The sequence below is a fragment of the Girardinichthys multiradiatus genome, chromosome 15 (assembly GCF_021462225.1).
Source record: "Girardinichthys multiradiatus isolate DD_20200921_A chromosome 15, DD_fGirMul_XY1, whole genome shotgun sequence".
In the NCBI taxonomy this organism is placed as follows: Eukaryota; Metazoa; Chordata; class Actinopteri; order Cyprinodontiformes; family Goodeidae; genus Girardinichthys; species Girardinichthys multiradiatus.
Window position 1 is genome coordinate 22,986,091 of NC_061808.1, and position 143,590 is coordinate 23,129,680.

Below are 143,590 nucleotides of genomic sequence, written 5' to 3' on the forward strand. Positions count from 1 at the left end.
ACTGAGCATACACACAAGAAATAATAAAGAGCACTGATCTAGGCGTACATTCTATGTTAAAAAGTAAAAAGTTAAAGGAAGCAGTAGCTCTTCTAGTGGCTTCACCAAGGAGAAAAACACTGTTAAACATATAAACAATAATATGTTACATAGTTGGTTGCAACAACTAATCCTGCATTGGCTTTGTCTGAGAGACAAGGTTAAAAACATAATATCAGAGTCAAGTGTATCATCTGTAGAAAGAGAAGATGAAGGTATTGGCAGCAATAGCTCAGCCGATGGGGCCGCTCCAGAACGAATGCTCTGTTTGGAACTCATGAAACAATCAGATCTCTGATGTATGATGGAGCTTAATTATTAAGGGTTTTATATGTGAGAAGGAGAATTTTAAATTCTATTATGAAATTAACAGGGAACTAATAAAGGGAATCATACAAACCTGTTATAAGGGGTTTATATGCCATGTTCCAACAAAAGATAATATCAAGATTCTTTAAATTATTAGTAGAGGCCAAGTTAATCCCATCCAGACTGACTACGTTGTTTGTTTTTTCTGAGACTCTGGTTCAAAGAAAACATTAAAAAATCAATAAAAATATACATTTTTATTGATTTGTTTTTTTAAATCTTCATATTATTCTTTTTCTAAATTGTGTCTCTTTGCATCTTTTAAAACTATGCTGATTAAACCCATTCTCAAGAAAAACCATGAATGCCTATTTCCTTGCTAGCTTTCGACGACGCTGTCTCACACCTCCAATTTTTAGCAACGTTTTGGAACATTGATTACTTATCTAAATGTTAAGAATTTCTTATAGAATTTTTGAATAATTGGGTTTCAGAGCACACACAGCACCGACATAGACCTTTAAAAATGATTCAGTAACATCAGTCTCAATATAAATAAAAGTTTAACATCTATGTTGGTTTTTCAACTTTACCACCTGGTTGGCCTCCAGGGTCTAGTACTTTCCTTGTTAGCATTGAACTATACAGATCAGAAGACAGTGTCAAATGGAATCAACATTTATGAAATGGGGTTTTTAATGAAAAGTTGTTTAAAAAGACTAAAATAACATGTTCTATGACTTCTGATTTTAAAAAAACATTTACCTATTGAAGACTGAACTATTTGTCACTAAACTTGTAGTACTATGGCTTTTTTAAACTGTGGAACACATACCACGGATGGCATTTGTGATACCCAGGAGAAATTCTGGTGTCAGTGGCATCAATTATTAGTCAAGTAAATAAAAATGTATTAACTGTGATGCTGCTTTAAGAAGGGGCAACAGCCAAAACATTACTTTTCCAAGTACATAGATTTTCATGTCATCAGAAACTTCTCAAAAGAAAATAATTTACAAACTTCCTGTACGAACTAAAGTGGATAACAACAAACCAAGAGCATGTGCTTGTGGCCATTTATGCTGCATTCCATTTACCTCTGACGTCGAAACGCGGGCCTGGGAATGGCATTAAACCCGATTTAACTGTGTTCCAGTTCCAAGAAGTAAAAGTCAATGGATTATTATTAATATGCTCAGTCACCAGGCTGACAAACATTAGCAATACATGCTATCTAGTGGATTTTTCTGCATTTTGTACATTGGTGGTACCAACATGTTGTTGAAATAGATAAACTTTTTTGCAATTGTCATTTTTACATGCAGGGCAGTCATATTGGATACAAGAGCAGGGGTTGTAAGTAAGTTGTAATTTCAAAAGTGGCATTTGCCAATGTGGTCCTTGTAATGAAAAGGTTTGAGAACCGCTAATATGCAGAGATCCTCAGAAGCTCTTTACTGACCTCTTGTGGTAATGCAATAAAAATACCACTATGTAACTCTTCAAGTAAGATTATAGGTATTCCAGGCAAAGCTATTAGCACTAATTCTCTATTGTTTCACTTTAGAAGCAAATTGGAGTTACAATTATAGAGCTGTTTTGATACTACTTGAAAATGAAACCATCCTGAACCAGCAGATAAAAAGCATATATTGGCAGGTCACTGAAAGCATTTGTAGATATATCATAAAATCAAACAATTATGGAGAAGTCTTTATTTAAACACAAACTGAACAGTTTAGATTAACAAAGTACAGCACATATTTTCACTCCACATAGTGATAACATCATACGAAAACACATCTTTGACTTATTAAAAGAAGAGCACATAAAAACCTTTTGTTTATATTGTTTCTTTGCTACATTTTGATTGTCCTTCAAAAGCAGTATCATAAAACAAACTCACAATGACAAGACACAAATACAATATTTGTTTTTCCTGTTTTTCTTCTTTTTTTGGTACTTAATGGTCAGACTTGTTTTTAAAAAACATTCGATTGGTGACAAACGTTGCTCATTATAAAAACATACGTTTTTTTAAGGGTTTTAAACTAAAGTAAATGTTTTTTTTTTCTTTGAGAGCCTGAGGTTAAGGTTCATATTTACACGTTGGAAAATTTACAGCAGCGGCTACAAATTTGTGATGAACAACTCCATGTAGGAGGACAGATTGATTAATCATTGTTTTAAAGGCTAAAATCTAGAGACAGGATTTGAAATTGTAATGAACTTTTTAAAGGTGTAACATCTTACCTGATTGTTTACACACACTGAACAGAACTGTAACTAAGCAGAGCTCAACTGAGCAATGAACAGTAAGCGCATGTGTTGCTAGCCATATACTTATTTTGGATTTCTGTTTTTGTTTGTCTTTAAAAGAATAGACTAGAAGAGATTTAAGTTAATACATTAGTAAAATAAGTTAGTAAAAAGTTTGTAAAAAGTAAAAGGTATTCTAGATAGTTGCTTTCTCTACACAGTCCTTCAAACTCATTGCAGACCCTGATTAGAATGCTTAAAGGTCCTTAAAATGAATTTGTCTCACACTGAATAATAATCATAATAATAATAATCTTAGTCAATTTATTCCGTCGGGAAAAATATCCCACATAAAAAAAGAATAGTTTTTACAATTAGATCAAATAGCCACCCTTGCTCTGATTACTGCTTTGCTCTCTTAGTATTCTCTCCATGGGCTTCATAAGGTGGTCTCCTGAAATGGTTTTCTAAAGAGTCTTGAAAGAACTTCCCAGAGGTGCACTGAGAGATGGCCAAAGGTTAATATTTCAGTCATCACAGCAAAGGGCGTTTTCTGTTTCTGTCTCAGTCAAGGGACCTGAATCTTATGATAAAACAGTTTTAGTAATCGAAAGTTATAAAAAATATTAATAGCAGCCGTGCCAATTATTGCGCTACCAATGACTGTGTCCACAAGAATCATTTCTTAATGTGTTTTTGCTGACTAAATAAATATATTCAAATTCAAGGTTGGATTTTTCTAAAACTTTCAGTATGAGATTTTACTACTATTACAAAAGATAAATGTATGTAAGGATAAAGAAATTGTATACATCTTTGCCTTAGGGATGCCAACAAATATATATGCTGTTGTGTTGTAAGTTGCATATCAGAGCAGTTTTTCCCCCTATGTAATCAACAAGTCTTACCTAAATCTCAGTTGCTATAACAGTTTATTATGAAGAACACTTTTTTGTCCAGAATTAGAGTTTGGAGTTGATGTATTTCTGTGGTTTATTTGCACAACCTTAAAATTTGGGATTTAGCTGTACTTTATGGCAACAAACTAATAGGAGCTCATCATTGACTTTAACAGAATCCAGCTTCTAGTGCAAGATCAAACGATTTAGAAGAGAAAAGAAGAGAAGAGAAGAGAAAAATTTTGGGGTTTATCCATCTTTCAGTCATATCCCAAGTAAAGCTTTAGTTTAAGGATGATGCAGGCGATGAGTTATTTTAACAGTTTTGGTTGTCTTTATGCCTTTATAGTTTGGACATAATCTAAGCAATGCTGTTTTCTAAATTGAGAAAATCTTGTGATTTATCTGTAAGAGATGAGACAGTTGTACTCTAAATAGTATCTTGTTGAGATAGGAACAATAACAGTTTGGGAACCCATGATTTATAGTAAATGAAGTCATTGACAGCAAGACTGAGCGACTATCAGCAATTTATAAATAATTATAAAGAAAGGTGAAATCATCTGTTGGGAGTCACCATTGAGCACCACAAATATCACTAACTCTAAGGATACAGAAAACAGACGTGGATTTAAAAAAAAGGATCGATGGTCGAGGCTTTTTTAATCACCCGTTTCCTCTCGGCTCTGGATGTACATTTCAAGGCTTGACAAAACCCAGTGAAAAATGGGGAAAACTTGCACAGAGTCTGCCCAGATATAAAACAGGAATGTTACTGCAGAGTCTAAACACAGGAGCAGAGCTGGAGGGAGCGCTTTAAACAAACATCAGTCAAACTCACTCAGGTTTGTCCCAGCTGGAGTCCTCAGAGCAGAGAGGAAACGAAGTGATTCGGGATTAGCAGACACCTTCTAAAGGTCTATCATATAAGTCCTAAATAAGCTGAAAAAAGTTTGGAAATCATCTAAATTGAACATAGACATGTACTACGGTGGGTTATCAATCCTGCCTTGGCTCCTTCACGTCCACTGGGTGGTGAGGTAGAGATGTATTTGAACGGCAGACCTGCTGTTCACTGGCCTGTGGTTGAGGTTGCACACTGATGACATATGCATCTGTTGAGTGTTGCTAGGTAAAGGGTTTTTTCTTCTTAAACCGGATGCTGCCCTGGGCCTGCTAATGTATTGGAATGTGTATATGTGGGGGTGTTTCTAGAGCTGTCTGCAATCTCTGTGTGTTTTTTCCACATGTGTGCGCACATCAAACTGCTAATATGTATGTACAAACACTTATTGTGTCTTGCAAAGAAATGTATAGCCCTTAACATTTTTCACATTTGGTCACATTACAACCCTAAACCTTAAAGTCTTTTTTGACTGACCAGCACAAAGTAGTGCAGAACTGTGACATGGGAGAAAAAGCAAACATGTCTTTTCCACATAGAAATTTGCATGATGTGGAATGCATTTCTATTGAACCCCCCTTTAATCTGATACCCTTAAAAATCCAGGGCAGCCAGTTGCCCTTCTGAGGTCACATACTTAGTAAATATTAATACAGTCAAGATAGGAAAACATTACAAAAACATAACAAATCAGCAATGTAGGTGTTGAGGGAAGTATAATCTGAAACCAGGAAGAATACAACTGCAAACCTACAGAGACATGGCTGTCTGTCTAAAGTGACAGGCAGAGCATGGACAGCAATAATAAGAGAAGCTGTTAAGAAGCCAATAGTAACCCTGGAGGAGCTGCAGGGATCTTAAGATCAGGTAGGAAATTCGGTTTACAGAACAACCTTTGGAGTGCAGCACACAAATCTGGAATAAAGGTTTTGACTTGAGTTATTGAACACATATGCAGGACACACTTTTCAGGGGTTGGTAACAATGTGACAAAATGTAGAAAAGTTCAAGGGCTATCAATGCTTTTCCATGGCACTGTGTAGTATGCATCCAATTCCCATTAAGCTTCTATGTGGGCTGAGGCCTTGTCTTTTAACAGGTCCAGACACAAGTGACAGCTCCAGCTCCCTGTAAAGAAACAGTGAGCAATCATCTTCCTTTTCTCCTTTCCATGTATAGCCTGAAGCCTGAAGCCTCTCTCAAACATAAAGCACACGAACTATATAGTTTGAGTCCACTGTTGTCTTTGGAAAAAAAACTGTAAAAGTGGCTCTCACCTTCAGGAGGTTGGGTCATTGGAGGTTTCAGACAGTACATGTGATATCCCCGATCACAGTCATCACAGAACAATAACTGGTCCTGAATGAAAAACACACACTCAATATCATTAAAGAAAAGACATTTTCAGATATGACATGACAAGGTTTTGCCTGACGTTACATACATCATTCTCGGAGGTGCCACACAGGCTGCAAGACTTGCACTCGATGCACTGCCACTGATATGTCCTCACCGCCTGCATCATGTTCTCTGTGAACTGCAAACACGTCGGGTGGCCTTTGGAGGGTCAGCAAGGTAAGAGGTAGGAAACAGCACAAAGGAGAGCCATGATTAGACTTTTTTGCAACATTACAAATGGAAATGTCAGTTTATTGATTTCGGATATCAGGTGACAGACCAATAAAAAGTAGTGCGTGATTGTGAAGAGTTACTTTAAATGCAAAACATTATTTTGGGCGGAAACCTAACACTGCGAATCACCCTTAAAAACCATCCCAACTGTAAAACGCGGTGAGGGCAGCATCATGCTGTGGGGCTACTCTTCTGCAGGGACAGAGAAGCTCTTCAGAGAGTAGGAGGGTGGAGCTAATGCAGGAGAATCCTGGGAGAAAACCTCCAAGAGGCTACAATGCAGAGACTAAGGTAGAGGAAAAATGTGTTACTGTAAACTATTGGGTACTTTTGCAATGTGTAGTATTTAACCATCTTCCTGCCACCTTCTAACCATCTACAACATACTAGATTTAAAACCGAATAGCTATATAGATACAAAGAATATTCTGGGGATTGATTTAAACTTGAACCCCACTGTTTATATATTGCGGGTAATACCAAGGGAAAAGAAGGACAAAGAGGGTACATTTTTACTGAGGATACTAGTGCTGACAGCAAAGAAATTTATAACTACCACATGGTTGAGACCACATTGTCCCGATATCGCAGAGAGAGATAAAATTGAAAAGGTCTTCATTATGGAAAAGATAACAGCTAAGATACAACTTAAGCTGGAGACTTTTGAATCTAACTGGAAACCAATAACTAGATTTGTTATGGAATCATGATGTCTCTTGATATGTAATAGAATTTTTATTTGGAGTCTATATTTTCCTCCTGTGCATATTATTGTCATTATTTTTTTTGCATTCATTTATTAAGTATCAGCTTATTCACATAGTTGGACCAACTTGGGGAATTGCATTTAATGATCTGTGCACCTTATGAGTTATTTTTTTGTATGTTTGTTTTTATTGTTATTAATATTATTTGTTCATTTGTAATTTCCAGAATACTTGCACCGGATATACACTACAGACCAAACGTTTGGACACACCTTCTCATTCAAAAAGTTGTCTTCATTTTCATGACTATGAATATTGTAGCTTCACACTGAAGGCATCAAAACTATAAATTAACACATGTGGAATTATATACTGAACAAAAAAGTGTGAAACAACTGAAAATATGTCTTATATTCTAGGTTCTTCAAAGTAGCCACTTTTTGCTTTGATTACTGCTCCGCACACTCTTGGCATTCTGTTGATGAGCTTCAAGAGGTAGTCACCTGAAATGGTTTTCACTTCACAGGTGTGCCCTGTCAGGTTTAATAAGTGGGATTTCAAGCCTTATAAATGGGGTTGGGACCATCAGTTGTGTTGTGCAGGAGGTGGCTACAGTACACAGCTGATAGTCCTACTGAATAGACTGTTAGAATTTTTATTATGACAAGAAAAAAGCAGCTACGTACAGAAAAATGAGTGGCCATCATTACTTTAAGAAATGAAGGTCAGTCAGTCCGAACAATTAGGAAAAATTTGAACGTGTCCCCAAATGCAGTTGCAGTTTGAGATCTTTGGTTCTAACCACCGTGTCTTTGTGCGGCGCAGAAGAGGTGAACAGATGGACTCTACATGCCTGGTTCCCACCGTGAAGCATGGAGGAGGAGGTGTGATGGTGTGGGGGTGCTTTGCTGGAGACACTGTTGGGGATTTATTCAATATTGAAGGCATACTGAACCAGCATGGCTACCACAGCATCTTGCAGCGGCATGCTATTCCATCCGGTTTGCATTTAGTTGGACCATCATTTATTTTTCAACAGGACAATGACCCCAAACACACCTCCAGGCTGTGTAAGGGCTATTTGACCAAGAAGGAGAGTGATGGGGTGCTGCGCCACATGACCTGGCCTCCACAGTCACTGGACCTGGACCCAATTGAGATGGTTTGGGGTGAGCTGGACCACAGAGTGAAGGCAAAAGGGCCAACAAGTACTAAGCATCTCTGGGAACTCCTTCAAGACTGTTGGAAATCCATTTCAGGTGACTACCTCTTGAAGCTCATCAACAGAATGCCAAGAGTGTGCGTAGCAGTAATCAAAGCAAAAGGTGGCTACTTTGAAGAACCTTGAATATAAGACGTATTTTCAGTTGTTTCACACTTTTTTGTTCAGTATATAATTCCACATGTGTTAATTCATAGTTTTGATGCCTTCAGTGTGAAGCTACAATATTCATAGTCATGAAAATAAAGAAAACTCTTTGAATGAGAAGGTGTGTCCAAACGTTTGGTCTGTAGTGTATATGGTATAACTATAAGATGTATTATGTGTACTCAGGCAAGCCTGGACTGTTATACATGTCGGTGTGTAAGAATGTTGGAAAATAAATAAAAAGTTCAAAACAATAAAAAAATAAAACCGAATAGCCACACATAAAAGGCAAAGTGGTGCATAATCCTAAAGTGACAAATTTAAAAAAACTGTGGCATCGATTTTTTTTCAAGCCCCTGGGTCAAAACTTTTAGAGAAGACCTTTACTCCACTTACAGCTGCAAGTCCTTTGGGGTATGTCTTTGCCAGCTTTGCATTTCTAGACAGTGAAATTCTTCATTGCAAAATAGCGCAATCTTAGTCAGATTGCACAGACAGCATCTGTGAACATGTTTTTTTTTATATATATATTTTCTTGCAGCACTAATGCTCTGTATTCTTTGGTAATTTTCTAAAAGTAAGCAGACAGAAAGCATGGTGGAGAGAGAGGGGAAGGACATGCAGCACAGATCGCCGGGGCTGGAACTCGAACCCGGGACAGCTGCGTCGAGGACTGAAGCCACCATACATGGGTCGCCCGATCTACCGCTACGCCGGGCCCTGTGAACATCAATTTTCAAGTCATGCCAAGAGTCCCAATGTGAATTTGGGTCTGAAATTTGTTTAGGCCATTTTAACACATGAATATGCTTTAATCTAAAACATTTCATTGTAGTTTAGCACCATCCATCTTCCAATCAACTCTGACCAGCTTCTCTGTACCTTCTAAATGTAACTTTTTTTTTTTTTTGTGCATGTAGGTCAAAAAGCGACATAGTTTTCATCTGACCAGAGCTCCTGCTTCTACAGGCTTGCTTTGTCTCCTACACAACTTGTGGCAAACTGTGAAATTTACTTTTATGGCTTTCTTTCAACAATGAGTTTCTTCTTGCCCCTTTTTCATAAGGCCAGAATTGTGAAGTGCATGAAGAATAGTTGCCCTATCCAGAGATTCTTCCACCTGAGTTGTGGATTTATGAACCTCCTCCAGAGTTACAAATGGCCTCCTGGTTCCCTTCATTTTTAAATTATGGACTGAATATTGCTCCATGAGCCATTCAAAGCTTGGGGTAGTCTTTTCTATCCTAGCCCTGCTTTGCACTTCTCCACCACTTTATCTCTGGCCTCTCTGCTGTGTTCTTTGATTGTCATTAATTCTGTTTGTTCACAAATGTTCTCTATTGAAGCTCTGAGGCCTATCAGTATCTATACCAAGAATAATTGGCATACATGTTGACTGTTTGCTAATTTGTTGACTTCTGGAGGCAACCGATTGCACTGGATTTTATTTAGAGCTATCAGAGTCAAGCAGACTCAATAAAAATCCACACCACATTTCTCATGTTTGTATGTAAAAAATAAAACTTTTCACATATAACATTTTGAAACAATTGACCATTTTCTTGCCCTTCATGATTTTGAGCTATTTGTATTGGTCTATCAGATAAAATCTCAATAAACTAAAAAGTTTTTTCGTTCAAACTTGACTAAATGTCAGTCAGTCAGTCATTTTCTACCGCTTATTCCATAGTGGGTCGCGGGGGAGCTGGTGCCTATCTCCAGCAGTCTATGGGCGAGAGGCGGGGTACACCCTGGACAGGTTGCCAGTCCATCGCAGGGCAAACTTGACTAAATGTTAAAATGTTAATGTGGTCTTAACACTTTTCCAAGACACTGTATGGAGATTTTTTATTTGTAAAAGCAGGAACATAGAGAGAGTGCAAGACGGAGTGGCAATGGCTCTTGACTCCCTTTCCTCTTTTGTTAGCTGAGCCGACAGTTCAGATTTATTCTACATTTAGTGATGACGATCATTGTATTATGTAAAGCACATAAATATTTGTTGAAACATTTATTCCAGGAACGCAAAATAATCTGGTCACTCATCAAGTTCAGTGGAGCATGGAGATAAGTCTTCCTTAATTTTAAAATTCTGTATTTGGACAGCTGTCACTGTTGGCTTCAGGGTCTGAGAAGCAAACATCTTCCAGTACTGCCTCCTGAAAACCATGAAATGTAGAAGCCTCACTGTCCAACCTGGAGTGTTTATCTTCTTCTCATCCTTCTTCTCTCCTCCTCTTCCATACTACCATGAAAGCATCAGGCACAATATCTCTCTGCTCTCCTGTTCGGACAAAGTCCATTCACTTAAATTCATATTTCTGTCTTCTTCCTGTAGGTGACCTAAGATATGTTTTGCAGGGATGAACAAAGAGGAGGCGGTAATGTGGAATAAAGAGATGCAGACGATTGTGGCCCCATAAAAACAGAATAAAACAAATAGTGATGACGTGTCATCAAAAAGTATTAATCCTTGCAGATGGTTGGGGCCAAAATTGAGAGGCATGCAGGATTGAACCAGGCTGCAGATATTATACCACGTTTAAAAATTGGGAATTAGTTTTTTTACTCTTCAGTCCCAGGTATTAAGGTCTTAAAGGCTAATTTAAATGTATGTTGATTGACACGCTCCCCCCAATCTGAATTGATTTATTTTTAAAACATTTTTTAAAAGTCTCTAGATTTGAGCTGACGTATGCCAAAAGACTTCCAGCTGTAGCAGCAGCTAAAGGTTGACTTAATGTGGTTAAATACAAATGCACAAACAACTACTACTAAATGACATCACTACTACTACTCGGGGAGTACTATTTGTATTGCCCTATCACAAAACAAAATCTACACAACATACACTGAAGTTTATGGTTTATGAAGTTAAGAAATGTAAAAAAAATAATAATAATACTTGAAGGGGTGTAGATACTTTCGCAAGTCACTCTGTTTAGGAGTGATGACCACTCTTTCAGGCAGAGTGTAAAGAAAAAACTATAAACATTAAAGATGGAGAATTACTTTTGAAATCATAATTTTAAAACAGCATTTTGAATTACCTGTGGTTATCTTTCTCAAATATTAAGATCTAATCTGAAACATTCATATGTGACAAAAAGCAAAAAAGTATAAGACATATGTGAGGAGGCAAATGCTTTTTCACATTCTTGTATCAGTGGTACTGATCAACTCATCTCAATTTTGGCACAAACTGTCAAAATTGTTTATGCCAAAAAGTCTTTAACAGTTCTGCCACCTTGTGCTGTGACGTTTTTTGAGTTCTTATTTTTTTTAAACATGTAACTCTTTTAGTGTTTACAGGACCAAAGAAATTAGAGCTGCAGACTCACCAGAACGCCCGCAGTCAGAGCAGGACACCAACTCCTCTGCCTGCCCTGTTTTCCTGTTAGAGTCCTGGTCTCCCAAGCAGAAGTCACAGTAGTCGTTGGGAATGATGGTGCCATCAGAGCCCTTCTGAGCTGTCAGTAGGAACGGGAAAACATCAGAAGAGGAATATATTGACAGTGATGTTCCATCCCTACTTTCATAAAAAGTATATTTATGAAGAATAGCTTGTAGAAACCTTGCAATGACCTCTGTAAAGTCAGAAATAGGAGCTGCATCTTACGTTTGTGGTTGTCTGAACTGTGAGGCGACGGTGGGGCCATCTCTGCGTCCTTCTCCTCTTCGCCTTCCTCCTCGGCCAGGTGAGTGTGTGTGTAATGGTAGCTAAGACCTGGACGGTTCTTGTAGCGCTTCCCACAAACTGCAGATGAAACATGATAAGTAAATGGCCAGTTTGAACTTCAACAAGGCTTTCTTGGCTTTGTGAAGGAACATGGAAAAATAAAAGAGCAGCAAAAACAGCAAAAATATGAAACCTAATAATAAAAACTACCATTAGACATACAGATAGATTAACTCCTAATAAATGACGGTTTTCTTAGCTGCACACCAATTATGTTTTATCAACAAATATGAACGTGCAAGCTTGAACTCATTAGGTTGTTTATGCTTTTGTTTTACCTGCACGTAGTTGTGCTGAACTCATTAATCAAATGTTAAAAATACTGATGTGGAATCATTTCCATGCCAAAAATATTAAATCTTGTGCTGTTGCCTTGAAGTTGTAAATTAGCACAGTGATCTTGAAGTAATTTCAATTATCACGCCATGCCACTCTGTGAACAAGCCCAAATCATCACCGTGCCTTACAGTCTTGTGTTTGTGCTGGAGCCAATTCTGTTTAAACTTCAGTTTGGCCAAAAGAAACTGATTCATTATTCATAAAGTTTGCAAAGCAATTATTAACTGCGCGTAGTGGCAAAACCTTCTCTGCAGATCACAGCGGCTTTAGAGAAACCGACAAAACATGCATCTGTCAGTGAAGTCATACCAGCACTTGAAACCAGTAGCGACAGAAGCTCATGGCAAAGTGTTAGTGTCATGCAGCGCTGGCACTGAATCCACAAAGGAAAGCCCAAGCATACAGCATTAAAAGCTTTCTCTCAGTCATTCCTGCTCACGTAGCAAAAAGGCTGATCACTACAATAGCCCATGGAGCTGTGAGTAAGAAAAGTTCAAATTTAGATACCTTCTTCTGCCTTTTTTGAGTTATGCTTTTGTTTGTACCTATCTGGAACAGAGAAGACACAGAAGCAAACCATGACGGAAAGACAGAATGAGACATAACATGGGAATGAGACCGATTTGCATGAGGTTCAGTCCACAAACAACCCAACTCCGGAGGGATTTCGTCCAGGTTCAAAAGTGGCATGCTGGTCAGATCTACATAAACATCAGAGTCCCTTTACATGCTTTTTTTAGGAGCAGACAAACAGAGGGATAACATTAAGAGATTTGAGAAAGCTACATCCATTCTTCGTCAACGTGTATTTTCTAACAGACTGAACATTTCAGTTCTTTTTCTTTATGGGAACTTCGGCAGGAAGAGCAGAATCCTAACAGCAGGGTGACAAGGCAAAGGATAAACTAAGGAGACATGTTTTGTGTCTCCTTACTGTCACAGATGTAAGGTTTATCCTGGTCTTCAGTATTAACAGATTCTGTCCTTCTGCGAGATGATCCTCTGCTCTGCAAGGAAACAACAAATATACATCATACATGTCCACCTGTGAAGATTACAGGTTAAAACAAGAATTAAATCAGTATAGTTCATGCTACTACTCTCTTTTATAGAAATATAATGTTCCTGTGAGAAATTTCCATGTACAGTATTTATGGGCATTAATAAAAAACACTGTTACCTTTATCCTTCATTTTATTTCTTCTACAGTTTAAATATTTATACTTAATGTCTCTACGCTTGGAGCACTTGAAACCAAAGTTAAATTCCTTGTGTTGCACACAATTGGCTAATAAAGCTGATTCTAATTCTAATATATTATTTCAGACATTTATTTATTTATTTCCACCTTAATTCCACATACTGTCAAAATCATATGTATGGGCTTCAATATATACATACACCCCCATTCAGGTTTTGTGCTTCAACCACACACCATCACACACACTTTTTGAGGCGGGATTATTGGGAATTGTTCTCATCAGATATGCAACCGTTTATTTGAATTGGTTTTTTCCCTGACATAGACCCAACACTAGGGTTGAGATCAGGCCTTTCAAGAAACGTAATGTTATCCTCCTTTTCATATTCCAAAACTAGTTTTGAACTTTTCCATGTCCTGTTGCAGCACTTTACTGTGTACAAGTTTCAACCATCTCACATAACCTGTCTGAGGAAACCAGCTAGGATGTATAAGAACAACCCAGGAACCACCAAAAGTGAATGCTATTATAAACCAGAAGATGCTGGACCACCAGTCTCTCTGTAGACAGTGACAAGAGTTTAATAATATTATGAACTGAGAGGGTGCCGACCAAGAAAGAGACCCCTGCTCTAAAAGTGATTGCATCCAAAGTTTTATGGTCAGGTGAGACAAAGATTTAGTTATTTGACCACGAAGACAGGAAGTTTGTGTGAACGAGTCAAACTGAAGCTTTCAAACCCATAGTGACTGTAAAGCATAGTGGTGGTAGCATCACGCTGAGGTTATTTTAAGCTGTCAGTGGTACTAAGGTAATGCACAATGAAGATGGAACAATGAAGATGGAGGGAAGGCCATCTCCAACATTTTCTACTTCATCTCAAATCAACAACTAGATGGCTGAAACTTGGACACAGTTGGGTGTTCCAATAGAGCAATGGCCCCAAACACATGAAACTGGTTTTGGGATGGATAAAGCAGGCAACGTTATGCTTCTGGAATGGCCTTGATCTAAACCCTATTGAAAATGTATGGACTGTGGTTAACAGATGAGTTTATTGCTCAGCTCTACCAGTTCTAATAAGGGGAGCAGTCAAATACCTTGCTCGAATAATGCCAGGTGCCTTATTCATGATTTAGAAAAACAAGTGGTTTATCTACAATAAGGGATATTTAATCAATGGGATTAAATATTTATTTTATTTTATTTTTGTTACCCACTTTGCCTCTATTCCTGTTCTTTTTCTTTGGTGTATCTGCTTCTAACTCTTCATCTTCATGGAAACTGTCCCCATTTTCCTCTGCCTCCAGAACTCTCTACAAAAAGCAAACATACACAGATTACCTTAAAGTGATGCAAGGCAGAAGAAATTTATAAAGAGGCCGAACAATAAAACAAAGAGATCTGGGTAGACTTAAAGACATCTTTGTTGACTTTTTTTCTTTTTTTTTTTTTTACATTTTTAATGTGTATGACAGATTTTGTTACACAAGAGAAGAAGTGTAACTAATTTAATGTTTTGGAACCAGTGGTTATAAGTCAAATACAGAAGCATCCTAAAGCTACAGTCATGAATTAACTGCAGAGGTGAGAAAGGAGGACATTCAGCTACATTTGAACGCTTGGTTGTTCAAAAGATACCTGTATTTCTAGAAGCGTCTCCTCGTCTTTACTGAGACTGTTTTTTTTCTCCAAAACGCTGTCCCCCCTCAGGAGAGCCTCCAAGGAGGTGGCCTCCCCTGGTGGCCCCTCACGCTTCGGGGCCAGTTCTGCTTCTGTGGAGGAAGGGTATGAATAGAATAACATAAAGAAAATATTTGTTTTCAGTATGTGTTTCCCAACAGCACAAACACTTTCTGTACCTGTTTGTGTTTCATGATGCCTTTTAACCCCTGAACACCATTTCAATTGTTCTTTCTATGTTAAAAAATAAACTCAGTTCTAGTTGCACTTTAAAGATAAGCTACAAGAGTCATCATCATCCTCATCACTCCTTATTTATTGTCTTTATTTATTTCGATGGAAGTGAATTTGTGAACGCTAAAATTCACTGTACCCCTCTTTGAACTTTAAAAGCACAATAAAAATAGGATGTAAGCAAGGATGTATCTTTAAAGTTCCAAAGCGAGCCTTTGTGTTCAGAGCACTACACCAACTAATCCCCAAACCTCTAGTGTTTTTGGATCCGATGGCTTCAGAGAGGAACTTGTGAGACATTTTCTTCATCTGATAACCCCCACCTTATCTCCATTCTCAGCACATACATGTCTAACCTTTATTGCTTTTTACCTGTGGGAACAAATATGTGGAGTCATCTGTCCAAAGCCGTGTTTTCCTTTATCTTAAATGCTTAACTTTGAACTGTAGTCTTAGTGGGGGCAAGGAAAGTCATTTTTATTCATTACTCATTTTTATATTGCGAGTGGTGGGCTACAGCTTTGACAGGATGCCAGTCCATAACAAATGATGGCAGTGTTTGAAAAACACTTGTTTATTTTTAGGGGCATATTCAAGAGAGGAGCACAAAACTCTGGGTCCTCTGTAAAGACCTTCTTGGTGGGTGCACATAATCACTTGATCAATAGATCTGACATTTAGTTTCCAATGTAAAAGCCAGAAATAATAAACATGTGTTAACTAAACCTGTGTATTGAGAAAATGCCTTATTGCTGGCATAAGAAGTCAAATGGCTGGACTTAACTCTCCTTTCATATGTGGAGAATAAATTGAATATCCTAACTGAGTACGTGAGGTAGCCTCACACCCTCAGTGCTGTCATCTGGACATGATGAGGGACCTGCTGCTGCTACTGTGTCTGAAACTGTGGGCCTTGTGGTTCATAATGTTAAGCTTTGCTAATACGGATCATCTACAAATTTACAGTGCTACAGAAAGGTTAAATATATGTCCGCGATGCAAAACGCCATTTCCTAGGTTATGCCTACAAAGGCCTGTGAGTATTGTCTCGTATTATGCCTGTCTGTTTTACAGTGAACCTCTACACTGTTGGGCACCTTTATAATGCTTGGCTTTATTTGAGTTTTTTTAGTAAGTAATTAAGCAATGATCATAAGGTAGCCTTTTTACATAAGGCATTCAATCTGATTCAAATGCACCAACACCAGGTCATTTAGTATTAAGACGGTTTCATATTCCTAATTCATTATAGCCTTAACGTTATAATTGTCACCTCATCTGTTTTATTTCACAAATTTTAACCTCTTGTAAAATGATGGTTTATCATTTAGTATTAATGTTATGGTTTGTAGCACAATGACATTGGCATCTTCGTGGTCTCAAGGTTACAAGGAATCCATTGATCCTAAATATGTCACGATGTGCTGTCTTCACTCTGAGACAACTGCTTCTGATGTTCCCTAATACTGTGCATTTTATTTCGGCTGTGTAAGCAGATGTATACCCTTACCTATTTTTCTCTCCCTCTTTTTTCTTTCTTTTCTTTTTTGGTAGCCTATTTTCCCTTCTTGTGGAAAAACTGGATTCTTTTCCTGTTTCCTTCAGCCCTGGCTATTGGATCACTCCATACATAACTTAGCTGACTCAACCAAATGCAGGTTTGGACAAAACCATTTGATGGCGGCCTCAGAGAACATCCATCTTTATTATTAATTTAGACGCTTAAACACGTCATTTAGCCAGAGTCGGTTTCATTCTGAACTTAAGTAGAATTTATAGAAAATACAACACAAAAAACTTTATTATTCCAGGTTTTACAAAGGTCTAGGACACATTAAGTCGACCATTAACTCCTCTGTCTGCAGAACTATTCAAGAATCAAATGAGAGGCTATCTGTTCACCAGTCAAGCTTGACTATAATTTGGTCCTCAACAGGACAATGATCACAGCAGCAAAACAAAAAACGCAATGGCCCAAAAACCGCATCACGGTGTTGCACTGGCCCAGTCAATGTCTAAACCTTAACCTGATTGAAATGCTGATTTGGGACCATAAAAGAGCTGGGCAGAAACAAATGTCTGCAAACCTTAAATTCCTCCCCAATTATGGAAGCAAGAAAATTGCTACTTCAAGCTCCTGTTGCTAAAGATGGTTCTTAACATGATTAAATCTTGGACAGTACTTTGTTTTTGTTGTGACTGTTTTGACATAAATAGAAACTTTATATTTCCTCTTCCCGTTTTAATTCAACGATAAAGGATAAAATTACCCCCAAACCATGAGCTATGATCTAAAAACAGAAATAGTCCCTGCATTTTTTTTATTCCAAAGGATGCCATGTAAATGTTTTTTAAAAGCAATTTTCATATGTTCAAATGATCAAACTTTAGCACAAAATTTAGCTTTCACTTAATCAGGCTTTGTCTCAGAAGATACTCTGGATCTGGATATTTTTCATTTGGAATCTCTCTTTATAAGGCAGAGATTGTTCAATCACCAAAGCTCCACTTAATAGTTCTGATGCTGGCTTAAAGTAAACCTCTTGTAGGAAGTCCTACAAATAGAGAGTTTTTTTATTTACCCTGAATACCCCGGTAGAGCGTCTCTCAATGTAGCAATGAGCCACTCTTACTAAAGGCAGAGACATCACAGATTAACCTGGGCTCAACTCAACATCTGCTTAGTTTCATACATACCACCAAACAGCCATGTGCATTTTAGATAGATACGCATTATACATTTTTGGACAATGTTGCGACATAATGCAGTTTTGTGCATTTTCTTGAGCCTTATACTAAAGAGGGCAAAATGATTCCAGTCTCCTTTACAGGAGCTCTGACATCCAAAACACAAACCAAAGGATGTACAAGAATGAGGGCTTAAAAATCACAGCTTTGCAACTGTTTCAAAGCAGATCCTCTGTGTGCCTGTGCACACAGAAAAGCCTTTGTTCAGAAGGCATATTAGTAGAAAAGCATTTGACAAAACGCTGGAGGAAGGGATTTGCATTCCTCTGTTGTGTTATCATATAACATTTAAGACAACCTACACAGCGATATCCTGTAAATGCTTTCCAGCTTTATCGTCAAACAACCCATGTTGCATTTTCAACTTTTGGTTTTATAGTTTGGCTGGTTGCTAAGTGGCAGCTCTAGGGGGTTTCTAGTTTTTTGCGTTTTTTTACACAAAGAAGGACTCCCTTTCCTGTGCATGAAGAACAATCATTCTTTGCAGAACGCTCTGGAGTATTATATTGCATCTAGAAGACATGGAAGAGGGAACAACAATACTAAAAAGCAGAAACAAAGAATCGTCTTTATTCCTCCTCTTATCGGGTTCCTTGGTATTCTACTGCTAAATCCCCCATTAGACAAAATGTTGTGTACATGCAGGGATGAGAACTGACCAAAAAAAAAACACATACTGCCTTCTGATAAGGCTAAGCTGCATTTTAATACCTCATGGACAAACAACTACAGAGGCCCAGTTTGGGCTCTCCTATGTTGCAGTGGGGGAGCAAGAGTGATGTGTGGGGGTGAATACGAGTGTTTGTGTGTCTACAGCCACAGAACAGTGAGAGGGGCATTGATTTGAAGGAAAGAATGAACCTTGAGAACTGGTGAGAGAGAGCCTAACCAGAGCCAGATGGTCTGATAGAAAGAATTAATAAAAAAAGCGGAGTGCAGATACACAGCAACATCAGGACATACTTATAAGTGCAAGTTGCATGAAAAAATAACTAGAGGCGTGGATTAAAATAAGTTATCCTATGCAAGGGTCACTACTGCAGTGCTCAGGGTTTTCATTGTGCATAGGTGTAACTGACTGACGGAGTTGTTTACATTACCTAGCCGGAGCTCACACAGGCGGAGCTGGGGATCCAGGGGTGGGTGGAGTCGCCTCTTTTTCCTCCAGCAACGAGCAGGGTACGTATACATCTGCCCTGCTGCCTGGCCTGGACCAACACACATACCCACACACATACGATAGCAGGCACACTAGAAGAATTTCTAACATCAACTACCAACATTTTAACAATTTATGCAATGAGTTCCAGCACAACAGACACACAGAAAAACATATTGAGGCCTTGTTTTTCCCCCAACCCTTTTTGTGTCCAGATTTCAGTGTTGTTCAGTATCTGATCCCAGTCAGATTCCAGAAACCTTTTATTGTCATATGATGGATTTCCTTTGCTGCTTTGAGAATTTTAATTTCTACTTTGCATCTTAGCTGGACAGGAACCCCTATTCCAGAAAAAGACATAAAAAAACACAGAATGCTAGAAAAACATACATGACAAAACTCTATTGAATTTTATTTTTCCTTTGCCTTTAATCCTTATTCCCCATCAGCTTTGGAAAAAAAACAGATGAAGGGAAGGGGGCAGGGGTGTAGGGGGGTTTGATTATGTCCACATGAGCAAAGAGAAAAAAAATCAAGAGAAGGAGGTGGAGGCATCAACCCAGAATAAATGCATATAATGCGAGTTAGGTCTGCCACAAAGTATAGGGTGTGGCCTGAAGGGCTTTGCATACAAAATGGAGCGCAGACTATTTATGTCCAAATCTCTGCAAGAAGCAGATTGTCCCCTTTGGCTGTACAGAGGAACCACATGTGCATGGCGAATTCTGAATGCTCGATGCAGGATAAATCAGTGATGGGTACCTGATGAGATACATATAGTTAAGGTTATGTTTATCAAAAATTTCTGTTAGTTAAGAATTCAGGAAATATGCTGACTCGTTTCCAAGGATTATTTTAGCACTCGAAGCAGAATGAAGGAACTGGCCTAAATCCACGAATCCACTAAATCCTTCAGTTCATTATATGTATCTTACAAACTTCCTTGACTTGACACTTGTTTACTTGGCAAGCATGTGCTAAAAACACAAATAAGCGAGGCAAACTACTTTAGATATTTCCTGTCCTTGTATGGTAAATCTTTTGACTTAATTAGAGAAATGGTAAGAGATATTGATCTATAGATCCAATGGACCTCTGTTAAATCAGCCAAATCATGGACGGAGGGCGGATTCAGTACCAGGAACAAAAGAGCAAAAAAATCAAAAATAAGGCCAACTTAGGTTTAAACTACGACATGGAAAGTCGGAGGTCAAAGCCCAAGAGAAAAATCAAATATGACTGCTGCAAACATGAAACCTTGTCAATGTTGTGGGAACAAATTGTTAATTTGCATTTTTTTGACAGCTTGTATCACATCAAACTGGAGCCAAACAATTTCTATTTGTTACCATGTTTCTTCACTGTTTGAATGCATAAAATTGAAAGCAATACACTCATCAGCCACTTTATCAGTTATACCTTTTGAACAGATTGTTAACACATATAGCAAATTAGTCACATAAGAGAATCTCAGTGTATTTAGACATATGAATGTGGTGAAGACAACTTGCTGAATTTCAAACCGACCATCTGAATGGGGAAGAAAGGGGATTTAAGACACTTTGATCCTAGCATGGTTATAAGTGCCAGACTTGTCTGACTATTTCAGCAACTGCTGATCAACTAGGATTTCAACACACAGAAATTTCGACTTCACAGAGACTTTTCAGAAAAATACAAAATAAACAGTATTCAGCAGCGGTGTGGAAAGAGGTCAGAGAATAATGGGTAAACTGGTTCAAGATGATAGACAACAATAGCACCAAGAACGTCTCATTACTAGCAAAGTATAAAGAACACCATCTCTAAACACACATAATTTCAGACCTTGAAGTAGACGGGCTACAGCAGTAGAAGACCACATTAGGTGCCACTCCTGTCAGCTAAGAACAGGAAACTGAGGCTATAGTTCACACAGGCTCAACAAAACTGGATAATAACAGATGGGAAAATGTTGCCTGGCTTGATTTCATCGTCAAGACACTTATGGTAAAATCAGCATTTGGTGTAAACAACATGAAAGCATGGATCTATCCTGCTTTGTATCGACAGATCAGGCTGCTACTGGTGCTGTAATGGTGTGGGGCATATATTTACTTGACAAACTTTAGGCCTCTCTGTACCAATTGAACATCATTTTAACACAACAGCCTCTCTGAGTATTGCTGACCATGTCCATTCCTTTAACACTCCAGTGCATCCATCTTCTGATAGCTACTACCAGCAGGATAATGCACCATGTCTTGGAGCTTAACTCATCCCAAACTGGTTCCTTGAAAATGACCATGAGCTCACTGCACTCATATGGCCTCCAGAATAACCACATCTTAGTCCAATAGAGTACGTCTGGGATACACCTTATTGAATCTATGCCGCCAAGTATTAGAGAAGCTCTAAAGGTAAATAATAGCCCAACCTTGTACTAGCAGGGTCTACCTAATAAAGTGGTTGAATGTTGAGTGTATGCTGCTATACAGATTGTAATGTTAATAGCATGACAACAATTAAATATATATTAAATATCCTGGTTTTTAGACTTGCAACTAGAATGGGCTTAACCTACGTCTGGCATTATTTGTAGATCAGTTTCACCTTCTGAGAGAAGCGCTTCATGAATATATCAATAGTGGGGTATCATTAATATCCACCAAAACTAAAAAAAACTACTTAATGAACTTACTGCAGCAATGACCTTCCTCATGCTTCAGGCATTTAAAAAGTCAATAACAGATTATAATAAAACCCAGAACTACTTTTCTAATTTTCTGTAGCAGCAAGCTGTGCCGTAAGGCTTGCAAGTCAGCACAAACAACTGCGTTATTATTTTTACTTCTGTCTTTCTCAATAATATTATAGCTGACAATATTTTGCTGCTCTTTCTGCTCAGGAAGGCAAAATAATATGTTCTGTGTTGAGACCTTTGCATAGTCTATTTTTTGGAGGTCTTAGTTTGGCCTATATATGCTGAAATATTGGCTCAACAGACAGCCCCCTTTATCATGTACAAATTCTCCGCAGTAACACATTTTAGGTCAAATCAGGTGGGTTGCAAAATGTACCTAGTCACAATTCTGCAGGGAGAACTGGATTTCTTTTTAGGACTAAGCAGATTTGTTGGCCCTGGTAGAGTAGCTTACCTGGTCGGCGGTGGTGCTTTTCCATCCAGATGTAGCAGTTGTTCTGAGCCACGCCGGTTTGAGAGTCCAAGAAGGGCATCCGCACGCTGCGCTCAGCACAGAGGCGGGCATTGTAGCTGCGACAGTGTTCAATGGCTTCTTTATAAAACTGGTCACCCAGCCTGAATCCAGAAAATAAGAAAAACAAGAACATAGATAGCCTGACAACATTTATACATTTACAGAGGCAGGCAAGAAAACAGCAAAATCTATCAGACTAATTTGCTTTTCGTTCTACAGCAATTACCCCATTCATTCCACATCTGTACTACATTAAGAAGACATTTATTTGACGAAAATTACTTACCCATGAGTTTATGTCCTATTTGTGCTATCAATCACAGCAGTATTAAGCATGTTTCTGTGATTTCAGCTTTTTCTTTGTGATGACATGTTGTTGCTGTTAAATTCATAACATGTAAAAGCTGAAATTTTTTAGGATGGCAATAACATCTTCTGCAAGGCTGATGATTTCGTATCACCCTGAACTCAAACATTAGGACTTATTGCCCAAAACACTATATGTCTAAACATGTCTGAATACATCTCTTTCAGGGTTAAATCAAATCAGCCAGTCATTCATTATGTTTAGACTTAAAATATATGTCAGAGATTAAGCTCAAAGCCATGCTTAGTTATAGTGCAGATTTACAGATCTTTGTTATTGCTTCTTTGTCAAAAATGTTTTAGATTACCCACCTAATTTTAATATCAGATCAGGAAAACACAAAACCCAGTTTTCAAATGATGTTTTTATTCATTAAGAGAAAAAACACAATCTAAACAAATCTGTCCCATTGTGAAAATTGTAATTGACTCTTTGTTAAACCAGGAATTACCTGTGATAAACCACATTTTTTGGTACAATTTCACAAACCACACCAAGGCTGGATTACTGTCAGACCTGTAGAATCAAACAGAGACTGATATAGAACCTCTCTACAACACGCAGTAAGCAAAGGATCTCAAAAAGCAACAAATTATGTAAAGAAATTCAAGAGTAGATAAAAAAGAAAGTCCCAGACATCAGTCAGTCTGGAAATGGTTTAATAGCCATTTCTAAGGTTCTGGGACACTTGCAAACTGCAGTGAGGGTCATTATCTACAAATGGAAAAAGTGGAACAGTTTTAAACCTTACCAGGTGTGACCATCCTACCAAAGGTCCTACAAGAGTGCATAAACAACTGATCCAGGATGTCACAAAAGAACCCAAATCATTTGCCAAAAAAACATCTTGATGAACCCCAAGCCTTTTGGGAAATATTCTGTGGACTGACGTGACAAAGGTGGAACTTTTTGGAAGCCATGTTCATCTGAAGTCAAACTAACAGAACATTTCAGAAAAAGAACATTAAAAAGACAGTCAAACATGAAGATGGTAGTGTGATGGTCTTGGGCGTAGCTTCTTCAGGTCGTGGATGAGTTTCCATAATTGAGAGAACCATGAATGTTTCTCTCTCTCTCACAAAAGCAAGAAACACTGGACAAATACTCTTTATCAGATTCTTTGCATTGCTTTATCACAGAAAATCCTAAAAAAAATGTACTGGCATTTGTGTAGTAGCATAGCAAAATGTGCAAGATATTGTATACTATGTAGAAAAGACTGCATGAAAATAATAAATAGGTTTCAGCATTTTGAAGTTGTTTTTTAAGTCTTTAAGTCCATGTACTGTAACGCCTGGATTCTGTAGGTTCACCAGATTTAGAAGGAAAGCAACACTAGTGAAAATTAGACACAAACAGAAGAGAGTGAAGAGAAGCATGGAAGAAATGAAGATGAGCCAAGCAATGGTAAATATGCCTCATCCCGTCAAAATGAAAGATGAGTGGACATGTCAGACGGAAAATCATGCAACAAAACAGTCGTGTCAATTCAACATTGACAAAGAAGACGGTATAATTCAGGATGAACGTCATTAATAACCTCCAAGGACCAGGTCAAGTCAGGTTTGGGTCAGGGTAGAAGTACTAAAGACATTGAAATGACATCAAGATCAGTACCTTTCACAAAGGACAAAGACACCTGTGGGACATGAGAAATACACAAAAGAGACTCTGCTATTAGCATCATGTGGAAGATTTTCTCAACTTGACATTGTTTAAGCCAGCAAATGCAGTCCTGTGAGAGATAGTGTATCCAGTCTGCCAGAGCTGTGTTTGGTTTTTGTTTTACAGAGAATGCACACATGTCAGCTTCCTTGACCATCACCAGTGCAGACGAGGAGTCTGTGAATACTCCGAACAGACATGTACATAATAGCAAGATGGATAAAAACAAAGACATAGGCCCCAATTTAGAAAAATGTGCAGTATGTGATGTGACAGAGGAAAAAAAAGGACTGAGTAACACTGAGTCTAAGATCACTCTTTGATATTACATTTTACATAATAAATATGATTTATAATGCATTTTTGTACAAGTGGAAATAAATTGGACATGTTTTGTTGAAAAGTGCCTTGAGATGTGATCAGTTGTAAAGTGGCTCTACAAAAATAAACTGAATTTAATTGACTGAATTAAGATAGTGAATCAAGAAGATTTCGGAAAAGGATGACTTTGGACTGAAGCAAATGTCGGTTCAGATTAATTTGAAAAAAAAGAAAAGATTGCATATGGGAATGGCTATAAGGAGGAAAAAGGGAAACACTAATTAAATTATGCATTAGACATTTGGAGAACAGACTAAAGTCCCTGTTTTCGATTTTATTTACTTTTAATGCAAATTACCTCTAAGCTTTACATACAAATGACAGAACAATGAGCAGAGCTTAGTCAGAAATATCTTGTCATCAACCCTTGAAAAGCGGATGAGTGGGAATTACAACGGAGTGTGTTCTTGGGAAAATAGTCAGGTAATACATAGAAAGTACCTTCAAAATGTGGCTAAAAAAAGAAATCACAGAAATCACTAATATCCTATGAAGCACTTTGGATTGCTTTATATGAATGGTGCAATATAAAAAACTGGCCTTACCTTACCTTTAAAGTTAAAGGTGATTAAAATCGCAAACAAATCTATTAGCACTCAGGTACAGATTGTGGAAAAGGCTAAAGATCAATTGATCTTTTATTGCAGTAGCATATCGTCACACTGCAAAATTTAAAAAGAACAACCTTTAATTTGGTCCTCCAAGTGGAGGAGTTCAAGAATCTAGGGGTCTTGTTCACGAGTGAAGGAAGAATGGAGCGGGAGATCGACAGACGGATCGGTGCGGCTGCCGCAGTAATGGAGGCACTGTGCCGGTCTGTTGTGGTGAAGAGAGAGCTGAGCCGAAAAGCGAAGCTCTCGATTTACTGGTCGGTCTACGTTCCTACCCTCACCTATGGCCATGAACTTTGGGTCATGACCGAAAGAACGAGATCCCGGAAACAAGCGGCTGAAATGAACTTCCTCTGTAGGGTTGCCGGGCACTCCCTTAGAGATAGGGTGAGGAGCTCGGCCATCTGGGAGGGGCTCGGAGTAGAGCCGCTGCTCCTCCACATCGAGAGGAGCCAGTTGAGGTGGCTTGGGCATCTATACCGGATGCCTCCTGGACACCTTCCTCGGGAGGTGTTGCAGGCACGTCCCACTGGGAGGAGGTCCAGGGGACAGCCCAGGACTAGCTGGAGGGACTATGTCTCTCGGCTGGCCAGGGAACGCCTTGGGCTCCCCCCAGAGGAGCTGGAAGACGTGTCTGAGGAGAGGGACGTCTGGGCGTCTCTGCTGAGTCTGCTGCCCCCGCGACCCGGTCCCGGATAAAGCGGAAGACGACGAGTACGAGTACCTTTAATTTGAAGACCACAGGTATTTGTATGTTCCCTTTAATGTACATATGAATTTGAGTCAAACCCTGTTTCATATAATGTTCGCCCACTCTTTGCAGCTACAAAAGCTTAAGTTATGAGGTCAGACACTGACAGTGGACAAGATGTCTACGCTCTAATTTAACCTAAAGGTGTTCTAACAGGTTGCGATCTGGGCTCTGTGTATTCTGTGCATGTAAGTTTTTCCACACCAGACTCTATTATCCATTTCTTTATGGACCTTACCATTGTGCACTGTTACACAGTCCTGTTAGAACAGGATAGGACTATCCCAAAACTGTTGGGATAACTGTGAGGCCCAGACTTATCTACTGGATTGCAAGGCAGAGAAGTTTAATGAACCACACTCATACTTTTACACTGCCACTCCTTTAGAGTGCAGTAAATTAAAATTCAAGAGAATTTGATAAGTTTAACTCAAACTGCGTCTATTCCCAGTTTATAAATCTTTTAAAGACGCGACTGTAAATAAGAGAAAACTTTAGCTGCTAGTTGCTCAGCCCCATGTCGTTTCTGGCTTCAAATGCATGAGAAGGTTGTTGGCAGAAGTTATCTGTCAGACAGACCTAGAGAAATGAGGAATGCAGCTGGTGCTTTTGCTAACACATGTTTATACAGTATGAGAGCAGCAGTCACAATGCAGATATTCAGAAGAGACTTCCTGTCACATAACTCACATTCCCAGAGGTGAAACATTATCTCTGCTGTCACTATTTGTTGCCTGAACTAAAATGTGTGTATGGACCTGCAGGCACTTCTCCTCATCTCTCTGTTCCCATCTTCTTCATCACCCTGGCTGTATGTTTCTGTCCTGCTTTCAACAGTCGAGCGCCTGTGCAGCCTCCTCAGGCAGCTATATAAATTCTTACATAAGTGAGCTGCTGTGAATTGTCTGTGAGGTGTTTTCAATACTTCAGTAAAAAAATTATGAAAATCTATTTTGGTCATGAAGCACAAGCTGTCCTGCGCCACCTGGCTCCTGATAAACAGCATTAAACGCACCATTTGTGGTTCATTTAGTGCCAATATATGTTCAATACCACTGCAGATGTTTATTAAGCACTTGAAAATAAATAGTAATTAGTAACTCCACCCTCTAATTAGCCAGCAAGTTTAAACAGCTATCACCCAATGAGAAAAAGTTAAGTTAAACCCTCTAAACCAGGGCTAGAGCTAGAGGGGTGGCCAGGATAAGACTGGCCACCTCTGAAACCTTATTAGATAACTAAGGTGCCACCCAGGTCACACACCTGTCAATCACCTGGTGTTGAAAGACACGCGATTAAAGTAAAAGACAGACATGATTTATGGTCACTGTTTCTGTTTATGTGCAAGGTGACGCGTACTGAATACTAAAGGACCTTTGAGAGCATCAAACTATTTCTTAATCTCTAAATGCCAGATCTAAATGCAAAGATCTCCAAAGATAGCAAAGATTTTATGATGTGGATGAAATTGTGAACAGTTCCAAATAGCAGGCAGTTTGACCCAAAATCTTCATTGCTAGAACACTGAAGATGATGCTAGATTTCTGCATCACAGTGAGTCCAAGTATACATTCAAATCCACATAAGCATGATTTGATGAGAGAAAAATTTAATTTTGGTTTGATGCAAGCCGGCGCCCAAAACTAAAGTCGACCAAAAATCAGTGGGGTCACCTGAAGAGGACTGTGGATAAGAGATGCCCACAGCATCTGAGAGATTTAGAGAAGTTTCTGCTAGGCAAAATGGGCAAATATTGCCAAGGCTGAATCCTGAAATTGAATCAAATGGTGCTTTAACAAAGTATCAGTTTAAGGGTTTGCACACTTATCCAACAACATCAATGCAGATTTTGATTCAAACAGATTTATTTTTATTTTGAAATGTGCAGGATAAATTTCACATATCCAATGTGGAAAAAGCTTTGGAATTTTTTAACATGGTATAATTTTACATCACAAAGACCAGAATGATAAAGGGGGTGTTTACACTTTAGAGAGCCACAAACTATTCTGCTTATAAAGTTAAAATCATGCATTCACACCACTGACTCAGCAGTAAAACAGAAAATTGATTAGGCATGTAACACCTGTACAAAGCTATGCCTGTGTGCAGACATAGCTTTCTAATAAAGCTTGCAGATACACTTGCTAAAACTATTTGCTCAACAACTCCACCAGTCTTCAAATTCCGTTGTTACAATCCCTTCCATGGCCACAGGTGTATAAAATCCAACACATTGTCTGCATGCTGTTACATTTATCTATGAAAGAATAATTCATTCTGAGTAGCTCAGTGAATTCCAGTGTGGTAACATAATGTGATCCTACCTGTGCAATAAATCCAACATTAAATTTCCTCACGACTAAGTATTCAGAGTCAACTCAACCTAGTGGTATTATAACATAGTGGAAGTGAATGGGAACGGCAGTAATTCAGCGACAAAGGAGTAGGACATGTAAAATCACAGAGAGGTCAGCGGATGCTGGGGTAAGGAGGTTGCCAACTATCTGCAAAGTGAACAGCTGCAGACTTCCAAACTCCATGTGGCCTTCAGATTAGCACAAAAACAGTGCATAAAGAGCTTGATTGAATAATTTTCTGTGGCCAAGCAGCTGCATCCAAGCCTTACTTCATTATGTGCAATGCAAAGATTCAGTGGTGTAAAGCATGACAGCACTGGACTCGAGAACAGTGGAGACATGATCTCTGAAGTAGTAAATTGGGCCTGTCTGTTTGATAATCCAATGGACAAATCTGGATTTTAGAGATCCCAGAAAAATGATAGTTGCCCAACTGCCAAATGTTAAGTTTAAAGCAAAGGGGAATATGCTGTTGGGATGTTTTTCAGGAAGTGGACTCGGCACCTCAGTACCAATGAAGGCAACTCCTAATGTTTAAAGGTACCAAGACATTTTGGAGAAATCAAGGGTTCCAACATGAGGGTAACAGTTTGGTGATGACCCCTTTCTGTTCTATCAGCACAGACAACAAGGTTCACAAAGAGATAGATGAGCAACTATTGTGTAAGAGAACTTGGCTGGTTTCCACAGAGTCCTGACCTGAAACTGGTAGAACAACTCAGGATGAATAACAAAGAAGAGTGTGATACGGGCTTTTTTGTCCATCATCAGTGTCTGACCTCACAAATGTGCTTCTGGAAAAATCATCATGGTGATAACATTGCAAATGGTGAAACGACATCATATTAAACCCTATGGATTAGGTATGTGATTCCACTCAAGTTCATAGGTACCTGAAGATAGACGTGAATATGTTTGGCACCATAGCATATGTACAGGGGTTGGACAATGAAACTGAAACACCTGTCATTTTAGTGTGGGAGGTTTCATGGCTAAATTGGACCAGCCTGGTAGCCAGTCTTCATTGATTGCACATTGCACCAGTAAGAGCAGAGTGTGAAGGTTCAATTAGCAGGGTAAGACCACAGTTTTGCTCAAAATATTGAAATGCACACAACATTATGGGTGACATACCAGAGTTCAAGACGTGTTGGTGCACGTCTTGCAGGCGCATCTGTGACCAAGACAGCAAGTCTTTGTGATGTATCAAGAGCCACGGTATCCAGGGTAATGTCAGCATACCACCAAGAAGGACGAACCACATCCAACAGGATTAACTGTGGACGCAAGAGGAAGCTGTCTGAAAGGGATGTTTGGGTGCTAACCCGGATTATATCCAAAAAACATAAAACCACGGCTGCCCAAATCACGGCAGAATTAAATGTACACCTCAACTCTCCTGTTTCCACCAGAACTGTCCGTCGGGAGCTCCACAGGGTCAATATTCACGGCCGGGCTGCTATAGCCAAACCTTTGGTCACTCATGCCAATGCCAAACGTTGGTTTCAATGGTGCAAGGAGTGCAAATCTTGGGCGGTGGACAATGTGAAACATGTATTTTTCTCTGATGAGTCCACCTTTACTGTTTTCCCCACATCCGAGAGAGTTGCGGTGTGGAGAAGCCCCAAAGAAGCGTCGACTGTTGCATGCCCAGAGTGAAGCATGGGGGTGGATCAGTGATGGTTTGGGCTGCCATATTATGGCATTCCCTTGGCCCAATACTTGTGCTAGATTGGCGCGTCACTGCCAAGGACTACCGAACCATTCTTGAGAACCATGTGCATCCAATGGTTCAAACATTGTATCCTGAAGGCGGTGCCGTGTATCAGGATGACAATGCACCAATACACACAGCAAGACCAAGGAAAGATTGGTTTGATGAACATGAAAGTGAAGTTGAACATCTCCCATGGCCTGCACAGTCACCAGATCTAAATATTATTGAGCCACTTTGGGGTGTTTTGGGGGAGCGAGTCAGGAAACGTTTTCCTCCACCAATATCACGTAGTGACCTGGCCACTATCCTGCAAGAAGAATGGCTTAAAATCTCTCTGACCACTGTGCAGGACTTGTATATGTCATTCCCAAGACGAATTGACGCTGTATTGGCCGCAAAAGGAGGCCCTAAATCATACTAATAAATTATTGTGGTCTAAAACCAGGTGTTTCAGTTTCATTGTCCAACCCCTGTATGTCTACAGAAACACGTGTAGGATATGACAGTGAATAAGTGCAGAACCTCAGGGGAATCAGAGGGCAGGATGGCTGCATATAGGCAATGATAGCTGTGGAAATTTGTGGAGTCTTAAAAGTGGGCAAAGCAGAGTGGGGGATGTGGGGAAGTGAAAGAGGACGAAGAGCTGATAAGGTAGAATGGCGGTGGGGTGTGGGGGTAGATGGGGTCTGACATGACCTGGGGCACACGTGTTCCCTTTTAAACCATGTCACACTCATTCTTTCTCAAACACACAGATATGTCTATGCATGAATGCACTCAGTCTGTTTCTACGACACACATACACACACACACTGGGAATGTAAGGAAAGGAAAAGTGAAGACGGAAGAAAGAAAGCGGAGATGTAGGGGAGCTGAAGAGGAAAGGGTGTTGCAGATGAGGGGGTTGGGACCTAGATTAATATGTTCTTGCTGTAATATGTTAAAATAAATATTTCCACAGAATAAAAGAAACTTGCACAGGATCATAAGGTGAGGAAAATTTTCTATGGGCAGAACAAGAAAAACAAGATTTATCCCTCCTACTAGAAACCCTTCCTGAATATTCTGAATAAACAAAGCCAGGGTTCACTGCGGCACTCAGGGTGCATTATAAATGTATGCAGGAAGGCCTAAATGCAGCCACACACACACACACACACACACATACACACACACACACACACACACATATCATCACCATCACTCACTCCCCCTTCTACAAACCGGTGAGGGGGAGGGGCAATACATGTACACAACAAATGCAACCCCAAATACATGAACTCTCTGCTTCAACCCTGTTAAACTGTTTTAAATCTCAGCCCACGTTTTCTCAATCCTTGTGGAAAGACCAACAACCCCCCCTCCTACCTGAGCGCTTTGTTTTATTATAAATCCAAACCTTACCATGGGATGGTGCCAGGGCAATCAATATGCATATGAATTACAGCGCTTATTTAAATATTTTTCATATCAGCTCCTCATTAAACCTCATTAAACCCCATCCCCACACACCCTCTCCAGGTTTCCATCACAAAGGGGCCTTTGTAGATTCTCGTCTTTTGCTCGTTTTTTGCTTTAAATTACCCCAGACAATGTGCATGGCTAAACATGACTGAGAAGGCCAGACATAGTTACTGCCATGCTCTGATGGTTTTAATTCATCTATTGAAGAAGAACAGGGCAGCTTATTATTAGAGCCTCCTGCAGGCGGATGAGCAGCCTGGTTGACTGTTTCAAACCAAAGTAGAGACGATCACTGATATACTCCAGCAGAAATATCTCGAGTACAGTTTGCAATATGTTGACACACAAATGCATGTTGTTTTCCCCCTTTTACAGAAATTATATGCAGGTCTGCTTCATGTGGAAGGCAGATGGATCTCTCTCCCTCACTCAATACATCCCTCAAACCCCCACTTTGCTCTCCTTTTCTTACCATGTACCTTTCTCTTGACAGATGGACCCAGGAAAAATACTGGGGAGCTCTTAATCTGCTGCTCTATATACACAAAAGCCATAAACTGTTAACATCCTAATCTGTTTTGATGGAAAACAACAGCTCAAAGCATTTTTTTTTTACTTCGGCAAGTGCAGGGATTACAGTACTTTGTGTAACAAAATAAAACAGAAAATGCGTGCATCAAGAGAAGTGATGCTTACAATTTTGCAATATTAAATTATGTTATAAAATAAAATAGAATTGAAAATAAAGTGATTTTTCAGCTGTAGGTTTAATTAATAATACACAATATTCACTGGTCTAAATATTCCTTATTCACAGCCTACCCAGAGCTTGTTATGGACACTGCAGTGAGTCATTGCTGCTGGAACTTTTAATCATCAATAATAATTCAACATCCACTGCAACACCAACACTGAAAACTGCAGAAAACACTCTTATGGGGGACTTTCTACAGAAATTATCTGTCAAAATAGTTGCCAGAAACTAACCATAAACATTTGGTTCATAAGAGTTTTAGGCCCTGTCCACACAGAGACAAAAATGGTATTGTGTCAAAAATGATTCCGAAGAAAAGTGCATTCACACGGTGCACGCAGCACCACTGAAAATGTTGTACTATGTATGTCGGGCCCATTGGTGGCACTGTGACACTGCCACATAAACACACCAAAAACAATGGACAAAAACACAGGACAAGCACAGACTACTGATGCAAGGTAAATATGGCCACATGGCGGCAAAAAAGGGTGCATGTGGATTACAGAGAGAGGTGGAGCTACGGCGTCACAGTTTCAGAAAAGACGCATTTCCCATGTACACATGGAACAAAATGTTTTCAAATTTCAAGTTTAAATTAATTTTTGTTTAACCAAGATGTTTGCTTCTAATATGAAATCACAGACATTTCTCAAAGGATAATAACCTAAAAATGGATAGGAGTTTCAATTTTGAAAACAAAACCAAATTTAAACCTCTTCTTATAATTGATGACCTATATGTTTTCAATGGTATTTTGACAATTTATCTCTGGTGATGAGCTACAGGTCTTTGAGTTTAGAATACCTCCTTGCCATCGCCCTCATGTTTAGCTCCCTCCACAGATTCTCTATCAGATTCTTGTCGGGAATCTTACTGTCAACATGTATCAGTTAGGAGAAGGGTCCAAATAAATTTCCAAGGCATTAGATGCACCATTAACCACAATGAAGTCATGGTCAAGTGCAGAACATATACTGCAACAGTGGTGTTACCGAGAATGATGAAAAGACCTGAAGAAGGGAGGCTGGGAAGAGGCTGACTGCAACATTAGAGGAGATGGAGTAGTTTCTGGTAAGTAATGGAAGTGTAGTACATGTGACAACATCTCCTGTATTCTTCATATATCTGGGCTATAAAGTAAATAAAGTCTCCTAAAATGTGTAGAAAAATGTGTTATGGTGTGATTAAGTCAGGATTGAAATTTCTGCTCCTTGTTTGAAATGGTATGTTGAATGTAAAAACAGCGCTGCGCATCACCAAAATACATAATGTTTAACCTTTGTCATGGTTAGGGAGGTTGTGGACAGGTAAAAAGGCCAGTCAGTGTTGGTACAAAACGTTAGGTTTCTAGATGAAGATGAATTTGATCTTTTAGCTGCAAAACAACGCAGAGCATACATCTAAATCTGAAAACGAATGGGTTCACTAAAAGAGGATTAAAGTTGGACTGTGCACAGGAAATGCTCTTAAAATGTTATAGATTTGGAGGGTTTTTGGTTTATTCTTGTCGTTTGTTTTGTTTTGTGTTACCCCACCCACAGATCACAATTGACATTAAAATTGTATTCTTTCCACATCATAAGCTCTTCGCACTTTAACAGGGAGCCGCAGACTTCCATACCCTATAAGCGGTTACAGGATAAGCTAGAGCTCGCACCAGTGCAAGTTTTGCTTTACTTGCATGACAGTTTCTATGCAAATTTCATTGACATCGTCTCTCCAATGCAAAGTTGTGCCTATCGCCTTTGTAAAGTGGGTAACTTCCAGCCAAGTGCATCATTCCAATCGCAGTTTTGGTGGTACGTGTGTTTGCATATTGTGCATGCGTTTACATTACTAGGGCTGCACAACCATGCAATAGAGCAGGATACCTGAGCCCATCTGAAGCCGTTCAAGTGCACGAGAAACCTGATATCTATTTATAAGATTTATAATAGAGAGAAATCATCGCTATCCCCCTTAGTCTGACAATGATAATGTCGTTCTGAAAAAGATAAATAAATACTACTTACGATTTTAATGGATTATGAATGACAGTCGCCATCTTCCGTCCTGCAAGGCTGTAATGTAATATTCCAAATCTCTGTGCAGTTTAGGACCGTTGTGAAAAAACAGAAGAAAAAAAACAACAGCCAATGCTGTACTGTCTAGCGTTCTCCGTACCAATACAACCCCAGCATGAAGACATTGGGCGTGGCTTCACAGAAGTATGTCAACAGACCCCACACGGGACTCATCCCGTTAAATAAAGTTAATTTATCTTTATTTATATGAACACAATTACTTCGAAGCAATGCAAGAAATTAACATTGTGGGATATACTTTGTAATTTTAGTTAGATTGTTTATTCTAATGTTTTTAATGGTTCTGCCGGACCAAAAAAAAAAAACATTTATTTTTGTATTCTTTTCTTTTTTATTGTATCTTATGTGCGAAGATGTATGTGTGACGCATCGAGGAAGTGCCCCATATTGGTTGGATAGTGTCTATGCTTGGCGTTTTACTCTTCAACATCCTTTAAATCTCATAAAATAAAAACCAATTACTTAGAAAAGACATGTGATGCATTCAAAGACTCTTGGATATCAAACGTCAAAACTAAACCTCCAAACATTCAAATTATACCAAGAAGCGGTTTTAAGTGATACGCAGTTTAATGATCGAATTCAGCACACTTGGAAAGTTTTTTCTTTGATGAAAACAGATAGATAAAAAGTCCGAAAAACATCAGGATTTTCACAAGAAAGTAATCAAGCTTCCTTATTTAACAGAGGATGTCAAAGTTGCCGAAACCAAAAAATGATATTTTTTGTTCAAATTGTAAAATAACCGTCGATTTCCAAAGTCACTTTTAATGATTTATCTTATTTATATGATAGTTGTCTTATTGACAACCAAACGTTGCATGCGTGTTTGAACACGGAACCCTCCAATTCTACAACAGTTTTTCTGTTGCATTAACACGCATTTCCAAACAATAACGATCTTGTTATAGATAGATAGTTCTGTGGTTCGGAAATCAAGAATTTTGGGTTGCTTTTAAAGGCAACCAAACGCTGCAGGGAAAATAACCAATGAGTGTCTGAGACGTCAGACACTCTTTGTTAGAATTGGCCAATATATTGGGTGACAGGCCTGCGATATTGAAAAACATGATGTTGCATTGAATGACTTCTTGGTCATCGGAATTATATAAGTGAAGCGCCAGAAAAACAAAACAAATGCTGAAGATTTTATTACGTAAGCAAAAAAATGACACACATTGTTTTAATCAGGCTCTTTATTGAAGATGATTTTTGTAAAAGCAAACTTTGAGCAGTAGTTTTCGCTTCTTTAAATAAGCGTATTCCCATTTCCAAGGTACATCAAGGGCATCATCACTGTTAGCCTAGGAGCTCAAGAGATTAGATAATTTAACGTAAAGTTATCACATTGACAAGCATAAGCTTGTTTTTCCTCAACCGTATTATTAAATATTTTTAAAACCGTTGAATATCCGTTTTATATTGCACATTTAGAGCTCCTAAAACCAAAACCAACGAGTCTTGAGAGAGCCAAAGCTAGCATTGCTAAGCTATCAAGTAAACACGCTGCAGTTCGTCACCCAGAAGTAAACTACGGACTACGTGGGATGATTATCTGACTGTAGGAGTCAAGGAACAGAGATGAAGAAGTGGAAATGGCCAAAGGACCGTCGTTACGGGTGGTACAGAGGAAACCGACAGAGATCATTCAGCGACGAACAGTGGTAGACATGTTAATGAAGCGCAACACATATTTAAGGCATATTTTATAACTCTAAATATCGCATCTGATCCTAGATTTGTCTTTGATTTTTATTTTCTGTTCACAGGCATGGGTATAATGATGCTGGACCATCTCACAGAGCACCTCAGAGGGGTAACCGACCTGCCCACGTTTCATCACCTCCAGCCTCTTCTTCCTCCTCTAATTCCAACAGTGGAGTACAAGGTATTCTAATGATTGCACCCTCTCACTCAAAATATCTGTAAGTGTTTCCTGAGCCTTTAAATGGTCTCTCAGTTTGGTTCAGTAAATAATTGGGGAGAAGACTGCTGGCCTAGCAGTTGGTTAGCATATTGTCAAAAAGCTCATTGCTAAAAATGTTTGCTGTTCACAGCGTGCATCATTCAAGTATATTGATGGAACGTTCAGTGGAAGGAAAAAGTGTGGTTGGAAAAAAAGCACGATACACCAATGTGAAGGAGTCTTAAAGTACCAAATGATGTCAGCTTATCAACAGAACCACTAAAATGCACCATAAAAAAAAACACCATTAGTTCATTGTGAAGCCTAATGGTGTGATATTTGTTTTGATGTTCCAGTTATAAGCTATGTGAATGATGAAAAACAAAATGTGGAGGCTTCAGGTTTTTTTTAATTTTCATTTAGAGCTGCCCGGTTTCTACTTTGACCCTGAGAAGAACCGCTACTTCCGCCTGCTTCCTGGACACAACAACTGCAACCCACTGACCAAAGATCAGCTGCAAGAAAAGGAAAGAGAGAAACAGAGACACCAGAGACTGGCAGAAGATGAAAAAACAACAAAAGTGAGTCTGCTATGAGAGGATAATCTATTTCTTCCAGTCTCATACCACATGAAGATGTTATTTTTGTGCAATATTTGCAGATTTTACCTGTTAAGACCTGAGCCTCTGTCACAAACTCGGATCTCTCTTTTACAGAAAGCCCCAAGAACCGGACTCAATACCTCCTTGTTGCTGCAGAAAAGGCATCTTGGACTGTTACCTGAGAACTCATATTGCAGGTAAGCAGACCATTGCTGTGTGCACTATACAGAGCTGAACATATAGTCAACACTTTTCAATTCTCACAGCTGTACTACATTACACCTAGCAGCACTAGTAAAACTAAGAGCAACTTCAGAGCTATTTTGTTCTGTATGTGGAAGAGTCCGTTTTTACCACTAATACTGTTGCTAGCCAGTTCTTACTTAGGATTCTAAACAGCCATAAAAGAAAGAAAAAAAATTCAAAGGTATAATAAAATTTATAACAATACTAATTATAGGCAAGACATCGTTTTCATGGTGACACACAGTGTTAAATTAGCTTTACTTTGGTAACCAGGCTCGTCCATGAGGTGAAAGTCAGCGGAATGAGACGCCACAAACTGGAGATTCAGAGCACAGACAACAGCAACCCGAACACCGACAACTTCAGGATCATCGTGGTGAGAACGCTTCAGAAACCCCCGTAGATTATGATGCATACAACACCAACCCAAACTATTGGCACCCTTGTTAAAGATGCTGCAGTATAATGATGATGGAAAACAAGAAAAATAGTGAGAAAGTTGGGAGTTAATGACAATTGATATCTCCAATGCAGTGTTCAATAAATATATGTTTATATGTTTTCCTTATATTGTGCAGTCCTGGTCAAAATTAGTGAAAAAAATAAATTTGTTGGCGACATCTTTCTTTTCTTTCTCGCTCAGGGGGACTCTGTGTGTGAACGAGTGTTCACTGTCAACGACGTCTCTCACGGCGGCTGCAAATACGGCATCATGAACTTCAGCAGCGGCAGCCGGGGCTCTCTGTCCGTGGAAATGTGCGATAACCTCTACTTCACCAATCGCAAGGTGGGAGGGTGTTCCCTGGAAACACCCAGAATTGTTTTATTTTGAGTATAAAAAACAAAAATGTATTTTGTTGTTCTGTCCAGTTTGCTGCCACAAAACATTTCTCCATGGTTTAGACTGGTCGATTATCCTTAAATGTACCAGCTGTCCTTACATTAATGAGTTTGTTGTGGTTTAATGTTTTTTTAGGTGAATTCTATCTGCTGGGCCTCAGTTAACTATCCTGACTCTCATGTTCTGTATCCTTCAGCCTCAGCCTCCTGCTTTTATGATGTGAATATTGGACATTTACCGTAGGAATTTACTGTGAGACATAACGACATCAAGCACAGTGTTAGACATACAGTGAAGTTCTTGCTGTGGTAGAAACCAGTCTTATAAAATATTACGTTTTTGAACACATATTGCATTTTTCCTTCACTGAGGGGTTAGGCTGTGTCTGGTGGGAGCGGCTGACACCCCGGGCTGTGTTAGTTTACTCCCCGCTTCGCTCTTCAGCAACTCTAATCCAGGTTCGTCAGCTCCATTTGTAACACTCACAGTAATCTGTGTTGACATGTTTAACCAGACAATAAAACTTGATGTGTTTTTCTTATGTGGGAATTATTTTGTGGCTTTAAACTCAAATTATTACCTTTTTATTTGTAAATTACACCTTGTTCGTGCTTGACCTCCATACTAAAGATAGACTAAGATCTCTCTTTTCTTCTGGCTTTTTTTTCTCTCCCAGATCAGCCGGGGATGTTGTGTAGCTTTAAGATATCCACAGCTTGGTCCTGCGCTTGGTGCCTGAACCCACAGTTTGATAAGAGCTTCAGCACTGGTCTGTTCTGCAGTCATAATTTTTCCTTTATCACATCAGATATCATAATCAGCTGTCTGTATATACGTGGAATGTGATCCAGTGTCACTTGGTTAGTGAAGAGCAAAAAAAAGCGCTGGTGCAGTTCAGAAAGCTAGTTGAGGTTGAAGTAAAACCATACATGATTTCTCTTTTTTTTTATGAAAAAAGAATCATTCTCAGTCGCTAGTTTTTGCAGCATATTCAACCTTTTCTTTCAGGATTGGCCTGCATTTATCTCTATCCATCTTCTTGCTTTATTTCTGACCAGCTTCCTTGTCCCTGCTGGGAAAAAAACACCCCCATAGCATGATGCTGCCACCACCATGTTTCAGGCATTCTGTGTTTAGGGTGATGTTCAGTCTTTGTTTTCTCCCAGATGAAGCATTTTGCATGTGCCTCCCACCTCCATAAAGACCAGATTTGTGAAATGCACAACTCATAGTTGTCCTATGGACAGATTCTCCCACCTGAGCTGTGGATCCCCACAGCTAATCCAGTTTGACCCATGAGCCCGATGGCTGCTTCTCTGATTAATGTCCTCCTCCAAACCCTGGTTTAAACGTCTCCACAACTTGATCTCTCATCTGTCTGATGTGTCCCCTAGTCTTTATAATGCTGTTTGTTCACTAATGTTCTCTAACAAACCTCACTGGACATCTGCTTTTATGCTCAGGTTAATTTGCACGCAGTTGAAATGAGGTGACTTTTAAAGGCAGCTGGTGGCACTGGATTTTATTTAGGAGTATCAAAGTAAAAAGGGGGCTTTACACAAATCATTTGACATTTTCCTTCCACTTCACAACTATACACTAGTTTGTCTTGCTCTCACATTAAATTGGTATAAAATACACTAAAGTGTAGGTTGGTGTAACTCAACAAAATGTAAAAAGCTTAGGGGTATGAATACACATGCAAGCCACTGTGGCTGTACTCATGCTAATGTGCGCAATTGCAGGCCTGTCTCGTCGTGTCATTGTCAAGGATGCAGAGACGGGAAGAACACAGACGTACGGCGTCGGCACTGACGTCTTGGCACAGCATTTTGCTCTCAGGGTAGGATTTTTGTCCCTTCGGTTTATTTTTGCATGCCTTAGATTCCAATAATTCGATTTGTTCTCTGTCCTCAAGAACAATGACCCAAGCAGATGAAAATGGATTTCCTCCATGTTCCCAGGTTCCCGTCCTGTTTAACGGTTGCAGATCAGGGGAGATTTTCAGCATAGACCTCCGGCAACGCGGCCGCAGGGATCACAGCTGGAAGGCCAAACGCTTCCACCATGAATCGGCCATCACCTCCGTACGAGTCCTGCAGGACGAGAACTACCTGCTTGCTGCAGACATGTTGGGTCAGGTCAGATCAGTTCTTCTCTTATTTATCATTTTTGGCTCTGATTTTAAAGAGGTGGGATTTAGTTATTTACCAAAGAGCTTTTTAAATTTCCTTGTAGATCAAGATGTGGGATGTGCGGGTTACGAAACCAGTGCTGGAGTACAAAGGGCATAATAATGAGCACGCCTACCTCCCCATTCATGTCAACGAACACGAAGGCCTTTTGTTAGCAGGTAGGTCAAGGTAATGTATTCCTGGTATTCAAAAAGCAATAAAGCAGTCTGAACGTAAACTCAGCAATTTATTTTCTTCACATTCACACAGTGGGCCAAGACTGCTATACAAGGTTGTGGAGCCTAAAGGATGGTCACCTGTTGAGGACCATCCCATCCCCGCATCCAGCTGCGAACGACATGATTCCAAGTGTCGTCTTCTCCTCTAATTTGGGCGGCAGCAGGGGGCTCCCCGGACTGCTCATGGCGGTCAGACATGATCTGTACTACTTCCCATACAACACCGACTACCAGGAGGGAGGAGAGCTGTGTCTTTAAATCAAACACCATGAAAATTGTTCCTTTAAAAACAAAAAAGACTTGATGCTGCAGTAATATTGTCCAGGAGACTGAATGTAGTTCAGGGTTTGGCAGAAACTTGAATACAACCACAGACGTCCTGTTTGTTGACCAGAGCTTGGTTTGGGTGATGCACTTCTCAGATTTACATTTACATGTCCGAGGTACACTCAGAGCTGGTGAGGTCCACTTTTGACTGGATCGACCACACACAGGTCAGGAGTAAACAGAACTACAAAAACTTAACCATTGTTTACTTTTCTAATAGCTTTTCTTTGTAAAAGGGATTTCCGTTGAACTTTTTCACATTTTGTAGTACAACCACAAACTTCCTTCAGATTTATTGGAATTTTACGTGACTGTAGTGTATGATTGTTAAGTGGAATGAGAAGGATACCTGGTCTTTTAAAATGTATTCGTTGTCTGAATCTGTGTGGCATGGATTTGTTTTCAGCTTTTGCTGCAATTACAGTTGTAAATGTTTGGCAAAATAGCTCATGTTCATTCAAATTGGATGGAGGGCATTGGAAATATACATTTTCGAGCTTTGCCACAAATTCTCAATTTTGCTTTGGCCTACTTTGACTAGGCCATAGGATCACACTTTAATCTAAACCTTTCAATTGTAGCTCTGACTGTATTTTTAAGGTCGTCATCCTGCGGTAAAGTCAGACCTCCACCCCAGTCTCAGGTCTTTTGTTATCTCGAACAGGTTTTGTGCAGAGTGCATTTTCCCCCACACGTGTTTTCAGTTTTAGTCTCATCTCACCAGAGCTACTTCTTCCATGTTCTTACAGGGCTTATGATAAACTGCAGACTGGTTTTCTTCAGTGCTATCAAGAGTGAAAAGGGCTGGATACGGTGCATGCCACACTTTTCAGATTTTATTTTCTATTTATCACCTTCCTCTCACAATTATGGTCTACCTGGTGCTGGCCTGTCACATGAAGCCCAAATAAATACATGGAGGTTTGTGGTGGAAAGGTGAGAAAATCTGGAAAACTTGAAAAAAAAATGTCATACATAATTTCATATGTAAAAACAAATTTAAAAAAATTGCATTGTTCGTGATGGGATTCACTGCAAAATTAATGTTAGAATAAGCAGAAAAATTTGTTTCATTGATTATATCGTGCAAAATAAGTGATCAGCTTAAGTATACTTGACAGGTTACTGCTCCATTTATCCACTTCAATTCTAGTGTCAATGTTATTTACAATAACTTGTTTTCTAAGGAAAAAACAAAGCAGACTGTTCCTGCCTCCTCTGAAGTACCTTTCCTCAAACTACAAGCCTGGACAAGAAGGAAGATCTCAGTGGCATTTAAATCTCAGGGGAACGTTGTTTTTGAAAATGTGGTTGTGCCAAAATAAAGAAGTGCTGCATCTTTTAGCAAGTGCAGTTACTAAATATCTTTCTACGAATCTGTTTAACGTTATTCAGGATGATGAACCAGCTTCAAAAAAGGATGGAAGTCAAAATTTTCATATGTAATATAAATAAAACCACCAGTTCTGCTGTGTCAGATGAACTCAGTAAAAGACACAGATAAGTGTTTCTCCAGTTTAATGCATACTGAATGAGGAATACAGGAACATGATTGATGACTGGTTCCATGATGTGATATCTATATTCAGTGAGAACATCTGACTCCGGTCGAAGAGTCTGTTATTTACCCGACAACTTCTTGACCGAACCAGCTTCCATATAGCCAAGTCTCATAATTCCCAGATATTCAGAGGGAGAAAAAAAAAAAAAACTGACAAACACAAAGTTGTTCGATTCAGCAGATTATTCCAGTTGCAACACATGCAAACGCTGCTCACTAAAAGCTCCAATGTCTCCTGGTTTGAGGAGCCAGCCTCAAATACTGTGTTTCTGTGAATCGGTCACCCTACATAAACATACTGTTGTGTTTAAATCTGTGGACATATTTTAGTTTATCTAAACATGTCCTTGTTACAGTAAACCTTCTTGCATATATTCCTTTTAAAATGTAAAACAATTAAAATGGGACAGCACTACAAAGGCTGTTGCATTGCAAAGGGCCACCTGAGTGTACGGCAACAATGAGGATTACTATGTCTTTATGTAGGTTGTGTTGTTTGGAATCTTGATGCAACAGAATAACCGTCAGTGAAAAGGGAGGTTGAAGAGTTAACACGATTGAAGGGGGAGAAACTGGAGGAAGCATCTTGCAGGCAAATAACTACAGTTCCTACTTTGCTTTCTAAATCATCCACACACATGGCTCCAAACTATACAAAAGGTGCTAAAAGTATGACAATGTCATACTGAAAGGGATTGTCAAAGGGTTGAGGAGCCTAAATCTACAGCAAAGGGGGATCTAGAGAGAGAAAGTAACCTGAATTCAGCTTTAAGCAGACATTTTACCTCTTCTTGCCATTCAAGTGAAGTCTATTTCTAACTGGTATTCACAGTGTAAATTTTAGGCATATTGAAGTCAGTCTGATCATAGAGGTGATGTGAGACCAGCAATAAAACATAATAAACAGTCCATTTTCCGGAAGCCTCAAGAACGGATCCAACATCCCTAAGTGAGGTTCTATCCCACAGTGTTCCTGTGCTTTTAACCATTCCAGCTCCCCGTTCTGCTAGAGTTCCCCGGATTTCTGGATACAACCCTTGCAGACCCGCACCGGGTGGTCCCAGCCACGGGACGGCACAGGGCGGCGATCCTTGGAGCAGTCATCACACACGCCCTGGCCACAGGCGCGACAGTGATGGATTGACAGACGTGGAGAGAACTCCCTTTGGCACTCGCAGCAGGACTGGATGTCCTGGTCTGGGACCCAGTAGGCAGGGCGAGCTGCATCTTTTACTAGACCTGGAAAAAGGTTAGTAAATAAGCTGCTATTACACAGTATGTTTAACATTTACAGTGTTTTAATTAGATATTTATTTTGCTGTGAAGTCTGATAATACAGACAGATATAATGCTCACCTAAAGGTATGTCAATGGCACCAACTACAGCACCCAAAGTGTTTTGAACTGCCTCCCCAACCCTTCTTGCTATCAAGGTGCCTCCCTCTTCCTCCAAGGCAGCATCCAGTAACTCTGAACCAAGAGAACATCCAATCAGAGACAATATCCCAACATAACTGAACACAAACAAGCGCTGACCCCAAGTTTACAAACCTTTCTTTTTTCCCCAGATGGAATGATCAGACAGTAAAAGCAAATTACCACAGCGATTCTTTAAATAATAATTTGACAATCAAGTTGGAAATCATGCTGGATGTTCTACTATGCGCACAAGGTCAAACCTACATATACAATCTGTAATGAAGAGAACTGTGAGAAGATGGTTAAAGGATGTCTTGTGGAAGACCTCCTGCTTTCGTTCTGACCACCTGCTTCAACAAACCCACTGTCATCTGGACAAAGCCGGCAGCACTGTGAGGATCATGTTCCTTGGTTTCTCCAGTGCGTTTAACACTGGAGCAACTAACTTGCTTTGTCAGAAGGTGGAGGCCTCAACAATCACCTGAATCAACGACTACCTGACAAACAGACCATAGTTTGTAAGACTGATGGGTTTTTCTGTCCAACCAGGTAGTCGGCAGCACAGGAGCACCACAGGGGACTGTACTCTCACCATTCCTTTTCACTCTGTACACCTCAGACTTCCAGTACAAGACAATACAATGAGAGGGCTTTGTCCAAAAAAAGTCTAATCTTAAGGAAACTTTCATGTCTCCCAGTCCGCTCTACAGCAAAGGTTGTATGATGTAAATTCTGTCATCTGTACCCACCCTCTAGGGGCCACCAGGTGTCTCTGCGGACATTCACGTCCAGCCAACATTTTGATGACTAAGTTGACTGTGTCCGCCAATATGAAAAATAATAAACTCAGTCAAAGTGTGGCGCCCAACACCCAGCGGATAAAGGAAACAATGACACTTGTATTCCAAGACATACAGTACATTTATCTCTGAGATTATCACTCTGGACAATGTCAGGTCATGCAAGAAAAGCAATTCAGAGGTCAGATTGCCATTAGCTGGTTATTTGACCGAATAACTTTGAGCTTGTACCTACAATAATGAATCTGTGTGGATGAGAGAGAATACACAATAAATTCAAGCTTCTGCACCCATTTCTTGTTTTTAAATATTAAAGTTGTTCGTTGCACATCTCAAGCACATCATTAAAAGCCCAATTTGAACGATTTACAGTTTTTACCAGTTGAGATTCCTCGGTTGTGAAAACATGCATCGCAGACCCGGACTGCTGCGAGCCCCCAGCCCCTCTCCGGGACCGGCCGGGTTTTGGATGAGCAGGTGTTGCAAAAACCCTCTCCGCAGGCACGGCAGTGGTGCTTGGTGTCGTTGGGTTGAAACTCCTCCCCACATTTATGACAATTCTTGCATAAATTGAAAAAGGAAAGCAAAATGTGAGCTAATGTTGATAATTTTGGATATAGATGCAAGTCTGTATCATATTGTCCTAAATAACATCCATTGTATTCTTTTATAGCTCCCTACCATGATAAGGGAATTGGGTTTCCAGTAGATGGGAGCAATCTGGTCGGTCAACCAGGAGGTGACCGCTTTGGCAGGTTTGACGCTGAGTTCGGACACGGACTGAGAAATGTATTTGACTCCATCCAACAGCCTCTGAGCAGCATTGTTGTTGTCTTTTAAAAAGCCATCAGACTGAAAAGAAGGAAAGCAAACAGAGGTATAAAGACGTATAATTGCAGAACAACTTTTTATTAGAATTTCATACCAGTGATCATCTTTTGACAAAGCTGGTTTGATTCATGTTTTCATAGTACACCAAATCATTGAGTTTAAACTCTGTCTGGTTTAGGCAGAATCTCATTCAGCTTACTAAGCATAGAGCTTACCCCAGGCCAGATGTGCTGGATCTCTGTCCTCACCACTGTTTCCACCGGATCCTGGTTTCCATACCAGTACTGTCTGCTCCTGTAGATCACTCCACAGTTCGGGCACTCGATTACATATCTGGGCAAAGGCATTAGTTTCAGCCCCAAGAGGACAGATTATGAAGCTCCATTTGCATTTCCTCGTTTTCCAAGCATCCTCCAAAGACTGCGGACTCACCCTGACCAGGCGTAGATGGCCAAGCCAAACCATGGTGAGTCGGACGAGGCCGTTGTTTTGGGAACCACTATCACTTCCTTTCCACCCTCATAGCAGGCCTGAGTGAGTCCACACAGACTGACAATCTTAAACAGGCATCTTTCATAATCACAGAGGTGTTCTGGCTCTGCTTGTACTTGCCTTGCAAGTGTAGATGCGGTTGTCGTGTTGCGCAGAGTAGCGGCATCGATGTTTGGCTTCGTGGTTAAGTCCCTCTTTTAGGTGATTCATGCTTCTCTTGCAGCCTGACCTGCAAAAAAAAAAATCATCTTTTATACTGTTTCAGTGTTTTACAAAAGTATCTATAACACTTGAAATGCATCAGTTTTTATGTTACAAACAAAAGCTTCCGTTTCTTTAATCAGGATTTATGTGACAGGCCAACACAATGCATGGAGGACAAAAAAAACAAATCTGAAAAGTGTGGATTGCGTTCGTATTCAATCGCCTTTACTCTGATGCCCCTAAATACAGTAAAGTGAAACGTAATGGCTTTAGAAGTCACTCATTTAGAGCATGTAAATGACATCATTCTGAACACCCCTATGATGAAATATGGTGCTGGCGGCATCATGCTATGAGGATGCTTTTATTCAGTGGGAGCAGGTAAGCTGGTCAGAGTTGATGAGAAGATGGATGGAGCTAAATACTGGAGGAAAACCGGCTAGAGCCTGCAAAAGACATGAGACTGAGGCAGATGTTTACTTTTCAGCAGGACGACTCCAATACAAATGCAAATAAGTTACCATTTTCTTTCCACTTCACTATTATACACCACTTTTGGTCCAGCACATAAAATACATTAAGTTTATAGTTGTAACAAGAAATGAAAATGTTTAAGGCAAGGAACGGTCCAGTAATAATTATTTGAATAATTTGTTTATATTGAAAGGTATTTTTCTACTAAGATTGGTCGGTCACTAAGATATCAGGAGTAAAATCCAAGTGTTTTTTTTTATTTTATTTGACGTTTTTATTTGATCTAGTAAGAGACTACATACCCACAGCTGAGGCAGATGTTGGAGCAGGTGAAGTACTCATCTGGAAAAAAGGAGTTACTGGTCATTCGTTCATCTGGAATCTCCCCACAGAAACGCTCACTCAAGGCCTGAACAAAAGGAGCAGGTTAGGTTTGGAAGATGTCAAGTGACATAAATATGCAGGCACTATTATTCAGCATCAAAACCTGCAGGGCCTTGAAGATGACGCTCGCAGAACGTGGTGATCGGGTGTTGTTGTTATCCAGCTGGTGCTCCAGGCTGCGCAGCAAGCCGCTGAAGTCTGTGGGAGGGTTGTAGGTGCGAGTCCCACGGTACTGGATGGAGCTGAAAGCTTCAGGAAAAAGCCCCAGTTTCCTGAAACGTTCCTGGAGCAGACGCTCAGCGGATTCAGAAGGTTTGTCTAAATGTACACAACATATTCAGGTATAAGGGGTCACATAAAGACGTTCCCGTGCTCCTGGACCATTTGATTTAAATCTAATCCAGTAGGTTTGATACCTGATCCTAGAAGCTTGGTGTGGACGGTCTCATGGAAAATGATCACTGCAGGACCCAGTGTAGACAACGGAACATCCAGACCACAGCGGGCCGTGGTTACCTTCAGCTCCCTTGTAAAGTGTTTTAGGTAGGCGTCTGATGCGTCTCCAAGGAACTTAAAGAGATCATCATGGAGCCGGTCTGCGTGTGTTCGGTAAATAACCACATCAGAGATAGCCAGGACCTTGAGAAGAAGCCGCGTTCGCTGACCTTGATTAGCTCCTGATGAGTGAAAAAAAGAGGTCAGTGAAGATCGGGTAACAGTGCATACTAAGCAAATAACTAAACAAATAAATAATTTGTCCCATACCAGCCCCAAGCAAACCCTCTGTGTCAATGACTACAACTCTATGGATAGGGTCCAAAGCTGCCCAAACACCCACGGTGCAAGACTCTTGTGTGGGGGAGGTCTTAAACACTTCTCTTCCAAGAAAGAAGGTGTGGTCCAGGGTGTAAGATTTGCCCTCCCCAGTGTTGCCAAAGATGGAGACCACCTTGAGAAGCTCATCTGGAGTGCAGCCCAGTCTGCTGACAAAATCCTCCTCATTCCTCACCTGAGAATCCACATAACACCACATCAATTATTAGATCACATAAATAGTGAGCTGCTGTTAAAAGCTTAATACATTTTTATGGCTGTTACCTGCATATGCTCCCTCTCATCAACCAACAGGAAGCTGCACACCTTCTCCAGCTTCGACTTGAGGATCACCATCTCCGTCTCCCCGTCAGTCAAGCTGCTCTCCTGAAGAGCCTTGGCGGGGGGATAACGCGTGAGAGGGTGCTTCCTCTTGTTTACTCCGCCATGAGTGCGCTTCTGGCAGTCCAAACACAGGTTGATCTTACAGCCCTGGCAGCGCACCACCGCTCTGAGTCTGACAGTGCAGCTGTTGTCACCTTTACAGGCGTCGCAGAAGGGAACGTGACCCGGCATGATCCGAACCCGGTCGTGATTCCTCATGCGCTCTTGGCGGTGGAGGTCGAGTTCACAGCGGGCACACTGCAAGCTGCCGCATTCATCGCATTCAAACACAGCCTCATCTGACCCTCCACAGGCGTAGCTCTCCTGGCAGACTAGGACTGTGTTCATTCCTTTATCCACTGCCGGACTTTGGCCACTCATGGTAAACCTGAAAGGTCAGATTGTTACCCCTGGAGTTGTTAAACTGGGAAGTTATCTTATTCAAGTTTAAAAAAACCAAGTTATCTGAAGCGAAACAGAAAAGGATATATACAGTACCCAACAAGAATATTAATACATAATTATAAAGTGAAAGAAAATTATACATGGTTTTCAATTCACCAATAAAAAAAAATTCTGGAATGTGTGAACTCCATCTGTATTTACCCCTTTGACTCTGATAGCCCTAAATAAAATGCAATGCAACCCAGTGCCCTTAAAATTCCATTTATCAGTTACGAGTTAACCCAGGAGTTTAAGCTAGCTTGTTAACTAATGTTCTGGAGGAACATAAGTTACCAAACTAGATCATGAAGATCACAGAATAATCAGTGATAAAGTTGTTTAAAGCTGGATTAAGTTCTAGAACAATATCCCAAGCTTTGAACATCTCACGCAGCAACGTTCAGTCATTAATCTGAGAAGAAGCTCATGGTAACTCTGGAGGAGCTGCAGAGATCCAATCTGTTGACAGGACAATTATTAGTTGTTCACTCCACACATCTGTCCTTGATGGGAGAGGGGCAAGAAGAACGCCATATTTAAAGAGAAGTCCTGTTTAAAGTCGGGCCCACATGCAGAACTCTATGTGTGGCAGAAAATACTGCACATAAAACTGAACACACAATCTACACTGTGAAACATGGTGGTGGCAGCATCCAACTGTGGGGAAGCTTTTCCAAAGGGAACAGGAATTTGGTCAGAGGAAGATGGATGAAGCTAAACTGATGTTCACAGATGCTCTCTGTTAATCTGAATGAGCTTTAGCTATTTTGCAAGTAGGAATGTGAATACATTGAAATCTCTGGATGTGCAAAGCTAATAATGGTATTTAGAGGACCTTTAGAAGAAACGATGAGAAGGTGTTATGTAACGTTTAGCTCTGAACAATTTGTAACAATTGTCAAAAAGTCCCATATACAATAAAACCCATTTCTATTTACCTCTTATTATTAATAAATATAACTCAGTCTCAAGCAAAACAATGCTAGGAAACATTTTCCAAGGCTATTAGATACATGTTTGTATGATGGCATAAAACTACGTTAGGTAACATTTGGGTGCGCGGTAACTCACCAGATGGTGCTAAGTTTCAAGTCAGAGTCCTCTAACTCAATAATGAACAGCCGTTAGCTAACAGCAGCTACTACACAAAGAAACAACTCACTTCTGGGGAGACAAACACGGCTAATTTCAGTCCACTGACCAAAAAAGTTCTCACCGACCCGTTGGACGGTTGTCAGGCTAAAGACGCTGTCTGGACTCGGTCTAAAACTGCACCCGTAGGACCATCCTGCCGACTGCCACATATAGCTACCGTCGGCGGAGCTAAGCTATGTTTCATCAGCAGCGCCTGGTTAGATGTTGTTGCAGCTGATCGGCTTGTTTTTACACAGGGGTCAAGAGTCAAGGAAGGCAGTGGGTGATGGGTATTGGAGTTGTTTATTTCTTTAATTTACGACCTCAGCCGTTACCCAGGAACAACTAACAGTATTTTAATTGACTGTTAATTTAAAACCATTTAATTACTGCTTAAATTGCATTAATAGTTTGGAAAAAATGAATTAAGAACTTTGTGAAAATGCTGCTTGAACATTTCACACCGCCCATAATGCTTTGCTCCTCACAGATGCTGTACGGTTAGTTTGTTTTATATACCGGCGTACACCGAAACACACAGTGACGTGGAATAGAATAGAATAGAATAGAATAGAATAGAATAGAATAGAATAGCTGCAAAGTGACAGGTAGATAAAACACACACCTTTAAGTATATACAGGGGTGCAAAAATTTCAATAAGGAATCCTAAATTTAACAAGTGATGTAAATTTAGCCTGTTCTATTTGAATTATCTTTGTATTTGTATAAAAACTGTGTATCTACAAGAATATAAACTTATTTGTTGTGTAAAAAATAGTACAGGTACACTAATAACTTAGTTTAAAAATATTTCCATATACCATGTTCTATGTCTTTAATAATAATAATAATTATTATTATTATCATTATCCATGACATCTAAAAAAATAGGGCTTTACAGTATTGTTGTATCTAAAAATAAATTACCTATATTATTTAGTAGCTTTATATATCTTCAGAGGTCTATTAAGATATGTTAATTGCATTTTAAGCACACCGTTTTGTATTGCTTGTTCTATCTCATTTTGGTTGTTTATTTTTGTTCCAGTTATCACTAATTAATAGTACTTAAAGCAGAGTATAATATTGTGCATAAAAACAATTAATCATGATTAGTTTAACGTAAAGTTCAGCGTTTGTTTAAAAACCTCAGACAAACAGCCACTCACAATATGGCGGAAACCTGACGCGTCCTTTCTTGCAACGAAGCCATGTCTGCTTTTTGTCTCTCCAGCATGTGTCTGGGAATGTATACTTGGTCAAAATTATGCGATGATAATAATGCGATGATGATTTTTATTTTATTTTATCCAGTTTCCCTGATAAATCACAGTGCTGGATGTTATGATCGCTTTAGTTGAAGCTCTAGCTGTATTCTAGACGCTCTGGTGTAAAAAACATTGCAGCCAGAGTTGAGATTGATTTTGGCACCAACATCTCAGCACTTGTCTTTGGAATATTTGTTTTATATATAATATTTCGTCTATTTCTTTCATGTTTTAACGGGAGCCACTGTTATCCTTCGGTGAGCTCTTTATTTCCCCCGTCGTTAGGCTTTCATTACCTTTTGTTAGCATAGCCTGTTGTTAACTTTAGCTCCAAGCGCAAAGCAGACGTTAGCTCGCTGCTAACTTTAGCTCTGATAAATCACTCAATGCCCGCTTTTCTTCATCGCTCACTCTGTATTGGTTCTATCCGCAATGGAAGACGAAGCCTTCTCTGACATTAGCGGCAAACCGATATCCCTGGACTGCCAGACTCACTCCAGCTTCTGCAGGGAGTTCACTGTTAGCTCCCCCAAGATGTCCATCGGTAAAGTGATGGTGTACACTTGCTCTGTGTGGCTCTTGGCTTATGCCGTGTTCTTCTTCACGCAGGTAAGACGATGCGTCTCAATTATCACTAAATAATGACCAGGTCACAATCACAAGGCCTTTTATTTTTTATTCTAAACCAAATGTGAGATCGTATTTCCACAATGTCCATATGTCTGTTAAGGTAAAAGGTGTCCTAAAGTTTAAAAGTTGCGTCATTTCATTGATCTGATTTTCCTCCATCCATCCATGAAGTTATTCTATTTGTTTGTTTGTCCTCCGTCTCTCTACTGCTCCTTCCATTGATAAATTCATCTACCCATTTATCAGTTTAATCCATTCATCTATTAGTCATCTATCAATCTATTCATCCACCTATTCATTCATACATAAATGCACACCTCTTTATCTATCCATCAGTCCATTCAATCTTCCATAACTTGGAGATAGTATTAAATACTGAGTTGAGATGTATGCCTATTTTCTTCTTTCCTCTCTTTCTCATCTGTTCTTCCATCACTGTGTGACCTTTAGCCTTTCGGGCATTGTCATTTGTGTTCGGTGTGAGCCTCTGCTGTTGTGAGACTGAACTGGCCAAATATTACAATTAGCATGTAAAATGTAAATTCATAACACTTGGAGTATATTAGCCAACAGTTATTGCACTCCAAACAATCCTTTGCAAAATGAATATTGCCAACACTGACATTGTGATGATGATACATATTCGCGATATATTGTCCAGCCTTTGCCACTCAAAGCGCTTATACTCCAGAGCTACAGTACAGACCAAAAGTTTGGACACAACCTTCTCATTCAAAGAGTTTTCTTTATTTTCATGACTATGAATATTGTAACTTCACACTGAAGGCATCAAAACTATGAATTAACACATATGTAAGTTTAAATATTGAGAATAACCCATATTGCTATTATTTTACTGCCTTCATGACCTGCATGTCATTGTCTCCCCTCTACTCTAGAACACCGCAGTTCTCTCCAGCGCTATACTCGTCACCCTCGCCGGCATGATGCTTCACATCCACTTTGTGAAGGTGGACCACGAGTCTCTTCTCGTCATTGGCTCTTTGGGCATCCAGGTGTCCTCCAGCTACGCATCAGGTCGTGAGGTCACCACTTTCATCGAGATGAGCAAGATCAAAGATATTGTCATCAATGAAGCTGTTTACCTGGTGCGTGACTGCATATAGTAATAGGAAAAAAAGAAAGTACACCCTCTTTTAAGTGCGGGGTTTCATGTGTATTAGGACATAATAAATTAATATGTTCCTTTAAGCAGCTTCTAAAATTATTTAAATCTTGCCCTATAATCACAAGTTGGTGATGTTTGGTGATTGGGCTTCACCAAACATGGTGCTATAGATTATGGCCTAGTGTCTCATCTTTGTTTTATTTGAATAGCACTTTACAACAGTCATTATTGAGCCAAAGTACTTTCCATTAGTGCAAGAATAAAAGTACAAACTAGAATAAAGACACATAAAAACAAACAATTTGACATTAGTCGAAACATTGAAAAAAATATAGAAGTTTCACAGTTCTATGTGTTTAAAGCTGTTCTAAACAAATCCGTTTTAGCTTAGCTTTAAACAAAGATAAATCATTGATGGTCCTTAAAAAGGTAAAGAATTCCACAGCTTTGGACCAGCTACCGCAAATGAACCGTCACCCCGGTGTTTGGACTTTGACCCGGGAACTTCCAGGTCACAGACCGAAGAACTCTGACTGGATTATGTGCTGTATTATGTGGTTATGTGCTTGTAAAGCGTCGCATAGATAAGAGGGTGTAATATCATTAACAACTTCAAAGACAAACATTAAATGCTTAAAATCAACTCTAAAAGCTGATGAAAGCATGCATAGCCTTTTTGGTGTCCTTTTGACTCAAAAAGGGTTACACTTTGGAGCTGAAAATGTCTGGCTCTTACAACACAATCAATCCGTTTGTCGAATTTCAAACAATTGTCAAACATTACTCCCAAATTCCTCACCACAGCTTTTCAGTAAGGAACCAAAGTGCTAAGATCTGGAACACAATTTGGAAATATTTTAGCCTCAAACAAAATACATTCTGTTTTACTTTCATTCAGGTGCAGGAAAGTTTGTGAAAGCCACTCCCTAATGTCCCTAAGACCATTCAGTATAGAGTCAAATGCACTTGTGTCATTGGGACAGTTGGCAAATAGATCTGTACATCGTCTGCATAAGAATGAAACTAAGGGTGGTGTTTGGCTATGTATAAACTCAGTGGCAACATGTATAGAGAGAACAGTAAAGGTCTCTTTAAATGTTTTTCTGTGCTTTTATTTCAGCATCAGATCATCTACTACCTGTGTGTGCTGTTAAAGGAGCCGTCAGAACCCAATGAAGTATCAAGTGTTGTTACATTGTTTCAGGTGAGTTATAAATCCGGATGTCCATGCATCATAGAGAGCTTATTTTGTTTTTCCATTTCTCTAAGACTGTTATCATTAAGGTGGTGTAATTAACAGGAAAATCTCAGGATGGATGTCCCATCTTTATCTTTCAGAGCTCCAAGCCGAGGCTCAACTGCTTAGTGAAAGTTTACAGGAGCTGTCAGGAGATTCTGTCTAAGTGCCAATGACCCACAAGTCAAGTTTAACATTGTTCATGGATATTCAGTGTGTTTTCAATTTCTATTTAACGAATGAGAGCAGAGAATACTTTCTTTCCCCGGGTCATCTTGAATTATTGCAGGATTTATTTTCTTCATGAATGCATACTTGAAATCAGACAGATGTATTTTATTCATAACTAGTTGTTTAAATGTTTTACTTTGTTTTAAAGTTAGTTTAAGGACGTATTAAAAATAACCTATAAGTTACAACCATAAACAAATCTTAGAAGTGAAACATCTATATATGTGTGTGTGTGTGTGTGTGTGTGTGTGTGTGTATATATATATATAGAGAGAGAGAGAGACTAGATATGACCTGACTTGTAATTCTAATTTCTTTGTTTTGTAAGCATTTTGTGTTATTAAAAACTTATTTTGAAATCGACTTCGGTGCTTCTCTTGTTTTTCTACAGCAATGCTTTCATTCAGCAGTAGGGGGCACCAATGCCTTATAAAATTGCGAAAAGAGTTTAGGAACACCTAAGACAGGCTTCGGGTGTACGTGCAACTTATTTTAGTTTAACTTGTTACAAGAGTTGTAAGAGATATGTTTAAGACCTATTTACCTTTTTTTTTTTTTTTAAATGGCATGTTTAAAATGATGCAAACACACTGCTGGGTAGGCTTTTCTAAAATGTTAGTTTTACTTTCATTAAGAATAAATATATTTTTGTAATTAAATTTAATTAACCCTAAATCTGACAGTAATATGAATAATGTTTGGCTTACCAGTAAGTACATTTTCTCAAATTTAAATTTTTTTATATTTCAGAATAGAATATCCTTTACTGTCATTTTCACAAGTTCAATGAAACTGAAAAAAAATTATAATGTCTGTGCATGAACAATACATACTTCATGTAAAATAGAAGCAGTTTGTTTATAACAAAATAAATACCTTCTTTTTTATAATTATATTTATTTTTTATATATATCTTTATATAATTACACATCTACCTCCTCTTAGAGGAAGTTGGCCACGTTTTCTCACGTCTGCCTTCTTACTGTTAGTAAACTAGACTTGTTTGTTGAGTTATAGAGCATGACCTCAGATTATAGTTGCAGTGTGTGCAGTGATAGTTTCAGAGCCATGTTTCCTGCACAAGCCTACCTGCGAGTGGCAGGTTGCACCCTGGACGGGTATTTAGGTAGCTTCCATTAATTACAAATGTTATCTCTAGGTACTTTACAAAAAACATCCAATTTATACACAGATTCATATTCCCTTTGTAGGCAGATTTAAAGTCAGTTACTCATATTTTAATTTGATTTTTGTTGTAAAACAATACACATTTATTTGTTCCAATTGGTAAAAAGTATTCTATGTAAAGAAAAGCAGCTTATGGCAGCAATCCCTCCTCCTGAACAAGCATGTACAGCCAGTGGAGAGCTGATTGTATGAAGCTGTTGACTTTGCAGCAGTTCTTCATTCTGAGCATGCATGTGTTAACAGTGGAATGGAAAAGTCCCTTTTAACAGGAAGAACCTCCACCAGCAGCTGGCTCAGTGTTGGTGGCCATCTAGGTGTTTATTTATTTTTTATTTATTTGTTCACTTGTTATTCCTAGTTTTTTTTTATGTTTTATGTTGACATGAATTTTAAACTAGACCAAAGACGGTTTTCTCAGTTTCCATTTGATCTCTGTCATGTTGTCTTTAGATAGTAGTGAAGTTATGTTTCTCTATGCGTTTTGCTCCATTTTGGGTTCAAACTTCAGAATCGTCTGTGACCACTAAGTTTATCTGTGTGTGAACTCCTTGTTCTGATTAAAAAAAAAAAAAAAACAAGTAGGTGTGATTTTTTTTTTTTTTTCATTGAGCCAAGGATTTCCCTGATGGGAGAATAATAGTCCCTCCTGGAGGTGTGAAACTGAAGAATCAGCGAGAAGAGGAAGCCTAGGAGTTACCAGGAGTGACACCTCTGGGGATTTCTGAAAAGGCCTCGTAAAGCAGCAACTACCCCCATGTTAAGGTGAAACATTCAGCAGAGCAAAACGACTCAAGGAAAGCTTATGGTAGGGCAACAATAGTACAATAACTTCTCTTAAGTCATGTCAAGTTGGAATCCCTTTCTGTTTTAAAGCTGTGTTTAGTGAAACATTTCTTGTTCTCCAGTATCATGGTTTAGTGGGGGTGGAGGTATTGGAGACCCACTGAGAAGAGGAGTGATATTTTTACCACCTGCAGTGCACACCCATGTGCACACATTCTGCTTCACTGACATTAAAACAATACAGCACAGTCGGAGGTAGTGAGTTTGCATAAATGTGATGGGTATGCTTCATCATTTTGAATCCCTTTTCCCCCCTTTAACAGATATATCGCTGCTTTTAGGCGACTATCCTCAGAAAACAAATTATTTGGAAGACAGCTTGTAAGGAGCAAATATTCAGACTATCTGCCAATGATGTTGTGTGGACATGGAGAACCGGAAGGTCTATTTATGACATCAGTGTCTGTGACATTTCTATTGAGTACACAGAGCAGTTCTTCCAATGCAGGGGAGTTCTAGAATATGTCTTGCTGTGTGTTGCATTTTATGTTCTCAACAACAGCACAATTTTAGCATCTTTATGTACATCTGCGGTAGCCGTTTAGCAGCTAGCATGGCAAACAATCTGTTAGGACATGAACTGGACTTGTTAGTTGGAGCAGCAGCTTATCTACAGCAGCAAGAAAGTGGTTAGACAAACTCATTAGGGAAGGCCAGCTCTGTTCTAGGATGCCCTCTGAACACAGTGCATGTGGTTGGAGACAGAAGAAAACTAACATCACTGATGGACAAGGTCTCCCACCTCATGCATGAAGTTGTTGCTGAAATGGAGAACTCCTTCAGAGACAGACTGCTTCGTCCAAGGTGCACAAAGGAACATAATCACAGATCCTTCCTCCCAGCAGCTGTTAGAGTTTAAAACCATCACTGCTCCCAAAAAGCTCAGTACCTGTTTTCATCAATGTTGATATTTTGGACTCTTGTTTCCTTTTTTCTGTGAATGGTCGGTTGTTTATTTCTAAATCACTGTCATAGATGCGCTTTTTGTGGGTTTCACCCGATTATGATGCACACTTAATTTAATTTATTCCCAGTATGCCATTTTGGTAACTGGAAAGTATTTATCTTTTGTGTGATGTGGGCTTTTCCTTCATTGTACAGTTTAATTTTGATTTATGTTTTTGATTTAGCTTTTTCTTTTAAATAGTTTTTAGTCTTGTAACTTTCTTGCAGATTTTTTGTGATGTGTGAACCTGTATGCTTCCATTTGGCTTTTTGCGTTGCTACTGACACACCTGAATTTCCTCAATGGGGGACAATAAATTACATTTTTATTCTAAAAATAAAGAAAAGTTTGACAGTTAAATCTCTGTAAATCAAAGTATTGTATGTAACCCTCTTAAATATTAGACTTATAAGATGTAGGTAATAAAAATTAATCTGTCCGGTCTTGTTAACATGTAGATCCCGCTACATAACCAGATTTACAGTTGAAACCAGATATTTACAAAAACTGTCTAAAAAACATCAGACTACCAGAATAATTTGTTGTTGCTAAATGCCAGAATAATAATAGAGAGAATTGTTTAGATATGTATTAAACTTCTGTCAAATTCTTAGGTTATTACATTTTTTAAGCATTTGGAAGATTTAAACTGGCTTGGGTCAGACGTTTGGACATCTTCCTAACAGCTTCTCACAGTAGTTTGCAGGAATTTTTGACAGAACTGGTGTAACCGAGTCCACACAACGCTTTCACACAACGTTTCAGCTCTGCCCACAAATTGTCTATGTGACATGTGAGTATGGGGCTTTGTGGTAGCCACTCCAAAATACGGGTTTTGTTGTCCTTAAGCCACTTTGTAACTTAGTGGTATGCTTAGTATTAAGCTGGCTGAAATTTGGATAATGTTCTCAGGACCCCAAGTTTCCATCCATTTCCTAAAAATGTAACCATGCCCAATATGGCCAAACAGTTTGATCTCAGTTTCAACAGCCCACAGGACATACCTCCAAAAATGTGTCATATCCCTGTGAATTTTCAAACGGTAAGCTGGCCCTTTATGTAGCTTTTCAAGTAGGAGCTTTTTCTCTGAGTGGCCTTTTAAATTTAGTCCTTACAAGATTTCACTTTGAATAATGATTCCACCTTCAGCCAGTGTTCTCACAAGAATCAGCCCACAATTATCTTGCACTGGGGTTGATACCCAAACACTGTGATTTCTGGGCAACAAACCTGTGTCTTTCCTAATAATGTCCAGACATTATGAATTTTTTGTATAATTGTTGTAACAGATGAAGGTGGCACCTTCAGGCACCCGGAAATTGTATCAAAGGAACAACCAGACTTGTGACTGTCTAGGCTTTCTCAAATTGTTTAAAGGCATACTGATGTTTGCAAATGTAAATTCCGATTTTGAAGAAAGTAAAAAAAAAAAAAAAACTTCAGGCTTTCAAATATTACAAAATAACTTAAGTAATTCCAACTAGACCTAAACAAGGAACACTTTAATCTGATTTAACTTCAGTGGAAAAATGTCTCTTTGTTATTGTATACAGTGTCTGTAACGTTGTGGTCTCAACTGTGTATATGCCAGATATTGTACGCAAAATATATGAAAAATGTTAAACTATTATACAAAATCTTTTGTCTACATATCTGTGTTTTATTAGCATGATTCTCTGTGGCACCAGCAACTGCCACTGGTGGAGCTTGATCCACCAGTAGGAGTTTGTGAAAAAACAATGTGTCGAACCGACACATAGATGATAGAACTGAAGTTAAATCAGCTGAATTGGTTCTATATTGCTGGCTTTAATGTTTCAGAAAAATCTTTTTAAAATGTGTTATATGTGTTTGCATTGTTTAAATATGTGATGGTCAATGGACTGCATGAACCTAGCCACAGGCCGCCACAACCCAGAGCCCTGTTAGCACAGTTTACAGTTCACAAGTTAAAGAGACAGGGGAGGGTTGCATCTGATAGGGGCATCCAATGTAAAACTTTTCCCAAATCAAACTAGCAGATCATGGTGGTTTTTGAGTCTCAGTGAACTTTCACGCTACAACTCACAATCCAAATTTTAGACTTGGGAATATGTGGCTGCTAGATTCTCTACTAAGGACACTCCAACACAGATGATTGGCATGGCAGTAAAGGGTGGCAGCCATGGGGTGAAACAGAGCCACTGTAGAGACTCAGAAAAGTATACGCCAAAGAAAGAACTTCAACATGAACTGTGGAGGAGCTGGAATCAAACCAACAGCCCAGCAAATTCTAGGTTCCTCCTAAGCCACACCCGGCCTATGATCTACTGAAGCAACGACTATATGTCACAAACAGATATTGTCATGTAAATAAAAGGACATCCCATTAAATATTCACAAATTAATATCTGCTTTTTAATTGCAGATAAAACCCCAAACTTGGCCTTGATTTCTCATTAAACAAAATATATGGAAAAAAGGTGTTACCCTTCTCTAATAGTTGGTGCGCTCTGGTAGAAATAACTTCAGTAAGGCATTTCCTGTAGGCATCTACCAGTCTCTGACATTGGTGTGAGGAAAGTTTGCCCCTCTCCTCACGTTCGGCTGGGAAATATTTGATGGGTTTTTTGCATCTATAACCCGTACCAGTCCTAATAAAATCAAAATCACAGCAAATCTGAAATCGCAAATTTAACACCCTCAGAGTTAAAATGAACCCTTTCCCAGGGTTTATATGGGAACCACTGGCAAAGTGTTAAATTAACACTTTTTATTTAGTTAAAATTATTAACACTAGGCAGTGTTGCTTAACAAAACAAACACTTACAGTGTTAAATATTAACCCTAATCCCTAACACCTGCTACACGACCGAGGACGTTTAGAAAAAACATTTAAAATTAATTGGCTACTTAACCTAAATTGTTCAAAACTATATTTTAAAGAGGAATTTAGTTTAACGTCAACCCACGATGTCTTAACATGACATGAAATAAACGCCAACGTTCGAGCAGATCTGCTTAAAGTTAGCAAAAAACGGCGATGAAAACTTGTTAAATGCCAATAAATTTGTCCCCAAATTTAGAAACGAGTCAGCGTAAACACATTTTAATAAAAGTAGCAATGGCACGATGACTAATTTGTGAAATTTTACTCACCAGTCTCTCTCATGCGCCATGTGAGTGTGAGAAAATGGCTGCTGACAAATTCCTTCACGGGGGGGTACCTGTCCAAGTACCCGGATGTTCAAAGTGTCACTCATTAGTGTTAAATACCGTCAACTCCGTGATTTGACACTAACACTCTTATGTTTCATTAGTGGAGAGTTGATACTACCAAAATCAACACCAATACATCAACACTTCACTCTGAAAAAGCCTAACACCAGCATTTTAACACTGATGAATTTGCTGTGTGTGCTTCGACACAGCCCAGGACTTTCCATCTCTTAATTTACAGTGAGTCATTTGTGGATTTACTGGTATGTTTTGGGTCACTCTGATTTTGAAGGGCCCAGCTCTGCTTCAGCTTTAATATTTTTTCAGATGGCCTCACATTTTTCTCAAACACCTTCTGATACATGGTGGTATTCATAGTGGTTATTATGATGGTGAGGTGGCCAGGTCCTAGTGAAGCAAAACATCCCCAGACCCTGATACTTTCACCTCCATGCTTCTCAGTAAGTATGAGGTTATTTCCTGGAATGCTGTATTTGATTATGTCAAATTCATTCTCTCTTCAGTCAAGATATTCTAAATTTAAAAATACACTGCTCAAAAAAATAAAGGGAACCCTCAAATAACACATCCTAGATCTGAATGAATGAAAATATTCTCATTGAATATTTTGTTCCGTACAAAGTTGAATGTGCTGAAAAGAAAATCACACAAAAATCATCAACGGAAATCTCATTTATTGACCAATGGAGGCCTGGATTTGGAGTCACACACAAAATTAAAGTGGAAAAACACATTACAGGCTGATCCAACTTTGATGTAATGTCCTTAAAACAAGTCAAAATGAGGCTCAGTATTGTGTGTGACCTCCACGTGTCTGTATGACCTCCCTACAACGCCTGTGCATGCTCCTGATGATGGATGGTCTCCTGAGGGATCTCCTCCCAGACCTGGACTAAAGCATCCACCAACTCCTGGACAGTCTGTGGTGCAACGTGACGTTGGTGGATGGAGCGAGACATGATGTCCCAGATGTTCTCAATCGGATTCAGGTCTGGGGAACGGGCGGGCCAGTCCATAGCTTCAATGTCTTCATCTTGCAGGAACTGCAGACACACTCCAGCCACATGACGTCTAGCATTGTCCTGAATTAAGAGGAACCCAGGGCCAACCGTACCAGCATATGGTCTCACAAGGGGTCTGAGGATCTCATCTTGGTACTTAATGGCAGTCCGGCTACCTCTGGCGAGCACATGGTGAAAGAAAGAAATGCCACCCCACACCATTACTGACCCACTGCCGGTCATGCTAAAGGATGTTGCAGGCAGCAGATCGCTCTCCACGGTGTCTCCAGACTCTGTCACGTCTGTCACATGTGGTCAGTGTGAACCTGCTTTCATCTGTGAAGATCACAGGGCGCCAGTGGTGAATTTGCCAATCCTGGTGTTCTCTGGCAAATCCCAAGCATCCTGCACGGTGTTGGACTGTGAGCACAACCCCCATTTGTGGACGTCGGGCCCTCATACCATCCTCATGGAGTTGGTTTCTAACCGTTTGTGCAGACACATACACATTTGTGGCCTGCTGGAGGTCATTTTGCAGGGCTCTGGCAGTGCTCCTCCTGTTCCTCCTTGCACAAAGGTGGAGGTAGCGGTCCTGCTGCTGGGTTGTTGCCCTCCTACGGCCTCCTCCATGTCTCCTGGTGCACTGGCCTGTCTCCTGGTTGCGCCTCCAGGGTCTGGACACTACGCTGACAGACACAGCAGTGTATTTGTGCAAGGAACATTATTGAAGAAGTCCTGATCTTTGCCTATGTTCATACTGTGAAACTTTATTCTGGACATTTTTTTCTTAGAGAGCAAATGTTTCTTGCTTGCTCGCCTCCCAGGAAAGTTAAACTTGTGCAGTCTTCCTGATTGTACATTCATGCACTTTCAAATTAACAGTAGCAAGTGCCTGCTGTAGGTCCCTTATTGAGTTTTTAGGGTTTTTAAAGACAGGTTTTATCAACTTGCTGCCTGCTCTCATGGTGAACTTGCTTGGACGGTCGGACCTAGGCATGTTGTCAGTTGTTTTGAATGTCCTCCACTTGTAGGCACATTTTTATACAGTGGAATATCTGATTTCAAAATCTTTTGAAACCTTTTTAAAACCCTCACCAATCGTATAAGCTGCTACAGTGTTTTTTTTGAAGACTCCCGGATAGCTCGTACAGTCTGAGTATGTATGTTCCCTTTCACTACAACAGTCAAGAGCACAACAAACAAAATGTCTCAAACAAAAGGAGACACGTCCTTCCAAAGGCTGAGTAACAATCATGCTGTGATTAATTCTAGCCATTTTTATGGGAATAATATGCAGGTATCATACTTTATCCCTCAACAGAAATTGTGTTTTTAATTACATTTTACAAAAACATTTAAAATGTCTTTTTATTATTCATTTATTTTTTTTCAGTTATGTTAAAATGTATAATAAGTATACATTTATCCATATGTGTTACTAAAAACCTTCAGGCTTTCATAAGGTGTCCTAATATTTGAAGGATTTAAGTTATTATTCCTGATGTTCCTAACTTGCGGCGTGAATGTGCGCAGAGACTTTAACAGTACTTGAATATTAAATAAATATGTTGGAAGATTTAATTGTGTTACCTTAAGAGTAAAACCTTTTTTCAGTGTTTAAAATGATTTTGACCTGCTGCTTTATTGCATGTATTGCAGCTTGGAACTAAATACAGTGGAAATATAGTGTGCACATGTTTGGCGGCTGTTATATGTTGTCATACTTTGCATTGTTAGTGTGTTGAGTTCAAGGCTGACAGGTGCAGAAGACAGAAGCGCCTCATGTTACTGTTTTAAAAAGTGTCCGTTTATCTGGTTCAAACAGGTAAGAGAAGCATGATGCCAGTTTAAATTTAAATCTTGAAAAGGGTCCATAAAGTCCCTCCCTGCCTTTCAGGCAATGTCATCTTGATCATCACGTTACTTTCTCTTTGTTAAACACCGCGTTGTTGTGGCAGTTAGAGATAAAGACCTTTCCTGTAGGATGAACATTTACATGTTTCCCTGTTTATGACTGGTACTAACACATAGGCCTTTTACCTGTACATTGCCTCACTGTTCTGCTCGAAATAAATCTGGTCACCTCAATATAAAACAAATGTTTCTTTATATTACATCCTTTCGGGGTAGTGTAGTTTAACCACCAGGAAATTTAAAAAAAGGCATAAATTGAAAATGTGTGTAACGTTTCTGACAGCATGATACAATATTCAATGTTTTGATCAATGGTAAAATACCAAAACCATTTGCTGTCCTCAGGGTAAGGTGGAGAGGATGAATCAAACACTCAAAACCAAATTGGTTAAATCTATGCACAGACCAAAACTAATTGGGTCACAGCCTTACCATTAGCCTTAATGTCAGTAAGAAGCTCTGTAAATCAGAGGCATGGTCTAACTCCACACGAACTACAGACAGGGAGACCATTTCCAGGTCCCCAAACCAGACTACCTTTCCTAAATAAATGTGAACTGTCCATGTCTCACCGGGATTATAGATCTCTCCACAGTCTTGTTGCAGCATTCTCCAAACAGGTCCCATCCCAACCGTCTGGGGACCAGAACTCCACGTCAGAAGCAGAGTGGGTCCTTCTGAAGGTTATCAAACGGAAGTGGTCTGAACCAAGGTGGACCGGTCCATTCCAGGTCACCGAGAAGACTTCACACGCGGTGAGGCTCAAAGGTAAAGGAGACACCTGGTACCATTGGAGTCAGTGCACCGCAGCCGAGAATCCGCAGAGGTCTCTCACGGAAGTCCATGAAAACTTGAGAGAGAACACGACAACAGAAGAGCCACCTCCTCACCCTACAGAAGGGGCAGAATAATCCCCTAGGGGTGAGGAGAAGTCATCATACCCATAGGTTAGTCTACACCTTGGGTTCACCAATCTGCAAAAGTATTCATACCCACATAGGGGCAGAATAATCCCCTGGTATGAATCTCAGGCTCCAGGTCAGTCTACACTTGTGAGTTGAAGACTAGGACAGCATACAGCAGAAGAGGCGGAAGTGATTGAGCTTCCCTCTCACAGGGTGGTCGTAGCTGCCCTCCCACCCAGAACAGAACTGAAATAATAAACTTTCTATTTTTCTATTTACAGGGTTTGTTTGCTCATTGTATATTCCAGGATGTGTAGTAAGTATTTTTATGAAAGTATGAGCCAAAAGGCAAAAACCCTACCCCATAGGGGTTGGATTTTGGTGGGTTCATGCATTATTTCCTTTTTTATTGTTACATTGATTTTTGGATTGTTTTGTGAACTTCCATTCCAGACATGCTTTGACAGCCGCCAAACTGAGCAAATGTTCAAACGCGCAACCAATAAGGGAAAAACAGAATGGTGTATGGATAAAATCGAGGGGGTAGAGCTCAATTATATTTGTGGGGCCACCACCACCTTTTCTTTTGACCTCTGTCTGGTAGTGAATTGCGGGAATGGCGGAGCCGGGTGGGAAGGTTATGCCATTTATTTATGCATGGACAAAAGATGGTCTAAGTACTGTAAACAACGGAGGTACGCCTTGCCCAGTCCCCAGCCATGTGGCTCTTGGAGCGGGGTGACTAGTTGGACGGGCTCTGGATGGACTCCTGATAAAAAGGCAGTAATTTGCCAAATATCAGCATCCAGCGCGGCACACTAGGTGGAGCCATTACCAACGGACGTAACCCCCTTATGCTCTCCATGCACATTCACTGCACTCAACCTACTGTAGAGTATTTTACTCTTGCAGTATGGCAGTCAGGAACAGACACATGGGGAACAATAAAAGTTAATTTTCAAACACCGTCTAGGCACCACGACAAAAGAATTACCGTCCCACAGACAGTTAGGCCAAAAAGTAAACCCACTGTGGAACCTCCAACTGACCCGAGAGTAGTTAAAATAGATTATTCCACTTTAAAACCCTTAGAAATCATTCAAATGGCGACAGGATATGCTGAAGATAACCTCTGGATCCAATGGATCGCTCAGACTGCCAAAGAACAAAGTAAATCGGATTGTGTGGCATGCGCGGAGGCAAGACCACATTTAACTACCGACCCTGCTCCTCTGTACCCAGAGGACACTTGGGGTTATAATTGCATGCTTAAGCTGACCACCGAGGCATCTCCAGCTAACTGCACCACCTTAGCCAGCATCTTCTCTCCTATCCCTAACAATACCAAAACAGGACCATTCTTACCCAATAAAGGTAATGGCACGTATACATGTTTTAACTTTACATCAATCTCGCCCAAAATTAATGTAGGACAGATCCCGTCAGATTGGTGTAATATTACTACACCAGGTAGTGTAATTGGTCCTTGGGCCAGATCTGGACTCTATTATTACTGTGGTGGACATAGATTACTTACCAACATTCCTAAGAATACCATAGGGGTGTGTGCAATGGTGAGATTACAGGCTCCCCTTATTCTTTTAGGTAAGGACCTTAAACGTCTACCCACTAAACATGCCCAACAAACAGCTCTCACCCGCAGAAGGCGACGGCATATTATGAAACGAAGCACTGCTGGATTTGATTTAAGTCAGGGCTCCCCCACCTATATAGATGCTACAGGTGTCCCTAGGGGAGTACCAAATGAATATAAATTGGCTGACCAAATTTCTGCAGGATTTGAGAATATACCAATTATTGCTGCCCTTTTCCCTGTGACCCCTAACAAGAATGTCGACCGCATCAATTATATTCATTACAATATCCTACGCCTCGCGAACTTAACTCGAGATGCAGTTGAGGGACTCGCTGATCAAACAGGACCTACTTCCCTTATGTCAGTACAAAATAGAATGGCGCTGGATATGCTTCTAGCAGAAAAGGGGGGCGTATGTGCAATGTTTGGTGATATGTGTTGCACATTTATTCCAAACAATACAGCACCAGACGGATCAGTGTCAAAAGCCTTAGCAGGCCTTAAAACGCTATCCGCCACCATGCATGAACATTCAGGTATTGATAACCCATTTGAGGATTGGATGATTGGTATGTTTGGACAGTGGTCAGGTTTAATCATGTCTTTGTTTATTTCCATAGCAGTATTTGTTGCTTTTATGGTGACGTGTGGATGTTGTTGTGTACCATGTATTACATCTTTGATTGTGCGCTTTATTACTGCAACGTTTGAAGGCAAGGCAACCACACCCCCTCATATGATGCCTTTGTTGGCTATTCCTGATGACGACGAGGAGCCTGAAGGGGTGTTGAGAATTTAATTCGAGTCCGCTGTGCTTAGGCTTCTGGTATAGACGTTTACTTTTTGGATTCTTTTAGTGAAGTCTTAACAGACTTCAAAAGGGGGAATGTTATATATAACAAAGTGTAATGTGTTCTTCCAGAATCTGTTGAGAAGCTTTCTCATATAAATCATGCACTTTTGATTCCAATAGTCTAACCCCTCTTAAAAGTCTAAGCGTTCCTGTGCTTCTGTCTCTCTTAGGCCCTACTCCTCCTTCGACAATCAATCTCTCCTGCCATGTTGAACAACTTGTCTTTTTCTATGGCTATACAGTTTGTAATATAATCACCGCTTCTACAATCACTCACACTCAAGTGCAGCCATTCGCAGCCACTCATTTGTATTCTCTTCTCACTCATGCATAACAAATCCAGTTAGACAAATACAAAAACACAACAGGATATATAGCTTGCGCGCGCGGAGGGCCTTAAACCCTTCCACTCAGCGGGACTTTTACAATCTCTCCTGGTCCAACCGCTGTGATGCCAAACCCGGTTTGACATCTAGGAATCAACCCTCCGTTGACTCCCTGGAATTCCTTTTACTTAATCTTATTATTACAGTTTCACCATTTAAGTATCTCAACTGTCTTCCCTCACCTGCCAGTTCAGGGTCTCGGGGTCCTATTCCTGGCCAATTTGAGGCGTCCCAATCCTCGGGGAGGCTCTTATTAACCCCAGCCTAAATACCCCAGTCCTCGTCAGGACTGAGTTTGGATTGCCAAATCCGGAACTTATTTACTTCAACAACGTCACCATTTAAGTATCTTCGGTGAAAAGTATGTTACAGCCTCAACATTCAAGTATCTCGGCTAAAATTTATCTTGTGTCTATCAACAAATAATTTTACGCAATATATCTTTTCTTTACCGTAATACATTATTTTAACCAACAAATATTTTACCCAAAACTGATCAAGACTGTAAAATTAAGAGAAAACCGATATCTATTCCACAACACCACCTACACTATTAGCAGGCAAAAGGAGAATAAATATAGATCTCCTTACCTTTTGTTTTGGGTCGACCCTGTGGTGTTGTAGAACGACGTCTGCCTCGTAGTCAATTAATTATCCTTCCACTTGCCTTTAAACCATCCACTATCTTTGCATTTTTCCTCAGCCCACTCTCTTTCTCTCTTAGCCTCCTTCATATTCAACCAAAACCATCTTCCAACACTTTTTCTGCTCTTTTCATCAGTTCCATCCTTTTCAACTTCATCCTGTATTTTCTGATCCATTTTTTTAATCAACTTTTCAGCCTGTTTTCCATGTGCTGTACCAGTTGTCTCACAACATACACTTGTTCCTTAAATGTTTTCCACACCGGTGCCTCTGCACTTGACTCTAAGTCATCCATTTCCCTATCAAATTCTCCGTCCATGTTTGGAAGAAACGTTTTCGCACCCTTCTGTAAAACGTTTTCGCACCCTAGAAAAGTATTAGCACCCTCAAAAGTATTCACACCCTCAAAAGTATTCACAGCCTGAAAAGTATTCCCACCTTTCTTCATTCCACTCTGTTCATTCACTGGTCAACTGAGGCCATCCAGAAAATATGGCACGCTGTGTCCCGAGTATCTGGACTATTTTGAGAGTGACATAAACACGTCTCAAGACACCTTAGTTTCCCCACATACAATCCAAACAGCAATTAGCACCCTGTCATTGTTGACACCAGTTAGGTTTCCATACAGGAATGCTGCATTCACACAACAGCAATGAAGAGTTCTGCCGTCTGCAGGGCGTCTCTCCTTTCACACTCTCATACACTCTGCCTGATAACGTCTGTTTACACTGATTATACCTTCTGTGAACAGCTCATCGATTTTATGTGTTTGTGTATTATGTACTTTTCTCTGGAGTCCACTAGATGTCCTCCAAGTCTAACTATTCTTGCTGAATTATCCTATTCCAGCTCATAGTTTTCTCATGCTGGTCTTGTTACAAATATCATTTATAACTCACAGTCATGCTCTCACTGTTACTGGTCTTACAGATTCATACAAACTGTTCACAGTAACTTATAGCTTCACGGGACTTCAGACTATGTGTTTTATGAATTACCACATCTGTAATCTGGTTTTATTGAGACAGAACTCAAATAAAACACAGCATTCAAACCTTTGTGTTTTTGCCCGGTCTTAGCTTTCTGACTCCAGAATTCAATGCACAACCTAGGGACTTTAATCCTTATCCAGAGGGACTCTAACCCTCAAATTCCAGGGGACTCGAACCCCGTTTTTGAAGGACTCAAACCTTAAGAAAACTGTTTACACTTCGGAAGTTCCCACCCTCCGGGACTTCAACCCAGCAAAATCATGAATTCTCGTCAGAAACCATGTAGAGTTGCCAACTCAGGAAACACACGGGCCTCAAACCCTATAAGAGACTAAATGTATATCCTTCAATCAAACGAGGTGTGAAAATTTTGACAGGTGGGCGGGACTTCCGGTGGCTGGGACATCCTAAGGCGGGACTTCCGGTGGTGGGCCTTCCTGTGACATAACCGGATATCATCATTAATCGGATGTTGTCATTAGCTGGATGTTGTCATTAACCGGATGTTGTCATTAGCTGGATGTTGTCATTACAAGGAAGCGAATCTTTCTAATTGTATGTTTTTAGATGTTTTTTACGTCTAAAAACAAAACATGTAGTTTATCCACTTTAAAAGGTCACTCAGGTTAATGCAGGCAGGCACATCACACGAAATTCTGATAAAAAGAGAGAACTTAACAGAATTGTAAATTAATTTTGTTTTAACACAGGGGTTATTTAGATGGATGTTTTTACATCTAAAAAACAAGGAGACAAAAAGTAGATGCAGAACCTTTCTTCCTCTGCTCAAATGTGAGTAATCTCATCTGCACCAGTAACTTGTAGAGATGATCTAAAACAGAAAAATAAATGAACTGAAAAAATTAAAAATAAAGGTTATAAAATCCTCAGTCACTGTTTATTAAATTAAGGAATCGCAGCTGTTTCTTGTGTATTGTCTCAGTCAATATACATCCACTGTTTAATGAATAGGTGACCAGACTTCAGATTTTCAATATGTCTTCTGCAAAATGGAAGGTAGTGGGCGGGGTTAAACATCAGAGTAACCATATCACTGAAGTCGCCTTGTACTTTGACGGTCCGCAGTAAAGGCGCAAAAGTGTCGCCTACTATTTGCGGGCTGACCACGTCGCTGTAACAGTATAGGTGATAGAAACCATCCTTTATATCCGCCGGAAAAGGACCCAGTTTTGGTTCAGATACATGAATCCATTCCCCTGGTTTCACGCCCATCATATAAGCTAGAGTGTTGAAGAAGCGTATTTCATACGGACTGCTTGCTTGAAATGCAAATCTCTTTTGAACTTTGCTGAATTTAATGCGGATACCCGAGTTCATTTTTTTGAAAAACATTTCCATCTCTGTCTTGAGTTGAATAACGCTGTTATAGTAGCCACTTCTGATCCTTTGCGTATTGATCTCCACATCGCCAACCTTCCCCCATTCAAAGTAGGCATCATAATCCGGTAAATTATGCCATGTATGAGGGTATGAAATCTCTGCTAATGCAACCATCCATTGGCCTTCTATATCAATATGTTGAGCTAAATTTACACGGAAACTCGAACTGGTATTATTTTTAAACACTTCCATGCTAGCGTTAGAGGGAAGGGTAATGTAAAAACCGTCATCCTCTGCCTTGCTGTCCATGATGCTGTATGAATCGTTAGGTTTTAGCACACACCTATTTTATACGTTTTGTAGTTTATCAAACTTGACCCAACTGTTGAATTTCTCAGGCCAATTTTTCCAGCGTACAAAAACTTGTTTGACACCCTTGACGGTGCGTTGATTTAATATTTTCTCCACTTGATACATCTTGTCCTTAAATATTTTTACTTTTTGAAGTTCCTCATCGTAAAAAGAACCCTCAATAGGTTTTCCATCCAAACCTTTGAGTTTGTATACAGGAGGAGATCGGGGTATCCGCTCATACACTGTAAACACTTCATCTGTAAAACTCTGTTTGTTTTTTTTGTCAAACACTCCACGTACCTTGGATATTCTGACAAGATCCCCCTGTTTAAACATTGTCACTGAGACCTTGCAATATTTGTTGGAGGTAACATCGTACAGATTCTGAAACACTTGAAAGGCATTTTCTGAGGTCACTTCCATTGGGCTCATCTTAATGCTGGTGTGGTAGCTGTGGTTGTAGCTTCTAGTTACTTTTTGCAGGACGTCAATGTACCGCCGGGTGTTGTTAGCAGTAAAATATCTCCACATCCTTGTTTTTAACGTACGATTAAACCTCTCAACCACAGAGGCTTTTGCTTCACTTGCTGTGGCAAAATGTTCAATACCGTGTTTCTCCATTAGAAGCTTAACTTTCTTGTTAAAAGATTATTTCTCTGCATCAGTCTGAAGTGTTTTTGGGACCTGACTTTCTTTAAAAACTGATTCAAAAGCCTTTAGCACCTCTGCAGCAGTTTTCCTCTTCAAAACACGTACATACGCCCTCTTTGAAAAGATGTCAATGACTGTTAATAAATAATTGTAACCGTCATTTTCCTTGGCCAGAGCTTGCATGTCACAGAGATCGGCTTGGAACTGTCTCAATGGTCTGGTGACAAAAACTCTGTTTCTCGGGAACTTTATTCTTGCAGGTTTATGTAGAGTATAGGTATCTTCTCCCGGTAAAAAATCTTTAACTTTTTCAACCGCAACCTTCTTCCCCGTTTCATCTTGTATAACCCTCCTCAACCTTTCTAAACCCCCTAAACTTCCCGGATTTGATGGGTTGTAATATACATTTTTCATGATCCTTCTTTCAGACATCTCAGTTTTATGCTCACTCTGACGACTACTTGTTAAATAATGAAAAAAACAAACACCTGAGGGTATATTTATACTTCTTTTTTTATTTTGTACCCGTATTTAATAGAGAAACAGAAAAAAGAAAACACGTTCAGATAATAAAGATCAATTCAAACATTGCAATCTTTAAAAAAACAAAACTGTTATATATGTATACCAGTAGAAAGCCGAGAGAGAATACAGAAAAGACAAAACAAGTCATCAATCATCTGAGATCGAATCGTAGCACTCTGAAACAGAGTTAAGCTGCTTGAGACAGTCATTACCGCTCATCTTATCGTACATATCAGTGATTGCACTATGGAAGCCTTGTACCGATTTCAGTTCATATAAAACCGTCTCTGCAATCGTTTTCACTCTGAAGTCATCTGCTTGTATGCGTCGAAGTGTCAGACGTTTCCGAATAGCAGGAAGGAGCTTGGGGTTTACGAGTCGTCGCACGATGCGTTGAAAGTTGACTTGGTAATACTCCTCCTCCAATATCTCCAGGCACTGATGCTGTCGTTGGCTCAGGTGGTTCGTTATGCACCCGTAACAGGTTTCTTTTACATAGTTCAAACAGGTTATGTTGAATAAATGAAGTATTGCTGTTTTCACCGTATTGATGAGAGCGCTTGAGATGCAGCCGTCAATTTCATCACCCTGATTACTCTCCTCCTCCTCTGGTGAAGGCTGAGGGGCAGGTATCGGGTCTGGAGTTTGTGGGGAGGGTGAGTAGCTGATGGTTGACTCGTCCTCCACGATCACCCTCTTGTCTTCAGGTTGGATATCTGTGTGTACAGACTCAGCCACGCATCGTCATGATCAGGAGAGAAGTCTCTTCTTGCTGGTTGTAGAGGTCCCAGTATGGTGTTTTCCCGTACGCTCCATACATTCTCAAGGTCTGCCGCCCGCCGTTATGAAGAAGAAGAGTCTGTGAGCTCGCAGTTAGACCCTGATATATAGCGCAGGAAGGTGGGAGGGTCCTCAAGCAGGGGAGTGGGTCCTCAAAAGAGGGTGGGTCCTCGAAAGAGGGTGGGCTTTAGATCCACAACAGGGAACGTCAGGATTCTTTTCACTGACGTGACATCAATCCAGCAGCGTGAGTTTTCGAAAAGGTTGGAAAGACGCTGTCCAATTTCATTCTTCTTCTCAACCCAAGCATCATACGGCAGAGCCAGCACAGTCTTGAATACACCGCAGTTCTGATTGAATGCCTCCAACACAAACAGATCTGAGGGGGTCGTCTGGTTATTCTTGCGTTTGCTTGCCTGAAAAGAGCAGCGGCCATTTGCTGTGGTTTTTGACGCCCCACACTGCACTAAAGAGAGGTTCTCGCGCAGCTATTTCAACATCGGAAGGACACATTCTCATTCTTTTTGCTGGTTGAGGAGAGCTTTCATCTTCATCCTCCCTTTCGTACACTGAGACTGATTCAAGGTTATCGTTAAGGTGTGGGATTGCCAACCGTAACACAGCCCAGTCGTTGTGGGTTAGAGTACACAGAGCCAATGATCCATTAAATACCTCGTCTTGATCCAATTGATACAGGCAGAGCTCTCCTATTTCGTACATGAAAATATACCCCAGCTACCGCTCAGTCCATATGGTTCCAAAGACCACTCTTCCTGCAGAGTGTCGAACGGAGGCCTTTGTACCTTGTATAGGTAATATGTTGATTTCTTCAGGGCATCTAATTCACGGCGCGTATGCCTGTAGACGGTTACTGGGGTTTCACACAGAAGAGACATACGTCTTAGCTGACCTGAGGCCTGTTTTTCATCCATTGTTGTTGGTGAAGTTGAATCATCATCTGCAGAGTATGTTACGATAGGAATTCCGATAGGTATCTCAGACGAGGAAATAGATGATGTAAATGGTTGTTCATTATCTTGGCACACCTTGCTTTTCTCCCCGGTTTGATGAAAAACTCTCTTAACTCTAACTATTGTTCAACAAGCGTTCTTTTCCAGCGAATGCTGCAGGTAAATTGTTGCGTTTTCCGCTAGTATTTAAAACAAACAATGAAGAACGCCCCTCTGTTTTTTTAATTTGTTGATTCTAGATTCGCCCCCTAATGACGAAATCCTATCAGCGCGCTTAGTTACGCACCTCGTTTGATTGAAGGATGTACATTTAGTCTCTCCTATTTCTCACTTTACTTTACTTGACCTCTTTTATATTATATTATCTTAACACACTAGTCTACACATTTTAAATTTAGCAGAACATTTCACTTACTCAGACAACTGACACCAAGAATTTAGGCCTATCGACAATGCCAAAAGACCAGAGTTCGTTTAAACAGGTTCTGCCTTACCTTTGTTAGTGAGGAGGGTACCCTGGTGTCAAGACGTCTTTTGGTGAAGTTCTGATTTAGCCGAAAGTCCTCGCTTTTCCCAAATCACGTCGGGATCACCAAGTTGTCGGAGATGTCCTTCTAAACTCTTGTGTGTTCGTTTATTTGGTCAAAGCATCTTAATTCTGCTCGAGAAAAAAACTAAACTTAAATGTCTAAGAAAGCAAAACACGGACTAGAGGTTGAAGCTGATTCACCCGGACGGGGAGAAATGTTGTCTCTGTGTAGTCAGAAACCCTTCTGCTCTTCTCTCCCCTGCACCGTTCTTTTATTGAACACACACATACCAGGGTCACATTTGTTGTGCAGCGCCTTATCAGTTTCTCACACATTCTTTTGCTGCAGACAGTTTCTCATACATTCTTTTGCTGCAGACAGTTTCTCATACATTTTTTTGCTGCAGACAGTTTCTCATACATTCTTTGGCTGAAGGTCAGTTCTGGGGCATCTTCTATTGATGAAACTGACACATGCACTCATACCCTTTAGTGCCTGTTTTTTCAAGTTCACAAATAATACATATTGTTCTGCACAGTTAACTTTCTAAGCGCTACAGGTTCAGACTAATTCCACACTGTTATGAACATAAGAACACATTACACTTTGTTATATATAACAGAAGGCACCACTCATTTAAACAAGTAAATAACTGTTGAAACTGTAATATCCCTAAAGGCTACAAAAGGCACAAGACAGAGGCTAATATGGGACGCAATATTTGGTCTTCAGGTGTTATGCCTAAGGTCTGAGGACACGTGGGGCTCCTTGAATAGCTACTTAGATTGACAGATATTTTAAAGGACGTGTCATGGAAGATGTTTGACAGTTGGGAAGAAAAATAATCCCAAACACTACCAAACATGCACAACGGAAAATACGCTAAAAAAAAAACAAATCCAGTGGTGCTTGGACTTAAGAAACTCAACCTGAATAACCACAAACTATCTGATTCAAAGTTACATGAAGACAACTTCATGATAAAGATGAGACAAGGGTACAGTTTGGTCTTGTCTCGTGTGACTTCTTGTTTCCGTAATTTTCAATGTTGTGTGAACCCGCTTAAACCTTAAAGCTTCCAATAGAATGGAAAAAGAAGACAATCTATTGCACTGCAGATCCCATGCTTGGCCTAAACGTAGCTCTAAAAAGCTTAAACTATTTCTCTTTGCACAGCTTCTCATTCAAAGTCATCTAATTTTTTCTTCTCAGCTCACCCCACATTATTTCTATTATTTGAGACTGAAATCTACGGTGGCCGGGGGGTGCAAAACACTTTTACAAGTACCGAAACAAATTTACATATCAGAAAACAAATTTACATTTCAGAAAACCCTTTTACATATCAGAAAACAAATTTACATTTCAGAAAACAAATTTACATTTCAAAAAACAAATTTACATTTCAGAAAACACTTTTACATTTCAGAAAACAAATTTACATTTCAGAAAACAAATGTACATTTCAGAAAACAAATTTACATTTCAGAAAACACTTTTACATTTCAGAAAATCAACCGGAAAGGGAATGTACCAACGCCGAGGCTTGCATCCTTCGAAGGCCGTATTTGTAGGCCGATTACGTTACAGCGCGGCGACGAAGGCTGTCCCAATTCATGAATCATTCCGAGCAAATGCTGCCGACAAATGTGTCCTTATTTTGCCCGATTTGAAGGATGCGTTGTGAGTATCCTTTGGGCCCATCATTTCCCATCATTCATTGCGGGTCGAAGCGGATTGGTCAAGCAGGGGAAGCCATGGCGGACCATAGCAACAAAAGCTGTGAGTAAATTGTGGAAAATTACACTTTCTGTGACACAAATTAACTTCTACAATGTTTTTAGTGCGGGAATATAACTATGTAGACGTGAAATATCTGCTTGATTTATCTAGACATTGCTTAATTTCAAATGTGCTCCGACGTGTTCGGAGTTTTCCGTTCCCGGCGTAGTAACCGGCTCGCCTCGCCAGCCCTTCCGGCGGTGAGGTGAGCTAGCCCGGTAGAGATCTGACCGGACTATCGGCACTAAGCTCCCGCTGGCAGTCATCACAGTGAACGTTTAACACAAGTGATTTCTAACAGTTTATGTTATTATTTTAATTGTTACTGAAAATCGATTTAACATTTCAGGTGATATTAAGGTTAATCAGAATAAATGGACAGTTTTATGTAATCCAACTGTATCGCTGGAGAGTGTGATTGAGAATAAATAAGCTTTTCAATATTAAATTTTAATGAAGAAATGTGCTATATGTTTTAAAAGTTTATTTATAATTCAGTTAGCATTATAATTTCTGATTCCAGGTAAACCCGACTAGGAATACACCTCCAAATGTAAGTGAAACTCAGTAAAGAAGTGAAAAGTTTGAAAGAGGTTGTTTTAGACATTTGCATAGAAATATTTTAATATTTTCTTCAAATTAAGACAAATGTAAAATTAAAAAAGGCTTTATTTTTGCTCTGATATTAAGCAAGATGTTTTTTTTGTGGGTATTTTCATATTTTTATTTTTTAGGTACAAAGGAGCAGACAGGCCAGTTTATTCAGCTCAGGGGTGAGAATGACCACCTTTTTACTGGAGCTAAAAACTCAGCCACCGTGGCTTGGAGGTACAATAACAACATTCTTTGCAGTCAGTTTCTGTCCAGTTCCAATAACTCCTATCTTTCTAACTTTCATAAATATCCATCCAGTGATTAACATACTTCTTTCGGTTTAGGACAATTCTGGAGAAGATGGACCAACAGGGGAAGGTCAACCCCTTGCAGGCCAAAACAATGTGGGACAATTTGAAGAAAAAAAAAACAATTTAGAGTATGTTCAGAGGTTCTCATGTCACACACAAATAAAAAAAATATTCCTAAAAGTCTTGTTGGTTTCTGTTTAGACAACTCTTTTTTTTTATTCCATCTAACTTTAGGATTGTAAGTATCCAGGGTCAGGAGAGGGAGTCAGTGAAAAGCCCACTGCTGCTACTTGGCCCTGGTTTGTCCTTATGGATGAGGTGTTGGGACAGAGGTCTTCCACAACTCCTCCTGTCCTAATTGCCTCCATCCCTGAGGACACTCCAGGGCCAAGCGGAGTGGTGGACAACCAGATGGAGAAGGAAGACAGTGAGCCAGCAGGAAGGGGTCAGAAAAGAAAGAGGGACAGAGATGATGGAGTCGATCAGGGAGGACATGAGGGCACAGAGAATGGACAGACTGTTTTCCATCTTAGAAAGAATAGTACTGAAATAAGATGCTATATAAGAAATAATATTAAGTTTTGTTCAGATTGTTTCTTAAAGTTTTAAGCTGTTCTAATAAATTTCTAAATAGTTTTTGTCACCATTGTATTTTATTTCTATTTGACTTAACAATACATCAACTTCATTTAAAGTTATAAACAGAATTTATTATGAAAAATACAAACAGCACTTTAAACAGAATGGGGGAAGAAAACATTCAAACAGATCAAGATTACAAGACAAAGGGCATAAAATAAAACTATGTACAAATATTTACAACGGCGACAGCAGTATCAACCTGAGTGACCGGTTCCTGGAAAAACCTCTTCAACAGAACAAAGAGGCAGATGTCTTTCTGAACAGAAAGTCTAAATCTCTCACAAGGTCAGAGACTTGGATGGGATGCTGCAACTGAGATCTGTGGTTAGTCTTTCTGGATGGTGAGCGAAGCATCACACAGGTGGTCTGCAGATGTTTATGATACCTCTCCGCTGTCCATGGTATCGTCCATCAAGTGGGTTTAAAAGGCTGGCTGAATTGACCGCTGCCACATCACTAAGAAGTAATCGGAAAAATGCAGAATTAGAAGATGGTGCTCACAAAATATTACAGTTAGTTATACCCCTCAAACATTAATCACATCTATAATATTATACTTGGCTGACACAGTAGTCATGTTCTGGTGGTACCTCCTCCAGGGCGGACACCTCAGCTGAAAGCTGGTCCTGCCATAGAGCAACGCTGACTGTCTCAGTTCAAACCTCACCCTCATCCTCTTCTACAGCCTCCTCTGGGGCCATGACATCCCCAGCACCAAGGCAGATGTTGTGGAGGATGGCGCATGCTTTTATGACCTGAAAACAATTTAAAAGAGGGTGCATATGTGTGTATATATTATGTATAATGTATATATAAAATGGATCTAGGTCAAAACTTACGTGAGGTTCAAAGGTGTCATGCACCTCCAGCGCTTGCAGGAAGATGGCCCTGAATCTGGTTTTCATCATTCCAAGTGATGAGGGGGAGTGGATATTGGAGGCATGGGTACCCTCCATCAGCAAGGATAAAATGCCCTGGAGGAAGATAAACTGTACAGTGGGCTGTGGCGGAGCACCCTAGAGTCATGCACTGACCCAGGCCAGCCCACATACGTGTCAATAAAATGGCTCTCAGAAACTGCCAGCAGGATTATGGAAGGGAAGAGTTTCCTGTTCCTGTAGCACTAACCATCAAGGCTGCTTGGACACCTGAAGTGGATATGGCAGACGTCAATTGCACCCACAGCTTTAAGAAAAACTCTGTGGCGTCCAGCCCTGCAAACTCACGGGACACTGCCTTAAGTCCTCAGGGGTCTTTAGAAGGTAGATGACCTGGTGACGAATAGCCACCATCTCTAACTCGGGACGATGCGATGGACAGTAGAGTGAGGCATCCCAAACACTCTGCAGACCACTCTGTAGGATGTGCCACTTGCCACCAAGAAAAGAAAAACCAAGGTCTCAATAGTAGCACCCATCCATGTCGCCTATCCTGGTGCAAAAGATTAAGTAGCACTGACAGAGACTCCCTGCTCAGCCGCAAATCAGGCCTAGTGTCCTCCTGGTTGAAGAAGCGTTTCAGGACTGGGACACTCAGGTTGATCCTGCAGTAAAGGGGTCTGGTCAAGAAAAGGGAAGAATGGAGATGGAAAAACAAGTTATTTTTAAGGCATGCTTCTGGATATTTTAAGTGATGAAAGCAAGTAGATACCAATACACCAAAAACACTGCCTTATTATATAATTATCTAAGAACAGCCAGAGGGGATCAAATACTTTATAATTCCCGTCTATCTTAAAATTTAAAGTTGTTGTTTATATATATGTATATATATATATAAATAAAATATGTCAACATACATCAGCCATAAAGTTGCTATCTCTTTGTTTATTGGCTAGTTAAATCAAACATCTTTTTTACCTGAACATGATTGTCTCTGGATTGTACCTGGAATCAGAAATTATAATGCTAACTGAATTATAAATAAACTTTTAAAACATGTAGCACATTTCTTCATTAAAAATTTATATTGAAAAGCTTATTTATTCTCAATCACACTCTCCAGCAATACAGTTGGATTACATAAAACTGTCCATTTATTCTGGTTAACCTTAATATCACCTGAAATATTAAATCGATTTTCAGTAACAATTAAAATAATAACATAAACTGTTAGAAATCACTTGTGTTAAACGTTCACTGTGATAACTGCCAGCGGGAGCTTAGTGCCGATAGTCCGGTCAGATCTCTACCGGGCTAGCTCACCTCACCGCCGGTAGGGCTGGCGAGGCGAACCGGTTACTACGCCGGGAACGGAAAACTCCGAACACGTCGGAGCACATTTGAAATTAAGCAATGTCTAGATAAATCAAGCAGATATTTCACGTCTACATAGTTATATTCCTACTCTAAGAACATTGTAGAAGTTAATTTGTGTCACAGAAAGTGTAATTTTCCACAATTTACTCACAGCTTTTGTTGCTATGGTCCGCCATGGCTTCCCCTGCTTGACCAATCCGCTTCGACCCGCAATGAATGATGGGAAATGATGGGCCGCGAAGGATACTCACAACGCATCCTTCAAATCGGGCAAAATAAGGACACATTTGTCGGCCGCAATTACTCGGAATGATTCATGAATTGGGACAGCCTTCGTCGGCACGCTGTGACGTAATCGGCCTACAAATACGGCCTTCGAAGGATGCAGCCCTGAGGAAGACTTCCGGGTCAGCCTCGGCGTTGGTACATTCCCTTTCCGGTTGATTTTCTGAAATGTAAAAGTGTTTTTTGAAATGTAAATTTGTTTTCTGAAATGTAAATTTGTTTTCTGAAATGTAAAGTTGTTTTCTGAAATGTAAAAATGTTTTCTGAAATGTAAATTTGTTTTCTGAAATGTAAATTTGTTTCGGTACTTGTAAAAGTACCGAAACTGGTCAGGTCTTGCTGGGCTGTATTTAAAATGTGCTCGTATTTCAAATAGTTCAGGGTTTTATGCACTCTAAGAGTATTAAAAAAAAAACAGCCCCACAGCATCACAGATCCTCTACCTTGCTTAACAGTAGGCGTGAGGTTTTCCAGATATTCATGCTTTGTTTCATGCTCAGACTTAGTCCCATCAGACCAGGGCATACAGTTATAGTTATAGTTTAGCGGATTACCCACATTTATGTTTGTGATGGTTGAACGGAAAGGTTTTTTTTCTGCTAACACATACAGACAACCAACTAGCTTGTATATAATGTCTTATGGTTGTTAAGGAGAACTGGTGACTTCAAGATGCCACTCTTTACTGCAGTTCTGTAACACTGAGCTTTGGATAAGCTCATACATCGATACACAGATCAGCAGACAACATGGGTGGCCAAGCCCATGTGCTTATCGACATGGGACAAGAGGCAGCTTAAATTGACTTTTGGACTACTCTACCCACTGAGCCACAGTCACCCACAAAGCACAGAACATAGTAGAAAAATGACAAATACTTTGTGCTTGTGTATAAGATTTTCTATTTTAAGAATATTTTAATTTGTCTGTGGAAATTTCACCCTTAAAATTTTGACCCCCTGTGCTCACAGTAAAAACTTGTGCGGTTCTTCAACTGCGTTCAAGGGGCCGCACAAAATCATTCCAAGAGCCACAAATGACCCACGGGCCACGCTATGGACACCCCTGTTTTATAGCAATTGTTAGAAGTACCAAGGGTTTTAAAATAGGTGATTTTGTTAAACATATTTTTCAAACACTCTTTACAAACTAAACACTGAACTTCAATAAATTGTTCTGTTAGATTATGCTGCTGCTTCACATTTTATCTGCACAGAGACCAAGTTTTTCCTTCTACAGAAAAGTCCCATGCCACTCCAGAGTAAGACAAAATGTATTACCCTTAATTATCTAATCCAGTTTCTATTTTGCTTCTTTTGTTATTCAGTAAAACTTTCTATATAACTCTGCAAGCATGTTCACGCATTGTTCTTAGCCAGTTTAGATGCAAATCAATTATTTTTAAAGCACAATGAAAATAAATGGCTCCTTTGTGGCCACACCCATGCAAGCGTCACCTGGCAGATGTAAGGTAAGTGAGACAAATTTCTTGTCAGACGAGCTGGCAGGAGATAAGAGCGAGAAGCCTGCTCTACAGGTCGGTCGGGGCAGCTGACGAGCACTGAGCTCTACCTGCACACACACATCCGCCTCTTTCTGTTTGCCTTCACAGAAAAAGGAGAGCCAAGCTATTGTCATGAGTCTCTTATTAGCATGTGGCTTTTTCTTTGTGTATAAAGGCAGGCCTTATAACCACCACATTCAAAACTGACTGGAAGTTTGAACTCCCATTAAGCAGGAAATAAGTTTGAATTTCTTTCCATTTATTGTTTCCATTCATTATTTACTTCACAGTGTGAGTCACAGACTTCTGACTGATGACAGATTGTCAGTGTTTTCACTTTTAGTGTTGCTTTACTGTCTTTAACCAGTGGTTCAGTCAAGCGATTGTGGTTTACAAGCACAAATCAAAAAAGGCAAATTACATACTGGTCGTTAATTAGATTTTACCATCTTTATTCCTTCTTTGATTTTCAATAATACATTTTGCAGAAGACTACAAAGAATCAAGTTGTGAAATCTTGCTGATGAATCTTAATGTTTCATCCCCTTAGTTGTCAATCATCCTTTTGAGCTTTGAGAAAAGCTCTGCCTGTGTAATGACAGGCCTCTCCTCTCTACATGTCTAATATGAGTCTGGCATTAAAAGCTAGTACATATGTGTCAGGGAGAATATGCGTGCTCTGTAATCAGCTGTTGTGTAGATTAGAATCATAGCTATGCTATGCCTTTTCTTCACAAATACCTAACACAGCACGAAACATGACATCAGCCGGAAGAGACGCCGAGGATGAGAGGGAGAGAATCGGATAGCAGTGGGGATTAAGGAAGTAACTGAGTTTTTTTATTCACTGTTTCATTCATTTCTATACTTTCAGAGGAAAAATAGTCTCAAATAGTAGCTCATGAATCTGCCCTTTTAAATTGTAGATTAAGAGAGAAATGACTCAAATTCTTTTTACAAGACATGAAAACAACAGCACAGGTTTAACATAACAAAGATTTCCATCTGCATTAAGACCTTATTCTTATGTAACAGGGGCCAGGAGTGAAGACAACAGTCTTTGAAAAATCACAAAAAATGACCCTCTTCCACTCTCTCTCGTTATCTTCGTCTACAGGGAAACCCCACAGAAACTTTCTGCTACATCACTAAGAAGTCCATACGTCTCAAAAAGAGACGCGCTTAGGATCTCTTAGCAGGTAAACAGCAGTGTCTCTAAATTATGTGCATATCCTCAAAAAGTTTATATTTTTCACATTTCTCAAATTTGTTTGGAAAAAGTAACTTACTTATATTCCTGAAATATAATGCTGAAGGGGAAAACCGGTCAGAGAAAAATCCCTTGATGAGCTCATTATTCCTCTAATGATGGTCGGGTACAGAAAAAAAAGTTTAAAAAACAGCTAAGGCCTACAGAAAGAAATCTGAAAGACCATCAGGCAGACCTAAAGAAAACTTACTGAAGAGCACTTTAAACGATTACAGAAAGGTTAAGGTTCTTAGCAGCAAAATATAAAGAAATGAGGGATGACTCAAGACGTTGCATAAACTGTTGATGTGTTTGTATTTAAAACTTTTTATATTTTTCTATGAAAGACATTTGGCGTGCCCTGAGAAAGGATTTAGTATCCATTACATTACTCTCCTTACTGTTTTTTAAACCATTTTTAGCTTTTTGTTGCTCCTTTGTGTTATTCTTTTAATTGTTTTGCTTATTTTTCCGAGGAAAAATATCACTTACTAAAGGTTTGAGCATCTGTTTTTGTGGTCATAAAATAGTTAGGGAATATACTCTATTTCATTCAACTGACACATAACAAAGTGTCTTGCTATCTGTATTCTCCTGCAGTATCTTTATTGGCGAGATCTAAGGGGTAAAAAGCTTCTTTTAAACAGTTTCCCCACAGTGACAAGTCTTATCAGAGTAAATCTCTTTCCTTCATCATCAGGATAAATCGGTGTCGACTAAGTAGACACCTCCTTTTAAAGCTGGTGACACAAACAGGCTGAGTAAGCCGATTTACTGTTCCTTGAGTTTCGGACAGCAAACAGTCACTTTCTGCTGAACAAGTCCAGACGCAGCTCACTGCGCTCTCAGAAACCTCACTGTAATATACATATTCCAGTGTAAAGCACTATGCATTTCTTATTCTGTCATAGCCTCGTGGGCCTGAATGCACACTCATCTTGTACTAACATCGGTGCCTGTATTTACACGTACGCTTGCACAGATGTGCAAAAAGAGGAAAACTTGGACAGTGATGGTGGTGTTGACTCGCATCATTCGCTCACTTTTTTACTGCCACCGTGTGTGCTGTTTGAATGTCACAACAACACCCCCCTGACACCTCTGTGAGAACACCTCACCCCCTTGATTCCCAGACCAAGGCACACCCAAAGCACAGTGTTACATCCAATCAGATGCTGTACTTCCTGTGTGCCAATTGCACTCTCTTTTCCCTCCAAGACATGGTTTAACTGTTATCTTTTTAAAAACGAACAAGCTAGCCAATCATTGAATTGTTCTGCAGTTTGGTTCTCCTTGTGTTTTAACTTGATAAAGATCACTAAACATGTTAGTTTCAGCTTTATATTCACTGTGCCTGTTGACATTATTTTTAACTATTACAGTTAACTGAATTGACTTCAGTGTTATTTTATTTTATTAATGACAAACAAAGATTGATTTTCCCAGTGCAGTTTTTCCCCCATTCTCAAGCTGCATATTAGTTTTTGCTCATTCAATTTAATGTTTACTGGATGTTTGATGACTGTGGCTGATTTTGTCTCTACTCATTGCAAAAGAGAAACAACATCCAATGCTTCTTGCATTCACTCTTCTGTGGAAAAGTGGTTTCAGTCCAGAAACATAACCCAGTTGATTCCTAATGATCACAGTGAAAGGTATGCTGTTAAGAGTCTAGCTTGTTTTTAGGAGTAAACCATCATTTATACCAGAATAAATTTTAATTTTATCACCCAAAAAAGCTTACATATAAATAGTTGGACAAAAGAAAAGGTGCATATCAATAAAAAACTGCATACTGCATACATACGAGTAAAAAAAAATGATTAAGAAAAAATACAACATTTTTAAGTTGGCTTTATATATTGTGGTTCAGCAAAATGTGATCCATAATGATGTATTTGTATGTCACAGTCCAAGAGTAAGCTGCAATATTGTTGCTAGAAAATATTTCTGAAACTCAACCTGAGCACTTTTACCTTTAGTTCTAAAAAACAAATTGCTGTATTATTATGTATTACTGCACATTTTTATATCGTACTTTCAATAACCTAATACTTTGATGAAACAGTTACAGCTTCTTGCAAAAATATTCCTTGAATGTTTATTCATTTTGTAACATTACAACCAAAACCTCAATGTATTTTATTGGGATTTTATGTGACAGACCAACTGAAAGTAGTGAATTACAGAACTGAATGAAAAATGTTCACAAATAAAAATCAAAAAAGTGTGCCGTGTATTTGTATTAAGCCTTCACTTAATAAGTAAATCAAGTCCATATATGTGTAATTTAAACTACAGCCTTTTTGTAAAGTCCTTAAAGGTTTGGAGAACGTTAGTGAACAAAGCATCATGGAGACCAAGGAACATGGCGTGGTTAGGCTGTGAAACAATATGTTAAGCTTTGAATATCTCAGAGCACTTTTAAATTCATCACCTGAAAACAAAAACAGTGTGGCGTAACTGCAAATCTACAGAGCAATAATCAACAATGCAGTCAAGAAGCCCTTAGAGAACAAGTAAAAAGTCTTGTTTACATTTTGCTACAAGCCATAGAGTGGATAAAGCAAATGTGTACTGATCACAGGAGACCAGAACTTATTTTTTTAGGTTACATGCTAAACAGTATGTGTGACGAAAACTAGCACTGCATATCACCCTGAACAAACCATCTCCATGGTGCAACACAGTGGCCGCATTATGTTATGATATTTCTTCAGCCGGGGCGGGGAAGATATATCATCTAAAAGTGTTTATAAATGCACTAAAGATTGTGATGAGGCAGACATGTCTGATTTTAAGGATCCACATTTCCACCATCTAAGATAACTAGAACAGCTTTTATCACAACTTGCGCAGCATTATCAAGTATTTCCATAATCTATCACTTTTCCACAGGACAATTTATGGTGTTGATATTTCTGTAAACCAACAACAATCATGTTACTATGCTAACTGCATGTAGCTACTAATTTATCTTTTACCTCATCTACTCACTTCACAGCACTGCTGCTTCAAGTTTTCCCCACAGTGTTTGTTTCCTGTTGCCATTGGCCTTGGGGACCTAGTTGAGATCTGCTGCAACCATCCCACTGCAAGGAACAAAGGCTTATCTTAGATAGCTTATTTAGCTTTATCATAGGCTCTTCGTTGTTATGACACAGTATTATTTAAGCTAATGCATCTTAGTTTCATTATATTTCCTGAATTGTTGTTGGCAGACGTTGTTGTAAACTTTGAGTTCGCACCTGTCTGAATTTAAGTTTCAAATAAAACAAGACAATTATTGTGGAACTGATAATAGAAAAAAACCCATAAAAAACAGTATCAGATTGCATGTGATTCCTCTCTTTTTACATGTGAAGCACATGATTTCACCAGTTTTTCACAGCTCATTCAGTCTCCTGAGTTTTAGGTTGTTGATGACATGTTGGACGTCCTGGTACCGTCAGAGGCATAATGGACCAGGAGACAATGCTTGTTTTGAAGTGTTAATCATCCCCTCATCAGTCTCATCACACAAGCTGTGTTCACTGCTGCTGTTTACTCCTTTGATCATCTGTGGTCATTGAGGGGCACTCTAAAAGTCATTATCTCCCTCTCAGTAATGCTAAATTAGAGCAATAGTTCAAACTGACCACACACAGTAAGAAAAAAAACCAACAAGTATTTAGGATAAATACATATATCAATTTATTTTAGCTCTCCAGATGGAACAAAAATACTTTATCATGACTTTTCGGCTGTTAGAAACCATTGGTGGCTGTGTAAACATCAGCCTGTCTGTGTATTACACAACGTTATGTTTAGGCCAACAGATGAGATGCATTGAGGTGAACCTGTGCTGTTGACTGTGGGACAGGAATAATCGTTGCTGCCTCCAGGCACAGCCAGTTGGGAACTGGGATGATTTCTCACTGACTTTGTTCGGCACCGAAACTGACAGTTTATGTTTTGACTGAAATAGTAATGCGCTCAGCCAGGCTGACAGGTTGTTTGGTGTTAAGCAAAGGTCTTGCTGAGTTTGATTTCAACTTAAACAAAGAGACAGAAATTCTTTTAGAAAATTGAACATTTTCATATGGGTAAATCTTTGTAGTTTTGGATAGAATATTAAAAGTAGAACTAGAAAATTTCTGAAGAAATTTAGACGGGGCCTGCCTCTTGGTGCGTGCTTCTGGGACCAGAACCTGCTATTTTTATTGAAATTCATTGTCTATGCTATTATCAGCTTAAAATATTACTAGTGACTCTGGAAGACTGAGGCTTTTATTTTGAAATTTTCAGTAAGCCTTATTTTAAAAGGCCAACACTGGGTGAGATCCAACATTAATGTGAAGCCCAGTCCTGAAATGATCTATTGTTTAAAATGCAAAGGCTTTTATTTTGTAGAGCATGTTTTGTCTTATTTTGAAAGTCCAGCATGGTTGTACTTTCAGGTCTGGGTTAGTTCCATTAGTTAAATAGAACCCACTTGCTGTTTAAAAATCATTTTCTATGCTCTTGTCAGCTCACAAAATCCATAGTAACTATGGGGGGTTGAGGCTTTTATTTTGAAAGTTTCAGAAGTCATTATTTCAAATGTCCACTATAGTCCAATTTCCAACACTGGGTGAGCTCCAACATTAGTGTGAAGACCAGTGCTGCAATGATCTATTGTTTAAAATGTAAAGGTTTTTATTTTGCAGAGCCTGTTTTGACTTATTTTGAAAGTCTAGTATAGTTGTCCTTTCAGGTCTGGGTTACTTCCACTAGTTATATAGAACCTGCTTGCTATTTTAAAATCATTGTGTATGCTATTATCAGCTTTCAAAAATTATTAGTAAGCATGGAAGGTTGATGAAAGAAATTGCCCTTTAGGGTTAATCACAGTTGTCTGGGTGTTGAAACAGCAGTACATGCACAAAATGGCCGCCATGTAGTTGCCTCCTATGAAGATGGTCAAAGGGTTAGGGGTCGGGTCATGTTTAAGCCATAGAAATGAATGAAAATCAATGGAAGTCAATGAAAGTCCTTAAAAAGATAGATGGATGTGTGTGTGTGTGTGGGTGGGTGTGTGTGTGTGTCTCGCTGGGAAAGAGTTAGTGGTAGGGTCATGTTTAAGCCATAGAAATAAAGACAATAAAGGGAATTCCTCACAAAGATAGTAATCCATGGATGTGTGTGTGGGTGGGTCTGTGTATGTGTGTGTGGGAGTGTGTGTGTGTGTGTGTGTGTGTCCCAGTGTGAGACACAGAGAGGCAGAAAGAAAGACAGAATCCCATCCAGACATATACAGTAGGAGATACACAGAGCTATAAATAGAACAGTGAGGAATGAATCAGCCAATCAGCAAAGAGCGTCAGTGTAACTTGACACCTGCTGTTTCTCGCAGCACCTCACTCTGTCTCCCCTGGTCTAGGCTTTATAACATGGAGGCGCATGCTCCCGAACGACTGGCCATAACTCTGAAACCTTAGGGGCGATCGATGTCATTCTTGGACCATTTTTATCAGAATGGACAGGGGAACATTAATATTCATCCTTTATTTTTGAAAATATAATAATAAAGACACAACACTGGGTGAAAAGAGGAGGAAAATGGAGAAAAAGACAAAAATGCCTGAACATGGTCCCGAACAAAGTCTAATATCTCGGAAACCGTACATGGTATTTGAAATGTTTTTAAACTGTGGGCGACAGCTATCCCTCGTCCCCAATCATGGAGATTTTCATAGCTCTATGTCATTCACAATATAAAATAGGATGATGGAAAGAAATGCTGTCACTCATGGATTACTGGTCAAACTCTCATTGAAAATACATGGGAGGCCTACAGAAATCTACTGACTCTTGGCGATCGAGGGTGTTTTGACAGAAAACTATGAGACCTAGAAAAATTTTGAAGTTATTGTGTGAAAGCAGAGGCCCGGCCCTACAAGCTGACCGAAACTTGTGACTTTAGAGCGAAATCTGTGGCCGTGAGTGCCAGTTAAATATAATTTTTCCTGAAAAAATCCCCTCTTTCTACACTCTAGTAACTGCCATCTCCACTGTTAAGAGTGTGATTTTCTCGCAAAGTTTGTGTCGCTTGAAGTCTAATTTGAAAGAAACCGTAGCAGTTATCAACAAACCGTTTTCATTTCTGAAGAGCCGGCGGATTTTTCTACAAACTGCAAGTCAAACTGTGTTTCTAGGTGAAAGTATGGCGATACAGTAGAGCCTCAAAAACAGTGAATTTTGAGGATTCCTTCGCCCCTGACTCCATTCATTTCTATGGGATTTTGGGGGGCAATTTTTCGTTAATTACGTCGCCATGGTAACTCGAAACGCCAATAAAAGTAATAGCACACCTCCCGGGACCGAGCCGGACGTTTTGATATATATATTGTCGGGGTGCACGCTGTGGTTTGGGCCGCATTAAGTTTGACGGAAGAAATAATAAAGATATAAAGAGTCCAGTTTAGAGGTGAATAGTAATAGGTGCCTCCATGCAATGCATAGGAGGCATTGAATGCATTGCTGTTGTCCTGTTTGCATTAGCTGGTGATTTACACAGAAGCCAATTACTATCATTTGTACAGAAAATGGTAGAGGAGGCAATGCACCACCAATAACCTTCCTTTGAGACTTATACGAAACATGCAAAGCATACCCAATCAGTGTAACTACCCAATAGAAAAGTTAAGAAATTTAAACGATCAAAAGTATAGCGCTCACTTAAACCACTATGATATTTTGAGTCTTTACACCACTTTACATTTATATCTGACATTTACTTTGTCTTGCAACACTGTACAAGTTCCTCTATGAGTAGTGTTTTAGACACCCAGTGGCAATTTTTGATATGGGCAATGAGGCTCTTCGCCCAGGGGCCCATGAGTTGGGGGTGGGGTGGGAGCTATCCGTCTCAAATTCTAAATCTAGAATATTTAGACTGGTCAAACCTAAACTGGACCGTTCTGAACAGAGAGCCTTTAAACACCAATTAGGATTCATGGTTATACACAAAGAAGAGCATTTTTAATGGGTTTGTATTTTTTCGGGTGGGGGGCATCTGGACCACCTTAGACCTAAACAATCAAAGTATATAGTCGGGTCACGTAAACAGTTATATACTTCTGAAGTTTTTTAGCTCCAAAGGTTTCTGATAAGTTATATAACAAAAAAGGTATGGTTTTTGGATAGTAGTGTTTGTTATGGAAGTGGGTGTATTTTTGGTTATCTGTGGGGACCTCTCAGGGGTAAGGGGTACAGAAAAAGGGGCTCCTCCAAGGTGGCATTAACTCACTTCAAAAATCCTGAACTATCCCTTTACATTGTATTGGCGTTGAGAACTGTGCCATGCAATCTTATTCTCTTTCTCACACTCATCCAACAAAAACAAAAACCTACATCTATTTAAAAGCAACAGTGTAAGTGGTGCCAAGTCTTCCTCAGAGCATAACTGTTTAACTGCCAGTTAAGATGGCTGTGGAGTCGAGAGCCAATGAGCTTTGTTGTGAGCTGGGCAGACCTGTTGGTGCTCCTGCTGATTCCCAGGCCTCCTTGCCAGTCTCAAAGTAGAGTGAAACCTAGAGTGATACTGGCCGTGTGCCAGAAGAAGAGTTGGTTGACGACTTCTGACACAATTAGTTACAGCAGGGGATCCTGGGAGAAACACCAGCCTTCAGTGAGAAGATGAGAAAAAAAGTTGACTAATCATGAGAAGTCAGAGAGGAGGAGAAACAATTCACCCATGGGAACCTAAAACCTGTCCAACATGAGCTATCATGATTGCTCAATGACTGTATTGTTACTGCATAATGTGAGTGTGTTTGCATCATGTGTGAGTGTACTGCACAATCATATGGACATTTTGCTTATCATCATTTGTTGTGTTTTTTAAGTTAAACGTGTCAGTAAAGCACCATGTTTTATGTTCTTGATTTAGAATTGCAAATGATTTAAACGGACAAAAGAAGTTACAAAAAAACTTGTCTTCACACACTCATAGACTTTATGTGATTTAATCTTAACATAGGAGGAATTGTGAAGAGGACCTAGGCTGACTGGAATGACCAGATTTCATTAGTATTGTTGCTTGCTCCCCATCATGTTTGCTAATTCCAGATGATGATTTGGTTCCTATGTCTCTTGTGATGTCATCAAACCAAATGTGCATAAAGCAGAATAAAAAATTTTTTTTAATTAAATTCTATGTAAATTACAGTCAGTCAGTCATTTTCTACCACTTATTCCATAGTGGGTCACGGGGGAGCTGGTGCCTATCTCCAGCAGTCTATGGGCAAAAGGTGGGGTACACCCTGGACAGGTCACCAGTCCATCGCAGGGCAACACACAAACACACTCATTCATACACCTAAGGGCAATTTAGAGTGACCACTTAACCTAACAGGCATGTCTTAGGACTGTGGGAGGAAGCTGGAGTACCCGGTGAGAACCCACACATGCATGGGGAGAACATGCAAACTCCATGCAGAAAGACCCCCAGCTGGGAGTTGAACCCAGGCCCTTCTTGCTGCAGGGCAACAGTGCTACCAACTGCACCACCATGCAGCCCTAAGAGATGTTTTGAGATGACATAAACTCACTTCGATCTGGAATAGAGACAAGTCTGAACTTTACTCTCTCTGTCTAAGCTGATATTGACAAAGGAGGAAACTCCAGGTAAGATACTGACCATTCATAAACCTTTCATCAGCTCCCTTCTTGAACGTCAGCTTTTCCTTATACAGAAAACAGCCAAAATCTGATTGAGCTGGGGAGGTAAAGCTAATTTGAGGGGAGACCTTTATCCTCCTAAAAAACCTGTCAAACAGTTAGTTAATGTAAATAATAAGGCATAAAACAATATTTAGGTATGGTTAGAATAAAAAAAATTAACTTATGTAAGTTTTATGGCTTGGGAACTTGTTTGTTGTAGTATAGTTCCTGACAACATCCTTATGTAAATGACTGCTTTGATCTGTAATAACAGAAACATTGGAACAACAATGGTGCTAATGGATAATATATATGAGGAGACCAAACAAATAAATCCTGATTTATGTTTTTTCCTGATTAGCTTTATCAAGCGATTCATCAGTTAAGCCTCTGTGTCTCTGGATCTTCCTTATAAAGCAAACCTCCTTAGTAGTGCCCCAAAATTACGAAGGACAAATAGAGGACTTCTGATTTTTCTAAATGTTTTTCTTAATACATCTGGTTTTATTTTTGCTTTTTCTTCAATATGAAGCTTTGTCTTTAACAGCTACCTTGCCTTACATACATGATTCTGTTCAGTACAAGCACGTATTATCTGCACTGCAAGCTTTCCACAAATCTAAACAGTCTGCCCCAATCTTTCCAAAACAAATAACAGAAACATACCTTATTAAATTTTATGAAGCATCAGCAGTTGCCTAGCAATTTTTCAGCCAAGCGTCCCTCCAGCAGATGCAATTTAAGACCCCTCTGCAGGCGCTGGACAGTCATTTATTAGGAGCAAAAAACAATTTGATATCCAGAAAAAATCTAAAATGCCTTGCAGATTAAATACCTAAGGATAGTTTTATCACCCACCCATGTCAATGTCCACACAGTATATCCATATACTCAAAACTCACTCATTTTAACAGATGCCCTTTTTAAGACCTTAGCGGTCATGGCGTTTTAGCGCCATCTGATCCCTGAAAGTCAACTCAAAGTTCACTGCTCCACTTGTGACAGGGTCAGATGACCAAGCAACAGCTCCTGTGTGCGACCTCTCCAGACAGGGTCAAAACCAGGATGTTCCGTGTTAACCCAGGAGCAGCAGAAGTTCAAACAGTGCCCTTACACACAAGCACATGACGGACGGCAGACTGACTAACGGCACACAGACGGCCATGGTATCAGGCTGCGTGGGTGTTTTTATTCTCCAGCTCATTTGTGACTCATCTATCCTGCTATGGACAAATGCACAGCTGTCATGTCTTCCAAGCATTTTACACTTTACCTCACTGGGGCTCAGCCTGTAAACCACCACAATAGACCATTTAATCCTCATTTCAGCCTCACCTCTCACACAAAAGCATTTTTCTGTTGTTTTACAACAGCTATCCTCCTAATGACAAACCACTGAAGATGTTTATTCATATTTACTGAAACTGAATCACTTTAAGCTAGTTTCCCATGTCAGCAGCCCTTTGATAACATGTATTCAAACGCAACCAGTAACAGATTGCCCCTGCCAAAACCCATCATGTGGATTGCCCTAAAACCAGACAAAGGTTACTTATCATATGACAGGAAGACATGGTTCAGAAGGTAATTTGGCTGAATCCCATTTTGTGAGTTTGTCCTTTCCACTTGGCCTCCTAATCCTCCTCTCCATGGGGACTAAGACTCAAGACTGTTAAAAATATATTTAAATGTATGGAAATGCAGGTTTTTTCCTGTTTTTGTTCTTGTGACAATATATTTTAAACTGTTTTGTTTAAGCATTAACATATTTCATTACCAAAACACATTTGTATAAAACCACATTCTAATAATTAGGTTGAAGGTTAAATATTTTAGGTTGAGAAGGGGATATAAGGTGATTGACAATAAACAGTCATACTAAACCCAACAATTCTGAACACTTTAAACTATACATTACTGTGCTTAGTGTGCCATTAAAATGTTAACTGAGTAGGTATTTCTAAGTGTATTTACAAGCATAGCTCATTACCCTTATTGGTTCACCCTACCATTTAAAAATGTGGGGTTGAGGTGCAATAGGTGAAATGGGATTCAGCCTTAGTGTGATCATTTTAAAGCTTCAGAAAACCTGTAGAGAAGAGGGCCCATGTGTTTTAAATTAGTCGTTACTCTCAGATAATTACAAATTGCACAAATGTAATATTGCAGCTGAAATGATCTACAACACCAATAACACAGATTTACTGTAAAAAGCTATTTGTTTATTGTTTCCATCACATCACTCTGCCATGTAAAAGAAAGGAATAGAGTGTTTTCAAGATGACAATGATGTAAAAAAGGTAACAATTAACAGTTTTTGCTTTTAAAACCCACTTATGATATTTTTTATACTAAGTGCCCAACAAAATTATAGCCCCCCTGGGAAAGCTGTGTAAAAAACCCTGGAAAAAAAAAAAAAAATATTTTATTGCAGTTGCGTATTCTCACACTGGAAAATAATTAGAAAAAATTCAACTTATTAATTTGAGGTCATTTATCTATTGTGTTTTATGTCCTGGAAGTTCTGAAAACAAACACCAAAAAAACAGTTTGGTGGGTCTGGTTGTCCTGCAGTGTCGGGGCACATTTGCTTTACAAAATGTGTAAATGCATTATTCCCCCGTTGAATGAATGACTTGAGTGAATTAATTAATACTGTATTCAAAAGGCACAATAGACTGTCTAGCTAAGGCAATAAACTAGGCAGGCCATGAGTTTAACAACAACAACAACATGGAGGAAAACAAGTAAGGAAACTAGAAGTCAAGAAGGAACAACCAAAAAAATAAAATAAAACAAAACTAATAAATACAGAAATATTTTTTTAGAAGGGAAAAATTATAGTTAATCTGTTTTTACAAACAGTAAAACAGTACAAACACCAGTGGCTCATTTCATGGTACCCCTCACATCCAATAAATTATATTTACGTTTTTTTTAAAGCTAATCAGAGTATCAGTTGACTTTTAATGTTATCCATGACTTCTTGTTTCTCTAGGTTATAAAAATGTCAGAGGCCGATTTCTCTTAGCCCTCCTTTAAAAATGGGAAAGAAAAGAGAACATACATTTAAAGCTAGGTAAAATGTATATTGATCTTCATAAATCAGGAAATGGCCACAGAAAAATAGCTACATGTCTATACCTACTCATATCCACAGTCAGGGCAATAATTTCAAAGTTTCAAACAACTGGAACCGTGACAAACAAGGCTAGGCCTGGACTCACATTTATCTTGCAACTGTGCATGTTAAAGAGGATGTAAGGGAGGTGGAAAACCTCACAAAAGAGAGCTATATATTATGCAACTACAACACAAGACAAATTCATTTTAAGGCCTTTTACACATTTTTACCTGGGTTGCCAATAATTGCGGCCCCACACTTGTTTAAAATAAACAGAAACATAAAGCTCACTTCCACAAGAAGCATAGTAAAGCTCATACTTATATACACTTTCATATGTACCACATATTATAACACTGAAGTGCAAAATTTTCCAAAAGGCTTTTTTAAAGGCATATTCTCAAAGTCACATTGGAATAGAGGCTTCTGAGCGTCTTCTCTGCCTGGACTCACTGGGCTTCAGGGATCAGGAGTGTATTGAGCTAATAAACAATGAGAGATGATTTTGGTGATGGGGTCTGAAGGGAAGAAGAGATTCCCTGCAGTGCTTTGCTTTTACAGATGCAGATTAAAGAGACAGAAAGCCAACAGTTTCTGCTCTACTGAAACTTTACAACTCAGACAAGAACCAGTCTCAGCCAAAAGACAAAGGCAGATAAATTACTTTTTCTTTTCATTTAAAAAAAACAAAGGCTCCTGTTGGGGTTCATAAAAATTGAACTAAAATGAAAATGTTTGTCACGTGGTTTCCTAAAAGAATAGAAATAGCCTGACCAAACCAGTCGGGGAAGCTTTCAAAATAAGGTATGAATGCAGCACCTAATTGCAGCGGCCGCATATAAATAAGTCGCTGCTGCAAGAAAAGTGAGAAAACAACACCCCTCTGCCAGGACATACAGTCCCGACACTTTCGGTTTGAAACCAGTGGCAAAGCACAGCATGCAAATTCACTGTTTTGCTTTTTTTTTTTTTTACATACTGGCCTAGCCTTTCTCTCTGCAGCTCTGTCCCACAAAGCCCCAAATCAAAGTACTTTTCTCTCACTTACCACACAGGTGGTGGATACACAAAAAACAGCATGTGCAAAGTTTTCTTCTCCTGTTGACTTGGAACAAATATCAATATGCAGCAGTCTGGTACAAAGTGACACCAATCACAGGCTGGGAATGTCCCTGTATCCTCTTCGTGTTTGTTTCTAGTACTGTTCATGTCTCCATATTTGGCATCAAAGACAAAATAAGTCAACTTTACCAATGATTAATGATGCCACAGATCTCATGTGTGAAAGAATGTGACGTACACTATTTAAATAAATTAAAAGTATTCAAAGAACTGAATTAAATACAGTTCAGATAAAGCAGAAGAACTTCTTCCAGCTGCACCTTGAGAAGGCCTTAGTGCGCCTGTCGGAAAACCTCCTTTTCTTCCCCTTGCGGGTTTTGCTCTTAATCGCTGCAAAAATGGCCGCATCAAACGCTTCCTTCAAGTTCTTCTGCGTCAACGATGAGCACTCTATGTAGTCCCTAGCCCGGATCTTGTCCGCCATGCTCCGGGCCCGAGAGCTCAGCACCGGCTTGACGTTGAATTTGTCCAGATTGATTAGGACGTTCACATCCAGCAGCTGGTCTAGCTGAGTCCCAACGAGGATGATGGGCGAGGACGAGTTGTGGGCCCGGATGTCCGGCACCCACTTCTTGGTGATGTTGTGGAACGAGTCGGGGTTGACCATGCTGAAGCACAGGAGGAAGACATCGGCGTGAGCATAGGACACAGCTCGGAATTCGTCAAACTCTTCCTGTGTGGAAAACAAAGAGACCAAGAATTGTTTTAGAGTCACTCAAGATCTCCAGACATGAGGGAGGCATGAGTGGTACACACTGACTCACTAGATGTGAGGTTACAAACTGAGTCATAAACTGGATTAACACAGGATGTGACCGTTCACACATTGATACACCACAACTTAAAACACTAAAATACACATAAATAACATTTAAGCTTTTTACATGTAAGAAATAACCATTATTATAGTTTTCAGCAAGAAATTCAGCAAAACATCAGCAAAGCAATAACCAAATGATACTTGAATCATATTCAATTTGCATGATTTACATAGTGATTGCAGTTGGGATACTGTGTGCATGTTTCCAAATATTGGAATAAACCGTTATATTGCACCCCGTTTCCATCATAGCCTGTAGGAAATAATTTAGATAATTTTGTAGAAGCCCAATAACTTAATCTGGTGTTGATATACGTACAAGTAGCTTATCCTTACTTCTGCAGCTTAGGTCATTGCATCAGTTAGAATGGTGAAGCTTTAAAAATCCCCAACTTGAATTTCTGTGGAGGTCTGACAAGTAAATAAAATAAATTTAAAAAAAAATGCATGTTGCTAGTTGATCCATTTATAAAACAAAAGTGATGGCAGTTCTTAGTTTTGATGTATTTAAGGTTATGATATATACATGTTTCTCCACTGTTCAGAGTAGATTCAGGGAAAATTGGCCAATTCCAATATATGGCAGGTTGATTTGTGCATCTTAATGTATAACAATAGCTGGTTCAAAAATGATTTTCCTTAAATATCAAGGATCACAAATTATTTTACACCATTACACCTGATGTATCACCCTTACAAAAGATTATGCCCATAAATCCAATTTGCGTGGCAATTGCAATGCTCTTGGGGATCCAGCTTCAAGGTTCACTAATGCATTGGACTGACTGGCTGTAACACCATAAAAAGACCATATTCCCTACTGATTCTTTAAAAGTTACCAGTTCAGCTTACATCTCTTAGAAAACACCAAATGAAATCATCATTTAGTAAAGAATCACTGCCGAAAACAAGAACACAAGAAGAATCTTACCTGTCCAGCTGTGTCCAGAAGTTGAATCTTTACCGGAGATCCTTCCACCTTGACCTGACCTGTTGGAAAGTAGTCAAATGATTCAGTTAGTTCCAACAAAAACTACATCTATAGACAGTTTCTAGTCAATATGTTTTAAACTCACCAGAGAAAACATCAAAGCCTGTCTGTTGGTACTCCGCAGGGTATCCGTTGGAGATGTAGCTGATGATCATGCTGGTCTTCCCGACCGCTCCGTCTCCGACCAGCATGCAGCTGATCACATCGGGGTCCAGCTCATCCTCCCGGGTAAGCCCGCAAGCTGAAGGGACTCGGGACTCGTGGTAAAAGTAATCCATGTGGGGTGGCATGTCGAGGTGAGCATTAAAGTTCGGGACGCCAACTCTAGCCCTCCCACCTCTGCCTGCTCGCTATTTTGACTTCAGAGTATCGCTGCAGGGAGTAGAAGTTTGCGTGACCGCGCCGCGCATTACTGCTGTAACTGAGGGGACGCAGTTCCTTCTGCACGGTGTGCAGCAACGTGTGGGAGGCGCCTTTTTAATGCGACCTTCTGCTCAGACGGTTGTGATTTGCATAGACACTCCCGAAGATAAAGCAGCGTTCAGACACGACAGATTGAACTGAGCTCTGGGAGTGGTGGCCTAGTGGTTAGAACAGGAGGTTTTGTGTTCCTGAGAGAGACACAAGGGGTCAGGTTCGTATCCCACAGATTACCACTCCGGGCCCCAGAATGCTCCCCGGGCGCATGGGTTAAATGCAGACGACCAATTTCGTTGTAATGTACATGTGCAATGACCAATAAAGATGATTATTATTATATTAAAAAAATCAGGGTTAAAGTTATGATTTTATATAGTCTTCAGCAGGGGTGTCCTGTATGTTTTAGGTGTTTCCCTGCTTCAGCACACCCGATTTCTGCTGATGGCTGATTACCAAGCTTTTGCTGAGCTACGTTAGGTGTGTTAAAGCAGGAAAGCATCTAAAACATGCAGGACATCGGCTCTCGCAGACCGACTTTGGGCAGCCCTGGTCTGCAGAGGCCTACAAGCAGACCTCTTCCACATTTCTGCACGTTAAGAACGCAAACTCCACTGTATTTTCTTGCATTACCGTGCATTACAAATAAAATCTCATCAAATGTTGCATGCATTTCTGTTTTGGCCCCTAACTCTGATACCCCTAAATAAAATCCATTAAAACCAAATGCTTACAGAAATCACCAAATTAGCAATAAGAGTCCACTTTTCAACAGCTGTTCTGAGACGATCTCAGGTTTGTTAGAGAACATTGGTGAACAAACAGCATCGCGAAGACCATAGAGCATAGCAGACTGATCAGCAGGGAAGAAGAGTTGCAAGAGGAAAGTCATTGTCAAAAGAAGTTCAGTTTGCAGTTTGGCACAAGCTGCGTGTTGGAGGGGGGGACAGCAAACATGTGAAAGAAGGTGGTCTGGTCACATGGTCCTGAAATTAAACTTTTTGGCCTACGTTGAAGATGCTAGGTGTGGCAAAAAACTAATACACATCATGCTGAATAGAGGGCAGTTACAGAGAAACATGGTGGTGGCAGCCTCATACTGTGGTGGGTGGAGGGGTGAGGGTGGTGATTTTATTAGTAGGGCAAGAATGCTTGTCTGAGTTGATGGTGAAATTTATGGAATACCTTCAGGGCAATGATGGAAGAAAGTCTCTTTGAGGATGCAAAAAACTTAAAACTGAGGGGAAGGTTCACCTTTCAGCAGGACAACGACTTAAAACATACATCCAGAGCTGCATTAGAATGATTTAGATAAACGCTTATGCATTTGTTAGGATGACCCAGTTAATATACCTCAATCCATTTAAGAAACTGTGGTAAGAATTGTGCATTGGTCTTAACAGATGCACTCTTTCCAAAACGTTACTGATATTGCAAAGATAAATAGGCAACATTTTCCATCCTACTTCATTTTTACAGTTATATTCCACGTTACGATGGTCTAGCACACAAAATCCCCCAAAACACATTGGAGTTTGTGACTGTAACATGACAAAATGTGAAAAAAGTTCAGTCTGAATATTCTTGCAAAGCACTGAACTCTATCACTACAGTCCGATTCATTAAAAAAAAAAGAAAAACGATTTGCACAGTGGCTCCGATACACAAATTCATATCGCATTAGATGTTAAACACGTAAAGAAAAGTATTTCCAACATCTCGAAACAAACCATTCTAACCTACACTGAGTGCGCCCTCTCATGGTCCAAGATAGTACTGCACCCACAATGATCACATGACTCCGGGATCACTTGACTCTGAGGGTTCGCCTTGTGTTGTGCAGTCGGAGGCTATTTGGATGCTATTTTTGCACGAATGATTAAAACGTACTTTCCCCAATTCATTTGCATCGTATGTAAACGTCTTACAGCCTGCTGTACGTGTTTATATTCATTAAAAGTACAAGTTAAGGAGGAAAATAGGTTAACTGAACATAGATTTGCACAAGTTGCCAAAGCTAGCTAGCTAGCTAGCTACCCCGGACTATCTGAATTAATCATTTGTAGGTCGTAAAACAAGTGTTCATCTGTTCATTTTATTATGGCCTCTATTCTTGATGAGTATGAGGACTCTCAGAACATCAGGCAAAGTTCTCAGCAGCACAGCCGCCTATCCTCTGCCAACATCGGGCTAACACACTCAGGTAGGTCTCCGTCCTATCATTAGCTGAAGAGGAACCAATGCATTAAAGAGTATTGGATCTCGACATGACGCTCAAACCAAGGCTTGTAATGTTGAAACGCTGCTCTTTTCTTCTACCCAAGGCTTTGTGAATGTCAGGCTGGAGGAAGAAAAGCCAATATTCAACAAGCAGAGGATTGACTTTACTCCACCTGAGAGGATAAATCATTTGGCAGTCTGCAACAACCAGCTTTGCATGAGTCTGGGAAAGGACACCTTGTTAAGGTAAGAATGCTTTTTATAAACTCATAAAGTCAATAGGCTCTTTTTCCTTCGATTCCCCGCGTTGTTTCTTTGGCGGTTATTAATAATAAAAAGCATCCGAGTCAGGCGTATGACAGCAATGTTTTCGGTTCATCCAGGATTGACTTGGCAAAACCAGATCAGCCCAATCAAACTGAATTAGGGAGGAAAGATGACAGCAAAGTGCACAAGCTGTTCTTGGATCCGACAGGTAAGATGTTTTTTTTTTTTTTTTTTTTTTTTAAATCTTGCCATATCAAATAACCCGACCACGATAATCATTTGACACCACGCTGCTGTTATCTTACAATACCTTGCAAAAGTATTTTATTTTTTTATTTAAAGGTTTTTTTCCAAGCCAGTTAGAAAACAGATACAATACAAAAATAAAATAAATATAATGTACTACAGAATCCAAAAAAAAGAATAATAATATTAATGACTTGGAAAGGAGTGGGAGGAAGAAAACTTATTTACTGCCACCCATTATTCCCTAATAAATGATATGATTGCTGCCATTTACAGCTTAGTAAGTAAATCTTCACTGTCATATCAACATATTACATCACTAACAATATACATAAAGAAAATAATCAACATATTCAATATATAGTTATTATAACCTCAATGTACAAATGTCCATTACAGGTCTAGTTAGACCCCTCTGCCAATAACCATGTATTGTGACCAAACTGTTTCTTTATTAAATTAATGAATATTTAGACATGGCTTGAGCTGTGATCCCAATCGGTCCCAAAGTTTAGCACCACACCCTTTAGCACACACAAACCTTTGCTAGTAGCTCTTACCACTTTGACCTTCAAGTTACCACAGCCCCTCAGATAATAACCCCCTTCGCTCTGTGTAAAGAGTTTTTGGATATTACTAAGTAATATATTTTTTATCGGCTTTATATAGAAGTTGTGCAGTATACAAATCTACTAAATCAAAAAATGTTAACAATTTGGACTGCAAGAAAAAAAGTATTAGTGTGAACACAAAATCCTACTTTATATATAACTCTCACAGCATGTTTTTGGAGTATAAAGAGGGGATGTAGTAAATGTCTATAGTTATTTACCCAAATTTTTATACAGTATATTAAATAGGGCAAAACTAATGTGCAATACAATAATCACAGTGCATTGTTTTCCAAGAAGTACTTAATCTTGTTAATAATTGAGACACATTTTAAAATTTTGCTTTGTATGTGTCTGATGTGTGGTTTCCAGTTCAATTTGCTGTCAATAGTTATTCCCAAAAAATAAATTTTTGACACAGTATTAATACCAACAGCATCTATATTTATTACTGAGTTTAAATTTTCCTTGTAATTTCCAAAAAACATTAATTAAGTTTTATTTACATTTAGAGACAATTTGTTGATATCCATCCATGATTTTAGTTTAAATAGTTCATTAGTTATTTTGTATATTAAATCACTATAACCATCAATTCCGTAAAATATATTGGTGTCATCCGCTAATAGAATTCAATTTAAAAATAAATTTAATGGATACATTAAATACGTCATTAATATACAGAGGTTGGACAATGAAACTGAAACACCTGTCATTTTAGTGTGGGAGGTTTCATGGCTAAATTGGACCAGCCTGGTGGCCAGTCTTCATTGATTGCACATTGCACCAGTAAGAGCAGAGTGTGAAGGTTCAATTAGCAGGGTAAGAGCACAGTTTAGCTCAAAATATTGAAATGCACACAACATTATGGGTGACATACCAGAGTTCAAAAGAGGACAAATTGTTGGCGCACGTCTTGCTGGCGCATCTGTGACCAAGACAGCAAGTCTTTGTGATGTATCAAGAGCCACGGTATCCAGGGTAATGTCAGCATACCACCAAGAAGGACGAACCACATCCAACAGGATTAACTGTGGACGCAAGAGGAAGCTGTCTGAAAGAGATGTTCAGGTGTTAACCCGGATTGTATCCAAAAAACATAAAACCACGGCTGCCCAAATCACTGCAGAATTAAATGTGCACCTCAACTCTCCTGTTTCCACCAGAACTGTCCGTCGGGAGCTCCACAGGGTCAATATACAGGTCCTTCTCAAAAAATTAGCATATTGTGATAAAGTTTATTATTTTCCATAATGTCATGATGAAAATTTAACATTCATATATTTTAGATTCATTGCACACTAACTGAAATATTTCAGGTCTTTTATTGTCTTAATACAGATGATTTTGGCATACAGCTCATGAAAACCCCAAATTCCTATCTCACAAAATTAGCATATCATTAAAAGGGTCTCTAAACGAGCTATGAACCTAATCATCTGAATCAACAAGTTAACTCTAAACACCTGCAAAAGATTCCTGAGGCCTTTAAAACTCCCAGCCTGGTTTATCACTCAAAACCCCAATCATGGGTAAGACTGCCGACCTGACTGCTGTCCAGAAGGCCACTATTGACACCCTCAAGCAAGAGGGTAAGACACAGAAAGAAATTTCTGAATGAATAGGCTGTTCCCAGAGTGCTGTATCAAGGCACCTCAGTGGGAAGTCTGTGGGAAGGAAAAAGTGTGGCAGAAAACGCTGCACAATGAGAAGAGGTGACCGGACCCTGAGGAAGATTGTGGAGAAGGGCCGATTCCAGACCTTGGGGGACCTACGGAAGCAGTGGACTGAGTCTGGAGTAGAAACATCCAGAGCCACCGTGCACAGGCGTGTGCAGGAAATGGGCTACAGGTGCCGCATTCCCCAGACCTGGGCTACAGAGAAGCAGCACTGGACTATTGCTCAGTGGTCCAAAATACTTTTTCCGGATGAAAGCAAATTCTGCATGTCATTCGGAAATCAAGGTGCCAGAGTCTGGAGGAAGACTGGGGAGAAGGAAATGCCAAAATGCCAGAAGTCCAGTGTCAAGTACCCACAGTCAGTGATGGTCCGGGGTGCCGTGTCAGCTGCTGGTGTTGGTCCATTGTGTTTTATCAAGGGCAGGGTCAATGCAGCTAGCTATCAGGAGATTTTGGAGCACTTCATGCTTCCATCTGCTGAAAAGCTTTATGGAGATGAAGATTTCGTTTTTCAGCACGACCTGGCACCTGCTCAAAGTGCCAAAACCACTGGTAAATGGTTTACTGACCATGGTATCACTGTGCTCAATTGGCCTGCCAACTCTCCTGACCTGAACCCCATAGAGAATCTGTGGGATATTGTGAAGAGAACGTTGAGAGACTCAAGACCCAACACTCTGGATGAGCTAAAGGCCGCTATCGAAGCATCCTGGGCCTCCATAAGACCTCAGCAGTGCCACAGGTTGATTGCCTCCATGCCACGCCGCATTGAAGCAGTCATTTCTGCAAAAGGATTCCAGACCAAGTATTGAGTGCATAACTGTACATGATTATTTGAAGGTTGACGTTTTTTGTATTAAAAACACTTTTCTTTTATTGGTCGGATGAAATATGCTAATTTTGTGAGATAGGAATTTTGGGTTTTCATGAGCTGTATGCCAAAATCATCCGTATTAAGACAATAAAAGACCTGAAATATTTCAGTTAGTGTGCAATGAATCTAAAATATATGAATGTTAAATTTTCATCATTACATTATAGAAAATAATGAACTTTATCACAATATGCTAATTTTTTGAGAAGGACCTGTACACGGCCGGGCTGCTATAGCCAAACCTTTGGTCACTCATGCCAATGCCAAACGTCGGTTTCAATGGTGCAAGGAGCGCAAATCTTGGGCTGTGGACAATGTGAAACATGTATTGTTCTCTGATGAGTCCACTTTACTGTTTTCCCCACATCCGAGAGAGTTACGGTGTGGAGAAGCCCCAAAGAAGTGTACCACCCAGACTGTTGCATGCCCAGAGTGAAGCATGGGGGTGGATCAGTGATGGTTTGGGCTGCCATATCATGGCATTCCCTTGGCCCAATACTTGTGCTAGATGGGCGCGTCACTGCCAAGGACTACCGAACCATTCTTGAGGACCATGTGCATCCAATGGTTCAAACATTGTATCCTGAAGGCGGTGCCGTGTATCAGGATGACAATGCACCAATACACACAGCAAGACTGGTGAAAGATTGGTTTGATGAACATGAAAGTGAAGTTGAACATCTCCCATGGCCTGCACAGTCACCAGATCTAAATATTATTGAGCCACTTTGGGGTGTTTTGGAGGAGCGAGTCAGGAAAGGTTTTCCTCCACCAGTATCACGTAGAGACCTGGCCACTATCCTGCAAGAAGAATGGCTTAAAATCCCTCTGACCACTGTGCAGGACTTATATATATCATTCCCAAGACGAATTGACGCTGTATTGGCTGCAAAAGGAGGCCCTACATCATACTAATAAATTATTGTGGTCTAAACCAGGTGTTTCAGTTTCATTGTCCAACCCCTGTATATACTAAACAACTTTGGACTCAATACAGATCCCTGTGGGACCCCACAAGCAATGCCCAAATACCCAGACCAGATTAAATTCACCCGTCCCTTTTTTTTTTTTGTCCCATTAAACCAAATTATGTGTAACTAACCTCAAAGTAGCGCATAATTGTGCTACGTACTATTTCTCAAATGAAACGGGCATTTGTATTCATTCCCTATTACTTCACCCCATAATTGATCTAATTACTGTGATAGTGCTTTGATTATGAGATATATAAAAACAGCGGCTGTATTTTCTTTCCGCAGGCTCCCATCTGCTGATCAGCTTGAGCACCAGTGAGTGTCTGTACCTCAACAGGAACACACAGAAGGTGCGCAGTCTGTCCCGCTGGAGAGGCCACTTGATCGACAGTGTGGGCTGGAACAAGCTGCTGGGAAACGACACCAGTACTGGGCCCATCCTGGTTGGCACCAGTCAAGGGATCATCTTTGAAGCTGAGATCTCTGCAAATGAGGGCAGCCTGTTTAATACCAACCCGGATCAGTACTTCAGACAGGTAATTGTCGGGTTTAGGTTTCTGTTTTGTTAAGTTGAGAGCTTCTGAACAAAGTAATACAATTCGCGGGTGCACGTGCTTGTTGTGTAAATTAGCATTTATTTTTCCGGTGACAGGTCCATTCCCTGGAGGAGGACGGCAAGCCGGCACCAGTCTGCTGCTTGGAGATAGAGCGAGGCCCAGAAAACAAGTACTTCATCATCGCCACCACCCGCAAGCGCCTCTTCCAGTTTGTGGGTAAGGTGGCTGAAGGGTCGGAGCAGCAAGGCTTTAGCACCATCTTCAATCAGAACCAGGACCTGCTGCCCAGTTTCCAGGAGTTCCCAGCCAACATGGGATACAGCGAGATTACATTCTACACAGCAAAACTTAGGAACTTCCCCAAAGCGTTTGCCTGGATGATGGGTAATGGTGTCCTGTACGGTCAGATGGACTACGTTAGGCCGGATTCCCTGCTGAGCGACGTCCAGGTAAATATATTTGACTGCTCTACCCCTGTAAGACTAACTTTGGTCATTCTCACATTTCTTTTCAACAAAGCTTCTGCTAATTTGCTCTTTTACGACTAATCAGGTATGGGAGTACACACCGGATGTTGACATTAGTCAGAACAAACCCATTTCGATTGTGCTGACACAGTTCCACTTCTTGCTGTTGCTTCATGACCGAATAAAGGCAATCTGCACCCTGAATGGACAGGTGGTGTTTGAGGATGTGTTCCCAGATAAATTTGGCCCCCTTAAGAGGATGATCAAAGATCCGATTGGGGGATTGGTGTGGATCTACACGGAGCGCGCAGTTTTTCGATATCACATCCAGCGCGAGGCCAGGGACGTCTGGCAGATGTACATGAGCATGAATAAGTTTGATCTTGCTAAGGAGTACTGCCGCGACCGGCCTGAGTGCATGGACATGGTGCTAGCTAAAGAGGCTGAGTACTGCTTCCTGAATAGGAGGTACCTTGAAAGTGCCAAGTGCTATGCAATGACGCAGAACTACTTCGAAGAAATAGCGCTCAAGTTCATCGAAGCAAAACAAGAAGAAGCGTTGAAGGAGTTCCTACTGAAGAAACTGAATAATCTGAAACAGAGTGAGAGAACACAAATCACCTTGCTGGTCACCTGGCTAACCGAACTCTACCTGAATCGCCTGGGGCAGCTGGAGAGCGATGGCAACAGCCTCATCTTCCAGGAAACCCGAGATGAGTTCCACCAGTTCTTGAGCAGCTCCAAGCACAGGGAATGCCTATTCAACAACCGTGGCACCATTTACGACCTGCTGGCCAGCCATGGCAACGTGGACGACATGGTTTACTTCTCAGTCGTCATGCAGGACTACGAGAGGGTCATATCTCACCACTGCCAGCACGACAACTTCAGCGCGGCTCTGGATGTGCTCGCCAAGCACTGCAATGAAAAGCTCTTCTACAAGTTCTCGCCTGTCCTCATGCAACACATTCCCAAGAATGTGGTGGATGCATGGATTCAGATGGGCAAGAAGCTGGACCCGAAGAAGCTAATTCCGGCTCTGATGAACTACAGCCAGATGGGCAGCGCCCAGCAGATCAAAGAGACCATCCGCTACATGGAGTTCTGTGTTTATGAGCTGAACGTGACCGAGGAAGCCATTCATAACTACCTGCTGTCGCTTTATGCAAAGTACAAGACAGACTCTTTGTTGCAATATCTAAGACAGGCAGGTACTCACCCCTCAGAGATCCACTATGACCTGAAGTATGCCCTCAGGCTGTGTGCAGAGCATGGCTTCCTTAAGGCCTGCGTGTTGGTTTATAGAATCATGGAACTGCATGAGGAGGCGGTGGATCTAGCTTTACAAGTAAGTGCTGCCTCTTCTTGGTCTGTTAATGCTTGTTCAGCATGTTCCGTTTCTTCACATGCTTTAAATTAGGGTTTAGAAAGGTTTTCTCTTGTCCATAGGTGGACGTAGACTTGGCCAAGTCCTGTGCAGATCTGCCTGAGGATGATGAGGAGATGAGGAAAAAGCTTTGGCTGAAGATTGCCAGGCATGTGGTGCAGGAGGAGAAGGATGTGAAGAAAGCCATGAACTGTCTGTCCAGTTGCAACCTGCTCAAGATTGAAGACATCCTGCCTTTCTTTCCAGATTTTGTCACCATTGACCACTTTAAGGTGCACATCATGAATGACTTGATTTTTGTTTCTGTTCTATTTGCCATTTTTAATTGGACTAATTCACATTTTTGTATGATATTACTGGTATTCCACAAAATAAAAATTCAGTTTTAGCTCCAAAAATTTAATATGGAAGTCCTGATCAGGATGTTTGGTATCCCGATACAGTAATTTAGGAGTATCCATTTACTGACATCAAGTTCCAGTCAATTATTTCACAGAAATCAGTCAAAACTCAACATTCTAAATTCCATCAGCATTAAATTGGCTACATTAGTGTGAATATCTCCAACCTGACTCGCTCGTTAAGATGTCCGAACATGGCAGTTGTGTGTAAAGAAAACTTACGAAAAAGTTATTTCACTCATAAACATTGCACTTTGTTTTGAACGTTGCAAAAGTTAATGACTAGTGTTTCAGCTGCTCTCTGCGATGCCTGAAGCAGCCAATACAGTCTCTGGTTCCCAGTAATACCATTGTAAAGAGTGAAAAACAGACCTGTAATACAGACTGTGGCCGCACAGGCTGAAATGACACACCAGATCAAGAGATATCAGGAGTTGAGTTTAGTCAGAGACTGTTGCTGAATATTTAAAAATGCTGTGATCTGGGCCTGAATCTGATACTCGGGATCTGATTGTGGCATCTATAGTGACAATCGGTCACTAAATTGAATACTTTTTATTAATAAAAAAATTGATCATTCAGCTCCTAACACATTTCATTGCAGTTCCGGTTATTTAAATGCGAATAAAACTGACAAACAGTTGTTCACTTGCTCCATAAACTTAGCATTTTGATTTGAACCTTATAACATTTAATTTCTAATGTTTCGGCTGCTGTCAGCAGGAGCTGGAGCAGCCAGTACAATCTGTTATTCAAGGTGACCATCTTTGTAAAATGTGAAAAACAGATTATATTGATATGTTTCCTAAACCGTATCCACAGCCTGTAATACTGCTTGACAAGCGGTGTGCAAGAAAAACGGTGTGATTTTTAAAAATAGTTTGCTTGCTTGGGTTCACACAGCAGTGTATTTACAGGAACTCCGTTTAGGATCTTTTTAATAAATTCCACTGACAAAATGTATTTATTTATTTTAGAAATGTGTGTTTTTTTTTTTTTTTTCAGGAGGCAATCTGCAGTTCCCTGGAGGAGTACAACAAACACATCGAGGAGCTGAAGCAGGAAATGGAGGAGGCCACAGAGAGCGCTAAACGAATCAGGGAAGACATCCAGGAAATGAGGAATAAGTATGGTGTTGTGGATTCCCAAGAAAAGTGTGCAGCATGTGACTTCCCGTTACTCAACAGGCCCTTCTATTTGTTTCTGTGTGGACACATGTTCCACAACGACTGCCTGTTTCAGGTGAAAAGCATTTCTAAACTTCCTGTCCAGACCACACTACAGTTACTGAAAAAAAAGGCTTTATGAACTGAATTAAAACAAGTAACCATCTGATGGCAACCAGGATATGATTGTTTTTTTATATGTTTGATTATTTTGTTTTTCAACCATATAGGAAGTGACCCCCCACCTGTCAACCTTCAAGCAGAATCGCCTAGAAGAGCTCCAGAAAAAGCTGGCTGCCACAACGCAGTCCTCTAAATCCCGCCACCGTCCAGCACCAAAGGAGGAAGGCGATACAGCCAGTCTGGGAAAGGGCATCGCAGCAACAAGTCATGAGCAGATAGTATCAGACATCGATGACATTATTGCGTCCGAGTGCGCGTACTGTGGCGAACTGATGATCAAATCCATTGACAAGCCTTTCTTTGATCCACAGAAATTTGAACAAGACAAATCCAGCTGGCTTTGAAAACGCTGAAAGAAAATGATATGTTTGTGTCTGTGACAGCATGTCAGTTGTAGGAACAAGGAAGTTGGTGGAAACAAATTTCTGCCCGATTGCCTGTTGGTAGTGCCTATTCTGATTTACAGAGCCCTTCTTATTTTGCTGTCAGTATGTGAACCTGATGGGACAAACTTTGCACTTTGTATAGAAGTATTTAATGAACGGCTGTCGTGAACTGACTTTGTGAAAGATGATCCAAGACAGTGTGATGTAACATATTTGCAGTACATATTGCATATATGTGCCTGAATGTCTGACAATAACTAACAATCACCACACTATAGCAGTTTTAACTTTTAACATTAGATTGTTTGGCATAACATGTACATTCAAATCTGCATCAGCTTGGTCTCTGTGTCTGTATTCATTTACTATTCAATACCTGAGACAAATAAACTGCTACTTCATAATAAAGACATTTTGGGACTGAACTGCTGAACATTAAAACTGGTTTCGATGTGGAAAAAATTCTGTTTTTAAAGTGTAATGAAATATTTAGACTCAGTTTGAGTGAGTATACAACATTAAATGAATACACATGAATGAACTTAGGAGGGCAAATCTTTGGAGGCATGAAAGCACAGTATGACTAAGATTAAGGCAAATGTCCACAGGTGTTTGGTTATGGGTATGAGCTGAAGATTGAAATTGAGATAAAGTTACAGAAATGAGAGCAATCACTGAGATCTTTTAATTCCTGATCGGCTCTTTTATATTGCTGCGTTTATCTTTGAGCAATTAACAGCCATAAGCTACCAGCTACAGGTTAGAGGTGGGTAAATGTTAAAATTTCTGAACAATTTTATAGTTCAGTAAACCTGCTTGTCAGAGGTTTACAAGTTTATTTTAATCTTAATGTAAATTGCACATGTTAGTTACCTTAAGTATGTAAAATGATTTCTTCTCAAATTGTACTCATATTTGGAGAAATTAGTAAATTAATAGCAATGACTTATCCTTAACATTATAGTTCTTAAACATGTATAACAAAATGTGTAATAATTTAGTTATATGACTCCAAGATGTTTTCAGTTTACGTGTACAAACGCATTCAATAGATTAAAATATTGTTCATAACCAAAGTTAATTTATTTCAATAACTTAGCTCATTAGATGAAACACATATGGATTAACTAAACACAAACTGATGTTTTCAAGCCTTTCTGTTAATTATGAGGGCAGCAAATGAAAACAACATTTAAGATTAAAATATTACAGCAGACCAATAAAAAAAACTTTTGATACAGAAATGTGGGCTTTTTTAAAGGTATGTTTTATACCTGCATACAGGTTGTTGCTTTCAAAAAAACTAATCTTAATTTGACAAACAATCCTTATTGGAACACATTCTAATTTATTGAATATGACTATAGCACTTCAAAACATATTTGCATCAACATGCTTAGTAGACTCATATAGGTGTTTCCAACTTGTGTTTGTGGAAAAAAATAATCAGCAAATGGTTTAGATTGGTGGATATTGGAATTTTAAAATGTAAAAACAATAAAAAAAAAAATCCTTACATCACACTCAGGAGAAATATCCACGTACTATGTGAAATCTTTAAAGTCTTATTTTAGGTAGGCAGTCTTAATTGTGTTATTCATGTGCGCTTATGTTATTCTGTTGCTTCCCCTGACATGCCCTCATATCAGTTTTGTACAGAGGTTTTCTTCACCTCAGACCTTTTTTATGATATAATGTCAATGTGATGTACATAAATCACTTTTCGGCGGATTTGATTCCGTTTAGTTCAGCACCAGTTTTCTGTCTGGATAAAATCGTATCTTCTTCACTCGTGAAATTTAAAGAAAACAATATTTAGTCAGCCATTATAATCTCAACAATGTAATGATTACTGTTTTCTGGCAACAAACTGATTGTACATTACATTTAAAAAAATGAAAGCAACGTTGCTTTATATTACTAAAGCAATAACATGGAGGGCATTTACTTAAGCAGAAATATAACTGTTCTAAAAAGAAGAAAAGTATTTGATAATTTGCTTGAACATTGCTGCTGCCTCACTTTACCAAAAACGGAGTTCCCTTGTGATGACGTAAGACGTAGTTCGGTATTCTTCGCAGAAAGCAGACACTATCAATCGAAATAGGATGCTCATCGTTGTGCTTGTATTACACATATTAATACGGCCCACGACGCCATATGTGAGAGTATTACAACATTCTTTACTAGGAGAGAAATCTCGTTAATTTTTTTGTTGCTGGTGTTGGCTCAAACATACCGGTTGACGTGCTTCTCTCTATCTGGAATTGATTAAAGCACCTGCTCCTTGCTGTAACCTGGCCATGGCGTCGTGTCTCTGCTCTCTCAGTAACAGAAAGTGGCCGCCTCTCTGCTGCTGCTGCCGACTCAAAGCTCACAGACTCGCTCGGTGCCTCAAACCGCCATTTTGGAGTCACAGAATCGAGAGTCGGCAGCAGCGACGAGAGGGACCGGCGGGGGCACACGGGGCTGAGGTGAGAGACTTCGCGGTGGTTGTTATGGCGAAGGAGCAATGGGGAAGGTGGCCAGGAGGGAGAAAGAATTAAAAGATGGGGATCGTGCATACACCAAGCAGCCGAGCCTCTACTGTTACCCGCTGCAAGGGTACGAGAGGCGCTGGCGGTGGGCCTCGGTGTCTTAACAGCAAGCAAGGCAACAAATTGTTATTAAAGTGATATATCTTTATACATCGTTAAGGCATGGAGGTGGTGGCCTTAAAGAGACAGAGCCAGTTTGAATACTTCTTATTTATGGCGTGAGACGACGTATCTGTCTGAACGTCTTGGTTCCTTAGCTAACAAGTTAGCATTTCAGATGATAAACCCCGTTGAAAATGTTTTAGCGAACACAGTGTTCCCAGTACAACTGATGGCTACTAAAGGAATCTACCGATATTGCCTTGAATGTTAGGGCTGGTTAGATATACAGCTGGGGCATGTGTGCAGAACCACCTTGACCCCTTTCTATCACCGAGCGGGCCAGCTAACGGTCGTTAGCTTGTATGCTAACCGCACGCAGGTTAGCTAGCGAGAGTAGCCTTCCGTCAACACTAGCATGATCTGCTTGTTTGCTGATCATCATGACGAGATATGACGGACAAATATTAGAGATAAAACACACAGTCGGGTCTTCAAAAAATAAAATCTGACTTATTTTTATTTTTTGATAATTCTACAAGCAAACCAGGTATGCGAGTTTGTTTTTGTAATTACAATAGGCAATTCTTTCTTATTTTGACACACACACACACACACAAATATCTATCGATCGACAGATTTAGCATATTTTGTTTATGATGCATGAAGGCATCATCCTTCCTACGATTTTACTTACAAATGACATGTAAACAATTATTTGTACCCTTCTCAGTTATCAATGGAAAAGGCTTTGTTGACATTACAGGAGTCAAACTCTCAACCCTCTTTATTTCCATGTTTCCAAGCATCTTCCATGATGAGTCACAAATCAGAAGTTTAGAGGTGTGGAAGGTCTCCTTGCCATCACCCTAATCTTTAGTTCCTTCTACATATTCTTAATTGGATTCAAGTTGGGACATTTGTAGAGGCACTTAAAAATGTTAATATTAATTCCACGTTGAATTGAAATAATTATTTAAATCTTAATATTCATATGTGTCTTTAGATCCTCCAACAAAATTAGGACAGTCATTATTGGCTACAGTGAAAACTATTTAAGAGTTTCTGCTGACGAAAAAAAAAAGTCTTACATTTAGTAATCTTAACTTTAAGTCTTAAAAAATATTTTCCATAAGATATTTTAAATTACATTGAATTGCTTCTTGTTTTGTATGTATTTTAATATACTTAGTAAGAAAAAAAAAGCACTTTTAAATTATTTTAGTGGCAGTCATACTTTGTTTGTTGTAGTTTGGTTTCTGAGACAAAACTGCATAGCCCAAAGGAAGTCGACCCCTGAAACTGGCTTTTTGTAGTTTGCCTAAAGAATAAAAAAGGTTTTATTTATGATGTTTAAAGTTACATGTTATTTATTAGTTAAATACACTATTAAGGTAACTTACATTGGTTGTTTTTCATAATCGATTCAGGTCTTAAATTTAAATCACGAGGTTCTTAAAGTCCCAAAGAGTTTTACATTTAACTCACTGAAACTTGTTGAAACATTTATTTTAGCTATAAATCTTTTACTGCATACACTCAGTTTTTCCAACAGATTGTACCTATTAAGGAATAGGCTACTTCACTGTTTCTTAACCCTGGTCCAGGGGACCCACAGTCCTGCATGTTTTACATGTGTCTGCTCCAGCACGCCTGATTAAAAGGATTACTTCTTCAGCTGTCCTCAAGTGCTGCAGAAGCCTGTTAATCACCCATTCATTTCACCCAGATGTGTGGCAGCAGCGAAACACCGGGGTTAAGGAACCCCTGGCTTTACCCATTATATAGAACAGAGTAACCGTGCTGCTAAACAATAAACAGTAAAGATTAGGTTCGTCATAGTTTGAAACGCAAAAATGGGAACGAAGGCTCACCTTGATTGCCTTGGCCAATGGTAGAGCTGCTTTTGCTAAAATGAGTGCAACAGTTTCTATAGTTCTAATCCATGGACATTTATTAACTTCATAACTTTTAGAATTTGAAATGTGTACATGTGACTTCGCAGTTTTAGAGACAGATCACTGCTACATCAAATGTATCAAAAAGTGACTGGCTTTATTCTTTTATAGGCTTTTTCACCTGTGAGGTCATTCATCTTGTAATCAAGAGGAATGCCATTTCTTACCCAAAAGGTAAGGATACTCTGCGTTTGGATGGATTATGTGTTTATACAAAATTGCAAGTCTTGGAGATTGCCTTCAAGTTCCCCCTAGTTTTGTATGATTTACTCATCTTTTATACTTTTCTTCAGTGAAAGGTTCTGCCTTGTTGGGCGGAGGAGTCAGTGCTGCATGGCATCAGGGCAAGTTGGCCGCCAGGAGGGTGAGTCGCCAGGGGTCTCCTGCCTGGCCAAACCACTTTACCTGCAGCGCTTGGAAAGATCGCTGAAGTTGGACAGTTTTTTGCGGCAAACTGCTGCTATCTTTAGCAGAGACATAAGGTATAGAAAAGAGGGGGAATGTTACAGGGACAGACTGCAGATCAATGGTTTAAATACACTAAAGTTTCATGTTGTTGTTGTAGCGATGATAGCGATGACAGTGATGGTTCACTGGGGGCAGGGCTTTCTCTAGATGCCTCCAACCAACATACAGCGTTGTCAGTGAAGATTGAACCAAGCGAGCAAGAAGATGGGCTATCGGATAGCAAACCCCTTAATGGAGTACTGCTAGGTAAAGGTAAGAGTACTTTTAGAGATGCTCCTACATGTTTTTTTTTTCCTGATTACGGTTACACAAACCTCACTGGTGTTATTTATTTCCAAATGGTTACTTTATTCATATTTATTGATAAAATCTATGAATTTCCCTGTCTGTAGACCTAAAGGCAGATAAAACGAACCTGTACAATTTTTCGAAGCTGAAAAAGAACAGGAAATGGCTCAAGGTAATTACAGAATTACAGATTCTTTTTTACACTTTTTTAGCACTTTACTACACAAGTAACCAGTAAATTAACAATACATTAACTATTCATTCACAGTTAATTTATAGTCAATTAGCTGTTAAAAGGAACACAAATAAACAGTTAATTAACAATTATTTGATAACTATTGATTAACAGTGATATAAGTTAGCTAAAGTTATGTTAATATATTTAAATAAGTAGAGAATGTACTTTTCTTTCACTGTGTTTGTTCTGTCTTCTGCAGACCATCCTACTGAGTGATGACACCACAGACTCTGATGCAGAGTCTGACGACGCCAACTTCAGTTTGTCTCGGGAAGAGCTTCATGACATGCTTAGATTGCATCGTTACAATAGGCAGCATCAGAGCAAGTTCTACTCTGACCGAGAGGTACCAGCTCTTAGGCTGATATTGCAAATCCTGGCCACAAAAGAGGTCCTGTGTTAATCCTGTACATGTCTCCATGCAGCTCTATCAGTATCAGTACTACAGCACAGGACTCTTATCAAGCCATGATCCTTTCTATGAGCAACAGCGCCACCTGCTGGGTACGAAGAAAAAGAAAATTAAAGATGAGAAGAAATTTAAAGGTAAGGGAAGTTACGATGATGTCAGTGCCAACAAGCACATAATATTTTATGGGTTTTTTTCAATGTTTTTTTGTTTTGTTTAGCAAAATTAAAGAAAGTGAAGAAGAAAAAGAAACGAGGAGAGGGAGAATTCCTTGATGAGGAGTGTCCTTATATCACCAAGGTGTTTGCTAAGTTTTCCCATGATGCTGCACTGCCCATGGTGAAGAAAAAGCATCTCACCGTTGAGCAGCTGAATGCACGGCGGCGTAAAGTGTGGCTCACAATTGCTAAAAAGGAGATTCCCAAGGTTAGTGTGTAAGAAATAAGGAACAAAACTGAAGCATTTTCTGTGCCTTATTACTGTTATAAACAAAATATAATCTGAAAATTATTTTTTATGTTTTGTAACCTTTAATCTTTCATCTTTATTACAGTCTTTCAAGCAGAAGAGTTCTGCTAAAAACGTAGTACTCACCAACGCTAAAAAAGTAACAAATGCTTGGTTGTAAGACATTTTTTCAGACATTAGTTATTTTGTTATGACTGCGAGTATGACAGATGTTTTATTTTCTCCAGCTGGCTCACCAGTGCATGCGGGAGGTCCGGCGCGCAGCCATTCAGGCTCAGAAGAACTGCAAAGAGACGCTGCCCCGCGCTCGACGCCTCACCAAGGAGATGATGCTCTACTGGAAGAAATATGACAAAGTGGAAAAAGAGCACAGGAAGAGAGCGGAGAAGGAAGCTCTTGAGCAACGGAAACTCGATGAAGAGATGAGAGAGGTAGGTTACTGCTAGATCATTGCGGATTACAACAGAGTTCCTACACAGTTTGGAAAAGTAGGAAATTTGATTTAGGTATTTTCTGATTTTAGAAAAAGGAAATTGATGAATGGAAAATATTTGTGTTTTACACACCTTACTTCTTATCCTAATGTCTTTATAGAATCCATCCATCTATTCATGCCATAAATTGATAGTGATCTTTTGTGTGTATAGTTTTGTATATACAAAATTGTGGAATTTTGACATGAAAATGTGTAGGAACTTTATGTACCAGCTTTGACACGCCAAGATGACAATGCATTTTCTTAACTGACTTTAATTTCTTCGCAGGCTAAACGTCAGCAGCGTAAACTGAACTTTCTCATCACTCAGACGGAACTGTATGCTCATTTTATGAGTGGCAAAGCCAGCATGGGGGCTCCAGGAGGAGATACGACGCAAGAGGACATTCTGCGAAAGCTTGAAGACAATTCAGCCCAGAGACAAATAGATGTTGGAGGAGGAGTAATGGTCAATGTTGGACAGGAGGACTATGGTATAATAAGTAGTTCCCAGCAATTTATTTGATTTATTTCAAAGCACCAAATTTCCTACTTTACTTAGTTTTGTTAAAGCAATGTTGTATGTGGTCAAAAAAATGTCATATTCAATTTGATTACCTTTTCGTTTCTAACCAAATGGTTTGATGTGATTACAGACAGTGAATACTACAAATCGCAAGCCTTGAGGAATGCCCGAGAAGCTTATCAGATTCATCAAGAGAGAGTAAGCTTATATTTCCTCTATCTGTAGAAATTCTCTCATTCTGTACAAAAAAAACCAAAAAACATTGTTAAATATCTTATCATCTCCCCTTGTAGACTAGGATGTTTGACGAAGAGGCTAAAGACAGCCGCTGTGCCTCTCTGCATGTCGCGGGCAGCTTGTCCTCGGGGCTTGCCTCTGGGTTTGGAGAAAGCTATAGTCTCTCAAACCCCTCGATCCAAGCAGGAGAGGACATTCCTCAGCCCACCATTTTCAACGGAAAACTCAAGGGTTACCAACTAAAAGGCATGAACTGGCTGGCCAACCTCTACGAACAGGTAACCTTGTCTGTGTCTCACAGTATATGCTTGACTGGATTTATAGAGATTTTGAAAGTTTACCAGGTTTTTGAAGTTTCATCGGCTTAAAATATGTAACTTGTGCTCAAATATTGCAGCAATGATCCGTTAATAATATTACTTAATCTCACACTTGCTATTCCTAAGCTTCACTCACATCAGCATACTGGATGCTTGAAATTCAAATTGATTAGCATAATAATTACCTGACCACTAGGGGGCCCTCATAGAGTTTTGAAGTTTAATTCCCAGGCAGTCATTTAATGTTTAAGTATGAAAAACCAACATAAATTGAAATGGTGACGTCAGAGGAAAATTATGTATCTGGTCCTGATGCAACACTTTTAATTCCACACCCTTGATCCCTATACAGATCAGGAGTGCATTAGAAACTATAAACGTACTTCAAAGAAGTTACAGAACTTGTTCAAGTTGAATATTGTTCATCTTGGTCACCAGTTGATTTTTGGGCTTCGTCTTGTGTATAAATGAGTCATCTATTGTCTTTTCAAGCACGGAATGGGTCAATTCTCACCAGTATCACTTCACTTGAAAAATATCAACAACCAAAAAATAACGTAAACCTCTAGGCTAAATTGTAAAGAAAACAAACCTTTGGTCTTTCAGCAGCTGTGTTGTGAAATATAGTGGAAGGTTTAGGGAAGTGTGAGCAAATCGTGTGATACTGCATCTCGTTACATAGTCCGCAGCTGCACCCAGAGATGTAACGTGAAACCTTGTTGCACAAGGAGAAAAACCATAAACAAAAACACTGCAGAGGTTTCTGGGCACAAGCTCATCTCAAGATTGTTAGAAGGACATCTGTTGTGTGGTCGGCTGAGTCAGCATTTCAGTTCGCCTGAAGGAAAAATGAAAGCCAAGTTTTCAATGTTAAGGAGGTCCGTGTCTGTTTCACAGCAAAACCTGGACTTATTTTCTCCAGTCTTAAAAAGCATTGTCTGTGTGCTCAGCTGGCCTCGCCGAAGTCTCGGTTTGAGAATAAAGAAGAATGGTATTTTGAGAGTTGGACAATGATGAGCGCTGACTGTAGAGCAGCTGAAATCTTGTTTTTAGAAAAACTGGATAAAATGTGACTGCATCCATTTGAAAAATTTTAACTTATTAGAATCCTTTTACCACTTCTTTCCCAACATTTAACTTTGCTGGTTTATGAATTTATATTTTCTAAATAATGAAGTTAGTCATTGAAAGCAATGAAAATATATTTTTTGTGCTTTTGTCTTATAAAGGGTTATAAAAAACACAATAAACTTAGGCTAAAATTGTCCTTCACAAATTATTGCTAAGTATATAGATATAGTGTTTGTACATTAAGTTCTTTGTGAAACCATTTGTAGCCCTTAAATATTTTGACATTTTCTTACATTACGACTACAAACAGTGTGACATGTATTTGTATTCAGATTCTGCACTTCACCCCGAACACATAATCTGGAACATGGTGGTGGCAGCATAATACTATGGGGTTGCCTTTCTTCAGCAGAGACAGGGAAGTTTGTCAAAGCTGACAGATGATGGATGGAGCTAAATGCAGGTCGATGCTGGAATAAAAGCTTTTAAGTGCTGCAAAAGACTTGAGGCCAGATCTATGATTGAACAGTTTAGATCACAGTATATTCATGTGCTACAATGTCCCAAAGTCCAGACCTAAATCTAATGGAGAATTTGTGTCAAGAATGGAAAGCAATTCAATCTCCAGATGTGCAAAGTAACCCCTTTAGAGTTATTACTGCATTGTAAAGTGGTTTTACAAACCTTTGACTTTGGAGGGCACAAATAAAAATGCAAACCCTTTTTAGACTTTTATTTAAAAAAAAGAAAAGCCATGTTTCAATTTCTTCCCACTTTACAGTTGTGTTACTCAGTGTGGGTCTGTCTAATACATTTCTCAAAGACACACTAAACGTTCTAACATGACAAATGTAAAAAAGGTTCAAAAGGTACGAATGTTTTTGCGAGGTACTCCAATGTGTGTACATATTTGGTGGTTTTCCTATCTGCATCACAAAAAGAGTGACTGTTTCAACAACAGAAGTCATTAACAAAACTGTGTGTGGTCAGCATCCATCAAAACCCAATCTTTAAGGTATTTTGGTTTTGCAATCGTTGCTTAGTGTCATTTTGGCAAACCATAAAATTACGTTATTATACGCCCACATGGAATAATTTTGTTCTTCCTTTGTTTTCTTCTCTTTTCCACAGGGAATAAATGGAATCTTGGCAGATGAAATGGGACTTGGGAAGACAGTTCAAAGTATCGCCCTGCTGGCCCACCTAGCGGAGGTGAGAAAGAGAGGACTGGGTCAAAGGGGGTTTCATTTACACCTCTCTTCCAAAACAGGCTGGAATTTTTTTCTTGTTTTATTGTTTTTGACTTGTGGAAACATCTACCAGGCTGCCTTTTTGTGCACCTGCTTCCTTTAAAGAGTTCCTGGGTTGCGACTGTGGTTTCTGCAGGTGCTGGAACATTTGACAGCATGAGTTATATGTCAGGTTTCACAAATGTGAATAGCTAAATTGCTAGCTTTAGTCTCTTTTCTCTAACGAGGGGAAGAAGTGGTGATCAGTGGGTCTGTGAGCTATTCAGATCGCTGACAGAAAGATGCACGGTGTGTTCCTCGCAGGACTTCCTGTTATTGGGTGCCTATTTCAACTGCATACACAAAGACCACCTGTTATAGCGGCTGATGATGTCTGCTCTTTCCCTTCGCAGAGAGACAACATCTGGGGTCCTTTCCTGATCATCTCTCCAGCATCCACGCTAAATAACTGGCACCAGGAGTTCAGTCGCTTTGTGCCCAAATTCAAGGTAGGAATCTGTAAGACTGCCGACTGCAGGCAGCAGCGGAAACATCTGCAGAAGACTTTCTTCTGGGAAACTTCTTCTCTATTTATTCTTTTTCTGTTGTATTTTCTGTTCCTCTTCTGTATTTCTGTGTCAAAAATGTTAAACTTGTTGAATTTGGATTGATTTTCTTTTACTACAACAATCCTTTAGGGGGCAGTATTGTGACATTGTACATTTTATACAAGGCTATAAGTCTATTTTGAGTAAACTTTTAGATATACCTTAACTGGCCTTAGAGTGGATGTACTGTATTTGTAGCCCTTGACTCTTATTCACGTTTCACATCAAAACCACAAACTTGAGTGTAATTTAACTGGATTGTAGTTAATAGACCAACACCAAGCAGTGCATAATCATATGGTGGAAGAAATAGGGTTAAACATGGGTTTTAAAATTTATTTTGAAAGAAAAAAAATCAAAATGTAATTGTATTCAACCCCATTTTCTTTGATACTCTTAAATTAAATGGAGGGCAGTTGTTTTCAGATGTTGCCTTGTTGGTAAATGAAGTCAACCTGATTTTAGACTTCCAAACAGTTATCAAACACTCCAATAATATCAACTATGAGTTGGCTCACACATTCAAACAACTTGTCTTTGTTGTCCTTAGCATTCAGCCTACTTTATCATTAATTCTGGAAGCGAATCAATTCCAGTTTGTTTTGCTAATGGGGTGCAAAAAGACCCCATTGCACAATCTGAAGATAAGCTTCCTGAGCACTGAAAGCAAGGCTGACTGAAAACAATGGAATGACAGCTTATGTTGAGTGATGTAGCGACGTATAAATCTTTTCACATCACGTTCTGTACCAGCAGGTTAGCCTGTGGTTTACAGTGGAGGCTGTGCCCTGGCTGTTTCCCCTGAGAACATCCCCAGTCTAGCTTTTGGTTGTGTACCATTAACTTGGTGGTTATTTTATTTAGTCCAAATTCACTGATAGCTGATGCAGCTTTTCATTTTTTCCCACATGATATCTAATACTTATATGCGTCCTGCAGGTGTTGCCGTACTGGGGGAACCCCCACGATCGCAAAGTTATTCGGAAATTTTGGAGCCAGGTAAAAATAAGATTATAATGAATACACCGGGTGTTTAAAGGGGTTGTTCCGAATGTTTGAAGTAAGGTTCTGCTTGACGTTTGTAAGCTTTTAGTATCTTACCTGCAGTAGAGGCAAAACTTGGCATCGTTATTTAGTATAAATCCATATTATCTGGTCCTAAAGGCTGAAGCCTATGGCTAGTAAGAGAGGAGACAAGACCAAATTGGGCTTTCAATGTTTTAAAACAACTCAAATTTAAAAAAACCTCACAACAATTTTTGAGATTGTGTTTTATAAACGTTCTAACTTTGCCATTTCTTGGGCACTCGTTTGTTCTTTTGCTTTTTTACATAGGGTCCAGTGATTATTCATACAGAAAATGGAGGTAGGAGGTAATGTGTCACTAGTAATTATAATTTGCCAAACACCTACTTAGAAAACATTTCCTGTCAGAGGAACTGCCTGTACCCACTCCGCAAGAACAGATAATTTAGTTATTTTCCCATGAGGGAAGAAGAGCGAAGTTCTTTCGGACCAGGATATTTTATATTTCATACGAAATCAAGAGCAGAACTCCTGGGAAATTCTCAGGTCCCTCTCTCTCTACTCTAGTTGTGTCAAACTCCAGTCGTCCTGGGCCGGTGTCCTGCACTTGAGTTTGACAGTCTTGCACTACAATATTTGGCATTCAGTTTTTGACCAAATGCACAATATTTGTCGGACACCAAACAAGAAATAAGTTCTGCCCCAGACTATGTGTCAAGAACAAGCTGCAACTACTCCCAAACCAGGGCTACAAAGACAAGAACATCATTTTGTTCTTGCACCTTTGTGTGAGAGAACAAGTTTCTCTGTTTTGACCTTTACCATAAAATGAAATCAAAGTAGTGTAAAAATCAAAAATATTATGGCGCCTTTAATAAATGCTATTATATTGATTTTTACACTGCCTTACTGTTGTTACTTGTACTTGTTTCATGCAGGAAGGTTTTTAGTGGCACACCGCCTCCTACTTCTATTTCCTGTATAAATAATCTTTGGCTTTAGTGTAAAAATATGGCCCAATGCAAACATGCCAACTGTTTAAGGGTTCATAAAATAGCATTCCATCACTGCCAGGATTTCTTTCAGACTGCAGTTGTTTTAGGATGGCAGAAGTTGACCTTGGTCTCGGCCTCTCTCTGTTTAGCTGTTAGCTTTAGTTTCTGGGACCAGCTAATCTGAATTTATACCAAACGGAGATGCAAAAATAGGTATCCACTGCATTAAAGATAATAACTGCTTATAACAGAACCTCACTTGAAAAATCTCAAACTATCCCTTCTAGATGCACCTCTTCTGTCATTTTTCTGTTATCTTGTAGTCCGTAACAGTCTGTCTCTGTTGTAAATTGTTACTTAGAAAACGCTTTATACACAAAACGCACCTTTCCACGTGGTGATCACGAGTTACCAGCTGGTGGTTCAAGATGTCAAGTACTTCCAGAGGGTCAAGTGGCAGTACATGGTTCTGGATGAAGCGCAAGCACTGAAAAGCAGCTCCAGGTAAAGCATATCCTTGCTTGTTTAAGACTCAGTTTAGCAGAGTTGCGGAGAAGAACAGAAATGAAAGCAGACCTTTTGATCTACAATCCAAAAAGAGTTTCTGTCGGACAATAAAATCCCTTAAGCTTTACACAGTTTGCCAGCTTATTTAAAACTAACACTTTGTGGAGCTTGTACAAAAGTTAAGCTGCTAACTGAGGACGGCACATCATAAATCAGCCAGGATATAGATTTCAGGAACACCGTTCTTAAGCTCCAAATCAACAAAAACCATCTGGAAAAATATTCTCACAGATTACCACAGCTGTGCAGCTATGCATCATTCAAGATTTTATTGGGGACTGGTCAAAACATACTTAGCAACTATATCGGTTAAAAACAAAAACACACACATGAGAGTCAGTTTCACACATGCTGTAACTGGTAGATGGCATGTGAATGTTTGTTGCTCTTTCTCTTTTTTTTTCTTTAGCGTTCGGTGGAAAATCCTCCTGCAGTTCCAGTGTCGAAACAGACTCCTGCTGACCGGGACACCCATCCAGAACACTATGGCTGAGGTTCGCAGTGTGTGTGTGTGTGTGTATATTTATACAAATGCTTGCTTATCAGGAGTGCTAACAACTGTATGTCATAACTGTTTCTCAGCTATGGGCCCTGCTGCACTTCATCATGCCCACGTTGTTCGACTCACATGAAGAGTTTAACGAGTGGTTCTCCAAGGACATCGAGAGCCACGCTGAGAACAAGTCTACCATCGACGAGAGTGAGAGCAACAGAACAGTTCCTCCCAGCTGCCTGATTTTAGAGATGTTGATCTTGCCCTTCATACTATTTATACTATGTGGTGTTGCCATCAGACATGCATTGCCCTTGCTCATTTTTCCATGCTTTTTTCTTTTTTTTTTTGTTAATTCAAGATCAGCTTTCCAGGTTGCACATGATCCTCAAGCCGTTCATGCTGCGCAGGATCAAGAAGGATGTGGAAAACGAGCTTTCAGACAAGGTAAAAAAAGAAAACAAACCTTTTGTGTATTTGATCAAGCCTCTTTTGGATTAGTAGCAATTATAAACTGAAGGTAGAAACAAGAAGGAACATGGGGTTTTAATTGAATAAGCACATGAAGTATCAAATCTCACCAATTGTTAAAATGTAATGAAAACTGAGATATTTTTGACAAGAGTTTAATCTAAAGCTCTTAGGTATAAAATCTAATATCCTAATTTAGTGAATTATCCCTCCTCTGCACCTCCTTCTGCCTTCTTGTCAACCTCAGCGACACATTAAATGTTGCAATAAGCCTGCGAGTGATGCTTTTATTGGCAGATCCTCCTGACGGGTGTTGGACTCAGGGCCTCCTGCTACACACACTCATAGCGTGAGTTTTTGTATGCAGAGGCAGAGGAATGGCAGAGTTCACCATTCCCCCACATCTGTCTTTTTCACTTCTCCTCAGCGCCCACTAGTAGCCCTGCAAGCCCACTACTTTCCCTTCTCCACTCTTGTTGGGCGTCTCTTGTTTTGCCAGCTATGCTCAGCCCAATACAAGCTGCTGAAGTTCCCTCCATGATGAAAGTTGGTTTGGATTATTTCTGTTCACTTTCCTTGCTTTAACGGACGAAACATAATACAAACCTGGATCTTGATGCGTGTTTAAAAATGTTGGTTCTTTTCTACTTTTTTCTTTGCCTCCCCCTCTTTTGTTATGTTTCTGAACATTCAAGGGTTTTGTTTATCAGCTTACCTTCAAAATTTCTTAAATGTGAATGCTAAATTGGGCCAAATAACAGATCACATATGAAAAGTCAGCCCCCCACTTTGTCTTTGTCTCAGTGGTGAAATAATAAAATAAAACTAACTTAAGATGTACCATTCTTGAAACGTTTGTGTATGCTGAAACTCCAATTGGGCTCAAATGTTTTTGGTTTTGCATAATTGATGGGAAATAAGGAAATAGTAAAGCCTTTTTTTAGTTAGCTGTGAGTTCCATTAGCTAACCTCGTGTGAATATTAATGAACTATTTAAACAAACTTTATCTTCTGTCTCTCTGCAGATTGAGATCCTGACCTACTGCCAGCTGACATCCCGTCAGAGGTTGCTCTACCAGGCTTTGAGGAACAAAATCTCCATCGAAGATCTTCTACAATCCTCCATGGGCACGGCCCAGCAGTCCAGCAGCACCACATCCTCGCTCATGAACCTTGTCATGCAGTTCAGAAAGGTTTGGTTTTTTTCTGTTCATTTTCTAAAGCAAACTAAAGTCGAGTAAAACGTATTAAAAGTGGATTTATATTTCTAGTAAAGATGAAGTAAAAATGAGTAACTTGACTATAAATTGGCGGCTCCACCCGAAGCAAGCACAATTAATAGTATATTTGTATGCAGGTTTGCAACCACCCTGACCTGTTTGAGCGCCAGGAGACCCGATCCCCTTTCCACATGTCCGTCAAGCCATACGTCATTTCCAAGTTGCTCTACCGTCAAGGTCTCATCCACGCATGCAACCAGGCCAAGAACAAGTACGTTCTTCTACACGGCACACTTGATCTTTCTAAAAATACACCAGGTCAATCAAAGCTGCTTCTTAATTTCGATTCATTCCCTTTTAACCTTTTCATTTTTGTCTCGTCACAAAAACATATTTCTAAGTATTTTAATGGGATTTTATGTGATATAGTGCATTATTGTGAAGTGTAAGGAAAAGGTCAGCGGTTTCCACATTGTTTATGCATGCCAAGCTTTTTACATTTGTAATTAGCTTTTATGAGCCAATATAATAGTAGAACAGCCTTGTAGCATATATCTCTACCAATTTGAACATTTAGAGACTATAAAATGTCCTCAATCTTGCAAAATACATAGCTCTGCTTCAGGCAGATTGGATGAAACCATCCATGAATAGGAAGTCTTGTCAAAGATGCCCAGTTAGATTTAGTTCTGGACGTGATCTGAATGTTGATCTTCAGTATTCTGTTTAACTCTGGATGTGTGTTTGGGGTCGTTTTCTTGGTGGAAGGTAAAACGATGCTGAAACTCAAGTCTTGTTGCAGATTCTATTAGGTTTTCTTCCTGGAATGCTCTGTTTTTATTCTTCATCCATCTTCCCAGACGCTCTAACCCATTTAAAGAAAAGCCTTCCCCAGCATGATACCGCCACCACCATGTTTCAAAAAGAGCATTGTGTTGTTAGAATGTAATCATACTGAGGTTAAATTCCACCTCGGTGGATTTTACTGATTAGGAGACTTCTAAAGGAATTTGATTGCAAATGATTTTATTAAGGGGTATCAGCAAAAAGGGGGTGAGTACAAAAGTTCACCACACCTTTCAGATTTGTTTATTTGTAAAAATATTTTAAACCATCCTTAAACCTTGCAATTACGCACTCCTTTGTGTTGGCCTGTCACATAAAACCCACTGAATTTTGTGGTTGCAACGTGACAAAATGTGGAAAAGTTATTCCTTGTATTCTTATAGTGTTGGTCCTCATATCTAGTGATGTCACCTGGTGTCTCTGTTCCCATCTTTCTCAGATTACTACAAGTGCTGTTATCTCCCTTCTCGCCAAATCACATCCAGCAGTCCCTTTTTCATAGGAAAGGTGAGCGCTCTGCAGAAAACACAAAACATAGCAACAAAACCACTCTGAAACCATTAAAACATGTCACGTCATATTCTGTGTTCTGGTTGTGCTGTCTCAGATGATGAAAAAGGAAGCTGTTTCTCCTTCTTGCGCTTTATTGATGTGTCACCAGCAGAGATGTCCAATATGATGCTGCAAGGCACATTAGTGAGGTGGGTGTTAATATTCTGATACCATTTATTTTCCTTTATAAAGCACTAAATATCCAGCAGCTTCGGATGTAGTATGCTGGAAGCGATTGTTCTACCTAGATGTTCCTACCTTTTTTGGGTTCTATGTTTGTAATTGCATTTTTTGCCCCATCTCACAGATGGTTAGGTCTTTTCCTGTCCCTGAAAGCTGCGTACCGGCTCTACTATCAACGCCTGTTCAACCACGCTGAGGAACATCAAGAGGACGCTGGAGACAAGGAGGCTGACAGAGCGAGGTTACAGCACAGGAGCAAGTGTCTGTCTCGCAAGGATCTGATCCTGTGGCTCAACAGACCGACCGCCTTCCCCAACACGCAAACCAGTCCAGTTCTCCAGGTAAGGAAAAACAAAAAAGAGACATACACAGACTGTGGCATGTGAAGAAAAAATTCTTGGGTAGCCATTTGTGATCCACAGTAATTTGTGACTGGAATTGGATCTCACATCATCATGATCGCACATCAGAGCTGACTCTCCTCCTTGACTTTGTCTCTAGGGCCATGTCCACCTCCAGTTTGCTGTGAGAAATCTCTTAAACACTAAAAACCTTGCTTTAAAAGAGATTCTAAGAAGATATAGAATCTAACATGCGACATGGGAAATATTTATTCATCAGTCAGTTCCTGCTCCAATCAGCATAGATAGAAACAACTTCCAGGCTCTGATCAATAAACGTGTTACACTTGCAAGACATTGCAAACATACTGTTCTCTTAGCTTGTCTGCAAAACAGCTGGCAGAGCAGTTTCCTAACAGTGAATCCGCGTAGATCCGTAGACACCATTGTTATTTTGGTGGTTTGTGGAAGAGAATGGAACATTCAGGGGAAATAAAGACATTGCATATTGTTTTTTTGTTCCCTCAAAACAGCTGAGTAGTTTGAAATGCTTGCCAACGTTTCATCTTGGGGATAGATGTAGCACAGCGCCGTCCTTCTCAGGCGCACACAGACCGTTTCATGTGTGTTTCATGGGATTGTGCAGCTGCCTGCTACGTGGTTGGATTGAGCCAGTGCATTATTCATCCCTTTTTGTTTTTTTGTTTTTTATTGTGCTGTGTGAAAGGTGGGATTTGTCTCCTCTGTCAGTTTAAATATACAGACCGCCAGGGGACAAAAATGCTTCTAATTTGTTTGGTAATAGCTTCAAGAACATTTCAGGAGGTCTGAAAACATATCCAATCAAGCTTTACCCAACAAGCAGTTTTATGTGGCCAGATTTGATTCATACCACCAACCCCCATTTGTTCGGTTGAAATTTGTTGGTTTGGAAACACTAAAGGGTTAAAACCACTGCTGGAGTAATTTCATCCTCCTCTTCCTCTGCTGGCCTCATCACAGCTGAGGTGCATCTCAGCTTCCCCTCCTGGAGCGGCTCAACAAAAAAACAACAGAAAACCCGGAAACTTGTGGATACCAGGAGAGTTTATACCTTATATGTTCTGTTTGACCGTGCTAACCCCAGACCCCCACGCTTGTTCGTAGAAACTGCTCACTCCTGCAGTTTTAGCCCACTTCCTACAGCTGCTCGTTCTTCTTGTAGAGCTTTGTGTAACTGGCAGAGTGTGTCACGGTTCTCTTCTTGGCTCTTCGCCTTTGTCTGACTGAGTGATTGACATTGCGGTCAGTTTTATAATCACTTTTTCTGGCACTCCTATGGAAGAACAGGGTCTGAATATTCCTACACCTAACCAGTGAAGTTCCCATTTAGTGTGCCCAGCAAAAGTTCATATTATAAATAGAATCGTTAAGTATTTAATGTGTTAGACCAACACTGAGTAGTGCATAGTTGTGTAATACAAATATCTGAAAGGAGCAGCATCCATTTGTTTTGAGCTCCCTCTCGTCTGGTGACCCTGAAATAAATCCTGTGCAGCCAATTGGTTCAGAAGTGACAACAAATCTGGCTGTTTTGGAAGAATTTTAATAAGAAAGACAAAAGAGACCAAAGAGGAACTTTTTGGCATAAAACAAGACATTGTGATGCGGAAAACTAACTGCACACCACCTTAAATACACTGTCCCCACACTGATTGGGTGTGGGGATGCTTTTTCTTAGCCGGGTCAAGGCAGATAGTCAGAACTGATGGTAAGATGGATGGAGCTAAACACAAGACTAAGACTTCTAGTCCCAGCAGGACAACAACCCTAAAAATACACCCAGAGCTACAATGGAATGGTTTAGATCAAAGCAAATTCATGTGTTAGAATGGTCCAGTCAAAGTCCAGACGTAAATCCACTTGGAAATTTGTGCCGAAGAAGAATGGGTAAAAAAAAATTAAAAGCTGGTGGAGCCGAAGCTGAGAGCTGGTAGAGCATAAAAAGACTTACAGCTGTGTTAGCAACAAAAGGTGGTTTTCATAAAACATTGTTTATAACATTAAATGATTTAACTTCCACTTCACAATTTTTGCGTGACTTCAAGTTGATCTATTGCAAAAAATCCCATCATAGTACAATAAATGTTGTGATAAACAGGGTGTATAAAGAGGTTTGCATTGCACTGTATTTCTGTGAAGTCAACCAGCAGCATTGGCTCTCTGGCCTTTTGATCAAAACCTGATAGGTTTGTAAATGTTCAGTTATCTCTGAAGCGGGTTTTTTGACTGCCATTAGGTGGCACTGTGTAGCCACAATGAGACTAAACACCAACCCTCACGTACTGCACTAAAACCCACCTCTGCATTATTCTTAGATTACTAGTCATGATCAAGTTCGATTTTAGCTCAGAATATGTACATTCGGTTTACACCATCTTTGGCACAAATATTAGAATTATCAGACAACCAATTTTTATTGTCTCACATTTACAAATCAACACTATTAAGCTTCATAATCATAGATTTAACAAAACGATTTAAGCTTTTAGGTGAGGTGTTATTTGAATGTTTTAGGAATATAGTCAGTTCAATCTAATTATACTGACAGAGAAGTTAGAAAAACCATGATCCCTGCTGCACTCAGTAATGTGTGGCTAATGCCACATATTATGGCTTTTAAAGCTCCACTTTTCCATAATTTTACTTCAGAATAAGTGCTGGGGTACCCATCACTGCAGCTGAAATGCTTTTTAGAATTAGGTCATTTTAGAGTTAGGTCATTTTACAGCAATTCATCTCTCATCATTTACCCACTTTTTTGTGTGTGTCTGTCAGGATTTGGTGTTTACAGCCACCAGGCCAGGCATATTGGGACACACAGACGTGAAGATCCACAGCAGAAACTGTGCTACGTCCACGTTCCGACCCTGTGAACCCACGCTGCCGCCCAAGTTCCTGCTGGCTGCCACGCCCAAGGTTAGAGCGTAAAGAAGATGCACCAACTAGGTCCTGCTGTTTGATTTGTGTGGATAGCCGGTGTTGTTGGGCTGTGTTCCAACCCATGTGTTTGGGTGGTCGTTGCAGTAGAAGAGAGAAGCGCTTTGTTTTGTTGGATTTTAACAATGAGAGGCCCTTATCTATAAAGTGTGTGTGTGTGTGTGTGTGTGTGTGTGTGTGTGTGTGTGTGTGTGTGTGTGTGTGGCTAGGGTGTAGGGGTGACCACCGGGCCTTCCAGCTGCACTTAAAACAAACAGAGCCTCTAAAAAGAGCTCTTTACACAGGTTGTTCTCCAGTTTAAGCTTCCTCTCACCCCCCACCACCACACAAACACACATGGACACACATAAATATACAGAATCAGAACCTGCTGATTAATTAAAACCCGTCTGCATGTGGTACAGAAGTAAAGCACTCTGGAAGTTATTACAGATTATTATTACATTAGCATGCATTTGATCTTGTTTGTTCAGATTTCATTTCTTTTTTAATAGCAATAAAAGCCCCGTTCTTTCCTCTCCATCACACAAATTATCTCTGGTTGCCTAGGTGACGGCAGTTCCCATGGAGCGGTATTGTGCCGACCGGAGCGCCGAGTACGAGTGGCGGGTGATGCGCAGCGGAGGGGGAACAGTCTACAAGCAGTGTTTTCTGTACGGCTCCCCTGAACTTACCTCAGATTGGTGCATGAGGGCTAACGCCATCCACCCACAAGTTCCCGGGGGTGTGATGGCCCTCCAGCCTCGCCATGGATGGTCCTTCATACGGATACCTGGTAAGCACTGGTCAATTCGCAATACAGTTTATATTGCTGCAGTTTGGAACAGATTACTTTGTGAGTTTGCTGAATAATGTCAAAAACTGAGCTCAGTTCCAAACTGGAGTCATCATGGCCTCACTAACTACAGTGGCTTACATGAGCTTGCAAATGCATTAAAAGTTTCCACGGTTTCCACAACTTGCATTCGTTTTCAGCCCCCTTTACCTTGAAGAAAATCCAGTGCTACTAATTACATTCAGAAATCACCTAGTTACAATACAGTAGACCTGTGTGTAATTTAATCTGCTCAGTATAAAATCAGCTGTTCTTTGAAGGCCTCAGAGAACATAAGTAAACAAACAGCATAATGAAGATCAAGGAACACACTAGAAGATCTCCATCATTTGAAAATGCAAAGAGTATTGCACAACTGCAGACCCACCAAGACATTGCCGTGCTCCTAAACTGACAGTAGAGCATTACGTGGTAACCAACAGGCCATGGTAACTATGGAGGAGCCGCAGAGCTCAGGTGGGAGAATCTGACCAACCAAATTTCAAAACCATCCATCATATTACCTCTTAGTAAAGTTTTAGTCTTAGTTTTACTTTATGGATAAAATGCCCATCAAAGTTTGTCATAAAATAAAAAAAAAAAAGGGAAAACTTCAAGGGATATGAATACTTTTACAAGGCATAGTATTTCTCAGCCTAAAATTGACCTGCAAAGTATATCTGCTGAAATGAACTCCCATCAATCAAAGCAGCTCATTGCATGAAAGCATTAGTGCGAAACGTGTGGATTTTCCAGTTTACCAGAATTTTATCAGAAGGGCCGAGGGAAGGGTCAGCTAAAGTGGAGCGAAAGGCGCTTTGCTGCCAGGGTTCAGAGGCCTGATGGATGTCCGAGGTCACGGAGGCCATTGCCATTTTACAGACAACATGTCCGTTCTCACTGACCCACTCACCCTTTCTTGCTATGATAAAGTGTCTGTTTTAGATTGTGATGACTGCTCTGTTTTGTGATAAATGGATGCACATGTCTGATTAGCCAACGTTTTAAAATGGCTTGACACTCAGACAGGTTTTTTAAATTCTATGGGGCTGCATCATTACAGGGCTTTTACTCTGCCCCTTTCCCCATCTCTGCATGAATGTACCCGTAAGAGTGTTTGTATGTAAATGTGAGAAACAAAACAACTATTTATGTGTCTGTGTGAGAACAGCCTGAAAGCTCTTGTGATGTTATACGGAAGCAGACAAAGTGAGGAAGTTTAGCCACTGCTCATTGTTCAAGTGCGTAGTTAGGTAACACTAATAAATGGTCTGTCCGTGTATGTGTGAGTGTGTATGCATGTTGTTTGTGTACAATCAAGCCCATTCAGGGACTTGTGCGGCACTCACACGGGGTCCTGAGGTGTCTCCCAGCTCACAGTGCACACTCTCCCACGCCCGTCGTCGTTGGCTGTCCTCGCACTCGAAAGCGAAGACGGCCTCAACTCTGTCTCTGTAAAAAAAAAAAAAAAAAAAGCAGACAGCAGTAAACGCTGTTCTGGAATCAGTATCTGGCCCACGGCCTTTCGGCCCGTCTGGTCTCCCACTTCTTTCTCAGCCCCAGTAGGAAGGAAGTGACCCAACGCGCCGGCACCCGTCCTGCGCTGAACACATTGTTGCCACATCAAGGCTCAGATATGTACAGTAGCTCAGCTGAAGTTTCCCACCCTCCCCAATCCTCCGCGCTCCCAGCCCACACCTTTCGGAACAAATGGCAGAGGTGAATTACTGTTTGTTTGAGCGCCATGGCGTGAGTAGGGCTGCCTACTGATATCGATGGAGGAATCTAATCAGAGGAGCTATTAGGAATCAGGACATAGAGGAGGAAAAAACAATTGAAGCCGTAATGATCTGGCTCACAGATTTTGTTTGTTTTTTGATGTTATTGTGCAGGCAGGATTTCCATCACAAAAAGATGTTTCATGAAAAAAAATAAAGCACTTTTTTATTAACAGCCTTAATATAAATAATGATGACAGAGACCTGACAGGATAGGGGAAAATATTTGTTCTGCACAGCTTAGTCCAGATTTTAGAGCAAACCTTGCTGTGAAACGATAAGAAACCGTTACAAGGAAGTTTGGTTCAATTCTGAAAAGAAAACATTTGTTATTTATTTACATTTTACTAAAACATTGCATGTCAAAAATAGTTTATATCTTCTAAATAATAAACAGAAAAATCCTTATTGGCGTTACAGCAATCAAACTCTTATAATTGCTGAGCAGCTTTGATGATTTACCTTTAGGGATGAGCTACATGTCTGAGGTTGGAAGGTCTCCTTGCCATCATCCTAATCTGTCCTAATCTCCACAGATTCTCTATGAGAGTCAAGTCAAGGTTCTGGCCGGGCCGCTCCAAAACATTATTTTACTTCCTGTCGGATAAGAAAACAATGCGAAATTAAAAGATTACTTTATATCTTAGGGAATGATTAATTTTGGGCTTAACTACATGCTGTCTGCAATGATAAAGGCCTACTCACCTCTAGACGGTGGATGCTTGAAACTGAGAGTGAAACTGACAGCATGACTGATTTCAATCTTCATTCAGGGCATGCATAGAGGATGGAAATTTCATTCCCAGATTGTCGAATCATCCCTAAATAATGAAAGAGAAAACAGAGACAGCGATGACATGGCAAAGGTATCATAAACTGTTCTAATCCAAATGAGCAATGTGAATCCCACACTCCTGATCCTAATAAACTATTACTATTCAAGCAGGGAGCACATCAAAAGCGACAAAGATACTTTAAAGACTTGAGAAGACTTGATGTTCCACAAATTCCTCAAGTTTAGACCCAGTTTTTCAAAACGCTAGCAAAAATGGCACGATAGGAAACAGGGCGACAGCAGTCTCCAAGGGATTACACTGCCTATACCCAAGTCCACCATTAGAAGGAGAACTATACAATGTTCTTGAGCTGTAAAATCACTCAAATGGCTAAAGATTTCTTGTCAGTAGGATTTTGTTAAGTTCCCAGACAAAACATGTGAAAGGGACACCTCCTGAAATTGATACTGAGGCTTGGAAAGTCTAAGGTCCCCAAACAAACTGCAGTTAAATATCCCAAATGGCACCCATGTATATAAAACTTGATGAAAGTTGCATGGGAAACTACTGTATTTATTAGCATCTGTGACAGTTTTTATCTTATTACGCCAGTGGCACACAAAGAGGTGCAGAACCTCCATGTGTGAACATGCTTCTTTAGTGACTGAACGAATAAACGTGAGGGATTATCATTATTATCCACAGCCACTATGTTTTAGCGCCACACAATGAACACATCCCAGTGTTTTTTTGATCTGCAACTAGAATGCATTTTACTCGAGTGTGACATTATTCCCATATCGGAGTTCTGACTTCTGAAACAAATCAAAAAGAGCCACCACATTAAACCCTAATGAGGATGAGCATGCACCAGATAGTTAATAAGGTGGAGAACTTTTTTCCCGTTATAAATCATTATGAAATCAACTTATAAGTAGAGTCAAGCCATGGGAAGGCACAGCCTCTATTGGCTCTGAATGTTTGCTAGGACAGGACAGAAGGCAGACACAGCTAGACAAATTGGAAGGTGTACAGGAATGGATGTTTTTCCTGGTTCAGATGAGGCCAAATGCAGGAAAAAAAAACACTTGTGGTTTCACAGGATTGATGAACAATGAACCAAAACATACTCTGAAACACAAACATTTTATTTGTCTAATTAAAGAAGTTCCTTTGTAATCTTAAACAGGCTGGGCTGCTTTTTGAAGTCCTGGTGACATGGCTACAGGAAGAAAGAACCACAAACAACAGATGAACACAGCTGCAGTGAAGGCCTTAAAAACAAAAACAAGAACTTTTTTGATTATTTCTGAAGTCAAGCTGAAAAATTTTCAGTATCAACTCTTATTTACTGGCCTTGCAGTAAACTTGGTATTTTATTGAGGTTTTATGTAATAGACCAACTAAAAGTGGTGTGTAATTGTGAAGTGGAAGAAAAAAAAGGATACATTTTTTTTTAAGCTTTGTTTTTCCAAAGAAAAATTTCCCTCTATACTCGAATACACCTAAAAGAAATCCAGTGCAACCAATTCCATTCAGAAATCGTAAAATGATTATAGAGAGTCCACCTGTGTGTAATTATTATCTCTGTGTAGAAACAACAATTCTGGAAAAGCCTCTGATGTTACCTGAATGTAGAACGTCACACAAAACCAAGAAGCACACCACACAGGTCAGGGAGAAGGTTGTGGAGAAGTTTAAAGCAGCGTGAGGTTATGAAACAGTGTCCCCAGTGTTGGGAAAACTGGCTGAGCAGTGTTCAATCATTTATCCAGAAATGGGAAGAGGGTGGCACAACTACAAACCTACCAAGATAGAAAGAAAACTATACAAATTTCTGGTTTGAAGGTTGTCGGAAGCAATGAAGGGAAAACAGCAAAGGGGTTGAAGAAAATTCTCCGACCAGATGAGGTCAGAATTTAACCTTACGGTCTACATGTGTGGCAGAAAAGTAAAGCTAATCCTGCAGAAGCAGGTCAGAGTTGATGGGATTGATTGATTTAGATAAAAGCGTAGTCGTGTGTTAGAAGGGCTCAGTCGAAATTGAGACGCAGGTCTTACATGGTGTTTTTCTTTTCCACTTTACAATTATGCATTACATTCTTTGGTGTATGGCATAACATTCCAACACATAACAATGGTGTTTATGATTATAAGGTAATAAAATGCAAAAAAAAGGTTGAGGTTGTATAAATACTTCTGCTGGGGACTGTATATATCCAGTATCAGGCAAATTAAATCAATTTATGGTGAAATACTTGCATCAAGTCAGAGTACATCACGGTAGGAATGAACTTGCTGCCTGGGTGGCCTGTGTCTCACATACAGTAATTAGAAGGAACCTCCCAACAAAATAACAGGCTTTTCATTGTAAACCCGACTCCTTACTCCTTTTTTGGCTTTATTATGAACTATAATCTGTCTGCCATATCCTACATGCATGTATACTTCCATAGCAGACAACTTTGTTTCAGTAATCCACCAGATTGTATGCATGCATCGGTTTCTATGTATCAGCCAGACCTCAAGAAAGAGAGAGAGGCTTGTCACCTCTAAGCCATGGAGCTTACATTAGACTGTGGGAAATGCAGTTCTGCCTTCCTGTCCCTTCAAAGAAACCCCCTCTCTCCAGCAAAATGGCAGGAAACTTCCCCAGCCCTCTGATAGACGGGCACAAAACAACACAGACGGCCAGCCTCACCACATCGCCGACTGACTCTGCATTAAACTGGCACCGCCGTCTGCGGTATTCAGCTTTTTTTCCCCTTTTTTTTTTTAACTCTCAGCAAAACGGGAAACAAACCAACCAAGTGTGTGTAATACAAGGTTTCCTACTTTAATTTATGGAAAATCATTTGTCATAATAGGCCAAAGAATGCCACCTTTAAAACTTGAGGTAGTTTGAAATCCAAAGTAGACTGAAGGGGGAGACATTAGCCACATGATTTTACAATGAATTTACTGTAGTGACTTTGTTCTGCGCTCCTCTGTGGCGTTTCACGGTGTCAACTCAGGCCAAAGGTGATATACCCTTAATGATGGAGGCAGCGTTGAGCCGCTGCGGCGTGGTGTGTCTGTCTCTTGCTTTGCCGAGCGACTCCTAGCAAACCCAAAGAAGTGCTCTTCTTCCATTTTTGTGGAGAGACAGTAGCTCATATGCCAATGCACCCTGTGTTTATTCACATCGTTGCAGCTCATCACTCAGTCTCTACCCCACTCTGTCACACAGGCGTATTTTTGGGCTTATGAGAAATGTTCTTTAACTTGGTACTGCCTCTCTAGAGGTTTATATTTTTTTCTGTTTTGTGTATGTAAAACATCCGCAAGTTAAATATTCTTCTAGTTTTCTGTCAGTTACTCTGCTGCTGGCTTCCACAGCCTCCCACTGGCATCTGGCTCTTATCTGTCCTTGATGCTGCTGCTGCTTGGAAAATTAAGTTTAGATCTAATTTTATCAATATGTGCAGAAGCAGCAAAGTCGTTCTGGGCTAATATTTCCTTTATCAGCAGTGGTGAACAAGTGTTGCTCATTGACTTATTGATCGTACTGTGTAATGTGTCATTATAGAGTGAGAAGCTGATGCCCGGTTCGATGGTGGATTTGACCTGTTCTCTGGCCCTCCATCTGTCTCTCTTTCTCACATAACCATCCATCCATCTTTCTTTACCACCTCTCGCTTCGCACTCATGCTGTTGTTTGTTATCCTCTCTTTTGCTCGCATCTGGCCTGCTTCCCTCGGCGCTAAGGGCAAGGCCGCTTTTTGGCAGAGGGGTAAGGGACAGGACAGTAGTGGCGTATTAATGAAATTAATGCCATACTTGGGTAGGGAGTATCAGGCACCAGGGGCTGTGGCTCGGGTTAATTAGCTGGCAGCACGCCTCTAATTGGGTCAGGACCATGTCAGGCCCCTGGTTTTGGCCCTGCAGGGATTGAATTACAAGGTCTGGGGACAGCAGCCGTAGGGAGCTGGTGGGTGAGAAAGAAGCAGGAGGGAGAGTGAAGCTGTGGAGGAGGGAAAGATGGAGGAGGAGCTGGAGGGAGTCGTGGATGAGGCAGAAAGGGGGAGTGTAGCTTAATCTGCCAGCAGGCGTTGAGGACAGGAGTAGGTGGGGAGGGCTGGCTGCCTGAATACCACTGTTAGACTGGTCTGGATTGAAGCGCAATGAGGGGAGGGGTGTGTTTTGAAAGCGGGACAGGGCAGGTGGTGTAGCTTGATATGTGTATCCATAGCAACAGCAGAGTGGTGTGACACTGCATGTGCTGTGGGGTGTGGTTGATACCACAGCCCCTGATTTTCTGTTGTTTTTTTGCCATTTACTGTGACAAACTAAAATCCCTCACTCAGTGTTTTGGTTTTGGAACCACATTTTGTTCGTTTTACTTCATAATGGCGATGCGAGATAAGTTAGGAAAAAAATACATCATTTTTAATTTTATTTCTTTTACAAATAAAAATCTGAAATTTTAGAGTGAATCTGTATTCTGCCCCCCTTCCTCTGATAATCATAAATAAAACCTGGTGCCCCCAGAATTCACCTAATTAGTAAATAGATTCCATCTGTGTGTAATTTCAGAGAACATTAGGAAACAAACTCTCTTATAGAACAAGGAACACAGCAGACAGATCAAGGGTAACGTTGTGAAGTATTTCAAAGCAAGGTTAGATTTTAAAATAGTATCCCAAGCTCTGAACATCTCAGTGAACTGTGTTCAATCCACTGTTCAAGTATGGTCCAAGAGACTTTTGGTAACTCTGGAGGAGCTGCAGAGATCAGCCAATCCTGGAAAAAAGCCACTTAGGAGCTGCAAAAGATTTAGGACTTAGGCGTAGGCTTGACTTTACCTGAATAGGAGCCCTTAAAATAATGCATCGAAAGCCAAAATTGAATGGTTCAGATCAAAGCATTTTTCTCTGCTAGAATGTCCTAGACTGGTCCAAGTTCATGATGTTTGCAGATTGTCCCTGTCCAGTCTGAGCTATAATGCGAAGAAGTTGGGTCTGTGAAACGTTGACCTGAGGGATGAATACTAATGCTTTTCATATTCCTATTTGTAATAAGCATATATGCTTTTCCCATCACTTCACAATTATGCAGTACTTAGTGTTGGCTAATAACATGAAACCCCAATAGAATACATTACAGCTTGTGGTTATAACGTGAAAAACTGAATGTTAAGCATTTCCCATGTATAGATCATTTCTGAGCTCCTAATAATTCACTTTAAAAGCATCATTACCGCATGCAGCGGTCATGCATTTCTCTGCAACCACATGTAGCTCATACTGTAAGCCTTACGTGTTATGGCTGAATGACACAGACCACTGAAGCGCTCCCAAATTGCAATTATTCATTTTCTTGGCATCTCTTTGTAAGAGTTCGGCAGCAATATTTAGAGCACAGAGCAGTAAATGTTTTTGAACTCAGCCACCTCTCTCTACGCTTTGGGAAGTCTGAATCGTTCTAGGGATTTGTTTTTTCCCCTCTGTCAACACAGTTGGGTTCAATTTGTAGCCCTTCTACTGATAACTTCTTTATAATTCAAATACTACAGAGTATTAAATAGGCTGGTACATAAGGATCAGAACGTAATGTCACCACTGTGGTTGAACATCCCTGTAAACTGACAGTTAGTGTACTAAGGGAACAGGTTTAGTTCAGTTGGGTTAGGTCCTTAGATGGAAACTTTTAACCATGGCAGTACTTGAACGCTTGAATCTGCTAAACAGGAACAGATGAGTTTCAAGAGCTGAGCACCATTGCCTTATATGATCATTTACATTTTTGCCAGTGTCGGCTTGCCTTTGGGTGTTTGTCAGTGTGCCCCACTGGGTTTTAAGGGTGCCCTTGACTCAGCACCAATGATGATTGACTGGCACCTGCGGCGGGGAGGCCCCGTTTGATCCAAACCACAACATCACCACCAGGGCTAACACTGCCTTGCTGCACCCCCTTCTTACACTGTCTGGACCATTTTCTTTTCTCATATGTATAATCCGCTGCAAGTCTCACTGTCTCCTCTGCCTTAAACGTTTTGACCACTTTATTTCTTTAGTCCAAGGATGGTTTCATGGAAACAGGATCATCCTAATACTCTCTTGCTGCAGTTGGAGCCACTGAAGCGAGACAGTTTTATGATGATTATATGAGACCTTGTCTGATGCTGGCCTCCAATTACACACCAAAATGGCAGCACAGTGGAAGATTTTCGCCAGCCAAAGTGTAAAGCAAGTTTTATGCAGGATTTGCTTCAGATTTAGATCATTGTCTTCCTCCATTTGTGCAAAGAAAACCATTATTTAATTATTTTGCTTTTCTCCATTTTTCCACCTTTTTCTTTATCATCTGCATAGTTTTTATCAGTCATTTGTTTTCTTTTGCAGAACTTGACAGCAGCATCTAGTTTACCCACAGTAGTGGCACACAGAAGTCTTAATTTTTTATTTCTATTTTTGTTTGACCTTTATTTTACCAAGACTTAAGGTTAAATAAAATAAAATAAAAGTTAAATAAACAGTTTTTATTTGTCAGCTCTGTCAGTCAAACAGGGCAACTAAACTGCTTCCCTTCTCACTTCAAAATGAAAACCTCAAGTATACATACAAGAGGGTGTCGAGTTTAAACCTCACAGGTCTTCATTGCTGGGGCTCATAATAATAGCTTACACTTCATCAGATGAAGGCACATGCTGACAGCAACTATCAGGCCTTGTGCACACAGCAACAATCTACTAATAACAGGCTTGTTTTTCCATTTCTGTTAACACATCTACATGACGTTGAGTTGCAATCCAAGTGCGTACCACAGTGGTAGAAACCTTAAAACGGTGTAATTTCCCTGCCATGCCACTAGTAGGCGGTATCTCTTTTAAACTCAATAACATGGGCATGCGTACAAACACTCCCAGCTAAAAAAACGGGGTAGATAATGAGCACTTTGTTGGAAAATCGTCCTTAGATTCAAAAGAGTCAACAGCACAACTAGATACTCTTCAATCCATCATTGGCATTGGTTGACATCTTCTTCTTTGGGTTTTTAACTGATCGGCATCCGAAATGCTGTGCGTTTGTGCTTTCATTTCCACTGATTGCAATCATACTGCGCATGAGCCTGGGCTTCCCATACAGGAAGATGAAGTTTTTCCTGTGTACACAACGACGGAGACCAGGATGTTTTCAAAATAGTTAGGGCAGAAAGAATTAGTCATATAAATCATGATTTATCAATTATTGAAAAAAATCATCAACTAATTTAGTAATCGAAAAATCGTTAACTGCAGTATAAAGACTCTAAAACATGCCATTTGCTGAAAGAACAACCCAGAGCAGGAATTAGGCCAAATGCGTGCCAAAAATATCTACATTTTGCATTGACGATGGAAAAACCTGCTTCGTCGAAAAATGTGCTCTATTCAGAAGTCCTAAAGTGGCGTAGCTTTAGCTTAACCTTGTTCTAATTTTATTTTAAAAATCCTCCTATTAACCACCTTCAATTAATCAATTAGCAAAATAATCATTATTCGCAGCTAGGCATGAGTACCGAATTCATTAACATTTATTACCACGTACACAAAGACAAAAGTACCAAAAATTGGTACGGTTGAGTACAGGTATCGATTCCCAGGTACCGAGTATTGGTACCATAGCGGTTCAAATGTGAAAGGTACCCATCCCTGGTGGAAGTGATAAAAACATTACACTATGGTACCTGTTTTCAAATCGTGCAGTTTTCAGAGAAAACACGCCCCGTTGTGGTGTACACGAACAGTAGAAATGTAGTAGATACGAAACTTTTCCGTTTTCACCAAAAAAACATTGTGGAGAGCATAGGGCCTCTGTCTTTCTTGAGTAAGATTCACTCTGACAAGAAATGTTGCGGCAAAGTAAACGTTACGAGAGATCATGTTACATTGTTCAGCTAGTTCCGTGGTCATGGTACAGTAATGTTTGCTGCCCTTCATTCAGAATTTTCTGGGATACTTACCCCTTTTCAAAGTTTTTGACCTACTTTTTTCCTTTTGTCAAAAGCTAGAAAGTCTGAAAATCATCAGTCGGAGGGCGCAAATAACATTAAAGAAATTTACTTTGAGAACTAATCCTTTTTTAAGGAGCTTTATTTTCATGTAACCAGAACTTAAAGTATTTACCAGGCTAACACCTTTCTGCTGTGATTTGCCATTGAGCTTTTAAGAACCTCCCCCCGAGCATTTTGCCTATTCATCTCATCTATTAGTTCCTCTTTAACACTTCTGCAGGACTTGACCTTTTTATAAGGGATTATCCTACCGAGGTCAAAGTTCAGAGTTCAGTCTGGGTACATATTAGCATAGAGTTCTGTTGAGTAAATGTCAAAAGAATCAGGATGGTACTGGACCATCCAGAGGTTTGTAATGCAGAGGTTAATTTTCTATAAAACTATTAGAAATTATGAAATTAATACTAATTATGCCAAAGTGACATGAAATGTTGTCAAAACATTTTTTTTTATTAAGGAAACATGAGATTTACACGACTGGTTAGAATACAATTAAGGAAAAGGAATTGAGACTAGGAAAAATTCAAAAGTATGCAAACAAGTGCTTTTTAAGACTTGAAAATTCAAGATGGTCATGCTTGACTCTCCCATAGGGACCCTCTTGTAACCCTTGCCGAAGCATGTCAGCCCTCGTTTGTCACATCCCACGACCCCAAGGTCAAACAGAGAAGTGTGCCTGTCTTTGGGTCGATGGCAGCGCTGACCTTCCCCTCATTCTACCATTGTGCCACATGTTGTTAATTCCTCATCAGCAGCAAAGCCAGGGTCAGATTACTGCCTGGTCTGCTCTCACAGGTCAGCTGTTCAAAGGCAAGCGGACACCTGATGTGCCATCAGCTGAAACTTTACGGCTTATTTGTTCATGGTTCGTGCCTTGGCGGGAACTGCAGTAAAAAATCACTTTTTCTTAAAATGTAATTTTATCTCGCTGGCTGCTAGACACTGCTGTTCCAACACAGAGTAAACAAAAATAACCACAAGTCTCTAGATTTGTTTATGAGGGCCAGATTATTGGAGGGGACTCGATATATTTTAAATATTTATTTAATAAGAAATTCTACATATGACGCAGATCAGTTAATTCAAGCTGTGATCGAGCTGATAAAACCACCAGTCTGTTCTCCACAAGCAGACACTTTGCCTTCATAGTGGGGCTGCATGACATACAGAAATATTATTGCTCCCAGCGCTCTTTGACTATAAGCATCCTGGGTGCTGTCATCGGCCAGTGAGACTCCATCCATCAGGCTAAATATCTAATTGGCAGAAATGACAACCAATAAATATTTACATTCCTAATAGTCCTTTGTAGTGTTACTAACATTCACACTGATAGTCTGATGATGATATAGTGTGCAGCCCGTACTTAGAAGTTCATGCATATTTTAAAACTCCACATTATGCTTCAGTCTGTGTATATCATAAGAAGGCATTAGTGCTAACATGAGGTTGCTAATGTAGATAAACAGAAACAACAGCAGTTGCTAGTTCTTCATAATTGTTTGTACAAGTTGAAAACTTATGATCTTTTTTATGTATTTGTCAAACATTTACTGTGAGGAAATATTGTGTAATAATAAGGATGCCCTTATTTGGAAAAGATCACTAATGAACTTGTTCTATGCCTGGTTATGGTTTTGTGCCTGACAATTCAGGTGGTTTTGGGTTGATTGGTTTACTTCATTTTTCAGATAAAGAAAGCCTGATCACAGAAAGCGGCAAACTCCACACTTTGGATATCCTGTTAAATCGACTAAAGGCCCAGGGACACAGGGTCCTCATCTACTCCCAGATGACCCGCATGATAGACCTGCTTGAGGTATGAATACAAACACACAACTTCAGAAATGCCTCTTATACACATCTATTTATATATGCATTTATGTTTTCCACTGATGAGTTGTTTCACTGGCCTGCTGTTGCATTGGTATTGAGCTTCAGCGCCATAAACAAGCCAGCCTGTCCCTCGTTAGTGAGCCTATTAGATGATAATTAGCAGGTCATGGCTAATTAGAAGGGTCTCATCTGCAGGGGAACCTGGCAGATGAGAGGGATAACTACAAGTGGTGAAGAAAGAGGGAAGAGTTAGAAGATGCAAAGACCCTTGGGTGGGAGGGGGAAGAAATCAGATTTGATGGGAAAGAGCAAAGACGGAAGTGGAAAAAAATGAAGGGTGGCACATATTGATTTTGTTTCCACCTTTAGGGCAACACAAGAAAAATGATGAGCATAGCAACAAGCAGCTGACATTTTATGGAGTCATGTCTGACTAAGCAGGTGTATAATCTTGGTATTTTAGATTCCAGAGCTGAAAAAATGTCATCAGATCAAATAGACAGCCTCTGGGTTAGCTCTAATCTAATCAGCAATTAGGTTTAAAGTTAAATTCAA

General features: G+C 39.9%; 7 protein-coding genes across 15 annotated transcripts in view; 4 read left to right on the plus strand and 3 right to left on the minus strand.

The window, feature by feature from the left end:
* Positions 1–2,048: 2,048 nt before the first annotated feature.
* Positions 2,049–34,619, minus strand: dpf3 (double PHD fingers 3). 2 transcript variants are annotated; one of them, XM_047388368.1, is made up of 12 exons: positions 34,505–34,619; positions 22,360–22,520; positions 19,164–19,271; positions 15,040–15,173; positions 14,619–14,714; positions 13,131–13,203; positions 12,704–12,745; positions 11,738–11,875; positions 11,460–11,588; positions 5,855–5,967; positions 5,688–5,769; positions 2,049–5,538 (listed from the first exon to the last, which is right to left on the minus strand). In XM_047388368.1, exons 1-12 carry the CDS (start codon positions 34,534–34,536, stop codon positions 5,471–5,473), a joined length of 1,176 nt encoding a protein of 391 aa, XP_047244324.1. In that variant the 5' UTR covers positions 34,537–34,619; the 3' UTR covers positions 2,049–5,470. The 2 variants fall into 2 exon arrangements, with proteins under 2 accessions (XP_047244324.1, XP_047244325.1); XM_047388369.1 differs by lacking the exon at positions 12,704–12,745.
* Positions 34,620–35,618: 999 nt separating this feature from the next.
* Positions 35,619–42,277, plus strand: wdr21 (WD repeat domain 21). Its single transcript, XM_047387497.1, has 14 exons — positions 35,619–35,732; positions 36,011–36,240; positions 36,346–36,464; positions 36,906–37,063; positions 37,199–37,281; positions 37,604–37,706; positions 37,974–38,117; positions 38,307–38,356; positions 38,550–38,629; positions 38,848–38,940; positions 39,917–40,014; positions 40,136–40,312; positions 40,410–40,524; positions 40,616–42,277. The coding sequence occupies exons 2-14, from the start codon at positions 36,158–36,160 to the stop codon at positions 40,840–40,842; spliced, it is 1,530 nt and encodes a 509-aa protein (XP_047243453.1). The 5' UTR covers positions 35,619–35,732; positions 36,011–36,157; the 3' UTR covers positions 40,843–42,277.
* A 135-nt stretch (positions 42,278–42,412) lies between these two features.
* Positions 42,413–74,191, minus strand: zfyve1 (zinc finger, FYVE domain containing 1). 6 transcript variants are annotated; one of them, XM_047387496.1, is made up of 13 exons: positions 73,956–74,191; positions 48,175–48,661; positions 47,842–48,085; positions 47,493–47,753; positions 47,180–47,394; positions 46,995–47,101; positions 46,135–46,243; positions 45,955–46,052; positions 45,738–45,855; positions 45,373–45,543; positions 45,071–45,251; positions 43,829–43,942; positions 42,413–43,711 (listed from the first exon to the last, which is right to left on the minus strand). In XM_047387496.1, exons 2-13 carry the CDS (start codon positions 48,652–48,654, stop codon positions 43,479–43,481), a joined length of 2,331 nt encoding a protein of 776 aa, XP_047243452.1. In that variant the 5' UTR covers positions 48,655–48,661; positions 73,956–74,191; the 3' UTR covers positions 42,413–43,478. The 6 variants fall into 6 exon arrangements, with proteins under 6 accessions (XP_047243452.1, XP_047243451.1, XP_047243450.1 ...); XM_047387495.1 differs by lacking the exon at positions 73,956–74,191 and adding an exon at positions 49,938–50,115; XM_047387494.1 differs by lacking the exon at positions 73,956–74,191 and adding an exon at positions 49,934–50,115.
* pigh (phosphatidylinositol glycan anchor biosynthesis, class H) lies at positions 51,013–54,710 on the plus strand. The gene is made up of 4 exons (XM_047387499.1): positions 51,013–51,729; positions 52,650–52,859; positions 54,000–54,083; positions 54,218–54,710. Exons 1-4 carry the CDS (start codon positions 51,553–51,555, stop codon positions 54,290–54,292), a joined length of 546 nt encoding a protein of 181 aa, XP_047243455.1. The 5' UTR covers positions 51,013–51,552; the 3' UTR covers positions 54,293–54,710.
* Positions 74,192–93,501: 19,310 nt separating the features above from the next.
* rhov (ras homolog family member V) lies at positions 93,502–98,167 on the minus strand. The gene is made up of 3 exons (XM_047388247.1): positions 97,444–98,167; positions 97,299–97,357; positions 93,502–96,220 (listed from the first exon to the last, which is right to left on the minus strand). The coding sequence occupies exons 1-3, from the start codon at positions 97,646–97,648 to the stop codon at positions 95,774–95,776; spliced, it is 711 nt and encodes a 236-aa protein (XP_047244203.1). The 5' UTR covers positions 97,649–98,167; the 3' UTR covers positions 93,502–95,773.
* Positions 98,168–99,554: 1,387 nt separating this feature from the next.
* On the plus strand, positions 99,555–109,618 carry vps18 (VPS18 core subunit of CORVET and HOPS complexes). The gene is made up of 9 exons (XM_047388246.1): positions 99,555–99,978; positions 100,100–100,241; positions 100,379–100,470; positions 104,932–105,182; positions 105,299–105,652; positions 105,756–107,018; positions 107,120–107,329; positions 108,464–108,700; positions 108,855–109,618. The coding sequence occupies exons 1-9, from the start codon at positions 99,876–99,878 to the stop codon at positions 109,149–109,151; spliced, it is 2,949 nt and encodes a 982-aa protein (XP_047244202.1). The 5' UTR covers positions 99,555–99,875; the 3' UTR covers positions 109,152–109,618.
* A 1,884-nt stretch (positions 109,619–111,502) lies between these two features.
* Positions 111,503–143,590, plus strand: part of ino80 (INO80 complex ATPase subunit) — a 46,896-nt gene continuing 14,808 nt past the window's right edge. Inside the window, exons 1-28 of one of the 3 annotated variants that reach the window (XM_047388454.1) lie at positions 111,503–111,667; positions 113,899–113,961; positions 114,081–114,269; positions 114,353–114,507; positions 114,648–114,715; positions 114,981–115,127; positions 115,207–115,327; positions 115,411–115,616; positions 115,744–115,797; positions 115,886–116,089; positions 116,423–116,627; positions 116,790–116,857; positions 116,953–117,174; positions 119,419–119,499; positions 119,930–120,025; positions 121,064–121,123; positions 122,507–122,649; positions 123,122–123,206; positions 123,295–123,412; positions 123,567–123,652; positions 124,702–124,869; positions 125,034–125,167; positions 126,182–126,249; positions 126,350–126,443; positions 126,602–126,818; positions 129,636–129,776; positions 130,347–130,572; positions 142,891–143,018. In XM_047388454.1, coding sequence (XP_047244410.1) covers positions 114,121–114,269; positions 114,353–114,507; positions 114,648–114,715; positions 114,981–115,127; positions 115,207–115,327; positions 115,411–115,616; positions 115,744–115,797; positions 115,886–116,089; positions 116,423–116,627; positions 116,790–116,857; positions 116,953–117,174; positions 119,419–119,499; positions 119,930–120,025; positions 121,064–121,123; positions 122,507–122,649; positions 123,122–123,206; positions 123,295–123,412; positions 123,567–123,652; positions 124,702–124,869; positions 125,034–125,167; positions 126,182–126,249; positions 126,350–126,443; positions 126,602–126,818; positions 129,636–129,776; positions 130,347–130,572; positions 142,891–143,018 — 3,444 coding nt within the window. In that variant the 5' untranslated portion in view covers positions 111,503–111,667; positions 113,899–113,961; positions 114,081–114,120. Of the gene's footprint in view, positions 111,668–111,706; positions 111,798–112,216; positions 112,380–113,898; positions 113,962–114,080; positions 114,270–114,352; positions 114,508–114,647; positions 114,716–114,980; positions 115,128–115,206; positions 115,328–115,410; positions 115,617–115,743; positions 115,798–115,885; positions 116,090–116,422; positions 116,628–116,789; positions 116,858–116,952; positions 117,175–119,418; positions 119,500–119,929; positions 120,026–121,063; positions 121,124–122,506; positions 122,650–123,121; positions 123,207–123,294; positions 123,413–123,566; positions 123,653–124,701; positions 124,870–125,033; positions 125,168–126,181; positions 126,250–126,349; positions 126,444–126,601; positions 126,819–129,635; positions 129,777–130,346; positions 130,573–142,890; positions 143,019–143,590 lie in introns of those variants that run through there. The other 2 variants (XM_047388455.1, XM_047388456.1) reach the window with 2 other exon arrangements.

Bases quoted from the DNA above. Each gene is read 5' to 3' on its own strand.
- dpf3 (XM_047388368.1), bottom strand. From the start codon at position 34,536: ATGGCGACTGTCATTCATAATCCATTAAAATC. The intron at 22,521-34,504 runs GTAAGTAGTATT...TTCTGGATTCAG, and splicing joins ATTCATAATCCATTAAAATC to GCTGGGTGACCAGTTTTATA. The intron at 15,174-19,163 runs GTAATGTAAACA...CTTCCTCCACAG, and splicing joins CCTGTGTGAGCTCCGGCTAG to AAGCAGAACTGGCCCCGAAG.
- vps18 (XM_047388246.1), top strand. From the start codon at position 99,876: ATGGCCTCTATTCTTGATGAGTATGAGGACTCTCAGAACATCAGGCAA. The intron at 99,979-100,099 runs GTAGGTCTCCGT...CTTCTACCCAAG, and splicing joins CATCGGGCTAACACACTCAG to GCTTTGTGAATGTCAGGCTG. The intron at 105,653-105,755 runs GTAAATATATTT...ACGACTAATCAG, and splicing joins CCCTGCTGAGCGACGTCCAG to GTATGGGAGTACACACCGGA.
- zfyve1 (XM_047387496.1), bottom strand. From the start codon at position 48,654: ATGAGTGGCCAAAGTCCGGCAGTGGATAAAGGAATGAACACAGTCCTA. The intron at 48,086-48,174 runs GTAACAGCCATA...GTGGATTCTCAG, and splicing joins ATGAGAGGGAGCATATGCAG to GTGAGGAATGAGGAGGATTT. The intron at 46,244-46,994 runs GTATGTAGTCTC...TTTTTTTTGCAG, and splicing joins AACATCTGCCTCAGCTGTGG to GTCAGGCTGCAAGAGAAGCA.
- wdr21 (XM_047387497.1), top strand. From the start codon at position 36,158: ATGAAGAAGTGGAAATGGCCAAAGGACCGTCGTTACGGGTGGTACAGA. The intron at 38,118-38,306 runs GTGGGAGGGTGT...ATGTTTTTTTAG, and splicing joins TCTACTTCACCAATCGCAAG to GTGAATTCTATCTGCTGGGC. The intron at 40,313-40,409 runs GTCAGATCAGTT...ATTTCCTTGTAG, and splicing joins CTGCAGACATGTTGGGTCAG to ATCAAGATGTGGGATGTGCG.
- pigh (XM_047387499.1), top strand. From the start codon at position 51,553: ATGGAAGACGAAGCCTTCTCTGACATTAGCGGCAAACCGATATCCCTG. The intron at 51,730-52,649 runs GTAAGACGATGC...CCTCTACTCTAG, and splicing joins CCGTGTTCTTCTTCACGCAG to AACACCGCAGTTCTCTCCAG. The intron at 54,084-54,217 runs GTGAGTTATAAA...TTTATCTTTCAG, and splicing joins GTGTTGTTACATTGTTTCAG to AGCTCCAAGCCGAGGCTCAA.
- rhov (XM_047388247.1), bottom strand. From the start codon at position 97,648: ATGCCACCCCACATGGATTACTTTTACCACGAGTCCCGAGTCCCTTCA. The intron at 97,358-97,443 runs GTGAGTTTAAAA...ACTTTCCAACAG, and splicing joins AGGCTTTGATGTTTTCTCTG to GTCAGGTCAAGGTGGAAGGA. The intron at 96,221-97,298 runs GTAAGATTCTTC...TTTTCCACACAG, and splicing joins TTCTGGACACAGCTGGACAG to GAAGAGTTTGACGAATTCCG.